A 112,033-nucleotide genomic window follows, 5' to 3' on the forward strand; every position below is an offset into this window, starting at 1 on the left:
ATGTCTTTATTACCTTTCTGGACATGGACAGTATACCGTACATACATTTTAAATGGAGGGACAGAAAGCTCTCAGACTAAACCTAAAATATCTTAAACTGTGTTCCGAAGATGAACGGAGGTCTTACGGGCTTGGAACGACATGAGGGTGAGTCATTAATGACATCATTTTCATTTTTGGGTGAACTAACCCTTTAAGAAAAAAGATGTGGGTATTTTGTTTCGAACAGAACAATCCAAAAGCACAGTAAAAAAAAATCTTTTTTTGCACATTTGTTTTTCTATACAGCATGTTTGTTTATTTTGACATGGGAAGAAATCTGAGGCCAAATCTAAGTGTAATGTATGTAGACAAACCTGATTTGAGTTTGTGTGTGTGTGTTTGTTTCAGTTCACTAAATCAGACATGGTGAAAAGGGGATAATGTAAACGCCAAATTAAATATAATATAAATTAAATATAAATACAAATTAAATATAAATTTAATTTCCCCTATTTACCACCTCAGTTCCAGACAAACTGCCCTGTAGAGATTTAATATGGGGCACATTGTTTGCTTAAATACCTGATGTTTCTGTGTTATACGAGATGGTAGGAAATCCTAACAGAAATGTAGTCTTAGGACCAAAGGAAAAATACAACAAGAAATGTAATATTCACTGATGTTTCACATAATAATTTAATAAAAATAAAGAGACATGTAAAGATATCCATTAATTACATGTAATCCAATTAAAAACAACACGCTCAGCATTCAAAAAGACTAAATTACTTTGTTTCGATCAACTCTCAGGGTCTTCTGCAGACTTTCTATGCTGGCGTCTAGTGCTGCAAGCCCATCCCTAAAATTCTGTTCATCCTGTGTGTTAAATGTGGACCAGGAGTTTATGCTCCAATCAGAGGCTAAAGATTTAATATCACAAGAGGAAAAGGTGTTCTCTATCACTGAAGGGTATGCTGACTGAACACCCATCCTTCGGGCACGCAGAGATTGCACCGATTGATTATTCAGGCCCTTATTTTTCTGATTTAACTGCAAGGACACACCTTGATGTTCTGAAAGGAAATCTCTGCCATCATTCTTTGCATCCTGAATGTGGAGCCCATCTGAGATGTCCAGCTTTTCAAAAGCACGGCCCATATATTTTTTAAGCCCTACATCCGCATCCACTTCTTCTCTTTGATTCTTGGCTGTTTTCAGCTCATTACACTGAGTTAGCGGTTTACTATGAGCAACTCCTGAGGGAAGTTGCACTACTGGAGTCTCTTTTAAAGGAGCAAACATTGTTCTTTTCTGCTCTTCTGACTGAGGAATATTCTCAGCTATAGTTTCCAGGGTTTGTTTGTGTATATCCCTATCCGTTGGTGAGCAGACTTTAACATCTGTTGGCATAAAGTTATCTTTTCCACCATTAATCTGACCAGGGGAGACTGGTTGTAATGTCTGGGACTTACAGTGAACTCGGTGGAGAGGAGAGGCCTGTCCGATGCCCTCCAGGGTCTGAAGGTAGGTCTTTACAGAGTTTGAAAGTTGATCTGACACAGTGGACTCCCTCTGTGCGTTTTCATGCAATTCCAGAACACTCTTAGTAAGCTGAGAGTTTGATTGGCACAAGTCCTGCTGAGGAGAATATTTGCTAGTGTCTTTGTCGTTTGACTTCTCTCCAGATTTCTGTGTGCATGAAAAAACAAAAGTTACAATGACCGGCATCTCACATACATCTTCGGTTACATGCTAGGTCACTGTCTTTGACCTCCATGGCTTTCCGTAGTCTCATGTTCTCCTGTTGCAGATCATCAAGCTCTCTACGGCTCTCATTTAACTGAGTTTGTAGAGTGAAGTTTAGAGACTGCAACGCAACCACTGTAACAGAACCATGCCAATGGTTCACAAAGGTTGTTTTCATGCATCCACTTGGCTAGACAGAAAATAAAAGGCTAAATTCTAAAAATATATTTACATATTTGCACATTTACTATTCCATATGATGTATTTCTTCTTAAGTCAAGCCCTTTACAGACAGAACAGAGAGAAGACAGCATGGCTCCACTCAACCTCCATGTCACAGGCCTCCGGTCTGGCTCGCCGTTCTGCTCTCTCTCGCTCCAATAACTGCTGATTGAGTATTCGCAAACGCCTGGGAGACATCAATTTAAGTGTGATTAATTTGGGGGGAAAAAACATGATAGAAAATTAACACATTCTTCACAAGCTTATGTCCAATGCCATGCAAATAAAACAAACAATATATTTTTGTATGCTATAGACCATTTGGTAGTAAACATCACAATTACGTCACTGCAGTTGTGTGCGCATTATGGTGGCAGAAAAACAGTGGTAACAAATGGAGGAAAATGGGGCGAGATCCACAAAATAATGAAAAAAAATGTCTTGTGCCTTTAGATGCCAGAATCAGATTGGAAAAAATATGGTCTTCATTTTCGTACAATACCATCGTCTTAAGACATTTAGTGCAAACCATTTAGACAGAGTGGACTGATAAATAAAGCATACATTTGATGTAAACAATAGATTTACATAAATTTCAAAAACAGTTGATAGAGGGAAAAATGTATTCGCCCTACAGTTACAGCATGAAATAAACTTAAATTAAACCTATAACATTTTACATAGACTAGATAGTAGTAGAAGTAGTAATTCTAGTGTTTTATCATGAAAACGTTGTAGCCTACTGTCCTGACCCAGACATTGCAAGTGCAGTTCGCCATTAGTATATTGTTGTTTGACTTGTATTGCTGCGTTTTGTGTTTTTGCCACTGACTAGGCAGTACCTCGGTCCATAATACATTCGACATGACCAAAGTACAAAATTATATGTGATTATGCGTAAAGAGATTTGTATGCCTTGAGCTTTTAGACGCTGGGTTGTTTCCACAAGGAATACGAAGATGTCCAGCCACTGTAATTTTGGTCATTTAGTTGGTTTCTTGACCCAAATATGACTGTGAGTACGGGTCAGGAAAACTTATCCCATTGCTAGGGGTTAGCTTAATTAGTGTATGACAACATGTCTTCTGCTGGCAAACCATTCAAATAACTGGAGAAGGCGTCATGTTGTAAATATATTCGAACTACTATCCAATATCCATATACTATTCTACTTTCTGCCACCAGGTAGGCTCCGCCCACAAAATACATCAACACCCAAAATCTATTCAATGCCTTTGTCTGCCACAATGTCATAAAGTAACTGACTTAACTTGATGTGGGAGCTTTTCCCAACACATTGATATATGTGATAATCTGATTAATTGCCATATCATGTAATTCATTCAATTACAGTCTTTAATCATTTCAATTTAAATTCTTTAATACAAAATTTGTATTAAGGCTATTAAATGATTAAAGAAAGTAATTGAATGAATTACATTCAAGCAACTCGAAGAGTGTTTACAGACATGCATGTCGGTGTGTTGCAAGGATGTGTGTGAATTTAATTCACACACATCCTTGCAACACACTGACATGCATGTCTGTTTAACTCTTTGAGTTGCTGACCTTCGCAGCTGTACATTCTCACTCCTGAGTGGCTGTAAAGCGAGCGCAATCTCAGCCTGGATGTCAGTGCTGCCCACCATGACAGGAAGTAGTACTCTGCTCCATCTCAGAGATCAGGCGCACAGCTTCACTGTCTGCACAGAAGAGAAAACTTGTCATAAAACTTGAAAATAACACCCAGAGGGGAAAAATCTGCTTAAATGTCCAATTTTTGAGAATCTGCAAATCCAGCAACTCAATCATTGGGTGTCTTGACATCTGAAGGCCCAATGTTTTGATTGTAAAAGAAAGTGAATTAGTTAACCATCTCAAGTTTGAAACAGGATATCAACTCTTATAAACGATAACTTCCAGATGATTGGAAGACAGCCCTGTAATAACACCCTGACAACAACATAGAGAAAAATATCAAATTTAAAAAAAGATATGCTGACAAATGTCTTGTCTATATAATTTAAGTCAGTGAAGTTTTGAACCCCATATTGGGCTCACTGAATGGAAAAAACATTCTGCAAAATATATTTTAAATCAAGTTTCACAGAAGAAAGAATGTCATACAGGTTTGGAACAACATGAAGACTTTTCATTTTCTGGTTAAATACCACTTTAAAGTCACCATGAAATCAAAATCAAAATTCTTATTTTTTATGGAATATTGCAGTATTTATCATAACTGGTTTATCCATGCACATCCTTGTTTGTTTTTAATTCATGTGCCCTAATAATCTTTAATTAAAATAACTTCTCCCAATTGCAGTTACATCTCTTCTCTTCTCTGATGATGTATTTATTGGAGCGAGGACGGGACAACCTGTCACTCACATGACATCACAGCCATAGCAAACCACAACCATCCAATCAATTCCACATGGACAAAATCCAGTCCCGCCCTACATTTTTTCTTGTTTGAGAGTCCTCTACGTCACAACAGGGTAGAAAAGACTTTTGCAAAGTTTCATGCTGACTTTGAGGGTTTTGAGATTTCCTAAATCCAAGTACTTAAGATGGATGGAAAGTCAAAGATTCAAAAAATAAATTTGAAAATAAATCAAATATTCTCACCCTGATTAGCAACTAATGTCTTCAGCTCTCCCAGCAGATATTTAACAGTCACCACTTTCTGTGCGGTTTTCTCTGGACTGGTGGGTTTGACTGTGACTCAGAACTGTTAATTTCTCATAGCTGGTCTGACAGCTGATGTCTCTGACAGCTGTATTGTCCATCCCATGTTTTTCATCTTCATCCTCTGCACTCTCCTCAGAGCAGATCTCCTGTACTGGTCCATTTGGATCAGGCTGAGTCTGGCTGACCAGGAGCTGGTTGGGCGTCTGTGTTGCTGAGGGGCAGATCGAGGACCCAGTGGATGATGTCAGTTTAACCTGAGGAACACTGCAGACAGGGCTGATGATTATAGGTAGCCCATGCCCTACTGGAGTGCAGGACCCATTTTGGACAGGAGATACAGTAACTGGAGACTGTCGCTGGACTGCGGGTGGCATCGAGAAAGAAGCCATATACTGATTTGGAGTGGCAGACATTTCTTCAGAAGCATGAGGGCAGGAGGGGATGGCAGCACTCATGGCCCTCGACTGATGAAACTCCCCAGATGAGCCACCACTGCTCAGTACACACTTTGAATATATGACGGTATGGTCCTGACAGAAATACAATAGGCTGTGAAGCCGTATTTTGTGCTTCTGCAAATGGTTGTTAAAAAGAATCACCTGCTGTGGCAGTCACACATACAATAAGGATTTTACAATAAAGGAGGAAAATGAAACGAAAAGATTGACAAAGATGTAATTTCAAAAACAATGGAAGCTTGTTAAGAAAAAAAAAAGTTATTGTGTCTTTTTATCTCACAAGTCTGACTTTTTTTTCTTGCAATTCATGATTCAGACTTTATAACTCACAATTGCGAGTTTATATCTTACAATTCTGAGAAAAAGTCAGAATGGTAAGAATCAACTCACAATTCTGACTTCATCCTTACAATTGTGAGTTTAGATATAAAGTCTGAATTGGGAGTTTTTTTTTTATTTGTCTCAGATTTCTCTTTCTCAGATTTTTGAGATATAAAGTGGCATTTGCCTTTTTTTATTCCATGGTGGAAACCAGCTTCCATAAAAAACAGATATGCCACAAGTATGTCTAAGATGAAAAAATTATGTACACTATATTAGAGTACATTACCTGCACTTTTTTTCACATGTATTGTCGTGGTTGTCTTCTTCCCATGCTTTTTTTGTCAGTCTTGATAAATTCTTGGGTTTAGAAGGTGCAGGTCTTTGTTCCCTGTTGTTTGGGCTTAGATTCTGTTGATTCTGTTGTGTGAAGATTACTAATCTCACCACTACTTAATTGCTAAACACAGAAAACGAGGTCTGATTTTGTAAATACAATATACCTGCTTGTTCGGCTTGTAGTATTCCACTGAGTAAAGCAGCACATCGGTCCAGTCCCTTGTGTATTGTTGTCACCTGGAAGCAATTTTCAATGTGAAAGAATGTCACGTGAGTTCAAAAATCATGATACTGGTTCTTTAAACACAACCTCATGTATGTGGCTTCTTTACCTGATCTTCAGAGTCTGTAGAATATAGAGAATACGCTGGTTCAAGAGGAGGCACACATCTTCCAGCTAAACTAAACTAAACCAGACAACATTTATGTTTGTTAAATGTGTGAAACAAATAGCATCTAAAATTCATTTAGTATGGACAGGATATCTCTTATCCGGTTTGTAACCGTTTTTTGTGTATTTGTCCCCGTCCGGACCCCGTCAGTCTGCCTGATGAGACCACCTGCAAGACAATTGACTTTAATGCTAAACAAAACACAGCATAATAACTTACATCGTATCATATATGTAAAATAATTTAAACATATATACCCGTTTATAACCGCTACCTTTGGTCTTGATACTCCCTGTCTTACCATGCGTGATGTATAGTCGATAAAACCTTCAGAAATCACCGTTCACCTACAGTACATGCAGCAAATATGTAGTTATCATGATCATATGGATCTATTAATGGTTTACCATTGCTTCTTGTATTTATTGCGCAAATTAACTTCAAAAACGTAAAGACCAAATTACATATGAACCTGTAGTAATCTAAAAGCTAATGGATGAAAAGCAAAACAAACTGCCTCTGTTACAATCATAGACAGTATATAAGGTTACAATCACCACTATGCAATCGTTGCGTTCAAAACGGAAGCCGGGTGCCGTAGTCCAATAGAAAAACAGTTCGTTTTAATTTCTGGATTTGATTGGTGAATTACGGTAAAATCATTACAAACCTTTCGTCTATTGGTCTCAGACTATGTCAGTCGTATGAACACTAGCCAATCGTTTCCTCAGACTTGGCTAACGCCCATTAAGACTTTCAGTTCAGACCGGTTCAGACGCCAAAAAGGTGTTTCTATGGAGATGGAGTGGCAGAATTATAAGAACTGAAACTTCGCGGTTTTGTAAAATGATAATCCCCCGTGTCAGTGCTGGAGGTAGAAGTACTTAAAAAGGCCAAGTCAAGTCTCAAATATTTGGGTCCAAGTAAAGTCACAAGTCGTTTTTTTAGACTTAAAGGGAGAGTTCAACCAAAAATAAAAATTCTGTAATCAAACATTTGTGGGGCACTATTGACTCCCATGGGCCTGTGGAAAAAATACTATGGAAGTGCCCCACAACTGTTACAGACATTCTTCCAAATTATCTTCCTTTGTGTTCAGCAGAAGAAATAAATTCATACAGGTTTAGAACAACCTAAGGGTGAGACAATGATGAACATTTAACATTTTGGGTGAACCATCCCTTTAAGCGCACCTCGAGTCCAAATCGCAAACTCGAGTTTCCATCTCTCTGCCTTGGAGAATGAACTTACTTTTTATTTTGAATTTGCTGCTTTTAATGTATGTAGATAGTCTAAATGTATGTATGTATAGTAATTTTCTTTGTCAATAGTAAATATTATTATTTTCATCAATTCTACTGAAATTAAATCAGTCACAATAAATGGTCTACAGATTTTGTTTATCTGATACTGCTGACCACATATCAGAGCAGCTCGAGTGCTGAATACCCTACATTACATCCAGTGTTGAGTCAGAGCAAGAAATATGAAAACCCTGAATGCTATTTTTTGACTGGGGTGTTTCAAGGCTCCTGGGAAATGGGTAGATGAGGTTTCAGTCTGTTCTCTTCCTCTCGTTTTCCCATTATGTGCTCATCCCAAACACACTTAGGACTACTGATGAAATCAGACACCTCATCATGCCATTATATGCCTTCCTGTGATGAAAGAAATGAGAGATTAATCGATTTATGTGGACAAAAATATTGAGTCAGGGTTCAGGTAGGCTACATTCGTATATAGTTGTTATCTATATCGTTGAAATTTGTAAAATACACTTTTTTACTTTTTTTGTTTAAAATTAGAGATAGCCTATATTAAAATAAGAAACAGATATCTGAAATGAAAAATGAAAAATTTAATTCCCATTTATGCATCCAGGTAAAAGAGTGCCATGTCATCCCAATTCCCGAGTCTGTAAAACCTATCTGTCCACTTCTGGCAGAGAGATGTACAGGTCAGTGGTCACAGAACATCTCAAAGGCCAAACATGCAGGTGAGCTGATCGTTGTTCATTTTCTGAATGTCTTTATAAAAACAAAAGCAATTAACAACAATAGCATTTTGCAGACAATCATCCCTTCAACCAAATTATTGAATTTTATGTAAACCATAAATTCTGTCAATGATCACCTGTGCATGCACAGCAGTGAAATGTTCAGGTTTGAGATTCACAATGGTGCGCAGGGGTTTCCCTGGACCAGAGCTCTAAAGTACCTCAAGAATTTGTATTCTTCCTTATGAATGTTTGATGACTTGTATAGATCTGTATTCTGCTTTCTCAGCAGGTTGAATATATCTACATAAAGTGATGTGAAGCTGTTCGTTTTGATCCTCACAGTGCTGCCCACTCAGTGATGTTCTCCAGCTGGGATTTGATGACATCCTTCCGGAGGGATGATCACCTGCTTTGGTGCAAGATAAAACCAACAAGAATAAACAATCAACAATCAGGTTCATTTCAATAAGCAGCAAATTTATAGAAATAAAGTCTTTCTACTAAAACACTGCGTGCTTTGTTGAATTCAATGGCTGTTTCAGACAAAATACTAAAGAACTAGCCTACCGGTATGTATTTTTGTATCTAAGAAGCTGAGGCCTCTATGACACCACATTTCCTCAAGAGGGCGGCATTTCACCATCCTTTTTCTAGCCTCAATCTCTCTCTAAGAAAACATTTCTCAGTCATTGAATTTAAGTTATGCACTAGAATGCTTAATCATTTTAATGTTATCGTAATCTGCAAGTCATACTGTGGTAACACAATCATTAAGTATACAATCATTTGTTTTCGCAGATGTTAAATTCACCCATGTGCAAAATCTGAATCACAGGAAGGACTAAATTTCCTGGTTAGAGTCGACAGGGCTATTTAACTTCCAGAAACAACACAATTGTACCCACGTTCAAGCATACTTTTGATTTCTAAATAAACATTCTCATTCATAAGGGGGTGTGGTGATTGACAGTAGCCTAGTGCTGATGGCAAATTCTCACACACACACAGAATAATTTTGTTGCAATTATACTTATTATACCATACTGAGAATCTCTAACACAATACAGTAATGTGCTACTTTACTAATCATTGCTAGTCTTTTTATTTTTTTAACATAGGCAGACAGGTTAGTTCGGTCCTCTAATTTGATTGGCTGGCTGTCATTCTGTTTGCGAAGTGGGAATCACAACGCTTTTTTTTAGCGTTGTGATTTTGATAATTTTAAGCGGAGTTGTGCGGTTTTGCCTTTCTATGGTTTCTAAAAGTTATAGCACGAACTTCACGAAGGCTACACGCGTTTGGAGTAGGGTTTCTCTCATCAGCTAGCAGAGAGTGGGAAGTGGAAAACCTGGAGTGGAGTTCGAGCTGGAGAGTGATTTCAGAACGCGCTCGCTTTGATCTGAGAGGGGACATCTGTGGCTCCGCTCCACTCATATATTTATTCCATACCAGTTTTGGTTTCTTTTTTTGCAACCATTTTCGTTTGTTACCTAAAAGTACAAATAAACCGGCGTTTTTAAAAAAAATACAACATAATTTGATATTAATTATTATTAAATTAATATATCCATTATTATGCCAAATATTATATATAAAGCAAAGCATACTGTTGTACTGATACTAATAATATGGCCAATATTATTTTTTAAATAATATTAGTTGATATTCAGCGAAGAAATAAGGTCAGAACTGCAAATAAGTTTTAATATAAAGGAGGTTCCAATGATAAAAGCGCCCTAACAGACAGCGATTCATTGGTTCTAATAAGTAAGCGTCCCTTAAAAAGGACCGTATGGTGATGGTAGGGGTTCTCCGGCCTCTTGAAAAATACACACACCCCATTATTAGGAAGCGCTTGAGCGCATCAGGAGCATAGATTGGTCCAGTTCTCCAGACAGGCTGCACCACAATAAAGAACCTCCCTCGCGCGAACGATTGTATTGGCTATATAAATATCTAACGTTACAACAGTCGTTGCGTTAGCTGCATTGTTTCATCTGTAATAGTGGGAGGCAAATTGCGGTTCGTTCGGTCAGTGTAGGGGAGCGCTGCCATTATATCCACTGGGTTGTGCGAGAGATCGAACGAATGGAGGAATATACTACGGGTGGAGGAGGAACGAATGAATAAGGGATTTTAAAAGACCTGCATTAACATTGCACGCGCTTTTTTTACGACTCTATCTCTCTCTCTCTCTCTCTCTATCGGGGTTCCCCCAGCCAGCAGTTGTCTTGCAGAGGCGGGGAGGCTTTAAACAATAGCGCCCGGTGGAGCGCTGGATAAAGTATCGCTGAGCGCAGAACCTCCGGCATCATCATCATCATCATCATCGTTCACTACTACGAGCGTTCACCAATGGAGACGGCCACGCGCTCTAGTGTTCTTCACACATAGATTATAAAGATCCGTAGGTGTAAAATCTGACCATCATCATAATCATCATCCGTGGAAACATATTCTGCAATGATGAATTCTGCCGAGGCGGCTGAGGAAGGACCGAACGATGCAGATACGGAGCCTTTTTTCAAAACAGGTAGTTTTATTATATGCTTTTGTTACAATGGATGTCAATGAGTTTCTTTTATTTTACCCACCATCCGTGCATACACCTTGAGGTTGCATTACTGAGTTAAACAGGATAGAAGCTGTCTGAATGGCATCATTTAGAGGTTGGATATGCATCACACGCTTTACAGATATCACATTACATTGTAGAGCCTGCATTATATGTGTGATAAAACTGCCATATTCCTCAAAAGCCAGAGTGTGATGTTCATATAGCAGTGCCTTTTATTGGCACGTTCAACGCCCTTATATTGTGTGTCTGGGTTATTGTGCACAAGAGCAAGGAATCCCCCTGTAAATAGGATACTTCTTCACCTGTCACTTTTTCCTCACACCTTCAACACATTCTCTAATTACGTTACTATCACCTCCGGACGCGCCGGGGATCGCGCAGCGCGGCGCCGCGGCGGGCGCGGGAGTGGCTCAGCCTTTTGTCGGTCGTGACATTGATTCATGTTTCAGAGCCTGAAGCCTGTTGATTCACACAAACAGCATATAGTCTCAGTACTGTACTTCCTTTACACGAGAATCAGAAAGGCTCTTTAATGTGAGAATGGGAAGCGTTTTCTGGCTTGGAGAGAGTAAAGAAGGGCATCTACTCTTCTGCGTCCAGCCAACCCCTTGCTAATGTCAACCCTGACACCTCCACCAGTTGTGGTTCAGTGATTTTATTCACTTTTATTTACTAGACACTTACCAGAGCATGAACTGTAACCCTTAAAACTGACCCACTTCTGGTTTGCCTGACAACATACGCCAATAATGTATATTCTCTATATGCAAAGCTCTGTGTTGGAATGTGAACATGCATATGTATGTCATGCGTGCTTATGCCCTCATATATGATGTGCACATGCTGTTTTCTGAATACAAATGTTATGTGTTGTTCACATCTAACCTTATGTGTCACAGACAGTGTTTGTTTATGTGAACTCCATACACTGTATTACATCAGTGTCTGCACATCATGCCAATACTTTTGTCATTTTACAATTTAGATAATTATTATATTATATATATCAGAGCTGGCTGACCATGTGGATGAGTGTTTGTGTAGAATACAGGGGACTCTGGGGCTAGTTGTCACACTTTTCTCCCCTGTGAATATTTCTCAGAGTGGACTTATTATATTTATACATGCCTCAAAGTCTTGCTATTGATCATTTGTTGGACAGGTACAAATATACAGTTAATTTAACCCACTTTGACGTTTACATTTCATGTATAAATGGTGCTTTTCACCTGAAGCATGCTTTACAGAAAATGCATGTTTCAAATGCTACAATCAAGCCAAAATACATTTACTTGAGAAGCAAAATGACTTGAGATATTAAGCTTTTTTTTCTTTTTTTTTTGATAAACAAAGATAAATATAATCCTGAAAAATTTGTCAAAATTAATTGAGTTTATACTTAAAACAAGAAAAACATATCTGCCATTGATTAAGAAAATAAAAACTTCAAAAGACAGATATTTTTTCTTGGTTTAAGCATAAACTCACTTAATTTTGATATACTTTTCAGAAAAATACATTTTATCTTATGTCCTTTTGCTTATTAAGGAAATGTATCTCAATTTAAGAATGCTTACAGTAGATGTTTGTCCTGGAAAACAAGACAAAAATGCTGAGTAAGAAACTCATTTTAATTTAAGACAATTTCGCTTTCAAAGCAACATACAAAACCACTGCTAGAATCAGGCATTCGTGTAATTGGACTTTTGACTCAAAAGCTTAAAGTTGATCAGTATCCCTCAAGACTATACTGTCTCTCTGATATCTCTTTTAGCAAGAGGTGTGTGCACAGAGCAAATTCTGTGATTCCTCCTATGATGGAGATTCTCCGGCATGTGTGCTGTTATCCAACATAGTCTAATAGTGCCTGTATTTCTGGTCTCTTCATCGGATTAGCATGATCACACTGGGTGGGATAATCATGCACAGGATTGGTCGTCTGGGAATCAGGATGTCCCTTGTCCGCAAGGATGTCAGACACTGTGAGAGGGCAGCAGAGACAGACACAGCTGTGCCAATGTGGGAGATCACAATCACTGTGTGGGGACGAGCGTCTCGTTCATGCACAGCATCCCTGCAGATGCTCATCTTGTTTGAGGTGTAAGAGGGGGGCAGAATGAAACAGAGACTGTATGTTGGTTTATGAACATTAATAATCTCATTACCTCTTACATTAGTCGAATTGATTAGATAGATAGAGAGAGAGAGACAGATAAAGAGATAGATAGAGAGAGAGAGAGAGAGAGAGAGAGAGATAGAGAGATAGATAGATAGATCTCAACACAATTTTAACAATTTTATATTTTGGCAAACTGGCAAAAGAATTTATGAATCCGTATACGACCTCATTGTATGTTTTTTGTAGGGATCTGTTTACACCCCTGTGACAGGTATGTTTTGACGGAAAGGGTTAGTGGTCCTTCATGGTTAATTTTTTTTTTTAATTCGTTCATTTTTGTATTATTCACATTTTACGGTTTTATACGAAATCGCCACTTCGTTTTTCCGTGAGATTGGGTTGGAGATAGATAGATAGATAGATAGATAGATAGATAGATAGATAGATAGATAGATAGATAGATAGATAGATAGATAGATAGATAGATAGATAGATAGATAGATAGATAGATAGATAGATAGATAGATAGATCAACATAATGAAAAAAAAAAAGGTGCTATTTGGAATTATGTAAGTTGGCAAATAAGTTGATTTATTTCAAAGTAATTGAATATGGTCAATGCCCAGAGTAACTGGAGTTGACAGAGAGTTGGCCTAAAAACCAAGAAGGTCCCTTGTGTATTATAGCTGGAATCATTTTAAGCTGCTTAGCTTGTGGGTTTCTCTTGCTTAGGCTATGGCCAAAATGTTACGCTTGTCTGTAATGTGATAAAACCACAGTCTCCTTTCTGATAATATAGGCCAATGAAATCATAGTCAAAAATATATTTTTAGAAAGTATCATAGGACTCGTAAGCCTAGATGTATATGTGTGGTCATATGCGAGGACGATATTTATCTCTTAATGCAATAATTACGTAATGATTCCTAATCCTTTAAATGACTATTATGCTTCTGGTGGTTTATGCTTTGCATAACTTACTTTTTGCAGAAAGTAACTAACCCATAGAGTCTTTTGACATTTAAAGTTTGAGATTTGCCAGAGAACAAATGTTCACAGATCGTTGTGAAATAAATTCTTAGCTCCAACACCCCGATTTTAAAGGTCCCATATTGTACACCTCTCTGAAGTTTTATTTTAGGTTTTGGTGTCCTTAAGAATATATATTTGAGGTATAAGTACCAAAAACCATCTCAATATATTTTTACAGCTCCTTTCTCAGGAGCTATGCCAAGAACAGGTCAATTTTGGCCTGTCTACTTAATATTCATGAGCCTCTCTTCTGATTGGCCTGTTGTTTTCTGAGCGACCCATCATTGGTGGGGGTGGGACTGAAGGCGGTGACTGAGTAGTTCTGACATCACATTTATACGGAAGTCACAACGGCTCGTGAAAAGGCACAGCTACTTTATGCAGGCTGTGTGCATTTGTCTGTGGATTGACTGTTTGGAAACTTATATGGTAATTTCATAGCCCCTAAACATCTGTTATCATGAAAAAAGCCAGGAAATTTCAGTTTTGACAATATGGGACCTTTAAAGAAACATATTTTGGACTGTGAAGCAAACAGCTGTTGAATTTATGACTGCACTTATAATGTTCATACATTCAAAGTTCATAGATAAAGAGTATTTCCATTTCCTGTTGGGCACCATTCAGCGTAAAAACTGTGAAAATGTAATAGCTGCACTTGAATACGTTTTTGTAATTTTTTACAGGAAAAAAAAAACTGTAAAAATGATACAGGAAAAAACTGTTGATTGGTTGATTTGCAAGCTACCTGTAATGATGGAGAACTCATTAATAAAAACACATAGTCAGGAACCAGGAACAGAACAGAATAAATCTTCAGGAACAAAACTGAGTCGCACCAACATGCAGCAGGACGAGACCTGACAAAGAACACAGGAAACACAGGGGTTTAAATACACAAAGACTAACAACATAAGACACACCTGGGAACAATCAAGTCTAATGAATGGGGAACCAATCAACAAAAGGACTACAGAAAATGGCACAGAACAGGAAATTACATAAAAGTCCACACAAGACAGGGGACAGGCTGGGATCATGACACTACCTTACAGTAAAATGGTTTAACATTGCATTGCATGTCATTTTACTGTAAAATACTGTCAAATGCATGTAAGTAAAAGGACATTTCCAGAAGCCTGTGACACATCACATATAGGCTAATAATATTTTATATAAATGATTTTGCAATAATTAATAATATGAATAATTTGTCTCATTTTTGTTATCAGTAATGTTCATTAGAATGTTTTGTGCAATATTTTACGTTATTTAGTTAATGTTTATTGCGTTATTTTAGTGTTGTGTGTTACCCTGACGGTATTTGACCATGTGCGAGTATTGGCCATGTTTTGTAGACAGACCACTTACGCTGAACTCTGATTCATCGTGTGGCTTACTGTTGTACCAACTGTATTATCATGCTGGTGATCAGTACATTTTAAGGTAAAAAGGTAACAAGCAGATTTTGGTACTTCAAGTATATTGGTAAATTACATGACACGGTTATAAGTTAAATATTTATGCTATCCTGCAATATCTGAAACATTTTTCAGTTTTTTCCGTTGTCACGTTCTTGTAACCAAAGATAGCCTGTGATCATTTTCTGACAGTGTCAGAAATTTAGCATGATCATCTCACAGTGTGTTTGCTGCTGTGACCTTCATCTACTGACTAGCCAATAAAAAGGCAACATGAAATGGCTCTAAAACAAAACTACTTACCTCAAGCTCCATTTGTAAGATTGGCATGCCAAGTTGGCCTCTTTTCCCTTGCCATGACTGCATCCATATTCTCCTCTTTCGCTTCCTCTTCTTTTTTTTCAGCGCACATAAAAACCACAATTGCCAAAGTGCGATTTATCTTGGTCTATTTGTTTACCACTTGCGCATGCTAATGATATTGTATTCTTCTTTACCTAACTTGTGTCGGTTCAATAGGTGTCATCATCGTACAGTCTACTCTACATACAGTGGGTACGGAAAGTATTCAGACCCCCTTAAATTTTTCACTCTTTGTTATATTGCAGCCATTTGCTAAAATCATTTAAGTTCTTTTTTTTTCCTCATTATTGTACACACAGCACCCCATATTGACAGAAAAACACAGAATTGTTGACATTTTTGTACATTTATTAAAAAAGAAAAACTGAAATATCACATGGTCCTAAGTATTCAGACCCTTTGCTCAGTATTTAGTAGAAGCACCCTTTTGATCTAATACAGCCATGAGTCTTTTTGGGAAAGATGCAACAAGTTTTTCACACCTGGATTTGGGTATCCTCTGCCATTCCTCCTTGCAGATCCTCCCCAGTTCTGTCAGGTTGGATGGTAAACGTTGGTGGACAGCCATTTTCAGGTCTCTCCAGAGATGCTCAATTGGGTTTAAGTCAGGGCTCTGGCTGGGCCATTCAAGAACAGTCACGGAGTTGTTGTGAAGCCACTCCTTCGTTATTTTAGCTGTGTGCTTAGGGTCATTGTCTTGTTGGAAGGTGAACCTTCAGCCCAGTCTGAGGTCCAGAGCACTCTGGAGAAGGTTTTCGTCCAGGATATCCCTGTACTTGGCCGCATTCATCTTTCCCTCGATTGCAACCAGTCGTCCTGTCCCTGCAGCTGAAAAACACCCCCACAGCATGATGCTGCCACCACCATGCTTCACTGTTGAGACTGTATTGGACAGGTGATGAGCAGTGCCTGGTTTTCTCCACACATACCGCTTAGAATTAAGGCCAAAAAGTTCTATCTTGGTCTCATCAGACCAGAGAATCTTATTTATCACCATCTTGGAGTCCTTCAGGTGTGCTTTCATGTGTCGGGCCACTCTGCCATAAAGCCCCGACTGGTGGATGGCTGCAGTGATGGTTGACTTACTACAACTTTCTCCCATCTCCCGACTGCATCTCTGGAGCTCAGCCACAGTGATCTTTGGGTTCTTCTTTACCTCTCTCACCAAGGCTCTTCTCCCCCGATAGCTCAGTTTGGCCGGACGGCCAGCTCTAGGAAGGGTTCTGGTCGTCCCAAACGTCTTCCATTTAAGGATTATGGAGGCCACTGTGCTCTTAGAAACCTTAAGTGCAGCATATTTTTTTTTGTAACCTTGGCCAGATCTGTGCCTTGCCACAATTCTGTCTCTGAGCTCTTCAGGCAGTTCCTTTGACCTCATGATTCTCATTTGCTCTGACATGCACTGTGAGCTGTAAGGTCTTATATAGACAGGTGTGTGGCTTTCCTACTCAAGTCCAATCAGTATAATCAAACACAGCTGGACTCAAATGAAGGTGTAGAACCATCTCAAGGATGATCAGAAGAAATGGACAGCACCTGAGTTAAATATATGAGTGTCACAGCAAAGGGTCTGAATACTTAGGACCATGTGATATTTCAGTTTTTCTTTTTTAATAAATGTGCAAAAATGTCAACAATTCTGTGTTTTTCTGTCAATATGGGGTGCTGTGTGTAAAATAATGAGAAAAAAAAAGACCTTAAATGATTTTAGCAAATGGCTGCAATATAACAAAGAGTGAAAAATTTAAGGGGGTCTGAATACTTTCCGTACCCACTGTACATGTTGTACCCAAGTTTATTTGATCCATGTTGTACAGTGTGATTTGTAATGATCTTACAAGATTGCAGAAATCTCACAGTCTTTAGCATGCATTAGGGAGTTTATGGTCGTGGCTAGGGTGTTTCAAGGTGGTTGCTTACTGGACTGAGTCAGAAAGAGCCCACATCCTATTCTCTATATAATATTTGGGTTTCTGGATATTGCTCAATTGAAGTCCATGGGATTTTTTCATCTGCTAAGTGAAAATTTTGTCTGTTTACATAGAAATGTCCACTAATCACACCATGTCTAATCTTGTTGACTAAGTGACCTCAGTAAATCAGTAATTGTAAAAGTTTTCTTTTATTTTGGAATGAAATCCAGGATGTTTTGCTTGTGAATGTGTTCTGTAGAGACACATTGTTGAGGTTGTGGCCAGTCAACCAGAAAAAAAACCTGGGAACTTGAACTTGGAAACTTGTCATGCAGCTTCCTCTGGATGTGTCATCACACACTGAACTAGAAAGCGTGTCTCCTCTTCCAAGAGTGCAATAGTACACAAGTATGAAAATTAGTGGAGATAAGATGTCGTCTTCCGGGAAATCTGTTGGAACTTGATAATGACATGACCTTGGGGTCATATAACAATGTTGGACATTGAACATTGAACATAATTCATTAAAAAGAAATTGAACTACGGGAAAATTAACAGCACGGTAAATAATTACTGGAGTTACTGGAGTTATAAGATAAAAGGAAAGAAATTAGCTGCTTACTGAACATATTTCACTGAGCACTGATTTTAAAAAGTGCAACTAGATCAAAACCACAACCTATCTTGTGTTATTATGATTTAGCTTACTGTAATCCCTTAACATATGGATTTTACAAGATGCAAGAGTTGCTTTCAACACCCGTTCCACTCAGAAGATGACTGTGCTTAAAATTTGGTCTTCAGGGAGGCAAACTTACCGCCACACACTTCATCCTCAGCAGGCCATTCTCCTGAATGAGGGCCAGAGAGGTTGCTGTAGCAACTGTTGCCAAGATTCCTGCTCAGGACTGGAGTTCTCTGAGCAGAATAGGTACATTCAGTGATTATGTTGGCCAGGACACAATGAAATCAATTTCAGAAGTATTTTTGGATTATATCCATCAGGGCAAAACTCAGTGGCACTTTTTTTATTAAAATACTTTTACTTCCTGTCATTTGTCATCACTGCACCAATTGAAACGTTTTCTGTAGAAAATCTTGATGGGAGTCTCAATCTTGAAGTCCCATCAAGATTTTCTACAGAAAACGTCTCAATTGGTGCAGTGATGAGAAAATGACAGGAAGTGAAAGTATTCTAATAAAAAGAATAAAAGTGCCACTGAGTTTGCCCTGATGGATATAATCCAAAAATACTTCTGGTGACTTGGTTTGAATAAAGATTTAAAGTCGCATTGAAACAGATGTTTCTCTCCTATTGTATATAAAAGGGAAATGACTTCTGGAACAAGAAAAAATGTAGGGTGGGACTTGTTTTTGTCCATGGGGAATTGATTAGATGGTTGTGGTTTGCTATTGGTCAATCTCATGTAAGTGACAGGTTGTCATGCCTTCGTGCCAGTAAGTGCATCATCAGAGAAGAGATGTCGCTGCAAGAAAGTTATTTGGATTTAAGAAAACCATAAGTCATAACCATAAGTTTTGGTTATGAACTTTCAATGGAGGAACAGAAACCTCCCAGGTTTCATTAAAATATCTTAATTTGTGTTTTAAAGATTAAACAAAATCTTTTGGGTTTGGAACGATATGAGGGCTAGTAAATTATGACAAAATTTTCATTTTTGGGTAAACTATCCCTTAATCTAAACATACTAAACATAAAAATATGATAGAATTGGTTGATTGTTGATAATGTAAGGTAGATTCTATTCCACATGCCGTTAACCTAAAAACTGTTTGTGAAAATGGAAAATTATGAAATGGAACATGAATGTACATTGGACTAAAAAAAGCCAAACCCATGGGACTTCATTTCAGAGGCCCACCACATACCATTGTTGTATATCTATGTAATATTTCAAAGCCATCTGCCATTAAAAGATATTATCAGACGCTAGCAGACTGTCTGATCACATTACACATTTCTGCTTTGAATCACAGGCTTTAGCGAGAGTGTGATTTACACAAGTGTTTTAGAGATTATTTTTAGATATTTGTTGGAATGTGATTCATCTTAAAATATTAAGGCTGTTCATCTCTTCTGCTCACCAAGATTTTTCTCTTTTTTTTTGTAGTTGATTTTCATTTATTTGATATTTGAGATGTTACAAGTAATAGTTTTTTTAGTCTTGTAGTCCATTTGTGGTGGTATTTCTAAGCACAAAGCAACTCTTCTGAAAATAGCCCCCTTGCCTCATTCAAACCTACATTCCCCTGAATAGCCGGGCACCTATAAAATTGGGTTATATGAGATCACGGGCCAGTGTTATTGGACTGGGACCAGTTTCTGATCTCACAGCTTAGACTTACACAATAGTTCATACTAACACCAAACCTCAGCCAGAGCCAGCCATTGTTTCGGACTTCCCAGGACTGTAAGGGCCATAAACGTAGCTTTACTGGCCTTGTCACTGTTCTTGGAGTCCTTGGCAGGATTCGATCCTGTGGGGCCGTTTGGCAACTTTTTAGCAGGATTGGTTTCATTTAGTAATTGCAAAGAGCTGGCTATTTCCTGGTTCTTCTATGAGCGTTGTGTAACTGTTTATGTGGATACACCCTGATCCTGTAACATGGGAAATTCACAAGCTTCATATCGCAACCCTCTCGTCAGGTTGTATGGGTGACGTTTCCTGCTCTGTGTTTTAATCGTGATTCTTTTGTTGAAGTAAGATGCACACAGAGTTAGTCTGCATCACATTCATGCTTAAACCTATACAATATGTACCCCAGTGTATTCACTCATAAAACATGCAGGAAACAATGCATGCATGGCATCCTTATGAAATATGGATATAGGACTTTGTATGCAGTGGATAATTTAATGTCCTTTCATCTGACGTCTTAGATGTTACAAAGCTGTCAGTATCCACAAAGCTTGCAACGGTCTCTGGTAGTGCTGGCTAAAACAGCAATCCAGCATTTTCTATTTTATGAACACTAGTCTGTTTTTTGTTTTGTGCAAAATAAAGAAACCGTCTCAAACGCTGTAGGAATACATCATGGATGTGTTAAGGTGCTTCAGAGTTTAATTTTGAAACAACATGGTCGATCAAGTTTAATAATTAGCTGCATCCCAATTTGCATAGTTATATTATGCATGACAAGTACTTTGCTGATGATGGAAAAGTACTGCTGAGTATGTATGACAGACATGCGTGCCATAAAATTGCATCTTGTTTCTATGGACTATCTAGCTATCTATCTTAGCATGTAGCTAAATTCATTATTGCATAACTTTTAGATTCATGCAATCTGTAACTGGTTTCTGCAATTGAAACGGTTGAAAGAGAACGCAATGAATTGCAACGCATTCTGAAAAACTGAATAATACATGTGAAAAAATATACTGAAAAGTATTAATTACTGAATAGTTCAGTGGTAATAAAAGTGTGTAAAAAAAAAATGATGCTCTAACATTTTAGCTTAGCAATATGCTAATGTCAAACTCCATTGAAATCAATTGTGAGCAGAGTCTACTTTGCTTTTTTTGTGTACCTATGCAGAGCATTACAAATCAGTCACATCTCAGCTTGGATGCTGCTTTAGAAACAGTTTCACAGTAGGCAGTGAGGCAGCTCAGTAGGTTTTGGAACAGAGCCTCTTTTGTTGTGCAAGATGTTGTGGGCAATGCTAGGCCAAAAAACATTCACGTACTGTATGCACACTTTAAAATCCAAAAATATTATATAATCTGATTCTGGACACATTTGATGTTAATGTATGACATTAACTAAATTTGAGACATCATTTAATAGTCTGACATGCTATTAAGGATATGTAGGCCTATACAGTAGTATTTGAATCGAGTCAAGATGCAGCGTTGCATTTGTTTTTTTAATTAAACAATTAGCCTAGCAAGGTTAGCAAGGTATTACTCATATGGTGCTGCAAATAAATACTGCAATTTTTTTTTTGTCAAGTCCTTTTCAAACACATCTTTGCAGATGCAAACACATCTTTCCTAAATAGATAACAACCAATATTTTTTTTCACAAAAAAATAGAGATTTAAAAATACAGTTATTTTGTATTAGAAAAAACTTTTATTTATTTTGTTGTACTTTGGTTTGATGAAGTGTATTTAACTTGGATTGTTAATTCTGACATTCTGTGTCAGTTTCATGTATTAGTTCACCCATTTTCTCACTTTCATGTTTTTCCAAACCAGGGGTGCGTTTCCCATACAACTATATAGCTCGCTGCTTAACTACCATAGTACGATGCATTGTTGGAGAAATCAACTAGCTAGTCACGACTGTTTCCCGAAACCGTATGTCGCAAAGTATCGTTCAACCACGTTGGTTTATGACGTCTCGCACGTGGTAGACTAATAACTTATTTTAATTAATCTGTTTGAGATCGAATTAACGCTAGATTTTGTCATATAAGTTACAGACATGGCATCTGAAGACCATTTCTAATTTTTCTCAGTTATTTTGCTTTATTACCAGACTCAATATTTGGCTCGTTCTTACATAGTAGAGCACGTTCGCACATGCGCAGTCTTCAAAAACGGTGTTTTAAATCTCTTGACAAACTAAAAGACGTAAATTACATTTGTATGTATTCTAAATAAATAACACGGGTTGTACTGAATGTCAGCTTGCTTATTTTGCTAAAGATAAGGATTTATTCAGTCTACATCTCATGTAAACTAGAAACTATGCTTCTAACCACAGCTCGAGAGCTGTCGTTCCAACCACACAAGTTTGCGATGCTGTTTGCGAACGTTCGTTGGAACGATGGTTTCGGGAAACACCAAACCGTTGAACTATGCTGATAACGACGGAACTTGCGACCATAGTTGGCTAACGATGCTTTCGGGAAACGCACCCCTGTATGGCTTTCTTTTTTTCTGTGGGACACAAATGTCCTGATCTGTGAACTGATCAACAAACTCAATGGCTTTAGAAGACTTGGAATATAGTTGCATGGACCACTTTTTTGCAATACTTTGTTTGTGTTTTACTTTTTGGATATTTTTGTGATCAAAGGCATTATTATTTTTCCACACATTATCTTTTGGGAGCTTGTTAGCCTTTGTCCTCATTAACTTTCATTGTATTGGCCAAAACATTAATAAAAAATGTTTGAGTTCCATAAAAGGAATTCTTTATTTTTTAATTTCTTTGTTCTTTAGTTTTGCAGGTTGCAATAAATTAACCAAAACTGACAGTAAAGACATAGTGTTACAAAATATTTATGTTTCATTTACTTAAGGAACAATATTAAGCAGCACAACTGTTTTCAAAATTGATGATAATAATAGGAAATGTTTATTGAGTATCAAATCATCATATTAAAATGAAGGATCATGTGGCACTGAAGACTGGAGTAATGATGCTGAAAAATCAGCTTTCCATAACCAGTGTTGTGGGTAACGCAACATGAGTTATGTAATCAGATTACTTTTTCAAGTAACATGTAAAGTAACACATTACTTTTAAATTTACAACAAAATATCTGAGTTACTTTTTCAAATTACTAACACAAGCTACTTTGCTTCCCCATAGACTGAGAGAAATCGTGAGTAAGAGCAGAGGCGTTGTGTGCGCTTTGTGAGCATGATAATTGTAGTTCTAGACTAAATGTGAGCAGGCATTTTCTCATCTCACTTGCACAAAAACAGATTCAGTATTCCTCAAAATGAATAAAACCAGTGAAATGCAAACTCAGAATATTACACAAACCTGCAGTAATTAAACATGTTGAATTAGACAAATATACTTTATGTAATTAATCTCACTGTCTCAATGTCTTTGCTCCTGACCTTTGATGATCCAATTAAACCACATAAGCAAAAATGACTTTAGATACACATTGCAGTTTCAGTTTTTTTGTTTTATTCCTGAAGTAAAAACTTTCTTCTACTGTGTCATTTCACTTTTGGTGTGAAAGGGCCTTTACATTTGGCAAAAACATATATTTTTTTAATTGGTTATAAAAAAACAAAAAACAAGCAAGCCCAGCCCAGGTGAGAAAGAGTAACGCAAAAGTAACATAACTAATCACTTTCCATAAAAAAGTAACTAACACAATTAGTTACTTTTATAGGGAGTAACTCAATATTTAATGCATTACTTAAAAGTAACTTCCCCCAACACTGGCCATTACAGAAATAAACTACATTTTAAATTATATCAAAATAGTAAGCAGCTATTTTAATTTGTGATAATATTACTGTTTTTATTGTATTTTTGATCAAATAAATGCAGCCTTGGTGAGCATAAGAGACTTCTTTAAAAAACATGAATTAATGTTACCATCCCCAATCTTTTGAACTGTAGTGTAAATCATATTTTGTTGTGAGCTGTTGGAGGACGTTTAGCTTTAGATGTTGTCAGCGCACAATAGCCTAGATCAAGTTGTAAATGGGAATTGACTGTGTTTAAGAGTGTTTAAGGAGCCTTGTCCTCATATATGTGTGTGTGTGTGTGTGTGTGTGTGTGAGTGAGTGTGAAATGGTGTCTCCACTCTAGCAGGGGCTGCGGAAAGTCAGTTCTCACAGTAAATTTAACATGCCATGTTCAGCATCATACTCATCCACTCAGGTTTAATAGTTTATGTAGCCTGCAGATGAGAGCGAGCAAGAGAGATGAAATGCAGACATAAGCAGTGCAAAGACCTTTTTAGGCAGACTCATACAGACTCAACAGATGTACCTTAGTATCGGGGTGTGTGTGCATTTGTTTGTGTGATCAGGTGCATGTGCCACATCTGTGAGCATGCAGCTTGTGTTTATACTGTATATGTTTCTGCTGTCTATATGTGTTTAAGTGTGATTGAACTTTTCTCCACCGGCTGCCCCGGTGCCCAGCTGTCTGCTATGGGATTACAGAGCAGGCAGATTACACCACTAATGAATCTAAACAGAAGGAGACGTGCCAACAGCTGGGTATCCCTGCCCCCTGCTCGATGACCTACTATATTTTCCATGCAGTCAGTATTATGCTTAATACTGTTGTCTGTCATTCAGTGTTTACAGAATGCATGTGTCCCTTGTGATCCTTACACAAAATGTACAGAGCAGCAATGGTAGTAGCACGCCCACACACCATCCTGTTTATTCATATATTGACCAAGAAAAACAATGTTGTTGTAATGTTTTTATGTTTTATTTGCACACATTTGAATTCGAAGGTGCTGTAGTGAATACAATGATTAATTCCGCCAGCCAATGTCTGGTTGAGCCACACATAATATACAACAGTCAAGTAAATACTCCATAGGAAAATAATTTTTTAACGATGACTTTTAAAGACAACCTTACTGTAAGCTACAAGGTTGTTAATCGATGGAGCTGAAGATGTAAGCCTGAATTATTTCAACTTAGTTTTAAAGGAGAATTTGGTAACTTTTTTAACTTAATAAAACTGTCTAGAAATCATTTGGATGGTTAAACAACCTGTTCTGGTGATATTGGTGACTTTCCCCGCTCCCCTCAGCGTTCCCAGGCGGAAAACCAACCTTGCAACTTGGGGACTACCGTCCCGGCAAGATAGAAATTGGAAGTCTCGTGAGAAGCGAGAACGAGAACAAGAACGAGAACGAGCGCGAAACACGAATTGCTTTACGGCAATTCGACATAAACACACACGCATGTATGATGTATTACCAGATTACCCACCACGGTAGACATAGCTCCACATGATACAGTTGGCTTGCTCCGATCAAAACAAACGCACATGAGCAGCGGTAGAGAGGGGGAGGAGGCCGCCGCAAGTGAGTTTTTTACGACCGTGTTGTGAAATATACGCCCCCCCACAGCTGTAGGGGGAGCTCGTGGGGAAAACATGCGACAACAAAAGGGAAAATCAGCGAAGAAGTGACTAGAGTTCGCTAGAGTTGCCGAGTTCTGCTTTAAATTCCCCCGTAGTCAATCATTTTATCCCTTAAAACTCATCTTTGATCTCCAAAATGACATATTAAAATCGACATGCCTTAAAATAGCTTGAATGTAACACCCTTGCCTCATTTAGTATACACAGTTCTATGAATATGCAAATTACCCCGCCTCCACTCACTCACACCAGCTCAGAGATTCACTCGTTGACGATCACACGTTGACCAGGGCCCAGTTTCCCAAAGCGTTCTTATCTCTAAGTAGTTCTTAACCTATTCCTTAACCTCTCTCTTAACCTTATGGGACGGTTCCCGAAACGTTCGTACGCTAAGTATATCTTTTGTAAGTCACACTTTCGTAAGGTTGGTCTGGACCACTCTTAGTTTTACCTTATCACTGTTGCAGGTCTATATGAATATAATTCTGAAGTTTTAATACACCCAGACAGTATTAAATTAGGCTAATTCAAGTGTTTTCATGCAAAGAATAAAATTGTCATTACACTGATTGTTGTTAGATTTTTAATTATATTATTATACAATATTATTAATTTAATTAAAACGCTCTTTTAAAGGCCAGTGAAAGCATAGGCTACTGTCAGTTAAGTCCTATTCGGACGCTAATATTGTTTCTCATGGGCTCGTCCGGTATTTTAAACATTTACAGGGGTAAGTCGGTGATTTTAGCGTAAAAATCCCTGGCCAAATTAGTACCTTCTGTTTTTTGACAAACAGGTCATGTGGTAATTTAATTGCCGTCTGAATCCACATCTCTGAGTTTACAAGAGATTCAAAATTCACGGTTTAAATCCTTTTTGATCACTGCTGAGCACCGTACGCAAGATGTAAACTTTTATTACTGAAATGCTGGAAAGTATTTACAAGAACAATATTTCATCGCAGCTCCACCTCAGCAAACAAAAATGGCAAAGAGAAGAAAGCACGTCAATTTTTGAAAAGGTTATTGTGGCAGCAATATATGTTACAATTTTAAAATATGTAGGCTAGGCTATTATAGGCTATTATAGTTTGGATTCTTTTTTATAATATCCAATAATCATAATAAATTGCAATTTCAACTATTTCTGAAGTGCTTCATTTATAAAGAACACCGCTTTCTCACATAAACAGCCCCTGCACGAGAGAATAATTGATTCTCGAGCCATCGATATCAAACAATTCAGCACCATCGCCACGGACAGCACCGGGTAACGTCGCACGTAAGAAGGTATATCTTAAGCAGCTTCCTATGGTTCGGGGAACACGCTTAGGAACATAAACACCTTTGGTAAGATATATCTTTCGAGCTCTCTTAGCGCGCTAAGAGTGAGCATTATCGGGAAACCGGGCCCTGATTGCACTGAAAAAAATGATTCATTGACTAGTTGAATTTACTAAAAGAAATTATGTTAATTGGATCCACATAATTGATTTTAGCTACATTTAAACAAATGCATTACGCTGAACTAAGTTCAACTTGATGCATTTGTTTAAATGTAGCTAAAATCAATTGCGTGGAACCACTTACGATAATTTTTTTTAGTAAATTCAATGATTTCAGTAAATTCATTGAATTTTCTAAATGTTTTTATCGTAAGTGGTTCCACGCAATTGATTTTAGCTACATTTAAACAAATGCATCAAGTTGAACTTAGTTCAGCGTAATGCATTTGTTTAAATGTAGCTAAAATGAATTATGTGGAACCACTTAACATAATTTTTTTTAGTAAATTCAACTAAGTCAATAAATAATTTTTTTCAGTGTGGTTACAAGGTAGTTTGTTACGTCAGAAACACCAGCGATTTCAAATCGTGTTTTTGAGACTGTCTTTGGTTCACTGCAGTTTTAAGGAGAAAATACTCCGCATTTGTACATAGTTTGTCTTAAAGCATATTAAAAGCACCACATAGACATATAAACAACATTAAAGGAACACGCTGACTTTTTGGGACTTTAGCTTATTCACCGTATCCCCCAGAGTTAGATAAATCCATACATACCCTTCTCATCTCCGTGCGTGCCGTAGGCGAAGCACTGCTACTTGGGTGGAGTGATTTGCTCGCAGCACCTGAGAAGCCCCGTGGTGAGGAGCAGAGAGTTCGCTCAGAGTTTGAGTAAATCACTCCGCCCAAGTAGCAGTGCTTCGCCTTCTGAGAATATAGTTCCCAGTATGTATGCGGTTAGAAGATGGCTGTGTCTCATGTGACCTTGTTATTTGTACACGCTGTGACTATACAAATCACAACATGTAAATAGTAAAATGTTGGCGTTATTTTGTCACTTATTGGGAGCAGTAGGCTAGATGGAGCCTTTTATCTCCAGTCTTTGTGCTAAGCTAGGCTAGCGGTGGGTGCGTCAGACAGGGTTACAGCACGCACAGAGATGAAAAGGGTACGTATGGACTTATCTTACTCTGGGGGATACAGTGAATAAGCTAAAGTCCCAAAAAGTAGCTGTGTTCCTTTAAAAGCTTGATTTTCACCTCAGGGGGACTTTGGGCCAAATTTGTGGTGATGCTGTACAAAACCCATGATGCCAGTACAGAAAATTCCACCAATTAGAGAGCAAATGCATCAAAAGATCTCGTTAACTCCGCCCACTCTCATGAAGCACCCCAAATGACATAATCAAGTCTGTCTCCCTACTGTTTCAAAATACTTATATATTTGAATATATAGGCATATTTTGCAATAAACTTAGAATATATATATATATATATATATATATATATAATCAACATTTTTTAATGAGTGGTTTTATATTTCTCCATAGTTTATAATTATGCTGTTCGTTATGCTTCATAGAATTGTAGTTCTTTCTATCACTTCAATTCACGCCAACTCATGCAGAGAAAAATCGCGAAGCAAAGAGGACACTGACACCGACAGACAAGAAAGAGCAGGTTACTTTTGATATGAAACAAATTCTCCGCTTTCAGATTCTGTCCATTTTATTTCGAAATTCAAACAATTGGCGCATGTAAATGTGACGTGACAGATCGCAGCGGCACGTGAATCCTTCTTGCTCTTGTCTTCACTACTAGTTAATAGTAAATAAACACAAATGAACAATAGGTATGTTGAACGATGCAGTATAACTTATCGAAATGTATATGCCTCGTCATACATAATATCGACCATTCAGTGTTTTTCATCCGCGGAAGAGTCAACAAAACAGCTGAAGAACAATATGTCACATAACGTCACATTTACCTCAGGAAAGCCATTTAATGAGCATAGACAGCACGTTAGTGTCTAGAAAAATTTGCTATAGAGAGGAGTATTTTGCTAAATATATGCACTATATTACGCATTTATTATATTTTTACTTATATCATTAAAAAAATTATAACGTTATAATAAAAAAATGCATTAGGCCTAAAGGCCTCTCTGTATGTTTACAGCATTAGGTGAGATATTTTTTTTCTTGAGAAAAATTAACATGTAATATTTATCAAAATTAATCACTACTGAATCAAGATTGGAATCAAATCACAAGAATTAAACTGAATTGAAATCGTGAAATTTGTGTCAAGCAATAATAAAAACAGTAGCCTACCAGTTATTGTACCATGTGTAAACATTGTTGTCACCAAACTTAATAAAATTCTGTTTAGTTACCAAGTGTTTTGACAATTACAATAGTTTTTTTTTTTACATTCCCCCTTCCATTATTCTCACTCCAAGCTAAACTCAAAAGTTGGCAGCCCACTGTACATAGTCTTGTACCTTTATACTTTTGTCTTATTTTCAAAAAATGTTTTGTTTCACTTCAAAGTTTGTAATGTTATGATTCACCTCATAGCAGGTTGGCTTTGTTCATGGCTTAAAATGCTTTAACAAAGACTTTTTTGATGGGAGAAATTAATGATTTCCGGAACCAAGTGCGGTGGACACTGTTGCACTCGACCGACTGTTGTTGACACGACTGACCCAAGTTCAAATTCGCCATTTCTTTTTCTTTTGAATGAAAATGAAGAAAATATTAGAAAAGTGGGAAATAAAGTGTTTAACAGGCATTTAATAGGCCTATAATTGATATTGGATGTGGTGTCCTTGCATTGATCGGATGAGTGCATGCAGCTCATATCGTTCCTGTATCTTTCAGGACATCTTGATTGATCAGCAGGCTTATATGGTTAGGGGTGTAGGGGTGTAGGGGTGGGTTTTAGGCACTGGGACAAGTAAATATACACTGAATATTTTGGTGTTGTTTTATATTCTTTTATAATGTATTTTGCTTTTTACACTATCATCTTTTACAGTATTTGCACATGCCGTAAAATAACACGTTTTCAGTATTTGTAGGGACTGATCATAATCAATTAAAGGGATAGTTCACCTAAAACTGAAAGTTCTGACATGGTTGCTCACCCTCATGTCGTTCCAAAGCTGAATGGTTTGTTTTCTTTTTGTGGAGCACAAATAGAGAAGTTTAGCTGAATATTCATTCTGCTCTTTTCCATACAATGAAAGTGATTGGTGACCAGGGGCTGTCAGTCTCAAAAACAATTAAAAGAACCATAAAAATGCAATAGTTGTAGTGGTAGCATTCATACGATATAAAGACTAGCCTACAAAGTTATATGATAGCTTTGAGTGAGAAAAAGTCTGTATTAAGTCAGTATTCACAAGTGCTCACATTTGTGTAATATCAAGTATGACACATCAAGATATCTCATGCCGTGTTTAACATCAAGAATGATGTTAAACTTAAATAGTTATTGTCTCATATGTATTGTGAATGCCAAGTTTGAAAATGTGCATATTGAAATTGAGGAAATAGAATATGAGAACTGAAATGGAGGGGAATATTTTCAATGAATGGTCCTCACACAAATCTAATATTCAAATGTTTTGGTTACACTTAATTTCGATAGTTTTCTTTGGGGGAGTATCAAAATAAAGTGTTTATAGCCGATCTTAAGCAGATAGTCTACTAATACTCTAATGACTGGTATGTAGTTGCAAAGTTACTTATATAGCTGTTAGAATGTCGAAAGTGGACTATCGAAATAAAGTGTTACCAATGTTTTTAATACTTTATGATATGGAAGCTTGTTTCCACTACTGAATAAAAAATAAAAAAGATAATTACGACTTTTTATCTCATAGTTCTGACTTTTTTCAGCGCAATTACGAGTATATATCTCACAATGCAGACTTTTTTCTCAGAATTGCAAGAAAAAAAACTCGCAATTGCAAGAAAATGTCAGAAATGTGAGCTGGCTTTTTTTCAGAATTGGACTTTATAACACGCAATTGCAAGTTTATATCTCACAATTCTGAGTAAAATGTCTGAATTGCGGGATATGAACTCGCAATTGCGAGAAAAGGTCAGAATTGTGCAATACATTTTTTTTTTATTCTGTGGCCTTTTTTAAATTATTTTATTCTAAAGACTATTTTTGTTGGACTTTCCTCGTATGCTTCATTACAGCCATCGTGACATCCATATTATGAGACTACTTTTACGATGCATTAATGTATCATTTATTTTCTTATTTTTGGAGTTTTGACAGGACCCTGGTCGCCATTCATTTTCGTTGTATGGAAAAGAGCAGCATGAACATGATGTCTAATATCTCTGTAAACAGAAGAAATGAAATCTTATGGGTTTAGATGGAAGGACATATGGTTGAGTAAATAATGAGAATCATTTGAAAAACACTCCTCAGTCAATTACTCTTCTTTAAATTGGAACAGGTGTGTTTCCTTCTTTGTCTAGGTTACAGTCCTGAGTCTATACATAACTTTTATATCCCTTTCTTTCTCTCTTCTTCTTTTTTCTTTCTCTCAGTCCCGTCTTTCTCATCAGGATCTCTTAGGAATGATGGAATAAAGGCGGCTGATGTTCTAACAGTTTTAAGAGAGAAGGTTGCCTTTGTCTCAGGTGGGAAATGTATAATTGCATTGTAAACACACACACACTCACACATTAATTCACCGTGGAACAGCTTTGTCTCACCACCCTCTTAAGCATGCACACAGACTCATGGGTATTACCATAATTAGGGCCATTAAAGTGCTTTGAGTAGTAAAATTAGTAATAAAATGATCCTCTTCTTTTCAGGAGGAAGAGACAAGAGAGGGGGACCCATCCTTACCTTCCCTGCACGAAGTAATCACGACAGAATAAAGCAAGAAGACTTGCGCAAACTGGTGACCTACCTCTCCACTGTGCCCAGGTTATAAAATTCCAACATTTATTTGTTAAAATGTCCCTGAAAGATATCCCTGAGGAAAAGTGTCCTGAGAAAGCGTCTCTGTGATAGCCCTAGACTCCTGTAAACAGCAAAAAAAGGCTTGCTTGTGCTTGTTTAGGCTTCAAAAACCTTATCAAAACAGCTCAAATTGCTTTCAGCACCAACATCATAATATAATTGCTAAAGTTTGTGACATAAAGGATGACATGGATGCGTTTAAAGCGTTTGATTAGAGCATCTTTTTGATCTTTAGGGCATTCTGATGCAATGTGATGCAAGTCTAAAATCATATAGATTTTACAGAACTTTCAGAACGTTCTGGCAAGTTATGATCTCGCATTAACGTTAATTGAATGTTTGTTCTAAGTTATCTGGTCTTCTAATGTTCTCAAAATGTTCACAAAAAAAAATATTTTTAAATTATTTATTTTTTAGTTGGACATTAGTTTAACATTTTTTTAAAATGTTTCTACAGTACTTGATTCAGAATAGTCAGAGAACATTCAAAAGTAACATTACCATAATGTTTGAAAAATAATGAAATGCAATGTTCCCTTAACGTTCACACAACGTTCTTAGAACATATTTGTGTTAGCTAGGTTCATTGATGTATAACTCTGCAAACTTAAGCAGATTTGTATCCACATTTTTCCTGGATGGCCTTAAGTTGTTGGCCTTCCTCTAACATTGTCAATCCCCGTTTCCTGTGCAGTGAGGATGTAAGTAAGCGAGGATTTACAGTGATCGTAGACATGCGTGGGTCTAAATGGGATCTAATCAAGCCGTTGCTGAAGACGCTACAGGAGTCATTTCCAGCTGAGATCTGTGTCGCTCTCATTATCAAACCAGACAACTTCTGGCAGAAGCAGAAGACCAACTTTGGCAGTGCCAAATTCACCTTTGAGGTATAGGAATGGAATTTTGTCAAATAAGAAAAATACATCTGCCATTTGATTTACTTTCATGTAAAAATATGTTTTTTATTTTTTATTTTTTATTGTTAAGGTCCAAAGACTGACAAAATGTTTTGATTTGCCAGTACAGAGCCTCCATTGTGTCTGTTTTTGACTTTTATTGCACTAATTTAATTTGTTTAAAAATGTAATTTATTCCTGATGCAAAGCTGAATTGTCAGCATCATTGCTCCAGTCTTCAGTGTCACATGATCCTTCAGAAATCATTCTAATATGCTGATTTGCTGCTCAAGAAACATTTCATAATAATATCAAAGTTGAAAATGGTTACGATGCTTAATATCTTTTGTCTAAATAATGATCATTTTTCCTTTGATGAAGAGAAAGAACAAAGCATGAAAAGAACAACATTTATTTGAAATATAAATATTGGTTACACTTTATTTTAAAGTGTCTTTTTTACAATGTAATTATACATTTAAGTACTGAGTAATATTAATGAACTACATGTACTTACTATAGGGTTAAGATTAGGTTTTGGTATGGTTTAGGGTTAGTTGCATGTAATTATGCATAATTTATAGTCATTACTATAATAACCGCATGTTACATGTAACAATGTTGTGTATTTATTTGTAAATTTAGTTTTACAATGTGCAGTCGATCACTCTCTTAGGCTCTTTTCTTCTCTTAGACCAGTATGGTTTCAGTGGAAGGTCTGACTAAGTTGGTGGACCCATCTCAGCTGACAGCAGATCTTGAGGGGACCTTGGAGTACGACCACGTGGAATGGACTGAGCTCCGCGTTTCTCTTGAGGAGTTCACCGGAGGCGCTCTTCACCTCCTTTCCCGGCTGGAGGAGCTCCAGGAGGTGCTTTCCTGCCAAGAGCTTGCCACTAACGCAGAGGAAGCGCGGAAACTCTTGGAGGAGCACGCTCGACTGAGGAAGACTATGACGAAAGCACCAGTGGATGAGTTAGACCATGAAGGACAGCGACTCCTTCAGAAGATCAGGGACGGAGGAGACGGGAGGCTGTCTGGTGGGGCCGACTTCCAGAGTTTGGTGCCTAAGATTTCCGCCCTGCTGGATAAACTTCAAGTTACACGGCAGCACCTTCTGCAGGCCTGGCTCAACCGCAAACAACAGCTGGACCAGTGTTTTCAGTTACGGCTGTACGAGCAGGATGCAGAAAAGGTTAGAGCATAGGATCAGCCGTGACACATGTAGAAGGGAAAATAATGCTAAGGAAAATTGGGAAGAACTGTCAGGGATGAACAAACAAGGAGAAATAATGATATACAATGACAATCATAAAACAAATTTTTTAACCATGATGTGATAATGACTATACAACAATAATAGTAATAATTATTATTATTTATAATAATTTATTATTATTAATAAAAAAAAAAAATATATATATATTTAATTTATGCAATAAATTATTCAAAAAAATACAATTATAAAAACCAATAAAGAAATATTTAATTAATCATTTAATTCTTTACATTTTATATTAATTTGACTAAATTAGACATTTAAATTAATAAAGAATAATTTACTATAGTAATAATAATATTGAACTGTAAATAAAAAAATTTACAGAAAATAAACAAATTATTATTAGGAGTAATAAAATTACAATGCTTATATTTATGTCTGGATTTCTTTGCTTCCAGACATTAAACCATAGAGGAAAAATGCAGGGCATAAAAGAGCTTTTGTTGACAACAGATTTATAAACATGTGGAAGAAAAAATGAATATTGTGGAAAAAAATAGAATTCATTTCCACAACATCGTAGCCATGTTGCACTAATTTGTTCCCTCAGGTACATACTCTCATATATATATATTGCACATATTAAACATCACTCACATTTTTCATAGCATGTTAAAACAAACAATTAGCTAACGCAAGTAGAGTAATACAGTTGAAGGTCATATGAAAGTGTAAATAATAAATTATCGTAATGATAATGGAATGTTCACTGTACTCCCTTCTGTGGCCTGATGTCCGCGGGAGGCCTTGTGTTTCGTTTAAGCCCAAACGGAGAAACAGTCTCACACTCCCCGGTCCTGCTGACTGAGCCCATCTGTGCTCCACAAGCGCCAGAACACTAAGGGCTATTGCTTGTACAGCAGCCAAAGAGAAAATCTGTGTATATTAAGGTTCACGTGTAGATCACAAGAACACTAGCAGGGAGTCGAATCACCCAAAGCCCTAGAAGGACTGTTAAGCAAATTTGCCTGGACTTTGTAAATATTTATGGAGAAATATTCATCTTGATTGGTCCAGTATGGTAATCTTCAGCCTGTGGTCATAGTTTGCTACTTAATGTGTGTGTCTTAAGAGTTTTTTCCCACAAACCGTCTGTGAATGCAGCATTTCTCTCTCTTTTTCGCTCTTTGTAGATGTTTGAATGGATCGGACACAATAAAGAGCTGTTCCTGCAGACACACACAGACATTGGAGTGAGCTACCAGCATGCAGCAGATCTACAGACCCAGCATGACCACTTTGCCATGAACTCAATGGTACGATGGGGAAATTGTACAAGAAAGCCGCCTTGATGCACTCTCGCTAGACAAAATGAGACAGCCTTTGTGTCTTCTTTTTACTCATTTAATGGTGTCATCCTCTGGCATCCTGTCTCTCTTTTCAGAATGCATATGTGAATATCTCGCGAATCGTCTCGGTGGCGACGCGGCTCTGTGAGGCGGGTCATTACGCCGCCGCTCAGATACAGCAGATCTCTGGTCAGTTGGATCAGGACTGGAAGAGCTTTGCCTCGGCACTGGAGGAGCGCAGTGCCATCTTGGCCATGTCCTCGGTGTTCCACCAAAAAACCGAACAGGTAAAACTGGGTTTGGTAGCTTATTGTTTTAAAGAACACGTTTATCAAAATCAGATTTTTGATTTTAGAAATGATCTGTTGATGCCCGTGAAGCTTATCCAATTTCCCCCTGTTATGCTTTTTTAATTTTGTTTTGCTGCTCTCTTACAACAAGTTTACAAGGTCAAAAAACACTTTAATTTTCTAATAATATACATTGCACATCATCTCATTTGTCAAAGAATCTGAGAAAGGTGAGTTTAAAGATTTAGGACCCTATTTTAAAGATCTAAGCGCATGGTCTAAAGCACAGGGCGCAAGCACACTTAGGGTGTGTCTGAATCCACTTTTGCTAGTTTAACGACGGGGAAAATGGTTGTCCTTATTCTCTTAATGAGTAATGGCTGTGTTTTGGGCGTAACGTAAAATAAACCAACCAGACTCTCATCTCCCATTCCCTTTAAAAGCCAGGTGCGCTCGCGCCATGGTGGATTCGCTATTTACATGACGGAATTTGCAAGCGGAGTAACTGAACGTGTCTCCAGAGCGCAAACGGATCTGCTTGTGCGCGAGGTTAAAGCCCGCAAGCAGATCATCTACGGAACAAGCCGGACTCCACCATATCTTTATGTACACAATATTAATCTTTTACAATGTAATCCTTTTATATTTAATAGTTGGCATGTTTGTGTGCTGCTGCGCATCCCTGTGTGTGTAATAAGCAGAGTGTATGTGCAAGTTGGACACGTCTATAGGCGCACATTACTAACGCGCTCTTTAAATAATCAGACCAGCACGCCCATGGGCGCGCACATGGGTGCAAATGCATTTGCTATTTAAACAACGTGGCGCAGGACGTGAAAATGATAACTGCGTCAGACTGAAACTAGCAAGAAACACTTAAGATAGGGCCCTCTCTAAATCCCTCCTTTCCGCGTGCCTACTCTGCTCTGATTGGTCAGAAGGCCCAGTCTGTTGTGATTGGTCTACCACTTACGGCGTGTGTCTGAAACTCAATGCCGATTACTATATCTGAATTTCAGCTCTGAAGGCTTCCTCAGCACTTGTATACACAGTGATACGAGCGATGGCATCGGTTTCTCCATATCAATTCCAGCGCGATTCCTCATCCTTTAGTAGTGTATCCAAAGTGGATTCGCTGCACAGAAAACATGTCGATATCACAACCCGAACTCTTCGAGGCCTCTGCTACAACTACAGTGTTTGAGAGCGGGTCAAAGTAGACATCATTCGTGGGCAGCCAATGAAGACCATAGGATGGCATTATGGCATTTCGTTTTTGCCTATGTAAATTTACATTGGTATGTAACAAGAAGTGAGACTGGAATTGAATCGTTTCAGTAGTTCAGAATCAATTCTGTCTTTAGGAGACAATAACTTAATTTGTTGTTCACTTTGATCTTTAAAACTTTCACTAAATCATCACTAAAATTCTATGTATTGTTTCTTACAACAAAATAGTAATAGTAAATCTGTTGCAGCTCCTGTGATTAGTTGGAGTCTGTGTCACAAGCGACATTTTACACTTTATGTAAATGATCAGTTTTGATGCACTATCCTCTTTGCTTTTGAAATTATTTGATTATTTTCTAGATTTGGTGGACTAGGGACCAAACTTTGCAATGTGAGCATTGTCAAACTGTTATTTTAAAAGAGCAATCAAAATGTGTAAATTAAAAATATTCTAAAATCTTTTGCACGTATTGGTCCTTTTCCATTAAATGAAAAGATTTCAGTTCACAAGTATAATTTTTTCGTGACAGGTGATCATTTTAATTTTACTTTTTTAATGTCATTAAATTAAAACAATTAATTTATTATTATTAATTATATTATATACTATTTCATTTTATTTTACATTATTAGCAGAAATTTGCTCTGACAACAATATTAGTATTATTCTTTATCAAAAAATGTTATGCATTGTGAAATCTGAAATATGGCCTCAATTTGATTTGATTCAGGTCGATTTGGTTATTTTGTTGTTTCATAGCAAATTTTCAACTAAAATCAAGTATTGTATTTTGAGTGATATTTTAATGTGTACGATTTTTACGAATGCATTCAATTTTTATTTCCAGATCGATGCATTGTGATGCATCATTTCAATTTTACACCATTAATGTAATGATTTACCCTGTGTGTTTCTAAACTAGTACTAAACTAGTACTAAAACTGGTTTGAAAGGTAACCTAAAATGTGGTACAGTAAGATTAAATGAACTGGATTTATTTAAGTCAAAAATATGATTTAATATCACTGATTCTAACTGTGACTGCATTAGGCTACACCAAGAAAAGCAACCACCACTGTTACTACTTTTTAAAATCCAACTAATGCTTATTTAGTTGATGTTATATATTTCCTACGTAGTGGAAATATTGTCTGTTATCAGTCAATAATTCGGTTCCTTGATTTATTTTATCCTAATTCCTGATTTTCTCTATGTGCAACTGTACTTAAGGCTCCTCTATCAGCCTCAGTCTGATTCTTCATTAATAACTCATTTGTCTAAATGTGCACACATAGCTTCTTCATGCCTTTTTGATTTATGACCCCAATTTGTAAGATCCTCAGCAACTCTGTTTAATTATGTCTGAGCTGGTTTTTAATGAAATTGTGCGACTGTGCACCTCTGTCCTCTCTGGTTTTATCACATGGACCTTTTACACTGTAAAGTTTGAGAGCGTGTCCTCTCTCTGTGCTGTTCTTAGTTTCTGACCAGCATGGAGGGATGGGTGAAGTCATGCGGTGAGGGCGGATTGCCAACAGCGACACAAGAACTTGAGATGGCCATTCACAACCATCAGAATCTGTACGAGCAGATCACCACAGCATATACAGAGGTGACCATTGACACATAAAATGTAAACTTTTTAAATATGATATGTAGCCTATGTACTATGTTTGTGGGCAATGCATTTCAGAGTTGGTTGGTGCAATGTTGTGGATCTGGGCTGTAGTAGTTTTATATCTCTTGAAATGGCGAAGACAGTGGAGAAGATGCATTAGGCAATTATTTGCTCTATTTTTACATTATTTAGATGTGTTACATAAAGTAGCCTCCCATATAGACGGTGATACAATTGGACATACATATACTGTAAAAAAGTTGTACATTAAACATATTGAGTATGTTTTGCAATAATATACTATTTCAGTCTTTCTACTTTAAAATTTCACATTTAATTCAATGTGTTACTTGCAGTTTATTTAATTATTTGTAAAATTTACTAGCAATTTCTGAGGGAAAATAGTTTCATACATTGATGCGTTTCATACTGTACAATAAGCTTTAAACGCTTGCCCTTGTAGAGCAGATTTAGTTCACAAACAACTTTTAGTAGTGTACTGTATAGCCTAAATATGATTTGTATTCATGATAAACAATACTAAAATTAACTCTTCATGCCAAAACTCAAATCCTCTGCACACTCAAGCTCGAGGATCATATTCATTCTGGTTCTTGATTCATTTTGAGTCTGACAGGACCAATTCAGTGATTTGTTAACAGGGCTTGACATTAACTGTGGCTAGTGGTTTTCCAAATTTGTTAGCCACTCAGCATTTTCACAGGCCACAATTTTAACATTGATAACACCAACAATATTCATCCGGAGCAAAATAAACGAGTGAGTGCGGGGAGGCGGGTTTGTGTGTCAACTTGCTGTCGGAGAGATGAGAGTGTGGGAAAGCGCAGCTGGTATTGTGCATCTATTCTGGGGAAATGAGTATCGGAAGCATTGCAGATATTTCAGTACTGATATGTATCGAAAAATCTGTATTTTTTGACAACAGTACATTGCACTTAGTTTATTATTTCAGATGCCTTTTTACAAGACTACAATAAAAAAAATTATATATTATATAGAAAATTCAACCCTCCAAAGTGGGTAGTAAAGTGACTGCATTACACGCCACTGCTGAAATCCAGTGGTGGGTGTTAATGTCAAGCCCTGGTTGTTAATCACAAACTTCCTCCGAACGAATCATTGAATCAGTGATTTGATTTGAGAACAGCTGCAACTTGATCAGTCATTTGCAAATTAATTTTGTGCAGAGCAATTTGTGAAGCGATTTTACAGATTCATTGAAAAGAATCAAAAGAATGATTTGTTCATGACACGATGAGACACGACTACATCAGGTTTGAAATAATAAGAAACTATGATTTTATGAAATATTGAGGAATAAAAAAGTAAGGTATTATGCTTTGTAATGCAGTAACCAGTACTTTAAAACACAAAAAGTAATGAAATACAAAGTAATGAATTTTATATTTCTGATCGCAGGTCAGTCAGACAGGAAAGACCCTACTGGATGTGTTGCAGAGGCCTCAGCCCCCGGCTGACTCAGGGTCTCTGACGGCAGGGGCCGATTATAGTCAGGCGGTGAGGGTGGTTCTGGAGATGGTCCATGAGGTAGTTATTCAGTATCGCAGACTGGAGGGTCTCCTGCAACATCGCAAGCTTCGGCTGCACCAGAGACTTCAGCTGTGTGTGTTTCAACAAGACGTGCAGCAGGTATATCACACATATGTGCATGTCCACACACACACAAATGCACACATGCACTATGCAAATCACTCAGATATGCATGCACTCATATGTGCACATGCATGCATACAACACACACACACGTACACTATACCCACATAATTCAACATCTGACAAATTTGAACTAAACTCTCAACCTTTCAGTAGCTGTTTTTAGATCTTTGCATGTAACGATGTTTCTCCTGTGGCAGAACAAATATCAACTGCACAGAGTATTAGAGGAAGTGACAAGGAAGTGACACGAACTCTGACCCATAGAGTTGACTGAGATTGCCTCAGCATCCTCGAGGGACGGCAGTATTGTGCTTGGCCTATAGTCAGTTCCTCCAACAATACACTCCACTTCCTGTGGCCGTCGCCTTCAGGGGCTTTTTGTTGTACCTTTACCGGTTCTCTGTCAGGACTGTGTTGTTTCTTTGATGTGACTGGATCCTTTCCAGGGACTCTTTAGACAGAAATGAGGCCTACTCGAGCATTGAGCTTGTGCAGTGAACTAAAGACCTTTGACTTCTTACTGTTGAAGTTTGTTGAACCTTTTCAAAATCAACTGAGCCTCTTTACAACAAATTGTTTAAGCTCTGACTTGCTTTTAAGATGTGTGTACAATGTTTCTATAGGAAAGAAACATTACAAATTAGGCAACTCACGTGAAAAAGAAGTAAACTTTTGCATACTTATTACAGAAATAATATACTTAAGTGAAAATATTTAAGTGCTAACTGAATGTAATGTTTTCTGACATATTATTTGAAAATGAAATGAAAGTGTATATTATAATAATAAGTTTATATTAAACGCATTTAGTTAAACTTAAGAGTGCTTTGCTTTTTGACTTAATTCGAACTTAATACGTCTTTTTATGTCATTTCATAATTACTTCTAAAGTGTACTGCCGAATGTCATTTTTATTGAAACTTTTATTTAAATATATTTGTAATTACACATTTATAATGATGACGATACAATTTAGTACATTTAAAATATTACATTTAAATATAAAATCAAATAACACAGTTAAAATTGTAATCAAATACTACATATGCTTTAGTATGATAGTCAGCACATCAAAATAAGTGTATTTCTTTTAAGCACAACAAATGATTATTATTATTAAAAAGTATATAAACTGTACTTCAATGTACTTTTAATTTAACATGATTACAAAGTGCACTTTTTTAAAAGTGTACTTAAGTGTGTTAATAAACAGTTATTAAAGTTTATTCTTTTTAAGTACACTTAAGTGGCATTTTATTTAATTAATGTTATATTATCTGGACGTCCAGTTTATTTAATTTTTTTAAGAAAACTTTAATTTTTATATGTCAAGAAGATTTGAAGTATGCTACAAGTGCACATTCAATGCAAATAAGCATACTTCTTTTTCACAAGGGAGGAACTGGAGATATCTTAATCTGGAACGTTCCTTTAAATTTGGTATAGACAATTCAATGTTGGTGTGTGTGCTTAGGTCTTGGACTGGATTGAAAACCATGGAGAGGCATTCCTCAGTAAACATACAGGAGTTGGGAAGTCTGTACACAGAGCACGAGCACTACAAAAACGACACGATGACTTTCAGGAGGTGGCACAGGTTAGAACCCACTCTGTTATGTTGTTTGTATTATTATTTTTTTTCTGATGAGAGAGGAGCAAACGAGCATTAGCAGTGATATCGTTTCTTCATGCTATTGATTCCTGTTAATATTCATGGAAGATGTTTTTAATGTACTTTTCTCTCTCTCTCTCTCTCTCTCTCTCTCTCTCTCTCTCTCTCTCTCTTTCGCTCCAGAACACTTATACTAATGCGGATAAGCTCTTGGAAGCAGCTGAGCAGCTGGCTCAGACGGGAGAGTGTGATCCAGAAGAGATTTACGCTGCCGCCCATCACCTGGAGGTCAGAGTTCAGGAGTTTGTACGGAGGGTGGAGCAGAGGAAACTTCTGCTGGATATCTCAGTGTCTTTTCACACCCACACTAAAGAGGTAGTGCACCCACACACACTAAACAGTGCTCTCCAAAAAGCTAGTTGTGACTGATCTCTGTTCATGCGTAAGAGATTTTGTTAGTAGCTCTCAACTCCACTTACTGACTGACTGCACTAATTAAATACTAAACTAAATAGACAAAGCCAGCATAATGAGATGCTATTTAACAACTTCTTATTAGAGCAGTATTTCTGACTATAAAGGAGTAGAGAAACAGCCACCTGCAATCACCTAGCAACACCTTAACAACCCCCAAAGTGCCCTAATAAACACTTAGAACAGTTGTCTACCAACCACCTACCTAGCACAGGGAGGCTACCACTAATGCAACCACCTAGCAAATACCCAGAACACCTTAGCAACTGCCTAGCAACCACCTATCAGTGATCTAGCAAATACCTAGAACTCCTAAGCAACTGCTTAGCAACATCCTTGCAACCACCTAACAATGACCTAAAAACTACCTAGAACACCTTAGCAACAATCCCCCAACCACCCTAGTAACTACCTAGAACACCTACCTAGCAACACTCTATCCAAAACCCAGAACACCTTAGCAACTGCCTAGCAACAACCCACAACACTGTAACAACTGCCTAGCAACACCCCTGCATCCACCTAGAACACTCAAGCAACACCCTAGTCACTCTGTTGCTAGAGTGTTCTAGGTGGTTGCAAGGGTGTTTCTAGGCAGATGTTATGGTATTGTGGGCGGTTGCTAGAATAAATACCTAGAACACCTAAGCAACTGCCTAGCAACATCCTTGCAACCACCTAACAATGACCTAAAAACTACCTAGAACACCTTAGCAACAATCCCCCAACCGCCCTAGTAACTACCTAGAACACCTACCTAGCAACACTCTATCCAAAACCCAGAACACCTTAGCAACTGCCTAGCAACAACCCACAACACTGTAACAACTGCCTAGCAACACCCCTGCATCCACCTAGAACACTCAAGCAACACCCTAGTCACTCTGTTGCTAGAGTGTTCTAGGTGGTTGCAAGGGTGTTTCTAGGCAGATGTTATGGTATTGTGGGCGGTTGCTAGAATAAATATCCAGAATACCTTAGTAACTGCCTAGCGACAACCCACAACACAGTAACAACTGCCTAGCAACACCCCTGCATCCACCTACAGTAGAACACTCTAGCAACACCCTAGTTACTCTGTTGCTAGAGGATTCTAGGTGGTTGCAAGAGTGTTGCTAGGCACTTGCCATGGTGTTGTGGGCGGTTGCTAGACTAAATATCCAGTACACCTGCCTAGCAACACCCTTGCAACAATGCCATAGCAACTACCCAGAATGCACCCTAGTAACCTAGTAACCAAACAACTGCCTAGCAACACTGACAATCAGCTATCAATATAGAAAGATAAAAATTCCCAGAACATACAGTTTAACTATCTGTCTGACTTATGTGACTGTATATCTATCTGCCCTGTCTGTTTCTAGCTGTGGTCATGGATGGAGGACTTTCAGAAGACTCTTGTGGAGCCGGTGCTGAACTCTGAGTCTGTGGATGCTGTTCAGGAGCTGATCAGACTGTTTCAGCAGCAGCAGAGCAGCACTCTGGATGCCACACTCAATGTCATCAAAGAGGGGGAGGAGCTTATTCAGCATCTGCGGTGAGTTTGACAACACGCTCCTATTGTACAGCATTTCATCATAACCCAACTCTTGTCTTTTCACATTTTCCATTCCAGAAGTTACCAAAATTATTCCTAACATGATACTTGCAACCGCCTTGAAAAAGTAACAAAGTTGTGAAGTACAGGGTTTAGCACTAAATAACTTAGGTGGTTAGCACTTGAGTCTCAGGACCAGATCTGGTAACCACTAGGCTACAGCCCCAACATTTTTCGGTTTGCTGATCAATTTTAATAATATTCGGTAACACTTTATTTTGATGGTCCACTTTAGACATTCTACTAACTATAAGTAACTTATAGTAACTACATGTCAACTAACTCTCATTAAAGTATTAGTGGACTGTCTGCTTTATATCTGCTAACTCTTTATTTTGATGCTTGCAAACAGACATTCCACTGACTATAAGTAACTTTGCAACTACATGTTATCTTATTCTACTAACACTAACCTAACAGTCTACTACAGTCGACCAATGAATACTCTAATGAGAGTTAGTTGACCTGTACAGTAGTTGCAAAGTTACTTATAGCTAGTAAAATGTCTAAAGTGGACCATTGAAATAAAGTGTAAACTAATATTCTTTTTAGATTACTTCTGAACATGTCATTACATGTGATGGCATGCTGGTATATACTGGTTCTGGATTTACATGCCCTCTACTGATATTGATTTGCTCTTGGATGTTTTGGCGTGGGTTTGTGTGTGCTCAAACAGAGACTCAGCGTTGGCCTGTAATAAGCTGCCTCATGCCAGCTCCGTGGCTCATATCGAGGGTGTTCTACAGCAGTTGGATGAGGCTCAGGCTCATATGGAGGAGCTTTTTCATGAGCGCAGGATCAAACTGGACATCTTCCTGCAGCTCCGTATCTTTGAACAGTACGCCCTGGAGGTGTGTCAATATGTTTGAGTGTTTGATGGCCATTCCTTAATTAATGCAACTTTATTTGCATTTGCACGTCTGTATATATGTTTGTGTATTATGTACAATTGTTTTTGGATTTAGGAGTGTTGTTTGTCTTACTGTATATACTTTATGTCATAGTTCACCCCATAGTTCACGCCATCATTTACTCACCTGCATGTTGTTCCATACTTGATTGGCTAACTTTCTTCTGTGGAACACCAAAAGTGATTTATTTTTTGGGGGGAAATATCCTGCCTACTCTTTTCAATATGATGAAAGAAAATGAAGACTAGGGCTGCCAAGCTTCAAAAAAGAAAGAAAAAAAAGAAAAGAAACAAACAAATGCACCATTTATCGCAGCAGTGGACGCTCTGACTAATACACTGTCTTCACTTTAGTCCTCTGAAGCCATGCTTGCTTTGTGTGACAGATAAGTTTTTATCTACTTATAATCTTTGCCTTCTGTGCAATGTAATATAGTATTACAGTATTTATTAATATTTTAACAGGTTTTTATTTCATCTCTATATATATGGTTTTTAGTTTAAGATTTGGGTAATTTTGTCATTTTGATCAGATTTCGTTTTTAAAATAATTTTTATTTTGCTTTACCGTATTTATATATAAAAATCTGCCTTATTTCAATTACCGAAAGTTTAATTTTATACAGCATGTAGTTTTAGTTCATATTCACTTTAGTTTTACTACAGTTTAGTTTTAGTTTTACATTTTTTAAAGCATTGAACTGGATCAGTAAAAATTTTCAGCGATTAAATTCTGGTCTGTTTCTCACACAACATGAATCATATTGGACTTTAATGATAATTTAACTGAGCTTTTCACACACTTTTTTCATTGTTTATTATTTCATGAATATGAGTGTAAACTGGTTATAAATGGCGTCTGTTTCGTAGGTGATGGGTGAGCTGGACGCATGGAAACAAGATTTGATGCGACAAGCTTCTGATTTCAACACAGAGGAACTCACGCTGGCTGAACAAAGACTACACAGACACACTGAGCGCAAGCTCGCCATGAACAACATGACCTATGAGGTCATACAGCAGGGACAGGATCTCCACCAGTACATCATGGAGGTCCAGGCTTCAGGTGAGGAGCTGCTCAGAGATACTAGAGATGAAGAGTGAAGGGTGCGAGAGAGAGTAATAGTTTCATACTACAGTTGCTGGGTTCTGTTGAATCAGCGTTTTAACACTTTTGGTGTTTGTTGGCAGTTGTTGCTGTGCTGGTGTCACCATTGGTTTCACGCTTGGTTTACCGATGTTCACTTTGTGTTTGTCGGGTCATGGAATCTTTGACATAATCTCATTTAATAAGAAATTATCAGGAAAATTTTAATTCAATTAATTACATAATATGCTGATTATTTACTCAAATTATTAGGAATGAATCACTTGAATCAATATTTATGGATATTGAAGATGTTCATAAATAATCTAAAGACATTACTGTGGCAGATTGTGCAAAATCATTGAATAGACATCACAAGAAAAGAAAGGAAATGCATTGTTTGTTTAATTTCCATGTAATTGAACATAAGCCTATCACAAGTGTACAGTCCACAGCAATCCATATCTGTCTGCGGTAGACAAAAGACCCTTCACACAGAACATGTTCTTGCATTCCTTCTCAACACCCCGCGTTCTGTCTCATTTTGAGCTGTCTGCTCTCTGTAAGTGTGGTTTGTGAGGCGCGCTGCCTGTGGAGAAAAACATGAACTTGGTACTTCGAGCTTTATTTGCTTTGATGGTAAGAAGACCCCTTATACTGGGATCTGTATATGGGTCTGGTGCAATGTTGTTTTAGTATTATTTATATACTATCATAGTATTTATTAATAATTTACATTTTAGCTTTTGTTTGCATATTTTTGTAAAGTTTTTGTCATTTTGTCATTTTTATTACTTTTTCAAATATTTCCTTTTACATTTATTTCAGTTTTAGTTTCAGTAGCCTAATTTTGTAGTTCAACTTAAGCTTACTTATTGCCAAGGCTACATTTTCATCTAATAACTCTGTCATGACAACTCTCTGAGTGTTTGGCACGGTAATGAGAATGACAGTGTTGATATATTTGGTCTTGGCGGAATGAATCTGCTGCTCTGCTGCAGAGCAAGTACGGGACTTGCTACTGCCAATACAAACACGACACGCTGCTGTGAGCAAGTAAGACATGTTGCTGCGGTACAATATAGCGTACATGAATTACCAGTGGCAGATCTATACAGGTGGAGCTGGGGAAGGTGGAGGGTTTCTGAAAGCGCTGCACTGCTACAGCAAATGCTAACCAATTATTTGAAGGTTGAGCACACCAGCTCATTGGCTACTGATACAGCAGGAACCAATCAGCTGTGCCCTATAGATAATGATGTGATTGCAAGCAGTTTGAGTTAAGACCTATTAGCCTGCTTCATATATTCAGATTTATTTAACTTTACCAAAAACATTGTTTAACAGTTTCAGTTATAGTTAACAATAATTGCATTAATTATGTATTGCATTAGTTAATAAACTACTTAGAGTTAATCACATTACATTTACCAAATTATCTTAAAGGTATAGCGGAGGATTTTCCCGAATTTTAGAAAAGAACCGCCCTCTCCACTTTTTGAAAAAATGCACATGCGCAACACTCTACCTGCTCCCGAGAGGGAACGCCTATTAAACGTGTGCACGAGAGAGCATGCACGAGCTAATCATAGCTTACATTAACTTTTACTTGCAGTGATTTCTCCAAATAGCATGCCAAACTTTACCTGTCAAGTAGAAACTTGCTGAACGACTGAGGCATCAGTGGGAAGCCCAACCTGTGTTTTGAGCGCACGCCATCGTGTGAATCGTGTGCACGAGCACGTACGACGGCCTTACTTAAACATATCACCAGAATGATTGACACTTAGGAGGACCAATAGTCTTGATGATCCACCCGGAAAAAGAAAATCCTCCGCTATACCTTTAAACTGACAGCACTAACCCATTTATTATGACTATATATATATATATATATTAGGGCTGTCAAGATCAACGCGCAAATTTTTCTCAGTTTTATGCGTTAAAAATATTTAATGCAATTAATAAAGCATCCGTTTCTTTCCGTCTTCCTTTAGCTACCGTTTCAATTATATGTCCATGCTCATATTCATGCAAATGCTTTTAAACCATTCAAACGCATTAAGACAAGACACAAAAGAGAACTGGTGTGGTACTGGTGTGCGTCTGTGAATCTCCTGTCTGTGTGACACACACGTGACTCATGCACACAGAATGCCGTTTCAGACAGAACGCAAAAACACAAAATTTTGCCAAAATGCCCATGTGAAAATGATTACAATAAAAAAATATTAAAAACTGTAATGTTAGATCCGATTAATTACAGATTTTTTTTTTACAGATTACTTAATTTCTTAATTGATAGCACACTATATATATATATATATATATATACTGTATATATATCAGTGGCGGCTGCTGGTCTATCAAAGAGGGGAAGCTCATTTTCGGCCTACATTATAAAAATTGTCCATTTATTTAAACGTAAATTCTACGTTCCTTTTCAAGAAAATGCTCTGTGACCCTGTCGTACCAACTAGGCTTCTTTTCCAGTGACTTGACCAGTGTCCTCAATGGCCAGCAGAGTTAAATATAATTGTGTAAATGTAATAATATAATAAAGGTATAAATAATAATATAATAAAGTATAATAATACTACTACTAATAATATATTTTTTAAAATAATTTAAATAATTATTTTTTAATTGTTACTACTAATAATATAAAAAATAGAATAAGTAATAATATAATAAAGGTATAAATGTATAATTGTGTGAAATGTATTATGAAAATTGGCTAGCAATTTCGACAAGCAAATACCAAGAAATAGGTTGCAGCAGTTTGTCTTTCGACTACATTTGAAAAATCCGCGATGGGACTGAGCTCGAACAGCTTCAGCGGCAGCGACTTTTTATTGTATGAAATCGCTGTCAATCAAAAGGAGATGCAGCCTTTCGACAGACCCTCCGATCTTCACACAGAAGCCCGGAGTCCAGGCCAGCCCACTCCTCATTCACCCCCAGAGATGTTGAGCGTCCGTGGGCGGGACATAATCGCAGCATTTATCCAATGACCGTCTAGTTTCGAAGCACTGAAAAAAACTGTTCAGAGCAGCCCCATTGAAGTCAATGGATGCTGGGCTTCAACAGGCAAATGCACCGTGACGCTACGGGAATGTATGAGAAGGAAATCGAGTCAGCCGACCTGCTATATGTAACTGATTCTGAACGAACTCGTCTTTGAGATGAACGTTGTAAAATGTTAGCACAACAGTACATATTTGACCATTAATTTTTTGACATTATAGGGGAAGCCGAGCTTCCCTTGCAGTCTTAAAGAAATCCCCACTGATATATATACTGTATATATATGTGTGTGTGTGTGTATATTTATCATATATATTGATATATGTACATACCTGTGTATGTATGTATATATACATATATATACAGTATATACAGTATAAGAATTTATATATATATATATATATATATATATATATATATATATATATATATATATATATATATATATATATGGATCTTCATCCTTTATGGATCTTATTATCTTGCACGTACAGATGATTTTATCGCTGACCTGCGGTCCTTCATCCACTGTCCGTTTTTTATTTGTGCACATCAGTGTGCTTCTCTTTTATTATTAGCTTCTTCTCTCTCACGCCATGTGATGAGAACATCATTTATGTTTCACCAGTAATAATAACCTTTTAAAACAAAGCTTGTTGGAGTAACGTGAACACTCTACATCCAACAACCTACTTTACAATGTTTAAATAAGAGCTGTTCGTTGAGTCAGTGTGAACCAGCCTTTATGGCAGTAAGACAGTTGGCTAATGTCTGCTGTAAGGGCCAGTGAGAGATGAGAAGAACGCAGGAGTGATGATGAGTTAGTGTTCAGTGGAGAGATAAAAGAGTGTGAATCAGTCATCGCTTCACTCCTCCGTGCTCTGTTGTATTTTATTGACAGTTACCACGGACACAACAGCAGAAAGCTGCTACCCACATTATGGGCTGCCTTAGATACGTGTGATGAAAGAGGAAGAGAGAGAAGCGGAGGATTGGGTGGAAAGATAAGGATGGAAAATGTGTGTATGGCAGCAAGAGAAGATGAAATGGATTGGAGGAAGTGGAGGGAGACGGAGCTCCAGACAGCTCTGGGATCTCTCATACTATTAACTCTGTATGCAGGGGTAAGGTTGCTATGGAAACCCCCCTTTACATCCCCTATACCAAGGTTTCCATGGTGACGGGGCCTTCGCTCGTCACTTTGGGGTTCCTCGGACACACTCTATCGCTCATTGTTGGGTTGCCGCGAGGATGCTCGGGATACTGCAGAGGCCGCCCTGTCACTCACACATCGCGTTCCCATGGGAACCGACTCCTGTGGCCTGCTGTGAGGTTGTCATGGAGACAGCCCACGGGCAGGTAGCTGAGGATAAGTGGGGTGATGTAAGGGTTAGTAGAAGGAGGTTAAAACGCCCTGTGTTGTATCTGCAGAGAGGAGTCTCACAAGCACTTACACAGACGCTGGTTGTCTGTCACGCACTAATGCAGTTACAGACACGCGCATATGATCGATGCCATGCATTTGACGCTCTGCTGGGCAGCTGGGACATTCCATCACACAACTCACCTGACACGTTCCCCGCTCACATGCCATAATAACTCCTCGCTGAGATGGAGACCTTCAGAGGAGGCCTGAGACATAGTTGTTCACAGCACAGCGCACCCTGCTGGACAGAGGAAAGAAAATGAACTACTTGCACAACTGCTTCCACATTATACTAATGACAACTCAGGTAACAGTGTTCAGCGCACATACATGAGAACGCAGATTATTACTATTGCCGTCAATTGATTAAAACAATGAATCATGTTCTCTGCATTAACATTAATTATCTTGAACCTGTTGAAATGTTCCTATAAATATATTTTCTTTCCAACTGTGCATTCTGAATAATAAATAAATATATTTCACCACTAACCTGCAGCCGTCCAGTGCTCATCTTTTCATTAGCAGCGTTTTTCTCTAATGATCATATTTCATATCTGTTCAGTTTCTGAAATACCTGTCTCTGAAAATGTCCATATTTTTAAATCTTCTTGCTGATTAGTCAAGTAGGTGACTACAGCCAAGACTATAGAATAACACAAGACGCTGCACTCATGTTGTTTTGAATGGGAAAAAGTGCAACACTTCCTTTGGCGGAATAAGTCCCGGCTTCTAAATACTTGCAATACTTGAATCTGAACAAGACCGGTCTCAGACTTAAGTTCGTCTCAAGTCTCAAAAATATGGTCTTGGACTCAGACTTGAGGTGACCTCGAGTACTGCAACACTGAACAAGTATAGCACTTTTCAAGCAAAACATTTTACAAAAAAAGTTTGTTTGGTGATGATAAAGATGAAATGATAGTACAAACATACTACTCATAAAGAACACAAACAGTATTTGGAGACTTTCTTGTTGTCAAATGTTTGTGGAACATCAATAAATAATTTGTTTACACGTGCTACTTGGATTGATATTTTATTATTGATTATTATTGAATCATATTCACACCATGTTCATTTGTTGGCCAGAGGAGAACTAGCCCCCTTTTCTCCATTCTGTCACCTGATGGAGTTTGGGTTCCTTGTCACTGTTGTCTCTGGAATGCTTATTTGGGGACACTTAATATTCAACAACATTATTGACCTGACTGTACTGACGCTGCTGTGTGAGATCTGAACTGAGTTGGACAATGGCATCATTTTTTGCAGAACTGCTTTATAGATGAAATTAGCTAATTTAAAGGAACACGCCGACTTTTTGGGACTTTAGCTTATTCACCGTATCCCCCAGAGTTAGATAAGTCAAGGGATAAGTCCCCTTCTCATCTCCGTGCGTGCCGTAACTCTGTCTGACGCACCCACCGCTAGCCTAGCTTAGCACAAATACTGGAGGTAAATGGCTCCAGCTAGCATACTGCTCCCAATAAGTGACAAAATTACGCCAACATTTTCCTATTTACATGTTGTGATTTGTATAGTCACAGCGTGTACAAATAACAAGGTCAAATGAGACACAGCCATCTTCTAACCGTATACATACTGGGAACTATATTCTCAGAAGGCGAAGCACTGCTACTTCTGCGGAGTGATTTGTTCGCAGCACCTGAGAAGCCCCGTGGTGAGGAGCAGAGAGTTCACTCAGAGTTGGAGTAAATCACTCCGAGTAAATATGTATGTGTATTTTTCAGGTGTGGAACTCACCGGAGAAAAAGATGTTGATTTGGCGGCAAAAATTCAAGAGCTGCTGGAGTTCTTGAATGAAAAGCAGCATGAGCTGGAAGTGAGCGCAGAACACACACACAAACGTCTGGAGCAGTGCTTGCAGCTACGACACCTTCAGGCGGAGGTCAAACAGGTGTGTGTTTAAAACCAATTGCTACATCTCAGCTCATGCTCACATTTTGGGACCCTACTTGAAGTCACACTCACCGTAATGTCATGAGTAACGCCTAATTTCGAGAAAAAATTGCCTGTGCTGTGCTAATGTCCGAGATTCTGACTGATGCCATTAGCCCTGAGTACTGAGTGCCCAGCTAATTGCCTTTATCGTTGACACTTTGAGCACGCGCGCACACACACACACTGTCGCTCATATCCAGACTCTGGCAGTGCGTGGGTGCAGACTGCAGCCCTGCATTTCAGAAAAATGAATCAATCAATTCACTTGCAGTATTTCATAGACAGCATTGCTTTCTTACTGGCAGTGCTGTCATCTCGGGACCTCTCAGCTTTATCTTTGCTCTTTAATTGATTATATTGTATCTTATTTCTATCTTGCACATCAGTTTGGTTAGAACATGAATGTAAATGTAGGCAGGGTGTTACATAATGTGGGAGTGGGGACTCCCTCCAGCTCAGCTTTAATGTTTCTGCACATTTCACTGACTCTTGAGAAATGGAACGAAACGTTGAACAATTTGCCATTAGTTTTGAAAATGGCAGCATTTCCACTTTGATATGAATCAGAGATGTTAACTAGAATGTTCTTTAAACAACTCATCTTATTTACTGACCTCAGACCATCAATAAATATTTGAAATAAATAAAAAGTACAATAAAATGAACAAAAGTAGACGTACTAAATAGTCCTGAGAGAAGGAAAAGGGTCATTAAAAAACCCAAAATTGTAAAACCAGCAATAGTTTTGGATTAGATTTGGAATAGAATTTGCATTTTATTTAAACCACCATGTATTTATTTTGCACAAGTCATGTCATAAGTCTGTTCAAAATACTCCAGTCTTCAGTGTAACAAACATACACACACACACACACACACACATATATATATATATATATATATAAACACACTGTAAAATGTGATCAGTTGACTTAACTTAAAAAAAGTGAGAAAACCTGTTGCCTTAAAATTGTTAAGTAAATAAACCTCATGTGTAATTGAAAAAATTAAGTTATGTGAACTTGACAATTCCACACAACTTAATTTTTTCTATATATATTATTATTATATATATACAGTGTGTATTTATATAAATATAGCTACTAATTAGACATACTTAAAATTAGGCTTACATATATATATATATATATATATATATATATATATATATATATATATGTATGCCTATTTTAAGTATGTCTAATTAGTAGCTAACAACACCAGTTAAACAAATTAGCTGCTGACAGTGGCAACAATTCAATAGATGGAGCTGAAAATCGGTTGGGAGCCATCCTATATTGTAAATTTATAGTTGAATGCTAGATTTGCAAATGTTTATTATTTGACATGGTACATTATTTCTGTATCTGACAGTGTTGGGACAGTGCAAGGAAAACACATTTAAAAAATTTAGTCAGAAAATGGAAAAAGCAGGAGGCTGCACCAAACCCAAAATGAATACCTCTGAATATGTTAACAGATTAATCCGAAATAATTCATTGCCTTTCATGTTTCACTTCTGTAGCCTGTTTTGTCACATGGCTGTGTGTGTGTGTGCATTTGCATACACGTGCATGATCATTTACATGCGTGTGATGGTCTGTGCAGGTGCTGGGTTGGATCCGTAATGGTGAATCCATGCTGACGGCGAGCACAACGAATGCCGGTTCCCTGTCTGAGGCGGAACAACTTCAGAGAGAGCATGAACAGTTTCAGCTCGCCATCGAGGTACACACACACACATTTTGCTTAATAGATTCAGCAGGGGGCAGCTGAATCTGCTATAATATACTGTAATATGAACATTAATATTAAATATTAAACCTTGTGTACATTATTAACTGCAATTAGGGGAATCTATTAGAATTCTGCTAATAGAAAACAGATTATTTATTTAACCCTGCAGGTGGTAATAAACACATTTTGGGGAATGTTAGTATGGGTTCTCATTGTTTTCAATATACAGTGGGTACGGAAAGTATTCAGACCCCCTTAAATTTTTCACTCTTTGTTATATTGCAGCCATTTGCTAAAATCATTTAAGTTCATTTTTTTTTCTTCATTATTGTACACACAGCACCCCATATTGACAGAAAAACACAGAATTGTTGACATTTTTGCACATTTATTAAAAAAGAAAAACTGAAATATCACATGGTCCTAAGTATTCAGACCCTTTTTAAAAATGTAAAAAATGTAAGGGGATCTGAATACTTTCCGTACCCACTGTAAACAGGAGATAAATTGATCTATAAATTATAATGCCTCCCTTCGTTATATTCATCAAAGGCATTCACCAAACAGCTGAGTTGATTTTTTTCTGAGTTTAGAAAAAAACAACAATTACTCAGCAAATTTATGAAGTAAGAAGCACATTAGTCCAAAATGAAGACCGGGTTTTAATTCAGCAAATTGCTGCGTATAATTCTCCACTAACGACAGCCTCTCTAAATCAAAGGAAGTCAGTGCTGAGTATTGGCCAAATTTTCCCTTCCGCCAAATATATGTTTTAATCATCTACAGCAATGGTTCTCAAACTTTTCAGGCCAAGTACCACTTTTCATCAACTCATATTTGCGATGCCAAACAAACTGGCGAATTTAGGCTGCTAGTTTTATTCATCCAGCATGTGCTCTTTTGAAAGAATCAGACTGTGCTTCACCGCTGATTGTTTTGGCTTTGAACGGCAGGACGTCTAACTGAATGTGTCTTAATTGCCCTCCTCCCTCCGTGACCTTACCCGCCTCTTCTGCGGTCCTGGCAGTTAACTAAATTAATTTAAGTACACCTCGAGAATTAAAACAAGCCCCTTCTTGAAAGTAAGGGTGTGCAATTTTGAGAAACATTTTTTTTTCTATATTTTCTGGAACAACGATAATTTGCCAATTTTATTTATTTATATATTTTTTATTTTAAACAAAATTGTCTTGCTTATTAGATGTATGCATGCATCATCTTATGTCAAATTCTTACATTTAATCAGTAAATTCAATTATTATAATACACTGCAAAAATCTAATTCTAAGGTTACAGTCTTAATGAGTGAGTCATTTATTCAACCAATTTGCTCAAATGGCTGATTCATTCAGCAAGTGACTGTGGCTGTGTTCGAAATCGCCCCCTATACCCATATTCACTATTCCCTACATTACTCCACTAATATAGTCCACTTTAAGGAGTGAATGAAAACGAGTGAGTGAATTCAGACACTGAGTGTGTCGGAAGGGCTGCCGCTTTTGCATTAGTTTGTATTTGTCTTTTAATAATCATTTTAAACTTAGCAAACTGGCAGCTCCAATAGTAATGAAAAGATTTATCTTGAGCTCTGTCATGTAAACTAGCATGTATAAACCTTAATTAAACAATTTAATAATCAATTAAAAAGGAATTTATACCTGTATGATATTACGCTGTACCCACATTGGACCAGCTGTTTGGAAAATAGATGGATGGATGTTTCAGTCGCGAACGCAATCTTCTGGCGAGACCAATAATTCATTTGGCATGACCCTCACAGTGCATTATGGGTATTCTCTAGCCATTGAGCATACATCAGTTGCGGTGCATTATGGGATTGAAAGAGTGCACTCGATAATGTCCACTATGGTTTCGGACTCCACTACAAATGGCTGCCCCCTCATATAGTGCCCTGTTGAAGAGAGCTGTAAATTCAGCTGTGATTTCAGACACAGCCTGTTGGGTCATCATAAGTGGATCATTGAATCAATGATTCGTTCAAATATGCTGATTCATTCAGCAACAAAGCGCCACTGTGTGTTGCTTGGAAGACGCACAGAAGTTTCGCTGTGAAACTCAGTTTGGTACTATTTTAAATCAGTGTCTAAAATGTAACAATATTTACTTCTTGTTTATTGAACTGTTTAAAAAAAAAATCAATATCTAATTTGCAATCGTGTTGATATTCTGAAAAACTAGCATGCTTGTTTGTGTGATATTGCTTAACTACGGTATATTACAGAAAGATAAGACCACCATATATTGATTTTCACTCTAATTACATTCTACTAGGCTACATCAGTAAGTGAAAGTGTGAACTCAAGACAGGTCTTAGCTTTTTTAGTTTATTTTGTTGTTGTTTTTTTGCAAAGTGAGTGACATGTTTAGTGTCAGCTTCCACATGGTTAAATATCGTTAATTGTTTAGCCCTACTTGAAAGTCCCTCTCTTTGCCCACAGTCTCTGCTCCACGCCGACTCCCTCCAGCGCACCCACCAGAGCGCCCTGCAGCTCCAGCAGAGAGCGGAGCTGCTGTTGCAGGCCGGTCACTATGACCCAGACGCCGTCCGGGCCTGCGCCGAGACCGTGGCCCTGCACTGGCAAACCCTCATGCTGAAGATGGAGGACAGATTAAAGCTGGTTAATGCCTCTGTGGCCTTCTACAAGACATCTGAACAGGTGGGTTGTAATGGAGTATGTCATAGTTACCACCAATACCAACAAGTGTGCTGAGATTGTGGTTGAACTAGTGATAAACCTGTAAATGGGTATGGGTATTTGGGTATTATACCCATGGGTATAATGGGTATCATTTAAATGGGTTATCAGCCTTTTTTTAGATTAAAAAATATACATGTGAACCAGATGGATGTCTTTGGCCATTGCAGTAAATGTCATGTTTTTTTCAGTGCCTCACGCCATGAGCGCATTACTTTTTTAGTAAAAGTAAAAGATAAATAAATAAATATTTCTTATAAAATAAATAAATCTAAATGAGCAGCATTTTTACGATGCCCTGTGAGGTTTCTTAGTAGCTCATTTGAAAATTTCAAGACTCAAGACAGTATACATTGAGTTCACCTTTGAGTTGTAGCCTTCATTTAAAGTAATATTTTAAGGGCATAAGAAGCTGTATATTTTAGACACTACCGTTAAAAAAATTGGTGTCAGCACTATTTTGTTTTATGTTTTGAAATAAGTCTCTTATGCTCACCGTGGCTGCATTTATTTGATCAAAAATACAGTAAAACAGTAATATTGTGAATTATTATTACAATTTAATATGTTAACTTGGTGCTTAAGTATTTCTGGAAAATTATGTTGAAAACGGTTGTGCTGCTTAATTCCTTTGTGGAAACTGTGATGCATTTTGTCCATGATTCATTGATGAAAAGAAAGTTCAGAGAAACAGCATTTATTTGAATTTTATTTTTTATTTTTGAAAATCTTTACTGTCACTTTTGGCTAGTTTAATGCATCCTTGCTGAATAAAAGTATTAATTTCAATCAATCAATCAATCAATAAAATCTTACTGTCCCCAAACTTTTGAATGGTAGTGTACATTAGTCTAACCTGTGGTAATAAAGTATGCTTTTAAAAATCCCAAAAATCCAGTTCATAGATAGAGCCCATATGCATTGCTGGCACCTCACATGGGGTCACATGAGATCCTTTGAGATAAAAGAGCCATTGGCATTGAAGAACGACTTGCCTTTAAGGTTCATTGATTTGGATATTTGGATATTATCGCCCAATAATCATGCTCATTTGTACCTAAACAGAAATGTTAGCTCCCCCTAGTGTCAGTTCCTACATCTTCCGAAAATACACACTATTATCAGATTTTTTTTCTCTCTCTCTCTAATGAATGAAATAACTATTTGCCAAATGTTTTATTTTTCATTTAATGGTGGCGTTTTTATATATGTCTCTTTACTCTCATTACACTGTATTGTATTAAATATATTACCATTATATCTGTGATTGGCCACCCTGCTCTCTGACTGACCACTGTGAAGCATACAGAGACTTAAATTAAGCTTTGTGATGCTATTTTGTATGTGTGTAACATAGTGTATGTCTACCTCAGGTATGTAATGTGTTGGAGAGTCTGGAACTGGAGTACAGGAGAGAGGAGGACTGGTGCGGAGGTCATGATAAATTGGGCTCAATGGCAGAGACTGACCACGTCAGCCCTCTCATCAACAAACACCTGGAGCAGAAAGAAGCCTTTCTCAAGGTACACCTCACACCTACACATACACAGACTAAAAACACCTGCAACAACAGAAGCTCATCAGCTCTCTCATCAATTTGTCCTTTTTATATTTTTAAGAACTGCATCTGCAGCAAAATTTCACCATATGTGACCACATATGTGTCAGTTAAAATAGGTCACAGCATGTAAAAAATATTTTCATTTGTAATAAAGAAACCTTGACTAAAATATTTCCTCAACACTCCTAAAACCTCACTTGCTATCAACATGGTAAATGAAGAAGTCACTGTACAGTTTAGGCTTATGTGCACTGACTCTACGGAATGTTTTATTTCTCTGGTTCTAGGCGTGTACTTTAGCTCGTCGCAACGCAGAGGTCTTTCTCAAATACATCCATCGAAACAATGTGAGCATGCCTGGGGTCGCCACCCACAATCGAGCCACTGAGTCCCAAGTCAAAGGTCAGGACTACTTAAAGGCATTACACCTGCTAAATATACAGTTGGTCTGTATGCGATTGTGCCTGAATGTTTGTAATTGTGCATTAATGTTGTCTTGCGTGGTTTTATTTATGTTTAGCCATTCTGAGTGAGCTGCTACAGAGGGAAAACCGTGTCCTTCATTTCTGGACTCTGAAAAAAAGACGTTTAGACCAGTGCCAACAGTACGTTCTGTTTGAACGACACGCTAAACAGGTGAGTGAGAGAGTTTTATACAGGCATATGTTTTGAAGCATTCGATAACATTGGTGGTTTTGTCTTTGAAGAAAAAGAACTACACTTTAGCATACTTTTAAAAATAGTATTTTTTACGGAAATAATATAGTTAAGACTATAAAAGAATATACTTAAGTGCAAACTTAATGTAGTGTTTTTAACCCACTTAAGTAGGTCTTAATTTCAACTTTATATGTAATTTCATAATTACGTTTATTGTCCTTGAAATATGGTTATAGTGTACTGCCAAATGTACTGACAAGAATTTACGGGAAAGTATTTAATATAATTTCTATTGAAACTTGAATGTCATGTATTTAAATATATTGGTAATTGTACATTTGTAATGATGAAGTTTAATACAATGTATTAAATTTAAATGTAATATCGAATAAAGCACTACTTGAATATAATCAAGTACTTTACATGTGCTTTAGTTTGTTAGTCAACGCATAAAAGTGGTTATTTAAAGCACAACAAAAGATATTTAAAACACAATGATTTCAAATGTCTTTAAAGTATAAATATAAAATGTATTAAATATAAAATAAATATAAAATTTGAATTTGACATTATTGCAAAGCGCACTTTTTAAGTGAACTTAAGTGTTAAGCAACTTAGTCATTAAAAAAGTGTATTCTCTTTAAGTACACTTAAGTGGCATTTATTTCATTAAAAAAAAATGTATACAGTTTAAAAAAAATCATTATACTGTACTAGATTTGAAGTACTGTACAAATGCACATTCAATATAATTAACGTACTTCTTTTTCACAAGGGTTAGGAACTTTTTGTTTAAACCATTAGATAGACCTTTATCTAGTACACAATGGAAATCTGCTTGTCCAATGAGAGGAGAGATTGTGAATAAACACATGAAATGACTTTTAACTTTTTAACTCTACGCAGGCCATTGACTGGTTACAGGAGTCAGGGGAATATTTTCTATCCACACACACATCGCCTGGTGACACCAGCGAAAAAGCTCAGGAACTACTAAAAGAGTACGAAGATTTCCGTGTGTCCGCTAAGGTAAAAACATCGACAACAGTCAATGATGACGATTATTGAAAATTCATTCACTGTCACGTTGTTTGAAACTTCAATGCTTTTTTGGAACGCAAAATCTGAAATTTTTATGAAGAATATCCTTCTTCACTTTCAGCAAACGCAGGAGAAGGTGAAGCTGTTGATCCAGTTAGCTGGTAGTTTAGTGGAGAAAGGGCATGTCCATGTGACCGAGCTCAAGAGGTGGGTGTCCACGGTGGACAGACGGTACCGAGACTTCTCCATGCGGATGGGTCAGTACCGCTGCACCTTAGATCGAACGCTGGGAGTGTGTTCTGAGGTGAGATGTCAAGCAAAGCCAGTTTATGCATCCTATTTATAAATCATAATTTTATATCATGAGGAATCAAAAGTTTAGATCAGATAAAAAAAAGCAATTTTTGGTCTATGTAGCAGAATGTGAATGTGTGCAACATATTCCTGGATCAACATCTTTGTCATTCCCTCTGACCTCTCTAACAGGACAATAAAGATCTTGAGCTGGACATTATTCCAGCCAGCCTGACCCACCCTGACCCAGAGGTCAACCTCAACGACCCTGACCATGAAGTTAATGAGGAAAAGAAGAAATCTGCCAGAAAGAAAGAGTGAGTGATGAAGATTTTAAATATGACTCGTGCCAGCTTCCTGTGCGCAGATTAAGCCGATAGTCCCAAACTAAATCACAGCATCAATAGCTTCTTCTTCACACGAAATCCTTTTTAATCTAAACCATTTCCTGAGGAATTAGCTTTGTGTTATGAAGTGCTGTCTCAGACATTCTTTGCATTTGAATGTCTGTAATTTGCTGGGCTTTCAGTGGGGCGTTTTGGTCTCTCTGTAGGTATATTATGGCTGAACTGCTCCAGACAGAAAGAGCTTATGTACGAGACCTACAGGAATGTTTGGAGGTGAGAATGTTTCTTCTGCCAAAGAGAAGCTTTAGAGGTTTTCTCAGTGATCTCAGACAGTCATGGCTATTGATTGCAACAATAACCCAAGGCTGCATAGTTATATACTGTACAAGAATTGTGAACTAAGGATAAACTAACCTTCCTTGTGCTTTTACGCGCAGACTTTTCACTGGGAAATGACGAGCGGTGCAGAGATCCCATCTGGAATTGCGAATAAGGAACATGTGATCTTTGGGAATATTCAGGAGATTTATGAATTCCACAACAAGTATGTTTTCAAACAGGCTTTACATCCAGGTTTATGTACATTGATTTGCATAGGCGCTATAGCTTAGCAGTAAAGCTGTCATTTTGATGGCTCGTAAATCTGTACGATGGTCTGTGTAAGTATGTGAGTAATTAGTAGTGCTTGCCAAGGAGATCTAGCATTCCCATTCTTCTCAATGGCAGTTGCTTAGCTGGTGCATTTCCACCCTAAAGTACGGCACGCACTTACAACCATCTTTGCACATGAGACTCAGTTTTTACCTCAAATAGTGTTGTTATTGTTAACTCAAACAAAAGCATATAAAAATAGTTTTTGTTAATTGATACAATGCTGAAATAAAATAAATATTATTTTATATATTTTTTTTAATTACATAATATTAATAAAATATAATAAATATTTGTTATTTAATATAAAATATTATATTAATAAAATAAATATTAGATGAAAAACTTAAAATTATAAGTGGTACCTTGGCAAAGTTAAACCACTAAAATTACTAAAACTAAACTGAAATAAAAAAAAACGTTTGATTTTTTTTAAAAGCTAAAATTACATAACATAATTAACATAACAATATTCCTAAATTACAATGAAAACTGAAAATTAAAAATAAATTCAATATATTAATAATTCAAAATATTAATACATTATTTAATAGTTTAATATTACTATAATAACACTCTCAAGAGCAGATTGGCTGATGCAAAGTGCCAAACTATATTTAATAGATACAATTCAATATTTCATCCTTTCAAAAGAACAGAATGATCATGTTCATCAGTGTTGTTCATTGGCCAATGCTGATATTCTCAAAATGACCAAATATTGGTCTTTCACTAGGAACAACCACCCTATCAACAGCATGGAAACCACTCACTCCGACGACACGCACATTCATATTTTTTCAGAAAGTGTAAAAAGCTACTTGTATTTTACCATAATTTGTTGTTTTTGCAGCATTTTTCTTAAAGAGCTGGAAAACTATGAGCAGCTTCCAGAAGATGTGGGCCATTGTTTTGTCACATGGGTGAGATACAGATGAATCACTGTCTTTTTTCCTCAACATTTTCTTTGTTAGGAGAACATATTGTGATTTCAGTATGGACAAGTCGTCATCATTTTACTCCATTTGAATATTTAAAAACCAGTGTGTGCTAAGAGGCTGTAAAAATGGGAAATTTGCCCACTCTGCATTTTGTTGATCATTATTTAAAGCATGAAAGGTCTAAAATATCAATTCAGCTGTGAAGTATTAATGCTCATAAGCAGTTGCTTCTGGTACTTTCAAAATCCGGTGAGGTTGTTTGCAACATAAATAGTGAATGTGTTTATTTTTTTCCTTGTTCTGAAGGCTGATAAATTTCACATGTACGTCACCTACTGCAAAAACAAGCCCGACTCCAGTCAGCTCATCCAGGGCCAGGCCGGGAGGTTCTTCGATGTGAGTCGGCTCTCTTTTTTCTCTCAGTTCATTTTGGAGGTTTGTGTGGCATGTGAGGTGAGAAGCTAGAGATGACTCAAAGAACAGACAGGGAGTGCTAGAGAGCTGCTGTCACCCACCCTGACTACTCTCCCAGCTAAAAGGGAATGTTTTCAGAACTTTAGCTAATGTTCTGGCAAGGTTCTTTCAAAGTTATGAACAAACGTTCTTCCAGTAATGTTAATAGAATGTTCGTTCAGAGTTATCTGTTCTTTAATAATGTTCTCAAAATGTTAGCACAAAAACATTTGTCTACTTGTTACAGAATGTTCATGGAAAATTCAAAAGTGATGTTCCCATACTGTTTGAAGAATGATAAAAATGGAATGTTTTCTTAACGTTTGCATATCCACGTCTTTAAGACATTTAAAAAACCTCTCGGGTTAAGACTGTAACCATGGTTCCCTGAGAGTGGAACGAGACGCTGCGTCATGATGACGACTGCTTCTGTAGCACGTTTGCAACTATTCCACTTCTGTTTGGCGTAACATCACCACGTGGCGTGTGACGGCACACTGCTGAAGCTATAAAGGATACACGGAACAAAGCAGCATCGGCTTCTGATTGGCTGAAGCAAGTCGCTCACAGGCATGCCAAACAAACTTTGTTGCATTATTTTCCTGTTATCACTGTAAAGCTGCTTTGAAACAATATGTATTGTAAAAAAGCACTATATAAAAAAAGGTGACTTGACTTGAGGCGGATAGACCAGCAGAAAAACGATCCTGAAGGAACTCCAGCACTGAAGCCATCGGGCAGTTAAGGCGAGACACTACAGGTGAATAGGGTAAAATTTTTAAATAATAGATATCACCATGAAACTTCCTCAGTTGATTACTTACACAAGTATATAAAAAAAATGTATTAGAAGTTTTAGAAATTTGTATGTTTAATTATGCAAATTAGGCATTATCTCATTAAATATGCATGATTTTGCATATATTTTCGGTAGATAGATCTGAACATATGATAAATCCAGGTGCAAAATTCTTTTTTCATTTTGTTTACACACAAGATGAAAATAAAAATTCTGATGGATTTCAGGATATATGCTTTCATTACCTAGGAAATCAAAATATACTGTCCATAGCCATAAAAAATTCGCAATATTTTTTTGATTAAAATGTCATATAAATCAGGCCAGGAATGATTTATTAACAAATCCCTCTGAACATATCTTCAGAATACTGCTAAGTGTATAACTGGAAAGTTTGGTGTACATAGGTGCTTCATAGGCTGAGATGTTTGTACTGGAGAATGACAAAAAACTCATTTTGAGAAAACGGCAGTTAAAGATTTAAATAGCTCTAAATGAGAAATCGTCGTTAGCTTTAAATCCCCCTTTGGACATTCACGATTGGTTACTGCTAGAAAGGAAATGCCCATATTTGGGTTACATAGCGTTGTGCAGGACACTTTACAACGATCCCGGTCATGACAGACTTCAGTGAACAGACGGATCTCGGCATGTCGTGTTGGAATACTAACTTCCTAGTAAATTCGGGAGAAACTTACGGCCGCAAGTAAACAAAATGTAATAAAATAAACATCTTAATGTATATTTTCAACTTTTTCTTTATAGCAGCTTGAAAGAATACATATTAAAGGAGTAAACTAGCCCAAAATCTCAAAACTGACCACTGCATGAAAAATTGATGTTTTTGCCTGCCGTGTCTCGCCTTAACTGGGTCCAACTGGTGTGAAGACTCTCCACTTTAAATTGAACAGTTTCTTCACGGGGTCAACTCTCTCAACAACCTCGGTTGAGAGACAAGAGTTTAGGGGTTGATCCCCCTCAGGGGCCAAATCCACAACTTCCACTTCTCCCGCTGTGGGTGATAGATTGTGCCCCCCTGCCTGCGATAGAAGGTCCCTTAGATATATTAGGTCCATGAACCATACTCGGGCTGGCCAGGACGAATCCCATCCTGGCAAATCCTCTTTGGAACTTCCAGGAGCAGAGCGATCAGGGGAAAGGTGTACAGACGAAGCCGTGGCCATGTCTGTACCATGGCATCCAGCCCCAGTTTTGGCCCGCAGGCCGCCTGTTGCCGACCCCTGTCCTAAAGGATTTTGGGTACTTGTTGTTTTGGGGGCAGACCAGCTGATCAACCAGCAAACCACCAGAGTGGAAGACCAGCTAGACCAGCTGCATACCATCTTACCATCTTTGTTTAGCAGTTACCACAGTTTTAAAACAACAAGATTATTGTTGTTTTCTTCCGTTTCTCACAGGAAATACAGCGGAGACATGGGCTGGTCAATTCAATCTCATCGTACCTGATCAAGCCCGTTCAGAGAATCACCAAATACCAGCTGTTGCTGAAGGTGGAGACTCAGTTTTTTTTGTCTGATGTGATGTAATAATTAAGTCATTTTAAATACATCTTGAATCAGTTTGCAGCTCTAAATGGGTGTGTTTGTGAACAGGAGTTGCTGACATGTTGTGAGGAAGGGAAAGGAGAAATAAAGGAGGGTTTGGAGGTGATGCTTAGTGTGCCTAAACGCGCTAATGATGCCATGCACGTCAGCATGCTGGAGGGTGAGCGATAATTACGGCAGCTGTGCTGAAAACGCAACTGTGTGCAGAAGGGTTTTTTCTTTTACAATTAGACTGTAGAATAAGATTTGAAAATACGATTTGAAAAATTTGCCGCTTGTTTTTAATTATGTATTTTCTTGCTTGATGAAAAAAATCACTGAATTTCAGATCGGTGGCAGAATCATTTTGCGATGTAGTTATGCATCTGTTTATCTGTGTGACTGTTATTGTGGTTTCAGGTTTTGATGAGAACCTGGCCGTACAGGGTGAGCTGATCCTACAGGACACCTTCCAGGTGTGGGACCCCAAATCTCTGATCCGCAAGGGCCGGGACCGACATCTCTTCCTCTTTGAGATCTCCCTCGTTTTCAGTAAAGAGATGAAAGACTCGTCTGGACGCACCAAATATGTTTACAAGAACAAGCTGTTGGTAAGGATGACACATTGTCAAGAAGTGTAAACATCATCAGCAAAATGAGGTCTTTAGTGGACTTTTTTCCCACTTTATTAGTAAGTCGCTAGTGATAGTGTGAATTCAAATGTGTTTTGACAGACATCAGAATTAGGAGTCACCGAACACATTGAAGGCGATCCGTGTAAGTTTGCTCTATGGGGCGGTCGGACTCCCACATCTGACAACAAAACAGTTCTTAAGGTAAGATGTATATATGTGTATGTCTGTGTGTATCAGTGTCAGATAAACCTACAGAGATGTCAGAACGACTACTTAGTGGCTAGTGCACATCATACTAAGTAATATGTCTACCTTTATGAGGGTACTTTTTATAACACTGTACCCTAAACAGACATGACACCTGAAACACGATATTATGATAATTAGCACCGTCAAAATAAATGCTTAATGTATGCAGTTAATTAAATTAAGGATAATATTTCTAAACTGTTTCATCCTATGTGATTTACACAAAGGCTTATCATTTAGTCATCAATCCTGAACCGTCTGAAAGTACTGCAAAAAAAAGACTCACAATTGAGATTAATCACAATTAAATATTTGAATCAATTGCCAGCCCTGTTTAGAATTTATCAAATGTTTTAGAAATTACAGAATACATTTTTTGCACCCATATTGCAAATATGCACACTAATTCCTGACCCTGGTGCACATGCTTTGAGCCATTGTACTCAGTTTGGTAATGCAAGTTCAAATCTCGCTTCTGAAATCATGCATTTTCTCTTCTCTAACACATCGTCTCATCCACCTGAAGGCCTCCAGTATAGAAGTGAAACAGGAGTGGATCCGAAACATCAGGGAGGTGATTCAGGAGAGAACGGTCCACCTGAAGGGGGCGCTAAAGGAGCCCATACACCCTCCTAAAACCCCAGCCAGGCAGCGCAGCATCAGCAAGAGGTATTTCACCTCATCCACCTGCTCTCTTTTATTCCCTGCTCAGATTCTTCTCTAATCTGTATTGAATCAATACATCTGTACTCCCCAAAATGCACAGCTCTAATCCCTATTGTGTATGTGATTATATTGGAAATGAGGTTAATAGTATTTATATGATGTTTCAGGGAAACTACTGAGGATGCGGACAGTCAGGGTGATGCCAGCAGCCAGCCGGACACAATCTCCATCGCTTCCCGCACCTCCCAGAACACTGTAGACAGTGACAAGGTAGAACTACACCACAAAAACACAAATCAAGTTTAATTTAAATGTAATCATGTCAACACGTTTGTGTGAGGAAAATGATTTCTGTCCAATGGTAGTTACTTCCCCTATGGAAAATCTGGTTCTCTCGTGGACACATACGCGCGTTGTTTAGACAGCAAGCATCTTCCTCTGCAGTGTGTGTGTGTGTGTGTGTGTGTGTGTGTTACACTTTGTTATTTTTTTTGTTGAATAGAAAAGTTCAAGAGGACAGCATTTATTTGAAATAGATTTTTTTTAAACATTGTAAATGTCTTTGTGACTTTTGCTTAATTTACTGCATCCTTGCTGAATTAAGTAGTAATTTCTTTAAAAAAGGAAAACCATTCTTCCAAAAGATACTGTATTCCCTCATTTGGTGTTTTGATGATGATCAAAATTTAAGTTTAAAATCTCAGGAAAACGATCCAAAATCTCCCCTAGATCTTCCTTTAATTGGTCTCACGTCTGTTTGTGTATGAGTGCATTACTGAAACGTGCAATATTTGCTCAAGTTATTTTTGTCTGTAGGATGATTCATTTGCTCGCTTTCTTTTACCGCCTTCCTTGTTGACTTGTTTTTGTTATATAATTTTTATCCCTGTCCAACTAAATTTGATCCCGATTCGCTGTTGTTCCTTCCAGTATGCCAGTGTGGCACAAACTGTATCATTGCTCTTCGTCTCTCCCTCTGTTATTTCTCTGTAATTTTATGATTACTTGCGCCTGCGCTTAACCTCAGGGCAGTCTCTCCGCTCTTGTTTCATTCATCCGTCTAATTACAGACAAAAAAGCTCAGTCAACAGCAGCGCTTGTTTCCTAGAAACACTCTTTCAAGCATGCGCTCCTGCCATTGGTTGTTTTGCAGTGGTTTGTGTGGTTTACATCATGACACAGACTTGTCCCCATCTTAGATGGCACACCCTGACCGTTCACTGACTGTCTGACACTGCATGGTACACACAAAAAGGCGAGTGTTGGCGGTAACCGCTAGCTCCAATCTGATTGGCTGCTTAGCGGTGGGTTTATTTGCAACAGTTGTTTAGTAATATGTATAGTATAGTAGTTTGCGAGGTTAATGGCGTCCATATTCTTTTAAAGAAACGAGTTTTGAGATACTTTGTATTAATAAACATGACATTTTTAGCACAACTGCATGTAAATATTGCTTAGACAAGTGCTTGAGAAGTAAGTCTGACGGATTTATATGTCAGTCCTTCTGTATAATTAATTTTTTCAGAATTTGCTGCAATATAAAAAACACCCATCGCTAGTCAAAAGAGTCGTACATTTTATTAAGCTTTTGTCACTTAACAAAGCAACTTGCAAATCACGCGATTAGTCATAATTACACACATACAGTTTTCTTTTTTCTCTCTCTTTTCTTTCTCTTTGGAGTTATTGTACAGCTAGGCCTTCTTATGTCATTGTGGTTTGAGGTTTGTGTGCATGTATGACTCTGCGTGTGTGGGCGGCTCAATGGACATTCAAATATAGAACTATATATATAGGCTTCTCATATTGCTTATTTTTCACAGACTAGACATTTCTTGACTTGTTTGTGTCTCTGTGAAGTCTGGTTTGGCATGCTGACATTTGTCCCCAGAAGTTAGCTAAATCTGAAACCTAAAACCTCAATTTTGACGTCATCCTCAAAGGTTACAGTAATTCAAAAACATAGCAAATGTTTTTTAATTCCAAAATAACAATAATATTGTTGCCTTAAGGATTAGTCTATGGAATGTCCCCATAAAACATGGAAACCCAGTGTGTGTGTGTGTGTGTGTGTGTTGTAGTATTATTTGCTCTCTGTCTTCAGCTCACAAACGTGTGCACACACACACACCTCACTCCTTCCTTGCTTAGTTTGGAGTGTTGCGACTTTTCATTTATTTTTTTTCCTCTCTCGCTTCTGTCTGTCCTGTTGGAGTCTCTGCTTGTTTTCCTCCCCTTTCTCTCAGTCTCTCCCATATGGGCAGAACCCTCTCAACACTCTCTAAATGACAGCTCAATATCTCCGTACTCTTAAGAAAATGTTGAGCGTGAGTGCAGTCACTAGCTCTATGCGTGGCTCTGGGAACGAGCACTTGGGTTAGACAATTTTCTACCTGAGTGTCAGCCAATCAGAAGGCTTATTTGGTTGGCAGTCTAACTTCTGGTTGGTTGTATTGGCAGTACAGATAGTGTCATGCCCAGGTGGAGGAGTTTCAGACTACCCAACAGAACCAGACCTGTGAGTACACATGCTTCTGATGGATTTAATGGGGATTTGTGGTAGTTTTAAAGGGAAATTTGACAGTATGTCATTTTCGATATTGTTTGGGATTTGCTGTACAGCCGAAACAAACTTTGTTGCATTATTTTCCTGTTATCACTGTAAAGCTGCTTTGAAACAATCTGTATTGTTAAAAGCGCCAAAGAAATATATGTGACTTGACTTGACTTGGTATATACTTAGAGATTAAAGCATAATTTTAACGGTTTATTTATGTTTTTAATGATTTATAAAGCAATTTGTTTGTATATTGACTCTCATATGTGTGTTACCAGTACAGTGTGTTTTTACCAAGATCCATTTAAATTGCCTCTTGTTTTAACATTGAAAAACACTGCTTTAGTATCAAAAAGCATATTTAATAATGCTTTTTTAGACATTAGTGGCTGTTTAATCTGGCTCTACCCAGGTTTCAGCCCAACTATTAAGATCGCCCGCTGATTTAACTGCAATAGCACTCTGTGTTTTCCCCATAATCATTCTCAAATTATTTCATGTGTCTCTGCTGAAGTTTGCACTTTAAATGTAGGAGTGTACTTACACATCTGTCTGTGTTTGTGTGTGTGTGTGTGTGTGTGTGTGTGTGTGTGTGTGTGTGTGTGTGTGTGTGTGTGTGTGTGTGTGTGTGTGTGTGTGTGTGTGTGTGTGTGTGTGTGTGTGTGTGTGTGTGTGTGTGTGTGTGTGTTTTCTGTCCCATAAGCATGAGCTCACATTTGGACTGTGTTTTTTGGGTTGCTCAGGAGGGAGTGGCTGGTCATATTTTACTCCATGTGTTTGTGTGTGTCAGAATTTTAAATCTGAAACCTACCTAACATCTTATAATTAGTATCAGAAATAATAACTGGACTCCTGATTTCAAAACCAAACAACATTAGAAAATATTATAATAGTGTACAATATTTTTTGTAATATTTTTAAAGATAATTTAAAATACATTCATTATTTAAAATATATAAAATAATGCATAAACCAGTAGTTAATATACAAAATTAACGTGTAAAAATGTAAATTAATATTTCTAATTATTTGAATGGATAATACTGATTTGCAGATTATATAATGTATTCATGATTTTAAATTACTTTATAATAGTCAATTATTAATAATAGATACCTATTATTATTATTATGTTATTGTGACTAGTGCAAAATATGGTAAAAGTAGTTAATCAGTAGTTACAGCATCTGTGTGTCATCTATTACAAGTTATTAATTTGACTAGAATTGCACATTTATATGTTACTAGTACACCTCGAATCCAGTCTGTATGGCGTCTGTTGCGAATAAAGGAAAAGTGTCAGCATGTCACATGTAACACCCTGTCTCATTCTCTGTGGGGGATTATGCTTTCCTCATGGCTGGGAATTCTGTCAGTATGGAATACTCTTTTCCATATGGTGGGAATTCCTGGCCAGCTGTAAAGAATCAGGGAGGGAAAACACCCTGCATTTCCCCTGAGGAGGGCGTATCTCTCTCCTCCACCCAACACACACTCCTCCATCTCTGCCTCGCTCTACAGGGACTCTAGAGTTGGAAATGTAGAATTATATTTCTTGTATTTCTATTGTAGCTTTGATCATACACACTCACACTCATAATAATAACTTTCACATATGCATCACAGATATTCAAGACAATGAATGATGAATGTGTGTTTCGCCCCTTAGAACCTACATTCAGGGAACGGCGATGTCTGGGGTGGGACGCTGGGTCAGAGCAGAACCTGTGTCGACACCCAAAAGCTCAGTCTAAAAGTTGGATGTAGTCAGGAAGGAGGTCAGAGATGGAGAGAGAACAGCTGTTTAGACCTGCCTTTCCTATCTTACTCATCCTGTTTCTCATAATCTTTAGCTGAGTTTCTGTTTCAGTGGGTGTGTTTGACGGAGATTAGAACATGTTTCTGTGTGTCTGTAAATGTGTGTGTGAGGAGATTAATTGATTATCTGTCACTGGTAGTGTGTGCGTTTGACTCAGGTGGTGATGGCTGCTCTCTGCAGGCTGACCATCCTTCATTTCTCTCAGCCTGCCCTGGTTTTCTTTTCATCTGGGACGGTTTTGTTATAGAAAATTCTTGAGAACATTTCCTGTCTGAAATTTTGCATGAATGACATTTAATGCGTCCTTGTTGAATAAAACTTTGTTTTTTTTTTAATCTTACTTTTCCCAAACTTTTAAATGGTAGCAGCAAAAACTATTTTAAACAATAATAATAATAAATATGAAATGTTTCTTGAGCAGAAAATCAGCATATTAGAATGATTTCTGAAGGATCATGTGACACTGAAGACTGGAGTAATGATGCTGAAAATACAGCCATCACAGGAATAAAATACATTTAAATAATTTATTGAAATAGAAAAATATTACTGTTTTTACTGTATTTGTGATCAGATAAAAGCATCCTTGATGAGCACAAGAGACTTCTTTGTGTCCTGTAGTGTATGTCCAAATTATTTAAGATATTTACACGACTGTTCAAAAGTTTGGGGCCAGTAATATTTTTTTATAATGTTACAAAAGATTTCTATTTCAAATAAATGCTGTTCTTTTGGACTTTCTATTCTGAAAAAAAAAAAAAAATGTTTCGAGGTTTTCACAACTGTTTTCATAAACTGCTTGATAATAATACAAACACACATCCATCACATACTTTCTTCCTTGATAATAGTAGAGGGTTCTTTAAAAACCTGCATCTCTCTCTCTCTCTCTCTCTCTCTCTCTCTCTCTCTCTCTCTCTCTCTGTAGTTGTCGGGTGGCTGTGAGCAGACTGTGGTTCTGCAGGACTTTGTTGCGGGCTCAGTGGGTGAGTTGAGCATTCAGTCGGGTCAGACCGTCGAGCTGTTGGAGAGGTCTGGAGAGCGGCCCGGCTGGTGTCTAGTGCGGACCACCGAACACTCGCCCCCTCAGGAGGGTCTGGTTCCCAGCAGTACCCTGTCTGTGTCTCACTCCCGCAGTAGTGTCGACATGGACTGCTTTTTCCCACCTGGGAAAGGTGAGCCACACACACATAAATATCCACCGCCCACAAACACAGGTCATATTTCTTATGGCCTCATTCCGCATTCTGCTTAGAAACAGCCAAAGCCGCCTCTACTAGTTCAACAGTAAGCACCACTTGGTGAAGTAATATGGAATTGCAATAACGTATCAATGTTTTGATTCATTAGTTGATCAAATATTTGTAATTTGTAACAAGATACTTTCTGATATATTTGTTCCCAACTTTGACATGCTTTTACCCAAAGCGACTTACATTGCATTCAAGATATAAATTTCATCAGATCATGCATTCCCTGGGAATCGAACCCATGACTTCAGCGTTGCTGGTGCCATGTTCTACTATTTGAGAAAGAGGAAAGCTTGATACATTTACAAAAATCCATTTTACGAAAATCAGTCAATTGCAAAACATTTATTATAACATAAAAAATAATGCAAAAATACTGATTTTGTCCGAAATAATAATGGATAGCTAATCCAAAAATCTCTTAACCAGAGGCGCGGGGCCCACAAGGGGTCCTCAGCAAGCTTACGAGGGGGGATGCAGGATGGCTAAAAATGATTTAAATGACTATTATTAATATATTAAAACCTTCTACCGTAATAAAAAATATACAGTAATGACTTTTTACAGTAACTTATTTTAAGCGTAAAATAATTTGATCTATATCAACACTCCCAGTTTATGTTAATAATATATTGTAGTTATAGTAATGTTAATATTATATTATATAGAGGATCTTTGAAAATTGTGTTGGGAAGTTTAAGTCAAAAGGTTGAGAACCACATGATTTATAGTATTGACAGCCTCAGTTACTATGTACTTTCTTTGCATGCAAAAGAGCAACTTGGACATTCTGTTCAATAGCTACTTTTGTGTTCTGCAGGGAAAAGGCAGAAAATAAAGTATAATTAGTATAAGAATTAATATTTTTGGATGATCTGTCCCTTTAAGCTGTTGTACACGTGCCCACGGCTCTCTGAACAGCATGAGCTCTGGCTTCTTCCAGGGGAGCCGGTTCTGCTCTCGGTGGGTGAGGCACAAATAGGGTTTGATCATTAATTAGCAGCGTGCTAGTGATGCTACCAAAGGCGTGCGTCCTGCTTTGATCCAACTCAGGGGATTGTTGTATGTGTTTGGTGGGGCTTCAACCCTGGGACTCTCACGGGCTTATGAGATGTTTCACACAATAGATCCACACTGAAACCATGCAGAACCAGTCCTCATTTGAATGATTCAACTTTCTATAAGTGGGCTCTTTTTACTTTTAATAGTTAGGTGTGGCTCTATGGCTCCCCTTCTTTGACGTGGAAATGATCTCCGGTTCAGTTCTTCTGTTCAGCCCGTTGAGGTCATGAACACACTGGAGAGCTGCTTCATAGTATAAATTGAAGTTATACTTTAATATTGTAAAGCTGCTTGCTTTCTGTTGCATCCCAGCAGTGTGGGCGGCATCTGGATGTTCGCTTATACCGCTACCAACTTATTTTGAACTTCTTTTTACCCCTAAAAAGAACTTCGCTGTGAGTATATTGGGGTCTTTAGAGGGTCCATATACTTCAAGTAAGCACCCAGCTTTGGTTTTTGGGTCAGGGTGGTGTTAAAGTGTGTCTTTAAGGCCCCATACTGTCTGAAGCGGAACACTCTGTATTGTATAGTCCCTTTACTTCCTGTTGTCTCCCTGCACTGCACTTCCTGTGTTTAGAAGAGCACATTTCTAAACATCCCAACCAGAACCCCCTGACCTCATGGATCTAAGAATAGACAGAGGAAAGGGGGAGTCGACCTTTTCCAGGTAGGTTTCAAGAAAAATAAATGAACAGAAATCAACGGAAGAACTGACTGGTCAAGATGACTGCTGAACTATGACAAGCTGTGTTGTCTTGAACTTTTAACTCTTTCTACAACTCCACCGCCCTGTGAATATGAATGTTTACATGGTGTAAACTTCATCGACAGGAATTAATATATGTAACACATAACCAGAAGTTCATGCACCTTGATAATTTAGATAACTGTGCAGTCAAAGAATTTAACCCGGGATGATCTTGGTCAATTGTCAATTGGATTTTTTCGATGCCTGTTCACATTTCTGCCTGTTTGTTGTTAGTAGGTGACATTGCTGTGGGTATGTGGAGTGTGTGTATGTGTGTGCTATATCTGATGCAACAGGGTTATAGTAAACAGAAAGTAATGCATTAGAAGCATGGAACATTTTTAGTCAGGCATGAAGGATTCTGTCCTGACAGTAAACTGTACGCTATGCTACACCTCATTCTGTTGACTGGGCTTTTTTCAGTTCTGTTATTGGAACTTCAGCCCTATTATTGGACCGTCATGTTGATGTTCTTGGAACTTTGTTTCCAAAATGTTGCCCTGCCGGTTGTCACATAGTTACCCTGTACAATGTAGGTATATAATTCCAAGTAGGGCCAACCTGGAGAAAAGAAAATGTCATATACTGACTGTCCTCCGTGAGATAGTTAAAACATGTGAAATATAGTATACCTTTCTCCTCAATTGAGCTGTACTTAGAAAGTTTGCCACAACGTTTCACATTTTCACTTGTACACTGAAAAAAAATTGGTGTTGAAACAGATTTCACAAATAATTACAAAGAAATGGCAAGTAACACACTGAATTAGATGTGCCATTTTTAAGAAGAAAGACTAAAATAATATTTTCTTATAAAACCTATACTCCAATAATCAAAAATATATATTTTTTTACAGTGTGAATGTGAAATATGGCAAAATAAGTCCCGCTTTATATAAAAGAGCCAATCGCTAATTGTTAAAGTCATCGCTTAACTGAAGCTATTGAAACAATAAAGACAGTTAAGGCAAAAAATAAAGGTTGAAAAAACACCAAACAATGAGTTTGTTTAAAGTTTTTTAAAAAATCATAAATTTTTTATTTTTAATAAATCGTGAAATTTCTTTTTAGTATAATAAATAACCACAAGGTAATGTCTATTTTTCCATTGATCAACTGAATAACCTTGCAAAATGAAAGTTCTTCCGTTTATTTTCTCCAAAATAAAGATTCTTTATTGCCATTGATGGTTCAGTGAAGAGCCGTTAACATCCATGGAACCTTGCCATTACACAAAAGGCTTTTTATAGTGAAAAAGAAGGTTCTTTAGATTATTAAAATGTTCTTCACAGTAAGAAGAAAACGGTTATTTTAAGAACTGCTCACTGAAAGGTTCTTTAGACTTGAAATGGTTCTTCAGAGCAGAGTCTGCAAAGCGTCACGAGAGACGGTGTTAAATTACCTCATGTCTCACAGCACATAACATTACAATAATGACATATATCACGCGAGCAGGGTGCACAGAGGTGTGGAAATACATATGTTGACAGGCAGGTATGCTATAAAAATATTTTGGTCCTGAGACTTCCACAGAAGATATATGTACATGTTTTTATATTTAGACCACTTCTATTATTGATTGCTATCTGGATGTGAAGAGAGTTTCAACCAGTATAACAAAAAAGTGTTTATAAAGCCAATTGCCTACCCTACGCAGGTTATTATCGTGAGTGCTTTTCTTGCTTTTCTTTTCATTGATGTTTGCATATCTTAAATGTGTTTGATGCTTAAGATATTTATGTGTATAATATGACCATTGAGTTGTATGTATGTTTGTGTTCCTGAAACTGCTGAAGTGGGGATGGAGATCTTGTGATATAGACACACCCTTTCAAAAATGGGCCACTGCAGCATGCAGACGTAGGTGATGTAAGGATTCACACACACACACACACACAAACACACACACAGACACTTACAATACTTTGTCTTTCCATGGAACAACTCAAAAACTGTGACTTCTGCTTTTTTTCCTCCAGTCTCGTTTGAGGAGAAAAAAACTATTTTTGCATATTGGATTTTGCAGACCTCAATGAATACAGTGGAACCTTCCTGTATCCCTCTGAATGTGTGTGTGTGTCTCAGTGGCCCCTGGCCCCGCCCCCTGGCCCCTCCTCTTTATTGTGAAAAAGAGTAGCGTTGAACTTCCAGCTTAGCTTCAGTATTAAAGCGGGCTGAGTCAAAGCGTCCTCCACCTCCTATACCGCCCTTCTCCCTTTCTCCTCCTCTCTGTCTCTCACCTGTCTCTGGACGCACATATGAGGCGGTGACCGAGCAGCATGCGGAGTGGGAGGTCGTGTTGCTCTTGTGGAGTTTGTCTCAGTTGGATTTTGGGAAAGATTTGCTGTTGTGATGGCGCAGGTGCGTAAGTCAACACGGTCCGTTTGCTTGTGGAATGTATGCAGATGCATTCAGTTGAATTTCTTTTCACAGTGTGTGTCTGTTCATGCCCTGTGGGAGTTGGGCTGTTGTGTGTCTGGGTTAATGATTATGATTGAGTTTTGTGTGTTTAATGGAATTTGTTGTTGGTGTATGTGCATCTTTTCATCTGAACTCTGGTATTTAATGTAACGGTTCACTGATCTGAATCCTGGAGATCTCAGACGAGCTCAAGGGTGTTTTGAGTGATTCAACTAACAATTATTTACAGATAACAGGGTTTCGTGTTTAATGCAAAAGCATTGATGATTTTTCTTTCAGCAATCTTGTCTTTTTTAGAGGTCGACAAGCATTTACATTGTCAAAAGTGAAAATGTGCAGTTACATACTTTTATCTGAAGCAACTAACAGTGCATAACCCATGTCCTTGGTGTTCTATGGATTGCGCTACAGGAACACCTCAAGCTTTTTTTTACCCATCTTACCCATTGAAATGACTTTTCTGACATTCATTCATAATCATTGAGGTTTAACCTCATGTATCAAAAATAGGAAAAATAGATAATTTAGCGGTTACCTATATTTTACATCAAAGAGTGATTTGTTATTCATAAATATATCATTCAAATTTAAATTGTATCCCTGTTTCTTTTTTCCCTCTTTCATATCTACTGTTTTGATTTTTTTAAGTATAATTAATGGAAAAAAAATAGAAAAGCTGTGTGTGTGTGTATGTGTGTGTGTGTGTGTGTGTGTGTGTGTGTGTGTGTGTGTGTGTGTGTGTGTGTGTGTGAGCGATACTGCCCCTCAAGCTTCTCTGTTTTCCTGTAACCTAATTTCACCATCAACAAACCAATGTGTCTGCTGTTCCCTCAGCTTTGAAGCTCAAATCAAGTTCTCTGCTCTGTTTGATCATTTCTTGCCCTTTTTTTTCTTGAAGAATAACATGCTCTTTGAAGATTCTGCACATTTTGGCTCTTAGCAATTGGCTGTGTGAATTAGGAATCTTTTTTTTTTAACAAGAACTTCTTAGTGGACAGATTGATGACACTGTACACTTATTGACTGACTTTTGTATCAGATTTTATGCCTGGGTTGCAATGTGAATAAATGCCATATTAATGTATTTACATACATTGCATAGATATTGCATAGATATATGAAATGGATGATGTACATCCAACTGGTTGTTATCACAGAATAAACCCCGACAGGGTGATCAGGACCCCGACGTGAAGCGGAGGTTGTATCTGTTAATATTATTTAATGGACCTGAGCTAACATGAACTAACAGTGAACAGTTGTATTTTTATTCACAAACGTTAACCAAGATTAATCAATACGGTAACAACTGTATTGTTCACTGTTAGGTAACCTTACTATATATTAAAATAGTCATTATTTATGTACAGTGTCACATTAATTAAGTATTCTTTAGCATTGGTCGATGTTAACATTTTAATAGATTACTGCATTTTGATAAAAGTTTTAGTTTTTTAGTTTGAGATCCAACAATAATTGGAGTACTGCAGTATTGCTGCTCACCCTACAAAGTGTGAACACAATACATTTGTTCCTGCATTTTCTACAGGACTTTTAGTCCTTCTTTTTGTTGTTTTTGTTCTGGATAGAATGTAACATCAGCAACTTGTGCACGTGTGTGGGTGACTGGTTATATCATGTGGGTGTTTCATCTGATATTGAGAGAGAAATTCAGATAAAAAGGTAGCAGTATGAAGATTCAGTTTGTCTGTTGCTAATGTTGGAATGTTTAACCACCAGGCGCCTGTTGTAATGACAGCAGTGAAACTTAAGGAAATTAAGACAAAGGAGCATTATCCCCGCACGTGATCAGCGTGGATCCTCCCTGAGGCTGTCAGGACAAGCAGGGCGAGATCTGATTGGTCAATACCTGGGAGGGGGTTTTGGCGGGGAAGTTTCAAGGGGTGGATGGGGGTAAATGGCTCTTTGAAGAAACTCGTAATAAGGAAGTGACCTTTGTCCCATTCTCACCCCATGGGAAGTCACTTACGCAATGTCTACGGTAACTCAGTATCGCAGTGTCTGAACCAGCATTGAGTTAATGATCTGCACTGAAGCAGACAGCAGTGAGTATGAGGCATCAGGTTGGTTATCTCAGCCCATCCTCTAAGGATTCCAGGTTATTTGCTACTTAGGGAAATGTCTATGGACGCTGTTAATTAGCACAGAAAATCATTTTGACTCATCCCTTAGATCCTAAAAACAGATCAAATGCATTTACAGCAATGCACTTACAGTGGAAGCCTAGCGGTGGTACTGGTGGGTTTTAAAAAGCACATACATAAAGCTCATAATTTAGTTAAAGCACTTAACATGAATGTTGGGGGATGTTGTTTGAGCTGTTAAGTTGTCTACATTGTCTCTATGAGGAGGGAATAGATGTCCAGGAGGATAAACTTCTGTTCTGTTTTGTGTTTCTTATGTAATTCCTGGTTTTAGTTTGCAGCTCCGCAGTCAACTCAGCAGTTTGCAGCAGCTTTGGAGCTCAGAATGTTGAAGGATAATTTGAGGACGTTATGGATAGCCAGGATATTTAAATGCCATCCAATTGCTTTTCTATTGAAATGTTGAAAACAGCATTTTTTTTTTTTAACAATGTAAAAGTCTTTACTGTCAGTTTTGATCAATTTAAGCTGTCCTTTCTGAATAAAACACCTAGTAGTTAGCTAACATCCCTTCCATGTGCCTTTGTGGTATTCTGGAAACCAAGAGAAAGAAAGCAACTGGCTTTACCTCTTTTGCCAGTCATAACATGAGTTGAAAGATTGGGGATTTACGCAGACAAGTCTGATAAGCAGATCTATTACACCAGTTTTATGCTAAACGAAATGTTTAATAGTTTAAATGACTAAATATTCGATTTTACAATTTGAAGGATAAGTACATTTTTCTGTGTTAAATTCCATGTGCTGTAAAGTCCACAGTACCTTTCACTGTGACGTGCTGTCTGCCTTTGTTGTAATGTGTGCTACGTGGAGTCACAGAAGGCCTTTATGCTCAGATCAGGTCAAGCTGGTTTTGTCACTCTACAGTTGTCAGCTATGCCAACTAGTGGCCTATAGACTAGACAATTGCTTTTCCTTTCACCTCAGAGAGGCTGATGTCCAACATTGTGCTCAGGTTTCTTGGCTTTCAGCTGTTGGATTTGGTTCTGTGGGTTTTTTGACGTTTCGGCTGCAGTGAACATCTCTGAGCTGGTATAAGACCTTTTTTAATGTTCTATATATTATGCAAATTTTTCAGGGGTTAAATGGCTTGTTCTAAATGTTCTGAGGTTGTATATTACATGCCGATTTCTTAGGTTATATATTATGTCAAAATTGTGATTGCCTTTATTGGTTGTCTGTTACATCCATTGTAGAATTTATACATGGCGAAAGCCACTAAAATATTTGTTTAATATCTCTGTGGAAACTGTAATACTTTTTTTCTGGATTCTTTGATGAAGAAAATGTTCCAAAGACTTTGAAATAGAATATATATATTCTCTCTCTCTCTCTCTCTCTCTCTCTCTCTCTCTATATATATATATATATATATATATATAAACAAGCCTTTATTGGTTGTCTGTTACATCCATTGTAGAATTTATACATGGTGAAAGCCACTAAAATATTTGTTTAATATCTCTGTGGAAACTGTAATACTTTTTTTCTGGATTCTTTGATGAAGATAATGTTCCAAAGACTTTGAAATAGAATATATATATTCTATATATATATATATATATAAACAAGCCTTTATTGGTTGTCTGTTACATCCATTGTAGAATTTATACATGGTGAAAGCCACTAAAATATTTGTTTAATATCTCTGTGGAAACTGTAATACTTTTTTTCTGGATTCTTTGATGAAGATAATGTTCCAAAGACTTTGAAATAGAATATATATATTATATATATATATATATATATATATATATATATATATATATATATATATATATAAACAAGCCTTTATTGGTTGTCTGTTACATCCATTGTAGAATTTATACATGGTGAAAGCCACTAAAATATTTGTTTAATATCTCTGTGGAAACTGTAATACATTTTTTCTGGATTCTTTGATGAAGAAAATGTTCCAAAGACTTTGAAATAGAATATATATATTCTATATATATATATATATATATATAAACAAAAACTGTAGTATATCAATTATACTAAAATAACACTGATGCCACTTTTATCAACTTAATGTGTCCTTGCTGAATAAAAATCTTCATTTATTTAAAATTAAATCTTACTCAGAATTGTGTTTGTCAGAATTGTGTTTACTTTTTATTGGTTGTCTATTAATTCCATTGTAGGATTTCTGCATGGTCAAGATCTCTATATAATTTCTCTGTCATTTTTATTCAACAGAAAACTATCCTGTGGGAAGTTCAGAGGTCAAATCGGAGTCCTCCGCATCACTGCAGCCACAGACATCGGTGACCTCTTTGCCAACCGGTTCCCCGGGACCCAAACGCTCTGGAACTACTGGAAACACATTAAAAAAATGGCTCACCAGCCCCGTACGGCGTCTCAGCCACGGCAAGGGCGACAACACCAACGCTAAAAAACCCAACAATAAGCAACGTAAACGAGACGGCCGCAAAAGTGTAGAACTGGGGCCGTCACACCAAGACAGCACCGAAGAGGTACGAAAACCATGAACTATTTAGGAAATGTTCTTACACTGCAGTGTTTCAACATTCCAATAATACCATTGTAATAAAACCACATACCGAACAATGTGTAGAAATGCATTCTCCTTTTATCTGGTACCACACCTAACATATTTTAGTGTAGTAACCTACAAATCTATGAAAAAGGGCTTCCTGTATAGGTGCATGTTTTATGAGGAGCGTGCCTGCTGTTAGAAGTCATGAATGATAGATTCCTGTTGGCTCAAGGGTGGCGGTTTTTATTTAAATGGGAACGACTCTTTCTCCAAAGAGAGGAAGACGAGGAGTGAACAGCGGAGGAGAAGAAGAGGCTGAAGACGAGCCCCACACACCCCTCCCTCCCCCCATGGAGATCATCAAGGACTCCTCCGCTCAGGAGGAGAAGGTGAAACACAGACTTTCGTAAATTTTTTATTGTTGTTTTTTCCTTTTTTTTTTTTTTGCATCCTTGATCCTTTTTGTTAAAGGAGCAGTTAACCCAAAAAGTTTGGCTTTTTTGTCAGCCAAACTCCTTTAACAGAAATTATTTATTTTAAATAAAATTTCAGGGTTTCTCAGAAGCGGAAGTCGTTATAGTTGGGTAAACTTCTATAGCAATAAATGAGATAATACATTAAAAATATTTTTTTTGTGTTCCCATTTGCTCAAACAGCAAAAGAAAAACTCCACAATAGTGTTTTCACAACTTCAAAAAGAGAGGAAAATAGAGAGAGATTGATAACGGCAGTCAGAAGAGAGAAAGATGTCAACTTTACCGGCACTCCCACAGCCGCTGTATTAGAAACACCCTCACAGCAACGTTTACTAGTTTTTTTTGTAATTTTATGCAATTATACATATACGTACATTTTTATAAAAAATACAAAAAACATCGCAGGATTTACTATGCTGATGACCGTTAAAACGCATCATCACAGTCTGTGAAAAGGGTCCATTTCACTAATTCAACAACACATTCAGATGTTCACAGTTCTCTGATGATAGTTAATGGTCACATGACTTACAGGTAAACAGATAAAATGTCCTCTTTTTTGTAAGTGTTTTATTTCGATTGATATTTTTTGATATTCTTTGTTATTAGTGAACTGCAGCCAACAACTTATTGCTTGTGGTCATTATGATTGATAGCTTGGTAACCATAGCAACATTCTGCACGAATGAGTCTTTTAATGGCGCAGTTAAATACGTCATTGACAACTAGTTGTTCAAGTTTGGTTTTGGACACACTGCATAGAATTTTTGTAAATACGGTTGGCATTATTCGGGGGTTAATTTGGTTGTAGAATGCGGTTGTCAGTTTACAATGATCTATTTATTTTTATTTGAATAATTTAATTCAGTTCACCTAACCAGTTTGAACATCTTATTCATAGAAGAAATAATTCATTTGGGTTTGCAAATAACAAAATGTTTAGCTTTTCTTTATACACTTTGTCCTCATTGTTTGTGCGTTCCCTTTCAGTTTTGATTCTTATCTCTCTCGCCGTCTTTCACTTTATCTCTTTCAGACTCCAGAGCCTGGCTCTTTCCCAGTGTTGGGTAGCGTCTCCCCGTCTGATCAGACGCCCAGAGACCCAGAAACAGAGCAGAAGAACAAGGCCATGAGAGGGCGAATGTAAGTAGTCATCTGACCTGCTCAAAGCCTGAGCAAATGAATTAAACAACAAATAAAGGTGCAAATCTTAGTATACTAGTTGAAACATGCTGATGTTGTGGTGTATTCTGATATCTCTCATATTTCTACTATCTACAGGTTTGTGTTAAATGAAATGGTGCAGACAGAGAGAGACTATGTGAAGGATCTGGGTGTCATAATTGAGGTATGTGACAGATAACAACAAAATCATTTAGAAAGGTGCACACATGTTATCTGTTTCATGTTACAAATGTAGATGTCCTGTCATGACACAGCACATTTCAACATTTGGTTAAACCTCTGTGATACTTTTGTTCACAATCAAAACAGCTGATTTGCATTAGTCACCTTATATATTACTTGCAGGACAAAAATGATTACAGTGATCTGAAAAACATATAATGTGACATCAAGAGCAGTTTTTTTTCCCCAGAGAACCATATACAGTGCAAAGGGGTTATTGATAAGACTTTTCCTAAGGTGCCGCAGAAGAACATTTATTATTAAGTAGAGTTTCCAAATGTCTGTTTTTCTCTTTATCCCCAGGACTTTATGAAAAGGATTGGAGAAAAAGGTATTCCGGAGGACATGACGGGGAAGGATAAGATCGTATTCGGGAACATTCATCAAATCTACGACTGGCATAAAGAGTAAACCACAGCTATTTTCTTAATCAAAACCTAATGCTAGGCTAGAAATAGTTTTTTTGCAGCTGGTCAAAAACGAATAACTTAATTTAATAAAGGCACTCAAATACTCAGTGAAGTTTTGTTGCTTTATTTAAAGGAACTAACAGGAAAAAAATTATAATAACCTCATTAAATAATAACTACAAAGTCCAAAAAATCCTTTTTGTGGAGTGTTGATTTATATAATATGTAGAATTTGATATATTTGGTATACTACCGTTCAGAAGTTTGAGGTCAGTAAGATTTCAATAGGCTTTTTTTTTAGGAAAGTTATTAATACTTTTTTTAAGATTCATAACTTCAACTATTAAGCAGCACAACTGTTTTCAACATTGATAATAATAATTGTTTCTTGAGCAGCAAATCAGCATATCAGAATGATTTCTAAAGGATCATGTGACACTGAAGACTGGAGTAATGATGCTGAAAATTCAGCTTTGCCATCACAGGAATAAATTACGTTTTAAAATATATTAAAAATAGAATGCGGTTCTTTTAAATTGTAATACAAAATGACTGTTATACAGTTTTTTTGTTCAGTAAAAGAATCGTACCGACACCAAACGTTTAAACTGTAATGTGTATTCGCTCTAAAATGTCACAAGTCTTTCACACTATTTTTCTAGATTTCTAGATTGTCATTTTTGATATCAAATCAAAATAATCAGCATGCAAAACGTATGCATTAAATTCCCTTGTTGATATATCAACAATTACGCACACTGAAGAAGGAAACGGACTGAATTTCTGATGAGAATCTTGTTCAGTTTGAATGAGGGAAGTTTATACACGTCACAAAATGTTTTCTGTTCTTATTTTTAAAGGTTCTTCCTCGGTGAACTGGAGAAATGTCTGCAGGACCACGACAGACTGGCCGAGCTGTTTATCAAACATGTGAGTTCGACAGAATAAACTCTGTGTGTGTGTGTCTATGTGTTGCAGTAAACTTCATTCTAAATGTCATCCTCTATTATGCAGGAGAGAAGGTTACACATGTATGTCATCTACTGTCAGAACAAGCCCCGCTCAGAGTTTGTTGTGGCTGAATATGACGGATTCTTCGAGGTGAGTGTGATTTGAGCAGCTCAGTTCTGTTTCCTCTGAAGTAAAGTGCTCGTTTGCTGATGTTCTTGGAGTTTCTGTCAGGAGGTGCAGCAGGAGATAAACTCCAGACTGTCCATCAGTGATTACCTGATCAAACCCATCCAGAGGATCACCAAATACCAGCTCCTGCTCAAGGTATTAGCCACTGAATTACACAATCATGATGAGACTTGTACCCTTACGAGACATACCATGGTAAACATAAGGGCTTTTCACATTTGAAATAGTTAGACCTGGGTCATTCTAAACCCCGGGTAAACGGGATCCTCATAATTTACCTGAGGTTAACAATTAATCCTTGGTATTCATAAACTGACGTTTCACACTGTACATTCATAAACCTTAGGTTAACGTCCTTATTTGCATATTTGCGGTGTCAGTGTCACTGATTGGACAAACGCTGTACACAATATGTTTACGCAAAGGCTCTAACTTTGCGTGTCCTCATTATATACTGACAGCTGTACTATCAAGTTTGTCCTGAATGGACTTTTTGGACTATAAAGGTAAGAATGAAACAGTCTCTTCTTCACTCCAATTGTGACTGACAATTGTGACTCTAGCGGCTGCGGTCTTTGTTAGCGCGCACGCCTCCCACGCCAGGTTCGAATCCCGCTCGGAGCGGGTCAAGTAGGACCGGTTACATTTGGTGCCGTGACCCGGATGGGAGTTAGGTTTAGGGGGGTGAGTGTAACAGACGTAGGCCAGTAATAACTGTGCGTGTAAACCTCTTTACACTGGCCTCAAGAGGCGCGCTAGTGACTGATGCTAGGCGGTCTTTAGCGTCCTTGTTAGCATGTGCGCCGGAGACCACAGTTCGACCAAGTGTGGCACCGCAATGCGGGGTTAACAGCGCAAAAACGGTGCTAACGCTGTCCCAAGAGACATTTCGAAATATATTACCAGTTACATTCGTCTTTGCCGCAGAGACCTTTTATGTCATATAAATGTGTCGAATTTATGATAAGTCGCGCATCTTTCAGTGGACGATACTGTTATTAATTGAAGTTATTAATATCGAAACATGGATGAATGAGATAGTAAATGGGATAAGATTGATATTAAAAAGAAATATAAAAAAGCCACGAAAGAAAACTGAATCTGCTACTGACTGGATACTTTCTGTGCGCACGCTTCGACCCAGACAGCAATATAATGACGGCTTAGATCCGGCCCACATCTGGTACACGTGGATTCCTCACGGCCCAGATGTGGGCCGGATCTGGACCCACATCTGTCTGGGGAGCGGAACACAGACAAGCATAGTAGCCACAGAATATGTCAGAATGCCCGCCTTGGTGAGTATTCATGTAAACACATTCGACGTAAGTACTGCGCATTGTTCTTCACTCACTCACTCACTCACTCACTCACTCACTCACTCACTCACTCACTCACTCACTCAATCACTCACTCACACAAGAACAGGATTTATGCAACTCAGTTGGTAACTCAACCTCACAGTGGAAGCCCTCCACAATTAATTCCATATTGCAACTTATTTATTGTTTGTTTTTAGTTGTCTGTGGACCTAATAAATGTACTATTTAAATTGTATAAAAAAATAAAATAATATATATATATATATGCATGGAAAATGGAAAAATGCATTAACCAAAAAAAAAAAAATTGTCTCTTTGGCCAAAAAAGGTTCTGACCCCTTGACAATAACCCGGGGTTAAACTCAGTGTGAAAAGCTATAGTTTTCACCAAAACAGAATAGACTTGCATTAAAACTGAGCCATATACTACCGTTCAAAAATCTGGGGTCAGTACGTTGTTTTTTTTAAATGTTGTTGCGTTAAAGTCTCTTCTGCTCACCAAGGCTGCATTTATTTGATCAAAAATACAGTAAAAACATTAATATTATGTAAAATTATCACAATTTGAAAGAACTGTTTTCTATTTTAAATAGTTTTTTACATTTAATTTATTTCCGCGATGGCAAAGCTGAATTTTCAGCATCTTCACTCCAGTCTGATCCTTCAGAAATTGTTCTAATATGCTGATTTGCTGCTCAAAAAACATTTCTCATTATTATTAATGTTGAAACCAGTTGTGCTGCTTAATTTCTTTGTGGAAACCATGATTCTTTTTTTTTTTTTGGTGCACAGAAAATTAAACAAACAAATTATAACAATTTTATTGTCTGTCACTTTTGATTAGTTTATTGAGTCCTTGCTGAATAAAAGTATTCATTTCTTTGGAAAAACAAACCTTACTGACCTCAGACTTTTAAATGACTGTATTTACGAACCATAATAATACAGACACTTGACTCAGCAACAATCCAGAATACCCTAGCCACAACATAGCAGCACACTAAAAACTCCCAGAAAACCTTATGTCAGCATCACACTTTGATTTTCAAGCCTCATTTACATTGTTGTAGAATCAGGGAGTCTGTACACACACACACACACACACACACACACGTCTCTCTGCGCAGCGGGTGGGCGTTAGCAAATGGTTATTGTTTACAGAGGGATTTTGTCAGGTTCTTATTCACCAAGTGACTAATAAAATAAGAGGCAGAGTCAGAACAGTGTGTGTTTATTGAATGTAAATCCCTTTCTCACTAAAGCTGCGCATAAACATATACTCTCTACGGCAAGCCCTGAAGGAACAATTACGCATTCATAATTCACTTTATTCAGTCTATTACAGTTTGCACTGTGTTCCTGTTTTTCTTTTTTGATGGGTAAAAAAATAATAATTCAGTTTTATCTATCCCCCTTCCTTTTTTAAGAGTGTGAGAGATGGCAAAAAAGATTTGAGCAAAAACAGACACACACAATGCCCAAGCAAACCTATGACTACAATTGTACATTTTTCTAAAGGCATTACTACTCGTATTATTATTATTATTTTACCATATGGCAGTGTTATTTTAGTATCATTAATATACCATTATAATATACCATTTTAGTATCATTATTATACCATTTATTAATACTTTGTCTATTAATATTAAAATAAAAATTTAGTTTTTTTATGTCTTTATTTCAGTTTTAGTTTGAGTCATTTCGGTGCTAAACAGAAATTATGAATGTTGCTAACTGAAGTAAAGTTTTTAATATTTTATTTGAGTTAACGTTTATTTTATTTTAATTAATGTGTATTTTTAAAATATATTTTTAGTTTTGGTTAACTATAACAACATTGCTGTATGGTCAAATAATTATCCTATTTTAAGTGTCTTGTCTTTGCTTTATTTGTGACTTGAAGGACTTTTTGAAGTACAGCACTAAAGCAGGTCTGGACTGTAAAGAGTTAGAGGTAGGTGACCTAAGCAATTCTTTATGAACCTTAATAAATTCTACACATCTCATACGCTTCTGTTTGAAGAGTCCAGTGTTGTATTGACATTGCTGGTCTGTAATTTCTGTCCTGAAGAAAGCAGTTGAGCTGATGTCCCTGGTGCCCAAACAGTGTAATGACATGATGAATCTTGGACGATTGCAGGGATACGAGGTAAACTCACCTCTCACCGAGAACAGAAACACTTCATGAAAATAAACTGCTAATTTGTATTTATTGTAACTGTAATTATTATAATACAAATGTAATTGCAAAGGTGAATTACTTTTGCCTGACTGGCAGAAGCAATAAATGCTTCAAATTTACACTGACAGTTATTATTTCGCAAATCAGCATGATGCATCTAATAGGTACTATTATAATGCGAACATCAGGTTTATATTGGAAGCATAGTGAAAACTTGAATCTCTATAAACTGGAAGCGCTAAAGCACAACTTAGAATATTCACTAACAAAGGACCAATCAGCTGTAAGCTTTGAGGCTAGACTTCAGTAACATACAGATGTAATAGTAACATTAAAGGGATAGTTCAACCAAAAATGAAAATTCGGTCATCATTTACTCACCCTCTAGTTGTTCCAAACATGAATGAGTTTCTTTCTTCTGTTGAACACGGAAAAATGGCTTCAATGGCTACCATGAACTGTCTGGTTACCAACATTCTTCAAAATATCTTCTTTTGTGTTCAATAGAAGAAAGAAATGAAGTAAATTATGACAGAATTTTCATTTTTGGGTGAACTATCCCTTTAACATACTTTATTTACAACAGAAATCCATTAGTAAAATGTGAGTTTAGAATAAATACTTTTACACATGTAAATAGTGCTACAAAAGTGTATACATATGTTTAGGAACAAAACTGTGGCGTCCGTCAACTAAACTGACTTTGAACTGTTTTGAACTTTGTGCTGTGCTGCACATGATGTAATAGACTAACAAACAAATGAAGTTCCAAATAATTGGTGCAGAAAACTGCTGTTACTTTATATTTTCTGAGAAATTGCACTAACTGCATCCAAAGAGAGTAAACTGCTACCTAAAGATGGCACATAAAGTCACAAAGACACACAGGCCATGTACGCACTGCAGCTAAATGCAGTCTACAGCCGCTGCCAGAAAAATTCAGGTATCTTGACTTGATCTAGAAGATCACAGAAACAGAAGTGCGTGCTCGGGTGATTGCTTAGGATTGCTTGTGTTTCTCTGCACAGGGGAAGCTGACAGCTCAGGGAAAGTTATTGCAGCAGGACACGTTCTTTGTGACAGAGCAGGACTCTGGCGTTCTGTCCCGCAGTAAAGAGCGCAGAGTGTTCCTCTTCGAACAGATCGTCATCTTCAGCGAGCTGCTTCGGAAAGGCTCGTCTACGCCAGGGTACCAGTTTAAAAAGAGCATCAAGGTACGTTCAGCACAAGTTGATCCAAGTTGAGTAAATAAATGTGACCCTGGACCACAAAACCAGTCACAAGGGTCAGTTTTTGAGCTGAATAAGTAAGCCTTCCATTGATGTATGGTTACATACATGTATGATGTATGGTAATACAACTATTTGAAAATCTGGAATCTGAGGGTGCAAAAAAATCTAAACATTGAGAAAATCGCCTTTAAAGTTGTACATTTATGTTCGCGATTTTGCTGCATCCACCCACAAAAATGTCTTTTTTACATATTTACGGTAGGAAATTTACTAAATATCTTCATGGAACATGATCTTTACTTAATATCCTAATAATTTTTGGCATAAAAGAAAAATCGATCATTTTGACCCATACACAATGTGTTGTATTGTTGGCCATTCCCACAAATATACCCGTGCGAGTATATTATTATAACCGTGGTTTGGTTTTGTTATATTATTATACCTGTGATCCAGGGTCACAAATAAGTCTTTTTTTTATGTTGTGCAACTTTTTTTGTGTGTGTGTGTGTGTTGACCTTTGCAGGTGAACTTCTTGAGCTTGGAGGAACATGCGGACAGTGACCCCTGTAAGTTTGTGCTGTTATGTCGTGGCTCATCTGAACGACTGACGCTACAGGCCGCCAACATCGACATCAAGAAAGAGTGGGTCCAAAGCATTCAAAAACTACTGGACATGCAGATCAATTTCCTCACCGGTGAGCGCATTATAAAAGGGTTCAGGACGTGGAATTTGGTATCTTGGTAGTTGCTGGTTTATGAACAAAAAACAAACAGATCTCAGTGCTGTTTATTTCCTTTTTCATTTCCGGGATCGTTCATAACCTGCTGCTCATCTTTTTTCTGATCAGCTCTTCAGAACCCACAGGAATACCACAAGAAAGAGAGTGGAGGATCTTTGACCAGGCAGCTGTCCAATAGCAGCCGTTCCTCATCCTCTCACCCCTCCACCCCCCTCAAACCCAACACCGCCCCCAATGGAAGCCCCGCCCACAAGCCCAATAAGCATGCAGAGGTGAGCATGATTCCAAAATATTACACAAATCTACATGTAAACTAATAACTAGGGCTTTTTTTAAAGCAAATTATTTAATTAATATGGCAATTAATTTATCAAATTGATAACATATCAATGGTTGCTGAAGAAAAGCACCCAAATGAAGATTTTCCAAGACATAACATTATTGTGGCAGATGATAAAAAGTGGCTTTAGATAGGCTTATTGTTATTTTTATGTTGCTTTATGTCCATATCATTAAACATAAGGTGGCACTTCAAGCTTGAATTGCTCTGAATGTAGGTAAATTCCATCATGATAACTAAACTGATCACTGGAAAAGTTCAAAGAAAAAAAAGAAAAACGTAATAAATATAAAATATTTGACCAAAACTGTTTCATCCTGCTTTCTAAACACTGCTCAGAAATCATGAGATTAATCACAAATTCTATCTATAAAATAGATAACTTGTCAACTTAATAGAGGGTAAATATTTTCCAGATAGTATTTTTCATATATTTATAATAATTTTTTTTCAAAGTATTAATAGGTTTTTATTTATGAAAAATATGTACGCTGCTGTTCAAAAGGTTGAGGGTCAATTAGATTTTTTTAATGTTTTTGAAAGAAGCCTCTTAATTTATTCCTTAATTTTCAGCATCATTACTACGCTTCAGTGTCACATGATCCTTCAGAAATCATTGAAAAAACGTAATACATTTATTTTCCGAATTTTTTGATGAATAGGAAGTTCAAAAGAACAATTAATTTCATAGTGTCAGCCCAGATGTGGGCCGGATCTGGGCCGACACTATGTTGCTGTCTGGGTTCTCGCCACTCTCACACTTACCAAACCCGATCTGGACTCTGACGTCAAACTGACTTCCACACCAAAAGCTCTAGTGTGAACGCACCCTAAACAACCTGTGTGACAGGAGACCAATTATCTCAATTGCATTCTGTGCTTAAATAGGATTGTGTATTATCTAACAAATTCAATTAGTTTCCCAGACCTTTTTAATTAGCGTCTCATCTAGGCCAGATAGATGTAATTAAACATAATTAGATCACAGTACACTAGTCTCTGCAGTGTGTATGCGTCTCCTCGCTGAGCTGAATGTGTCCGTGCTGCAGTGCTGTGAAGTTCCAGTCTAATTGTCTTTGAGGGGAGGAGAGGTTCCTGCTAGTTATTCTTAGTGGGGAGAATGGCCTAGTTTTCCAGCTCTGCCCGTGTTCCGTACCTGTTTCTCTTCTCTCTGCAGGGTCTCTTTCTTCCGTTCTACTTTCTCTCGTTCAGTCTTTTCTTCTCGCCGCAGTCTCTCTCTCTCTCTCTCTCTCTCTCTCTGGTGAGCTTGTAACTTGGCCTTGGCACACCCTGCATTCTGTGTCCCTAATAAATCACACTATCACTGAATTCCAGACTGGAGGAGCCACTTGCTACTTTTTATTTTTAAGCGTCTCGAAGCTAAGCTTTTCACCCAGCTATTTATTTCTCGTGCCAGCAGAAGGTCAAGGTCGGCACTGGCGGAGACAGTGAGAAACCGACTTTTGTTCTGATTTGTCCTGAAGCGCTCGGCCGTATGAAGAAGGACATATACGTTTGAAGTCCACATATTTAATTTGCATACATTATCAGTCAAATTGTTTTTATGTTTTTTTCCTAATGTTCACCAAAGCTGCATTTATTTGATTAAAATTACAGTTTAAGATGAAATATTACAATTTAAAAGTACTTTTTTGATATATATTAAAATGTATTCCTGTGATGCAGTCTTCAGTGTCACATGATCCTTCAGAAATATAATGATGTAATATGCTGATTTGGTGCTTATCAATTTTTATTGGTATTTAATTATTAATAACGGTTCTTGAAAACAGCTTCATATTTTTGTGAAACATTGAAATTACGATATATAACATTGTCACTTTTGGTCAATTTAATGCATCATTGCTGAATAAATTTATTTATTTTATTATTATAATTATAATTATTTATCCTACTATACCCAAACTTTTGAATGGTGGTGTATCACGGTTTCCACAAAAATATTAATCAGCACAATTTGTTTTTACATTGATAATAATAATTAGAAATGTTTCTTGAGCAGCAAATCAGCATATTGTATGATTTCAGAAGGATCATGTGACACTGAAGACTGGAGTAATGATGGAGTTCTTTTAAATTGTAGTAATATTTAGCAATACTGTTTTTTACTATATTTTTTAACCAAATAATTGCAGCCCTGGTGAGTACAAGAGACTTTTTTCAACAACATCTGAAGTATTCCAAACTTTTGACCAGTTGTGTATTCATAATGAGAACGTTTCATTTGTGTGCGTGTGGTTTCGTCCTCCAGGAGCTGGACGAGGGGGAGTGTAACGGCCTGTCTTCGGTGCTAGTGCAGCAGGATTACAATGCCGTGAAGGAGGACGAGATCTGCGTGGTGGTCGGTGAGACGGTGCAGATCCTGGCGTCCAATCAGCAGAACATGTGCCTGGTTTACCGACCTGCGAACAGCCAATCACCTGCTGCAGAGGGCTGGGTACCGGGTCACGTGCTATCCTCGACTCGGTAAAGCCACGCCCCCTCAACGCCTCCAAATAAAACCACTACTCACATTCACCCTTCAGTTTCACCAGCCTACTCTGGGAAAGCTTGCTGATACATGCCACTCAACCTCCTGTTAAGCTGCTGTTGGTTGGACAGAACAGGAAGTCCCGCCCTTTTCCCTTCTGCCGTACAGATGCACGCTACGAAAAATGGTGCGACATCACCCCCCCATAGTCGATATGGGCAAAAAAAAGAAAAAAGAAAACAATAGAAAAAAGGAAGTTCAAGAAAATATATTATATTGCTAATAATTTAAAAAAATGATTGTGTTGTATAGAGAGGAAACTGAGGTGAATTTGTCAGTGAATTACGTGTGGATGTGTATGGATCTTAACGTCATCCTTTCTCATCAACACGCTCCATTACGCGCAACAGACTGTTTTCAAATGGGGCTCCCCCTTTTTCCCCTGTCTGTCTATGCCAAGTCATTTGCACACTGTGTATATTTTCTTTTACTGAGAATTTTATTTTTGGAAAGGTTTTTTTCCCCCAAGTGTCTTATTTTTACAGCTGTTAGGCGTGACAGATTTATTATTTTCTTTCAGTTCTGTCAACCAGTTCAGTGTTCTGTACAAAGTATTCTGCACTTTTCCAACAGATAGTATCGCAATGACGACAAGTTGTGCAATATCACAATCGTCACAATGCTCATAACTGTACTTGTAACTAAAGATTTAAATGTATTATTCTGTATCATTTTAAATTTGTACATAATATTTTTGACATTGCCATAATAGATACACAGCAGAGGAAAACTCTATTCCTGTCAGGCTCTAAAAAACCAACACACACACACACACACACACAAAACGAAATCCTGGTAGTCAGCACTGCCTCCAAAACCTGACCCTCTGATTTTTACATTTGACATCATCAGATTTAGTATGTAATAAGTTATCATCTGAATCATATCAGACCAGATGTTTACTCAAATTAGTCAATTAAAAATGGATGTTGTTGATTTCTGAAGAGTAGTTTCTGCTGTCAGCGTTCAGATCTCAGAAATACGTGTAAATAAAAATAAAAAATAAAAAAAACTAATTCTAGCAGGTATTTCACTTGTTAAACTCTGGAATGTTGTTCATAATAAAGCTGGCAATTTTTCATCTTGGACATAATGTGTTCTATATCATTTGTTCATCTGTGCATCTGTCATCTAAACAGTATTGTTTTGAATGTAAATATAAAAAGTAAAAAACAATATTCATGCAATCAACATCAAGCATATACAAATCGTCTCAATGTTACAGTATTGTTCTTCCAATTCCATGCACTATGATACACATGAACAGTATAACAAAGTGTGACTGACTGAACTGTGTTTCTGATGAATCAGTCTGAAAGCAGAACAATGGAACAACAATATGAAATATGAACAACACACAAACATTGGGCTACTGCTGTCATTCAGTCAATACTGACTGGTTAGGGTTTGATTTAGCGTTGCATGTAGTTATGCATAATGTAGGCTAGGCCAAGTTATAGTCATGTAACGTGTAAAATAGTTTTACACATAAAGAAAAGTTTTATGCTTAGAAACGTGTTTTGATGTAAATTATTTCCTAAAACTAATTCCTAAAAAGAACAAAACACTCATCTATCGTAAAAAACAAAACAAAACAAAAACAGATAGTCGGCAGCAAACAGACTGAAGTAACGTTTGGTGCCGCTAAAAGCGTAGCAAGACTTCTCCTTTAAATGTACCTGTAGTAAATAAAATGACCATGAGGGGGCAGCAAACCTTTAATGCTTAAGAATGTAAATTATATCTAAAGAGTCAAGATTAAGCAAGTTTTAATAGAAGCCATTTCTTTCAAATTTTCAGCACGCAGTGTAAATCTATTATATAAAAATGCTCTTAACATTATGTTTCACTTGCTTTTATTTGCTGTGATATTTCTGGGTGTATTGGATACAATATTACACACATAAATAATAAAATATCAAGACCTTGCCAGACCTTGAAAAGTCAGAGCAAAGTCTAGTACACTTCAAAAGAAATACTTCCTTTACAACACAAGCTTGTACATGTGAAATTGAATGTACCACGGGTACAACGTGACAGGAATCACCATGTCAATCTGTTGCTCAAGAGTTTTGCACTCATCCAAGTGGCTTCAGAAGCGAACATGAACTGTTGGGCAACAGAACCGCATACTTGACTAGAATTACTGATGTAATACATGGTGCACTGCAACTGAGACACTAAAATGGCTCTTTATCTACATTTGGTCTGTTTGGTGTGACAAACTATTATAGTTTTTATTATTATCTTGAAGTTTTTATTTTTTTATTTTACATTTTCATTTTAGTTAAGGTTTAAGTAATTCAGTTTTTTTGTCATTTTTATTTTTTTTATATAGATTTTATTCCTTTTTATTTCAGTTTTAGTTATTTTAGTACATCAAGGTAAACTAAATGAAAATGAGAACTATTGCCTTGCTAGCTGAAATACATATTTCTTTCTGTCAGTTATCTTTTGTTTTATTAATTGTTTTATTTTTGTTTCAGTTATTTATAATAACTCCAGGTCTATTACAATGGTATATACAGTGTAAAATTTTTTATGATTTTTGAAAAAGAAAGGCAGAACACTGATGGAACTTCAATATGTGGGTGGTTTGGCAACAGGTATATTTACATAAATTAGCATTTCTGGTTCATTCTGTCATTTGCTTTCAGCCTGGCCCACAAGGGCCATGTAAATCCACTCATTTTATGTCTGTTAATTAACAAATATATAAAAATGAAGGAGTAGATTTCCCCCCAAAAAACTTTTTGATCAAGGTTTGGACGAATGCCCTGACATCAACATTAAATTATTATAATAAAAAAACAGCGGAAGGTAGCATATTAAAAAAATAATAAACATGTTATAAAGAACACTCTTTCTGCTCGATGCGACTCTTGATTGCCATAGCAGAGTTAGTGAGCCATCCTTTGTATCTGCAGAATCATTGCCACCAGTTCATGAACAGAGGATCTTTGTTGCCATCTCTCTCTCTCCTCTGGCAAAATTACGGGTGCTCTTTAAGAGTTTGAAGGGAAAGCAGAGATTCGGTGCACATAGCGCTCTGTTGGACTTTTTCGATTGTTCGCAAATTCTTATTAAACAGTGCGACCCAGACATCTCAGCTGTAAAAATCTGTTATAATATTTCAGCTCAGTTGATATTTCTTTGGAATGATGATATTTCTCACTTCCACCTTCGACCCTAGATGACCTCACGGCATTTCACAGAAACAGGTTTGTGGGTAGGGACCCTCGGGCATTTAAGGCAAAATGATTTGAATTAGGAGTCCTCATTTTGATTAGAAAAAGAGATTGACGGGAGACGGCTGGCGTCAGGCTCGAGGGATGAACTGTAGGTTGATGGGTTGGGAGGGAATGAGCAGTGTTCGGGTTTTGGGCTGTATCGATGGGGACCCCTCCTCTGTTCGGACCTCATAATGTTGCATCAGCTGTGGGGCAAAAGGGTCAAGGGTTAAAGAAAGAGTGATAGCGATAGTTAAATGTAGTACAAATATAATGGGTGTGAAAGCATCATACTCACTCTACTCAGAGCAAAGTACATCTCCAGCTCTGCTACCCTCTTCCCCACACAGGCTCGCACACCAACCCCGAACGGGACCGAACTGTAAGGGTGATGCTGAGAGCGAGACGGGCTGGCCCTCAACCAGCGGTCTGGAACGAAACGCTCCGGATCAGGGAAATTATTCTCATCGTGACTAACAGCGTAATGACAGAGATGAAACTGTGTCTGAGGAAAAATAGAGAGAAAACACACAAAGACTGGAATTAGGCTATTAGATGTTTAATTAAATGGAGATATTTAATGAGAGATTTGATATAAGTGTGTGCGTATGTGTGGGTACCTTCTTAGGGAACCAATATTTATCCACAATTACTTCCGAATCCACAGTCAGACGTCCATTACCAGGGACAACAGGATACATTCTATGATTAAAATGCATCATATTGTGAGAAATTAAATTTGGAACTGAGCATCTTGTAAGTAAAGTTTATTTTTTAACAAGATCGCTGAACATTTCAGTCCAGCCTGAAAAGTTTTAGTGGCACATTTCAAGGCAGACTGCATTGTAAACCCCACCACATGATGCAGACTTTAAATAGGGACTTTTATGTAAAAACAGGCCAGCACCAACTGAACCAAAGAGAATAGAAGCCCAAGAGGCGAAACTCTGTTGTGTTATGGGTCTGTAGATGGCGCTGCGGAGGCGCGTCCGCCATTATGGACTGAAAGCTGCTGAAATCGTTAGCGCCAGTTTGCACGCCACACAACCAAACTGTGAAGATGAGCAAGTGGTCTTGACTAAGTGGTCTTGACTGGTCTACACAAATGCACACACAATAGATGGTGGTGTCTGATTAATTACTGAGATCTTATGGCACCACTTCCATTTTAGTAGGCTACTGTTTATAGTTCATGTGTGCACTTGCTAGATTGCACATCTTTTTTGTACCTTTCCGCCTGTAATAGGACATTCACAGACTGTTTTTGTTCTTGCCATTGAAACGTTCACTGTGTGCACTTTCACTGAAGATGTTGAAAAAACAAGTTGTTAATATTTTTGTGATATTCTATGTAAAAGATTACCTGTCTTTAGAAATGTTCATTTATCATTTTATTTATTTATTTATTTTTCCAAATCATATATATGGTGATGTTCACTAATTTCAAAATCAACATTTGAATAAATATCTTATTACTGTGTGTCTGCCTATATATTATTTCATGAATTTCTGTTATTCATATAACAAGGAAAATGCATAATAGAACATAAATATTGATAGATTAAAGGTTTGCAGTAATTTTATAACTGTATCTTTGCAAACCGTAAGTGGTAGGCTAATGAAGCCGATTCGGTGGGGGACATACCCTTACGAAAAAGTACTATAGGAATCTTATAGGAATACTATAGTAATTTGGGACATACTATAGAAGTACGATAAGACTACTATAGAAATACTATAGCAGCTTTAAAATATTATAGAGGTATTACAGAACATCACAGAAGTAGGCTATGTTATGCTCTGTAATACCTCTATAATATCCTAGAGCCGCTATAGTATTTCTATAGTAGTCTTATAGTACTTCTATAGTAATATTTTGTCCCAAAATACTATTTTCCTAAGGGTAATTAGGCCATGCATAACCAACACATAGACGTAACATTTTCTGTCATTTAACGTCGGTCATCCTCATTAATGTATTTTAAATTGTTTTCATATTTAGATATGACGGCCAGAAAAAATTAAGTTATGTTAAGTTTTTGTTATGTTAAGTTGGTTCAGTGCCATTGACTCCCATTATTTTTCGGCGTTTTCCTTCAGTTTTCAGTCCGTAATGGCGGCCGCGCCGTCACGTCATGGGGGCAACTGTTGCTATGGAGCGTTGTATTGAGTTTCGCCTCTTGGGCTTCCATACTCTTTGACTGAACTGAACTGGACTTGACTGGATCCCACAGGAAACATAGACCAATATTTGACAGCTCCAAACCAAAACGAATCCATAACAGAATTCCTCTGGAAATACCTCTAGAAGGCATCTTTCCAAGATAAATGTTCCCTGTATCACAGCATTTCTCAACATTTAGGGCTGTTTTTCAGTGCTGACATGTACAATACTGACTGTTAACTCTTTCCCGCGAGCACTTTTGAAAAAAGCTGCCAGCAGCATTTTTTTATTATTTTCACAAAAGTTTCATGGCCCCCAGAATACTTTGTTGTATGAATATCTGAACATGCAATATATCAGAAAGAACAGACCCTCTGCTCTTATCAAAAAACTAGCTTCATGCATTCCTTTTTTATCAACACTTGAATGTGGGAGTTTCATAAAAAATCTACTTTGAGCAAAAAGCTGAGAAAAATGCGTTTTGTCAATAGACTAAGTCTGGATGGGATTCAGAACGATGATCAAAACACAGAGATCGAGTCCATCAACACCTCCAAAGCTTCACAGTCCTATAGCTCGTCCTGGGTCGACATTTCATTCAGTAACGTTAGGCAGTTTTGATTTATATGCTGTTTATTGATAATGATCGTGTTATTTTACATATCGTTAGCCTCATAGCATAATTGCCTAAGTCATTTTTTTGTTTTTTCTTGTTTTCCAAAGACTTAGGCAATTATGCTATGAGGCTAACGATATGCATCTGTTTACATATGATATCCCTTGTTTCTGCTTTTTCTTCGCCTGAGTTTTGAACAGGAGATTCAGTAATCTGTCAGAAGATGCGTTATAGCAATTTAAAATATCGTAATATTAACATAAATCATTACTATGGTCACTCTTTAGGTCTGTCGGTGGTTTTTGCAAATAATTAACCAATGACAAGTATTAAAAAGAGCTTGTGACCAAATCTCATAACTCCATGGCCTCCTCATATGCCAAGCCGTTTTAGCTTAAATTGTACCCAGCGTTACTCGTCGTAATTGCATTTTTACTAGTAAGAATTCAATTAGAGAGCTCTTCAATTCAATTCTTACTAGTAGCAATTACAATTAGAGAGCTGTCTAATTCAGTTGTTACTAGTAAGAATGCAATTGCAGAGCTCTTTAATTCAATTACAGAGCTCTGCAATTATACATATCTTTAATTCGTTTTTTTACTAGTAAAAATTCAATTGTAGAGCTCCGTAATTAAAAATGAATGGAAGTCAATGGAGACATATGACTAGTAAAAATTCATTTGTAGAGCTCTCTAATTGGAATTGCTACTAGTAAGAATTGAATTGTAGAGCTCTCAAATTTAATTCTTACTAGTAAAAATGCAATTACGACGAGTAACGCTGGGTACAATTTAAGCTAAAACGGCTTGCCATATCCTCAAACTGTCCGTCAAACCTCATAACTCCGCCCCATCTCTATCGTGAATGAAGTGCCGCAAGCAGTTTGGAGCATATCTGCTTATTCACGATGCAAGACAAGGGTAAATAAAGAACTGTTCCTTTGTTTCTTAAGTAAAGAAACCGCTGTACTTATTCACTTTATATATAATAGTATTTGAGGAGTGGTGAAGAGCGTCTTGCATTTGTCGTTGAGTCACGGCAAAAATAACCTTTGCTTAGTGCTTCAATGTGAGATTTTGGCCAAATTACAGAAAAAAAACCGAGCGCCCACATAGCTTCAATAATCTTCATAACCTTTAAGATGATGAAAACGAGATGTGATGATCGACTGCCCTAAGATGTAGCCGTTCTAATGATGAAAACCATGACATTCCCTGGACAAAAACTTCCTAAATTCATTTGAGCTTGATTTTGGTAAAGTGTTAATAATATAATGACACATGCAAGTATATGATCACATATAAAGACACAATATCAGATTTGACATCACTGTTTTAAGTTATTAAAAACAAATAATAATTTGTAATCCTGTTTTGGTCATACAGTTTGGGTGTGGGGGGTAAAAAGCAAACGTGCTTTTGCCTGTCACAATATGAGGTAAATCTGTCCCTGGCCTTACCGCATATAATAGTGAAAACACGGAAAACAGGAAATTTCCATCAATGGCGGCGGGGAAGCATTGTCTTACAACTGACGGCGGGGAAAGAGTTAACTAAAGCTAACCCACACTCATTTCCAAAGACTGAGTATCAAGTTCATTGTAAGTTGATTGTTTCTCCAGAAGAAGCATCTGTGTTTAATCACTGTGGAGGAGATTATTGATGTTGGACTGTTTAAATAAGGGCTGTGCAAAGGTTATTGTGCTCAGCATAAACTGAATAATGTTCGGCCACTCCTGCATAATATAGAAAACAGCTGGTCTCTTTCACCCCTTTCAAGATGCACGAACAATAAATTAGTACTGTTTCCCCCACAAAAAGTGTTTGGAGCTGGACTAATGCGCATTTCCCCTACCTGAGAGTTTCTTTGATGACAGCCTTCATGTAGGGCATCCTGGTCAGGTGTTCAGCGTTCGGCTGCTCTTTATTAGGACAAACAGATGCGATCTCGTTATAGAGGCGGTTCTGTGCCTCTGCATCACGTGCAAGGTGGTACAAGGTCCAAGATAGTGTGTTAGACGTCTGTCAAGGACAAAGAAAAAAAGAAAGATTGACTATCTTATCCAATAATGCATGCATTCATAGATCTCAGATGATGTTATGATAGAGACAGCTGATTGGCTAAGTTAATTATGTCCAGAGGGTGAGAGTGGGCTAGAGTGCTCTCTTATCAAAATGGAAAACGTATGCATTTTGGCCGTTCATTTACACGACAAAGGCGTTTTTTTTGTTGTTGTTTTTTATCCGGTTTTGAAAATGATACCGTTATCGTCTACGTGTAAACTACAAAAACGCAAATTTGTGAAACCGGTGGCATCATGCAAGTTCAGTCTATAGGCGTGTAATGTTTCTTTACAAAGTGACATCGCCAACTACTGGCCTGGCATGAATAATACAGCATTTTTAATCCTTTTTGCGCATCCATGTGAACAGGGATCGTTTTGACAACATTGTCGTCTGTAAGTGAAAAACATGAAGGAAAAAGTGTAAATGTACCCTGAATCCTCAGCTATGTGTCACTGAAACAGATCAGACATCAGCAAAGAAGGCTGCTATACAGGTTATCAAACCTGTCTGTTGCTAAAAGTGGGACACAATTTAGCAGATAGCTCTGGAAATCCAATAAACTGTAGCCTTGACAGACATTTACACAGAGATTAGGAGCATAGTACAGCATGTTAAAGGTCATTATTGTATCAGTTAGGGATGGGCAGGATGGTCAACACGTTCTTGTTGTAAGTTCATGGTTAATGTGATTAATGTGAATTACACCTGGGGTTACTCAGCAAGGACACCTGTGTGAAATCACCTTGACCCCAACTGATTAAATGTAACTACAAAGATGGATCACAAAAGTGAAGTACACGTTTCCAAATGCGTGAACACCACTAAGAAATCGGATCTTAAGAACGACTAGTTACTCAGACAAACCACCTTATTGTACACCTTTAGTGCACTTCAAATCTTAACGGTATATTTTTAAGAACTGTACTTACAGACAATATCATTTTAATTAAATAAAAGGCCACTTAAGGGTCTTGAAGAGGTTACACTTTCATGACTTTTAAAAAAGTACACTTGTTTTGATGTGTTGACTAACATGCTAACACGTTAAGTACTTTATCATCATTTTAACTGTATGCTTCATTTGATATTACATTAGTTAACATTTTAAATGTACTAAATTATTATGCGTTACTACATGTACTCACTATAGTAATAACAGTAAATTATGCATAATTACAAGTAACTAACCTTAAACCAAACCCTAACTCTATACTAAGTACATGTAGTTAATTAAAATTACTCAGTACTTATTTGAGTATGTACAATGTAACAACATCACCTTAAAATAAAGTGTAACCGAATATATTTAAGTTTACCATAAATGCTTGTACGTACATTCAGCATTTTAACCATATTTCGCAGACAACAGAAATCATTGTGAAATGACATATAAAGATGTACTTAGGTCCTACTTGATGGAGTCAAAAAACACTGTAAAGTTCAGCTAATTGCATACAATTTTAAACTATAATACATTTTAATACAGAAAATTATTTCTGTAATAAGCACTCTTATAAAGTATGCTAGTGTACTTTTTCACAAGGGAAGTATCACCTAGGGATGCACCAATATTAAAATTCTGGTATGGTTAATAAATAGTTTCATTCAGTTTCAAGTTTGTGCCTGTGTGTTTGTCTCTTGTTTCTTATTTTTACAGGAACTTAATTCCTCTCTTGTTTTCGACAGGTAGATATAGAAAACACTCCCTTATCACAACAGCTGAACTAGTGGTGCAGGTTATTGTTACTGTAACATGATTAACTTCTGAATAATAAATCCTCAACTGAATATAACTTTTGACTAATAGCAAATCCATATCGTTTAATCTACTTCCTGTCTGACTGGTTCCGAATAAACATATTCTTACTGTGTCCACGCCTCCCAGCAGAAGTTCAGTGAGGCTGATGTACACCTCTCCTAAGCTGAGTTTATCGCTGGACAACAGGTAGGTGAGATACATGCCCTCCACTTCCTCTCCACGCTCAACCTGATCATGGATCTGCTTCACCTTCTTATCAATCAGATGTCGAGCTGGACAAAAGAAGGGCAATCAGTTACGCTGTTGTTTCAAAAAATGATTTATGTCCAGCAACTCTATCTACAGACTACAGGTGCACCGAAATCAAACAAAAGTTATTGAAATAGCTCAACACAGCAAATGTTTCAAGTGGTTTCCACAAATTCAACTTTTAATGACTTCTGCTATCTCAAAATTTCCAACCCGTTCATGGCAAGCATCTTTAGTACTTATTAGAACACACTTTTGCTGTTATGACCTGCTGCAAATGAGATGTATAACCAGACACCAGCTTCTGGCAACGTTTCAAAGGAATCTCAGCCCATTCCTCATGAACAATGGCCTCCAGTTCAGTAATGCTCTTGGGATTGCGTGATGCAACTGCCTTCTTCAAATTCCACCAGAGATTTTCTTTGGGGTTCAAGTCAGGTGACGGTGATGGCCACTGTAGAACCTTCCAGAACTTCTTCAGCAAACAAGCCTTGGTGGAATTTGAGGTATGCTTGAGATCATTGTCCTGTTGGAAGGTCCAATGATGCCCAAGTTTAAGCTTCCTCGCTGACGGCATGACATTTTCTTTTATTTATACAAAAATGAATCCATCTTGCCTTCCACATACTGCAGATTTCCAGTGCCAGAGGATGCAAAGCAGCCCCAGAGCATCACGAGCCCCACCATGCTTAACTGTAGGCAGTGTTCTTTTCAGCATATGCTTCATTCTTCTTCCTCCAGACTTATCGCTGATCCATAGGGCCGAAAAGTTCCAATTTAGTTTCATCGCTCCACAGAACAGAATCCCAAAACTTCTGTGGCTTATTCATATGATTTTGAGCAAATTGGAGCCGACTTTTCTTGTGCTTTTGGGTCAGTAGTGGTGTACGTATCGGAGTTCTCGTATGCGTTAAGTACGTTCCTTACTGTGCAGCTGAAACCTCAGTGCCTGTTGCCACCAAGTCTTGCTGCAGAACTTTTGCAGTCACTCGAGGATTTTTCTGAACCTGCCTTCTCAGAAATCTGGTTTCAGCCGTTGATACAGTAGCTTCCTTTTTCTGCCCCGTCCAGGAAGTGTAAACCACTGTTCCTTTAACTTTGAACTTGCGAACTATGTTTCCAACTGTCTCTAGGAACATTTAGTGACTTTGCTATTTTGTTTTAATCCTGTTCCTTGTTTATGAAGGGCAATGATATCTTCTTAACTTTTTGGACCATTGTGTATCATGTGCTCAAGCACACCTGGTGAAACTAATGAAGACCTTGATTAGTTGCATCAATAGTGCTTGAGACAACACCTGTTTTTCCAGATTTGTGCTGTTGTGAGAGATTCTATTCAGGGGGTTGAATAATTTTGAGACTGCAGAAGAAGTTGAATTTCCAGTTGAATTTGTGGAAACCACTTGAAACATTTGTTGTGTTGAGCTTTATTTAGAATTACTTTGGTTTGATTTGCTTATTGCAAACAGCTTAAAGTCTGTAAATTCTGCCAATAAACCTGATTTGCAATAATTATTTTGATTATATATATATATATATACATACATATTATATAAACTTATAAAACTTTTTACATAAAAAACAGCAGTTTTAACAGGGGAGACTTGAAGACTTTTCATATCCACTGTATATTGTGCATCCCAAATGCAGACATTGAACTTTAGCATACCTACGTCATACAAGTCATCCCAAGCCTGGACAAACCGTTTCCAGAACGGGAAGATGTGACGGGTCCAGCGAGGGAAAAAAAGAACCGTCTCCGAGAGTGCCAACATGTCATTAACGGCAGATATGAACCGCAGAGTTTCTGTGGGAATTTCCTCCTGTAAGCAGCCTAGCCTTGTTTCGAACAGGATAGAGGAGATTCCTGAATAATGTGAAAGACAAAAATCACTATGCTGCCGTTTGCTCACACGTCACAGTGAAAAGCTCCAGGAGATTGTAACCCATCTACATCCATACAAACCCTCAAAGCCAAATTTGTAGAGCTCAGAGGCGAGGTCAGTGACGGTGGCCTGGTCTTGACTGCGCAGACGCAGGAGTTCCACGCGCTGTAGGAGATCAGACACAACCTCGTGAATGATGGGTGCGTATGCCGTTACTTCCTTCAGTTTAAGCATCTTAGGGTTCAGGGCACTACGAATACGATACCACTCAGGGCCTGTGCTGAAATACAAAAAAAAAATTTTTTTAAAAACCCCTTTACTCTTAAAATGTAACTTTTTGGGGACTGAAGCTGTCAAACTCCAAAATGACAAAACATCTTCTAAAGTCACAAGAGAGCTTTGTGCTAGGAACAAACCAAAATGTATTTCTTTATTATTGAGATCCACAGTTTATGAGTCATGACAGAAATAGTTTGGAGTCAAATCTTTTCAATGAATCATCTGAAGCGGTTCACAACACTACTGAATGATTTGTTCATGAATAGAACTGATCCAGGTCTCATCAGTGAATAATAATTGTTTGTACTATTTGGCACACAGAGGTATTGTATCGCTTGGAGGATGTGGTGCTAATGGACCACTTTTATCATACTGGTGTGGTGTTTTTGCATATATTTTCAAGCTTGAAAGCTCCATTCTCCTTTTGTGTTCCATGAAAGAAAGTCTAGAGAGAGACAATGTGTGAAGGGGAGAAGAGCTTACTCTACATGAATTCCATATGCTTGTCCTCTCATATCTCTGTATTCTTTCCAGTGAGGCAGATCAGTACGCACGGGGTATCGTCCCTCCTGTCGGATCACCTGTGCAAGCAGTTCTGGCGTCGCCACATTTACCACATCAAACGGCCCAAAGCGTGAGCGCCAGATCGGACCATACAGGCGCTTATGCTCCACCTGCATAATAGATGTATGTGTGGGGGGGGGGATCATTGTATGTGAACATCAGCAATTGTTTATCATACACATTTAGCTACACATAATACAGGGACAATCCCCCTGAAGTAATAAATACTGTATGAGGTGTGTCATTCTGTAAAATGTTTAAATAGCCATTTTTATTTAATGCAGTGGTTCCCAACTCAGCAAATGCCCAAGGGGGCTTCAAGATGACTTAAAATGACTTTTAATGCTTGTTTTAAGACAAAATAATAATATTATAGAAATAATAATATAGAGTGTATGTGTGTGTCAATCATTGTTTAGATGTAAATAAAAGTGATAAATTAGATCATCTTCATATAAATCGATTATATCTCTTCACGAGACTTGGACAAAACCACTTAAATAATATGGATTAACTTTTAAGATTTTATTACCTGTCCTTTCAATGGAGGGATAGAAACTGCTCAGGTTTGAATATTAAACAGGCTTATGCTTTAGAATGACATGTGGGTTATTACTGTAATAGCTAACATTATTTTGCAACATTGTATTGGCACCACAATAGATGTCTTTTCTGTCCTTTTTTTTTTTTTAAACGTATTTCTGTTTCTCCTATTTTTTTCATCCAATATCCAGTTGTTGATCGTCTTTACTACGATTTCAAGTACCATCCAAATGTAAGGGAATGTTGAAATTACAAGCAGGTATTTGCCCTGAACTCACACCATTACTTAAACCACAAGTTGACATGTTGAGCGCCACAAAGAAAGCAATGTTTTGACAGAACAGTTTTCTGATTGGCCAATTCCTGTGGGTCGCAATCAGATTGCTGTTTACTGGGGCCGACACACAGAGATAAAGGGACATTCACAGAAACTCTATTACAGTGATTTGTATCTGGAAGTGGGAACATTCTATCCGTGCAATGGCATTCAGAAAACAACTGTTAAAGAAACTTTGTGTGCTCTGTAGTTTGACACAATGGTAATTCAGAGCTTAAATCAACCTTTGCACTACAAGCCTGAATACAACATCTGACCTATAACATGAATCTTTATGGCAAGCTGTTTTAACCTTTATTCCTTAAAACTAACTACTAATTTTATGTTACTACTACCCTTTTAAATTCCTATAGCAAGTAATCCAGACTATACTTATTTCTTTGCTACTAGATTAATTAATTATAAATTATACGATATATAAGTACTTTTGTTTATGCCTTTATACCCACCAGTAACTATTCAAATAGTTTAGACATTTTTTTTAGAAACTAAAATTTAAAAGATGAAAAATGAAGAATTGGAGAGAATCAACGAATTCTGACTAATTTGCTGGCATTTGGTGAATAAGAAGTAATTGTGTAACTGTAATTACTAAAAAAAGTAACTGTAGTCTCTGATTATGAGTAGCCTATTTTAAAATGTTACATAATCTTATTTTTTTTGGAATCTGGTAATCCATATTACATAATCAGTTACTACCCAGCAACGTTAATAGGTGATATCAAAAGCACAGAAGCCCATGAAATTATTAAATACTAGGACTGTCTAAATAATTACTAGTATCTAGTGAAACTGGAAAGGTAACTAATCACTTTTAGATTACTTACTAGTGGCAAAATATAACAAATTTAGATGGGTCTATTAGTTTGTTTTAAGGAATGCATGTTAAAAGGGCTTTTGTTCCACGGATATCAGCTGTCAGTATCAGACAGGATTTCCTGAGGCACCACAATCAAAAGCCATTCTACAGAATTGGTTCAAAGTCAGAGGTGGAAACGTCTTGAAAAAAATGTGTATTTTTTTCACAAATGGTGTATGTATGCAAATTGTATAATATCAAGGTACACATTTCTAGTAATTGTGCAGTTATTTTGCTTTATAGGCTAATTTAATATATATTCATATTTGTATATCTAAATGAACATTCGATCTACTAATAACTGTTTACATATTTAAAACACCCCCACAGAAACATTTGTTCACATTAAGCAGCTGTTTGAGCGAAACTACTTGCAAATTCAAAACAAATGCATACAAATTTTGCAGACACACACACACACAAAAAAGTATTTTACCTGCATTGCATGACTTTTATCAGCGTATCCTTTAACGAAGAGCCAGTAGGCGGTAGTGGCCAGACTGGGTCCCGGTAGATCATCGATGGTTTTGTATTTTCCTGTCACAGCTGTTGCGCTCTGCAAGTCAACATCGCCTGTTTGAGACTTAAGGGTTCGTGCGATCAACTCCTGAAATGGCGCATATTTTCTACCAACATGAGCTGCGATGCGATCAGCTTTCACTAGCGCAGAAGACAACATGTTTGACGTGTGTTGGCAAAGGCGATATGAAACTGGTCGAACGCATACCATAACATAGTTCATGTCAAAACACTGGGCGGGATTTCTTTTCAGCTGTGGCTCAAAACCTAGTGAGCTGCCTACCTAGACAACATCTTGAAACGCGCCAGGGCTTTTGGACATCATAGGCGCGTTATTTAGGTAGTTGTAGTTCACTAGGTTTTGGGACAGCCCCAGCTCACAAACACAGAGTTTGACACAATGTAATAAGTAACTGTCAAAAATGATAAACCTGGAGGCGTAACTGTTTGAAGGTTTATTACTTTTGAGTGGTAGCGTTTTAGCTGTTTACTGTTTATCCTACTATTAAGGTATATTTGCTTATGGCTAGTAAGTTTAAAAAAAAAAAATGTAACACTTATTTAATCAATGACGTATTAATGTGGTCAAAAATGAATATATATATACTACTACAAAAAAAAAAAATATATATATATATATATATATATATATTTCAAACAAATGCTGTTCTTTGAAACGTTCTATTCATCAAGGAATCCTAAAAGAATGCATAAAGGAAAGCATATTATAATGATGTGACTGTAATCTGACATCTGAGAGTAATGATGCTGAAAATTCAGCTTCGCATCACAGGAAAATAATTCAACCTTAAAATATGTTAATACAGAAAATAGTTATTTTAAATTGTAATAATATTTGACTGTTACTGTTTGTACTGTATGCAGCCTGTGCGGGCATGAGACTTTTAAAAAACATTTAAAATATATCTCACTGAACTTTTGAACAGTAGTGTGTAATATATATATATATATATATATATATATACAGTGCTATGCATAAGTTTAGGCAACCATGCTAAAGTTGACTAAAAAGAGGAATAAAAAATCATATTTTGCAAATTTAACTTAATGCCTTATTTTAAAAAATTAGGAAAAATCCAACCTTTAAGGACACCAATTTTCTTTGTGAATGAATAATGTATCGTAAATAAATAAATGTTCTTCCTTAAAAAACAGGGTGCATAAGTTTGGGCACCACTATGTTAAATTCCCATAGAAGCAGGCAGATTTTTATTTTTAAGTTTTTTTTTTTTTTTTTTTTTAGGATACTATGCATCCTGATAAAGTTCCCTTGGCCTTTGGAATTAAAATAGCCCCACATCATCACATAGCCTTCACCATACCTAGAGATTGGCATGGAGTACTTTCCATAAGATCATCTCTCAATGCAAATCAAACTAGCTATTAGGCTAACTGAAATAAAATCATGCCAATCTCTAGGTATAGTGAAGGCTATGTGATGATGTGGGGCTGTTTTAATTCCAAAGGCCAAGGGAACTTTATCAGGATGCATAGTATCCTAAAAAAAATAAAAAAAAAAATACTTAAAAATAAAAATCTGCCTGCCTCTATGGGAATTTAACATAGTGGTGCCCAAACTTATGCACCCTGTTTTTTAAGGAAGAACATTTATTTATTTACGATACATTATTCATTCACAAAGAAAATTGGTGTCCTTAAAGGTTGGATTTTTCCTAATTTTTTTAAATAAGGCATTAAGTTAAATTTGCAAAATATGATTTTTTATTCCTCTTTTTAGTCAACTTTAGCATGGTTGCCTAAACTTATGCATAGCACTGTATATATATATATATATATATATATATATATATACACACACACACACTCTCACCTAAAGGATTATTAGGAACACCATACTAATACTGTGTTTGACCCCCTTTCGCATTCAGAACTGCCTTAATTCTACGTGGCATTGATTCAACAAGGTGCTGAAAGCATTCTTTAGAAATGTTGGCCCATATTGATAGGATAGCATCTTGCAGTTGATGGAGATTTGTGGGATGCACATCCAGGGCACGAAGCTCCCGTTCCACCACATCCCAAATATGCTCTATTGGGTTGAGATCTGGTGACTGTGGGGGCCATTTTAGTACAGTGAACTCATTGTCATGTTCAAGAAACCAATTTGAAATGATTCGAGCTTTGTGACATGGTGCATTATCCTGCTGGAAGTAGCCATCAGAGGATGGGTACATGGTGGTCATAAAGGGATGGACATGGTCAGAAACAATGCTCAGGTAGGCTGTGGCATTTAAACGATGCCCAATTGGCACTAAGGGGCCTAAAGTGTGCCAAGAAAACATCCCCCACACCATTACACCACCACCACCAGCCTGCACAGTGGTAACAAGGCATGATGGATCCATGTTCTCATTCTGTTTACGCCAAATTCTGACTCTACCATCTGAATGTCTCAACAGAAATCGAGACTCATCAGACCAGGCAACATTTTTCCAGTCTTCAACTGTCCAATTTTGGTGAGCTCGTGCAAATTGTAGCCTCTTTTTCCTATTTGTAGTGAAGATGAGTGGTACCCGGTGGGGTCTTCTGCTGTTGTAGCCCATCCGCCTCAAGGTTGTGCGTGTTGTGGCTTCACAAATGCTTTGCTGCATACCTCAGTTGTAACGAGTGGTTATTTCAGTCAAAGTTGCTCTTCTATCAGCTTGAATCAGTCGGCCCATTCTCCTCTGACCTCTAGCATCAACAAGGCATTTTCGCCCACAGGACTGCCGCATACTGGATGTTTTTCCCTTTTCACACCATTCTTTGTAAACCCTAGAAATGGTTGTGCGTGAAAATCCCAGTAACTGAGCAGATTGTGAAATACTCAGACCGGCCCGTCTGGCACCAACATGGCATGCCACGCTCAAAATTGCTTAAATCACCTTTCTTTCCCATTCTGACATTCAGTTTGGAGTTCAGGAGATTGTCTTGACCAGGACCACACCCCTAAATGCATTGAAGCAACTGCCATGTGATTGGTTGATTAGATAATTGCATTAATGAGAAATTGAACAGGTGTTCCTAATAATCCTTTAGGTGAGTGTATATATATCTATATATATTTTTTTTTTAAATGAGATAAGGATGTTAAAATATAATTTATAGATATTGCACTCAATTTCTAGCTGTAAAAATACTTCACAGCTGAAACATGCACCAAATTTCCAAGACTTTTTCTGTCCTTTTCCTTGATAATTTTAGCCCTTCACTGAGAACTAAACTTAACTGATAATTGTATTGAGACACAGCGCACTGTATAATCGTAAGACCAACATCAATATAGCACCATGAAATGTGAAATAAATATCTTTTATTATTTATTTTCATCATCATTAGCAACACTTTACAAAGTGCCAGCCGTCATAGACAATCTCATAATGTCATCCTGCAAATACCCCGATCAGTGCTGCCATCAGCAGACCACAGAGATGCCAATCATGCGTAGAATTTGAGTTAAAAAAAGAGAGAAAATAAAAATATATATATAAAAAAAATATGCGTACCACTGATATACAGATTTGATATAAACAGGCTTATTGGTCACAAACCAAATTGAATTATAAACATGGCTTTTCTCATACAATAGACAAAGAGAACAAACAACAGATACAAGTTCTGTACCAGATAAGTGTACTGTCTACAAAAACGTACATTTCAGAGTTCTTATCTTCTTTTGTATTTCCTTTTTTTTCTCTTTTTTTTTTAATAACTTTTCTGTCATCAGTTGTACAAGGCGCAAGGCATTGAGTGCGCTGGCAATAATCTCACTCAATCGGCACACAGAAAAGGAGTCTCTTTGAAACACAGACAAACACACACAGACACACTCAGACAATATAACACCCACACACAAACAAATACAAAGTGCATTCATGACCCTGGAGTGGCAGCAGTGGCGTGTTTGAGTTGACGGAGAACTTCCCGTGATTACTTATTATTTTCATAAATTAAACAGAATGCATTCTGCAGCTACGGAACTCTATTGTTAAGTCGAGAGATATTTTGAAGGAAAACAAAAATCCAACATTTTATATACAGGGAAATAGTCATATGATGCCACCTAGTGGTGGAAAAAAAATCTCTGACATTACATTCCAGTAGGAAGATTCCCGATTTGCATTAAACCATCCTCTAACCAGGGTACCAGTCATGTTGGTCTAAGTCAGTTTCTTTGGCACTGGTCAGCATTTAGACATTTGGCTCTCATTATTT

At 37.3% G+C, this 112,033-nt stretch overlaps 3 protein-coding genes across 8 annotated transcripts; 1 reads left to right on the forward strand and 2 right to left on the reverse strand.

Annotated features, from left to right (window-relative positions):
- Positions 1-663: 663 nt before the first annotated feature.
- On the reverse strand, positions 664-6,716 carry ccdc14 (coiled-coil domain containing 14). Its single transcript, XM_084426243.1, is given in 15 exon segments — positions 664-1,671; positions 1,754-1,863; positions 1,961-2,049; positions 2,051-2,137; positions 3,520-3,615; positions 3,617-3,653; positions 4,582-4,670; positions 4,672-5,246; positions 5,454-5,457; positions 5,713-5,793; positions 5,795-5,843; positions 5,927-5,999; positions 6,095-6,164; positions 6,267-6,322; positions 6,429-6,716. Coding segments are annotated over 15 exon segments (2,355 nt in total). The 5' UTR covers positions 6,459-6,716; the 3' UTR covers positions 664-762.
- Positions 6,717-10,021: 3,305 nt separating this feature from the next.
- On the forward strand, positions 10,022-93,508 carry kalrnb (kalirin RhoGEF kinase b). Of its 6 annotated transcripts, XM_084425910.1 has the most exons (48): positions 10,022-10,686; positions 31,279-31,371; positions 31,552-31,666; positions 32,397-32,589; positions 33,293-33,793; positions 35,014-35,136; positions 35,265-35,456; positions 38,171-38,302; positions 39,749-39,979; positions 41,481-41,603; positions 41,802-41,993; positions 43,457-43,629; positions 44,369-44,543; positions 45,473-45,668; positions 51,894-52,060; positions 53,713-53,832; positions 56,301-56,519; positions 57,932-58,081; positions 58,407-58,521; positions 58,640-58,755; positions 59,686-59,808; positions 59,942-60,124; positions 60,307-60,431; positions 60,668-60,734; positions 60,899-61,005; positions 61,966-62,035; positions 62,360-62,449; positions 64,724-64,816; positions 64,919-65,030; positions 65,270-65,460; positions 65,584-65,685; positions 66,260-66,402; positions 66,567-66,669; positions 71,704-71,950; positions 80,620-80,897; positions 81,196-81,309; positions 82,433-82,539; positions 82,678-82,744; positions 83,107-83,210; positions 84,074-84,143; positions 84,228-84,314; positions 84,396-84,488; positions 87,582-87,632; positions 87,750-87,827; positions 88,889-89,074; positions 89,619-89,790; positions 89,944-90,107; positions 92,448-93,508. In XM_084425910.1, the coding sequence occupies exons 1-48, from the start codon at positions 10,617-10,619 to the stop codon at positions 92,664-92,666; spliced, it is 6,942 nt and encodes a 2,313-aa protein (XP_084282036.1). In that variant the 5' UTR covers positions 10,022-10,616; the 3' UTR covers positions 92,667-93,508. The 6 variants fall into 6 exon arrangements, with proteins under 6 accessions (XP_084282036.1, XP_084282037.1, XP_084282040.1 ...); XM_084425911.1 differs by lacking the exons at positions 10,022-10,686; positions 31,279-31,371; positions 31,552-31,666; ... (28 more) ...; positions 66,260-66,402; positions 66,567-66,669 and adding an exon at positions 68,712-68,917; XM_084425914.1 differs by lacking the exons at positions 10,022-10,686; positions 31,279-31,371; positions 31,552-31,666; ... (29 more) ...; positions 66,567-66,669; positions 71,704-71,950 and adding an exon at positions 75,995-76,199 and having other exon boundaries at positions 80,506-80,897.
- Positions 93,509-95,249: 1,741 nt separating this feature from the next.
- On the reverse strand, positions 95,250-108,052 carry cyp27a2 (cytochrome P450 family 27 subfamily A member 2). Its single transcript, XM_084425920.1, has 9 exons — positions 107,715-108,052; positions 105,459-105,649; positions 104,777-104,976; positions 104,480-104,677; positions 102,670-102,833; positions 100,591-100,757; positions 96,577-96,658; positions 96,255-96,461; positions 95,250-96,162 (listed from the first exon to the last, which is right to left on the reverse strand). Exons 1-9 carry the CDS (start codon positions 108,018-108,020, stop codon positions 96,046-96,048), a joined length of 1,632 nt encoding a protein of 543 aa, XP_084282046.1. The 5' UTR covers positions 108,021-108,052; the 3' UTR covers positions 95,250-96,045.
- Positions 108,053-112,033: the final 3,981 nt, after the last annotated feature.

This window comes from Rutilus rutilus (assembly GCF_951802725.1).
Source record: "Rutilus rutilus genome assembly, chromosome: 12".
Taxonomy (NCBI): Eukaryota; Metazoa; Chordata; class Actinopteri; order Cypriniformes; family Leuciscidae; genus Rutilus; species Rutilus rutilus.

Coding starts and splice junctions, on each gene's coding strand:
- cyp27a2 (XM_084425920.1), bottom strand. CDS start 108,020: ATGAACTATGTTATGGTATGCGTTCGACCAGTTTCATATCGCCTTTGC. Junction 104,977..105,458: donor GCATATGGAATTCATGTAGA/GTAAGCTCTTCT, acceptor TTTGTATTTCAG/CACAGGCCCTGAGTGGTATC. Junction 104,678..104,776: donor CTACAAATTTGGCTTTGAGG/GTTTGTATGGAT, acceptor CACATTATTCAG/GAATCTCCTCTATCCTGTTC.
- kalrnb (XM_084425910.1), top strand. CDS start 10,617: ATGATGAATTCTGCCGAGGCGGCTGAGGAAGGACCGAACGATGCAGAT. Junction 58,756..59,685: donor TTGAACGACACGCTAAACAG/GTGAGTGAGAGA, acceptor AACTCTACGCAG/GCCATTGACTGGTTACAGGA. Junction 84,144..84,227: donor CCGAGCTGTTTATCAAACAT/GTGAGTTCGACA, acceptor TCTATTATGCAG/GAGAGAAGGTTACACATGTA.